The following is a 144,179-nucleotide window of genomic DNA, read 5'->3' on the forward strand; positions in this document are numbered from 1 at the left end:
TTCTTCATTTTGAAAAGAGTATCAGAGGAGGATGTGACTTCACTTCCTCACTTCTAGAGCTTCACCAGCCCAGCAGATCCAGCAATTTTCTGTGTGAAAGTAAAGTGTCATTTGGGTGGGTCATTCAGGTGTGAGGACCTGCCAGAGCTCACCCTAGGTCGGGGTGGCTCCGTGTGGTGGAAAAGTTTCTCCTCCAACCCGAGCTTCCAAAGAAAGGCTCAGCAGTCTCTGTTGTTGGGTCTCAAGGCAGTTTATTGCAAGTTATCTAAAAGATTTTCTCCTTGGGCTGCTGTGGTTTGCTCACAGCTCAGGCAGAGGCACACACACCCCCTGACATCCTCTCTGACCCCGACTGCTTCTTCTCTCCCCACCAGGGCTGCTGCTGTCTTTTATATGGGACATTACGTGTTACATGTTCACAGTTTTTCCCCAATGCCTATTACCTATATTAAATGGTGATTTTCTATCTTTTATATGGTACATTACGTGTTACATGTTTACAGTTTTTCCCCAATGCCTATTACCTATATTAAATGGTGCTTTTCTACTCTAAACCAACCTGTGAGTGCCAACATCACCAAGAACATGGAGGTGAGGAAGGAGAAAGAGGGAGGACAGGGCAGGCCCAAATCCCAAATCCATCTTAAAACCTCTGACCCCCATGTACAAAACCAAAACCCCCTGTACAGCACTCAAAAATTCTTCCCTCTACTTTGTGGCTACTTCTACTCTAATATCTAAACTTTTGTAACTTCTTGTTCTTCCTGCAAGGTTGGTAAATCATTCCATGGTTCAAATCCAAAATCACAGCTGTTTGCAGCTGCCTGCCAGGGTCTCAAATGCTTCTGACCTGGGCCAGGAACCTCCAAAAATGTCTGAGGGACATTTTGAGTTCTGAGAAGGACCCACATTCACTGCATTTGCTATATGACAATGTTGCAGCACTAGAAAAGACATTTAAAAACATACTGGATTAAAATGTCCCTTTATTTCATGAAGGGACTATTAAGATGATGGAAAATTTATACCAGCAAATGCACCATCTATGTTCTCCAATAACCATTGCCAAAGCCTTATGCAGCCTTGGCTACAGCTGGGGAAGCAGTGCTTGGATCTTAAAGCCCAGCCCAAAATGAACCTGAATTTTTCCAGCTCAGCCAGATGTGCCAGACTAAGATACTGAAATAGTACTTTAGTACTATTCAGAGATATTGAAATAGTACTTCAGTACTATTCAGAGATACTGAAATAGTACTTCAACTTGTCGGGCGCAGAAGAAAACTGAGGCATCCAGTAATGCACATCACAAGATCTTCATTTGGGTGCTTCTCTCAAAAGGGAAGAAATTCTGTCCTTTGCAGATTTGTTGAGGTGATGCTGACTCTAGCTGCAACCTTCACAACAAAATAAGCGTTCCCATCCAACAGGGAACACAGCAGCAATAAATGACGGACAAATTAAAGATTTTGTAGCATAACTGTTGCCACATCTCACTCTTTTTTTTTCATATAGAAGTGGAAAATACAAGTTAAGCAATAGTTTTTACCCCTCCAAAACAGAACATAGAATCTGAGGATATATTATGAGAAGTATAATTTTCTGTGGAACAAATGGCAACCTCGTGTCAGATACAGCTCTGACCCCCTTGAGTGGAGAGTCACATTTCTATTGTCCATGGTAATATAGCCTACAGTGTATTCAGGTGTCTTTTTACAGGAATAATTAATACTGTGGTTATTTTATATTAACCCTTCCTGTAGTGTCCAAAGAAACTAAAGCCAATGAAATGGTTTAACTCAGTGAACTGAATTTAACCTGATTCTATCATGGTGACATTGATTGAGGATGCGTTGTAACTATTCTGAGATAAATTAGACCTGATTTGCATATGAAAAGAAAATCTGAGATGCTTCCAAAGTTCAGAGGATGAATTTGATTCATAGAATTTTTGAGGCAAGAAAAGACTATCTAATCTGACCTGTTGTGTAACAGCACAAGGCATGATATGCATGCAGATCCTTGTTCTGATTCAGCCAGCTTATGTGCAGACATGCTTCCAGAAATGTAAACAGTAACTGACAAATGTGCCTAAAATTTTTAAAGTGAATATTATTTCTAGGAGATAATGACATTAATATTTCTCATCTTAGATAGAAATCCTGCAAGATCAACTTCTAGTAATTTTGTCTTCTTTTTTGTCACCCGCTACAAGTGTATCTGGTGGTACAAAAAAAAAAAAATACTGTAAATTTTTTCATAGTTCTTTCATACTGCATCTAACAGGGAACTAAAGTGAAACTCTACTACCTGAGTGCTGCCAGAATAATTTAGTTCATAATGTAGCTACGGATGTCATTCAGGCCCCTCAGTCTTACAGTGCCACATCTTGATGTCCAGTATTAAACAATAATAACTCTCAATTATTTAGCTCTGTGCCACTGCACAATGCATCCATTGGCAAACTGCTTCCTTGAACAAATGGTCTATTTCAAATTTGCAATTGTTTCACTGACATCATAATTTAAACATTAGCCTAGTACATTCTTCAGGAATGGGATGTGTAATCACCACAAGAAGATATGACTCAAGATATAGGATAGAGGTTTGCTGGGGGGTTTTTTGTTTGTTTGTTTTTCTTTTTTTTTTTTTTTTTTTTTTTTTTACAGCTGCATCTCGTTTTGTCTTGTTATTGCCACAAGTTTCACAGCATTTCTTGCTAGACCTGTACCTTTTCTTTTCTTTTGCTAAACTGGCAGCCTCTGCTTGCTAGCACGTGGTTTTGTTTCCCTCAGGAGAACAGTAGCAAAAAGGCAAAACCAAAAGCCTGTAAAATATCCTTGTTCTTGTTTCTGCTGTAATAAGCTCCAGCCCACCTGGTTACAAGGCAACAGGTATCTCTTCTAACATTTCATCTTTCACATGTTTTTCAAGGAATGTATTTGAGATCTTAGGAACTTTCTGGACACAACTGGTAGCACTACTGTACAATAATCCACTAAATATCAGAGCAACAGCACCATTTTATCTGCTTTCAAGCCAATCAATGAATAAGTCCAATAGCACAGTATTCCTAGGGACAGGATTTTCACTAATGAGCAGGAATATTGGTGTGGTGCCATGTCCCTTTTACTGGGCTCCAGTGCAGAGAAGATAATCAGGAAAAAAAAATTAAAAAAAGGACAGATCTGTGATGTCCCTAAGTTCCAGAAGCTTATATTTGCCAGAAAGCACCACCAGGGCAAGAGGCTTTAATTTTCTCTAATTCATGAAGCAAATCAGCCTGGCCAATGGCCAGTTTTAGAGCAGTAGCTCAAAGCTAGCTGACTCCATCACAGTACATTACACTATGCTAAACTTGTGCTAGATCAGAAGACTTTCTCTGAAATTATGTAAGTTTCCTGCTAAGAAATAGTAAATAGTAAAAAAAAAAATCCAACATATAAACAAATCAGAAATCCCCCTAGCTAAAGGACTGTAGGCAAGTGATAGATTGTAAAAGTTATAAATTACATCTACAGTGGTGACTCTTAAGCAACATTTGTCTATGGTTTTAAAAGGTTAAGCATTAAAATATGTGGAATTAAATTCTAATTAACTGTGGGAAATCTTGCTGCAAGATGAGTGGGGTGAGAAACAATCGACTTATTACAGAGCTTGAAAGAGAGCAATGAAGAAGGAATGAAGGCCCTTGAAGTTATTATTAGGTTGCAAAATTTGTGAACTCAACAGTATCTGTGAGCAATCCAATTTAAACCCAATTCATATCAATTTTAAGTGATTTCTTTCCCACATAAAACTAAATCAATGAAATATTGAACTAAATTAATAAAAGTGTCCATACGGGAAGTTGCCCAGTTTTAAACAAAAGATCTCTGAAAATGACATCATCAAAAGCAATGCAGCTCATGTGGAACCAAGCGATAAGATCATCTGCTGATGAATAGGAATAAGAGACACTGTAGAGACAGAGAATTATTTGATCAGTTTGCACACAATCTGTTCTATTTTTGAGTAAGTGGCAGAGGCCCTAAATGTTATCCCTGCTCTTTGGAAGTCCTTTAGCAAAACTCACTGACATTGGCAAGGACAGCAGTGGGCCCCTGCTATTGATTGTTTCCTCCTTTACAAGGCCACAGCCAGGCTCCCAGTAACCTAATGCAAACCTAGATCCTAAGAATATCTGGCTGAATAATGGATGAACACACACACACACACACACACTACACACAGAGTGTATAATCACAGTGAAATCTCTGAAATTTCATTGGTAACTCAATTAGGCAGCTGTAGTCTAATTGCATTAGAGTGGGTGTTACTTGCTGGGCTTAATTTTTCTTAGATAGGCTGTCTGCCAGTCCTCTCTCCTGTGTTACAATTCTGGACTTACACATCAAGACTTAAAACTTCCAGGAAATCATCACAGATGATGGAATGGCGTAGCTTTGTCCTCTCATTACCAAATTTCTATCCCAGATGGCTTGGCAGTAACTTCCTCCAGGCCCTGCTGTCAGACAGGAGCTTCATCTGCATTACCTCTATTCCAAGCTCATGGACTACCTTCCTGCACTCCTTTCCTACACATAACCTCCACCAGGCATTTGTTCTCCCTATTGAAACATAAATTTTAAGGAATTTAGAGATTTTAGAGCAGCTAAGATTTTAGTTAGAGATAAGCCTTACTAGAGATAATTAAAATAAATTAATAGGCCTTGATAAAGTTAAGAGTTAGCAGTTAACTAATAATTGATTGCCTGTTAGCACAATGATTAATTAGCTGGGTTTATAATGAAGAATACACAAATTGACAAATAGCTTTTAGGAACATAGACAATTGTGGGCCTCCTCTGTTCTGAAACCAACTGAAGACAAGGAATGGGAGTTCTACCAAAAGTTCATTTGTCATATTTGCATTGAAAATGTAGAAAGGTCAGAACGAGGAAGACTTCATTGACTTCCTCATTTTGGGACCCCTCCCCATGAAAGGGACACCGACCCATTTCAAGGAACAAACTTTACATGCTGAATGGCTCTTGAAATGATTGGGATGTACCAAAATGCTGAATTTGTATTTGTATTTTGGGTATTCAGTACTTGGATGGCTAAAAGGGCTCTGTAATCACCTGGAAGCTGCAGTGTGGATTTGGGAGCGATCCCACACACAATAAACACACACTTTCTAACTTTAAACTGTTAGAGAGTGTTTGTCCGTCACAGTTGGATATCGATACTAGATCAATATCCATATATTTTTAATAAATCACTATCCTTCACCCCACTGGAGCACAATGGGGCAGCTGTGAGGCAGGGGAGCAGATGTGGCAGAAGGAGCCGCTTGCTGTAGGAGCGGTGGCCGGGGTTTGGCACAGAGGCATGGCACAGAGGCGTGCCCCGAGTTCTCTGGTGGTAAAATCCATATCCAAGTGCATCCAGCCAATTGTTCTCCTTGCTGAGCAGGAACTTCTTGGTGCTTTAATTAATTCACCCGCAGCGTGAGCGCCGCTGAGTTGGATGCACACTCGAAGAGCCTGGGCGTGTAATTAGCGCGATGGAACAAAGACTAATGGACTGATAGAAGCAGTGGACTGGAAACATGCAGGAAAAAAGTAGAATTTTGGTGAGACAGACAAATCTAACTGGAACTCATTCTGGCAGAGGCTGTTACTGCACAATACACATATATACGCACACAGTTTTTTCTTTCTTAATCTTCACTCATTTCCCTGAGTGTCCCAAAGGATTTGTGGCTTGAAAAATGACTTCTTTTAGTTTTAAGTTGTACCTGGAGTTGTATTTAAAAATTATGTCTGGTCATATTTTCATTTGGCTTAAGAACACTTGGGGCACTTGGAAAAAGAAAAATCATAGTTTTCATTTGCTTTTATTCTTGAAAAGCTCCTTTATGTACCCAAGCAGCAAGATGAAAACCTAAGAAAAAAGGGGAAATTAAATCACAGCAATAAATAATGAAGGCATTTCTTTGACTTAACCAATAAATGTTCTAGTCCAGATAAATGAGAAATGTGTATATTGTGTTAGTGTTCTTCTTAAATATTAAATTTTTTGTCTCCTTTCTCTCACAATTCTTCTATATTTGGGCACAACCTTCCAAGCAGTTCTTTTTAATTCCTAAAATCAGACAGCAGGAATGCAAATTTTCATATGGTGCCGGTTTTCTGACTTTATGGATCTGGCCAAACTTCTAATTTATGGAACTAGTATGTTCTGGCATGCACTTTTCTAAAATAAATGAAAAGTAAATATAGCATCAATTTTGCATCAAAAAAGTCCCTTCCTAAACTTACCAGGAAAATAAATGGTTTGAGCCAAACATATTATTGTAAAAATTTTGGTCATATTTTTAATGCAGAAGAAAGCTACTACAAAAAAAATTGAAGAAGTCAAATTAAACCTGAATTAGATTAAAAAAAATCCAGAGAACATTATCAAGAAGTGCAGTGACATGTTAATGGTTTAAATTATAGCATTTTTTCAATCAATTATCTATCTTTAGGCTCCACAATATAAAGCAGTGGAAAAAAAAAAAAAAAGAAAGAGAAAATTGATGTCTTTGGTCTCAGATTCAGATCAAAGACTTTCATTCTGTACATCTTAAATAAGTGGCTAATAACTACAGGATATTCAAAGATGTCATCTACTTATCCCATGACTACCTGAAGTTTTCCTCTTTGCACAGAAAAATATTTACTGCATCTATGAAAAGCTGATTTCAGGCAGCTACTGGGACCTCATCTGGAATGTGCTAATTGGAAAGAAATGTGCATACAAATGTCCCAAAAACCCAGCTGATTGCCTTGATCAGCAGTGTAGGTAATTAGGACTCTATTTCTGGGGTTTCATCATTTGGAATGTAGTGTTGTAGTGTTGTCACCAATGAAGAAAAATTAAAAAAATAAAAAAAAGAAAAAGGAACACTCAGTCTGATATTACATGTGGAATTCTTTGTATCCAGATAAATCTATCTGCATTTGCCTTGCTATTTCTTGCAAAATCTTTATATTTCTTAAGAAATACCTTTACTTTCAGGAAACAGGGCAACATTTTCACACTCAGCAGTTCCCTACACAAATCCAGGCTTTGGTAGGAGAATTAAAGAAACAGAGAACAGGCGCAAATGAACAAAAGGGGTCAAAGCACGAGGATTTTTAGATACATCTCAGAGAACAAAATCTGTCCAAATGGGAATAAACAAACCTTTCAGTGTGGCAGGTCTTTCAAAAGGTTTACCACCTCTGATTCATGCTGACAAACTCACACGAGTCTCTTTTCTTTGTCCAGCACTACAGTAAAATCCCAAATAATATCCAGTTTAAGAAAGAGCTAGTATCAGCTGCCAATCAACACAAGTTCTACTTTACTATGTTTCCAATTTATTCTCTAAGAAGAGCCCCAGGTGTACTTTCCTGCTAACTTTATTTTGTATTTTTCTTGCACTGCTGCAGCTTGGTTTTATTTGTCTTTGCCAGTCTGCACGAAGCTGTTGCAGGGTGTTCACACCCTGCACTGTGCACATGCAGCACAGTGGTTCCTGCTGGAGTTCCAGAGCTGTTCATTGTTGTCAGCATCTCAGCACGTGCTGATCTTACTACAGGCTGCCAAATACTCTTATGAAAAAGATTTTAGATTTTATAGATTTTATGCATAGATTCTAGTGCATAGATTCTATACCGAAAGACAAGTGCTCTTGTTACTACCTTACATTTATATAAATCTCCTTTTATCCAAGAACCTTACAATATTTTACGGTTTGCTTTGGTTTTTATTTTTTTTCCTGGCTATAATGCTATGAATTTTTCTATCTGCCACTGAAAGAAAAAAAAATAAATAAAACCAGCTCCTTTTAATATTCAACATATCTACTTGCCAGCACAAAGCAATGCTACACCATTTTTGCACAGGAAGATGTGGATGCCCCATCCATGGAAGTTTTCAAGGTTGGATGGGGCTTGTAGCAACCTGGTCTGGTGGAAGGTGTCCCTGCCCATGGCAAGGGGTTTGGAACAAGATGATTTGAAGGTCCCTTTCAACATTAACAATTCTATGAATTTAAACATGTCTCTATGACTACAGCAGTTCCAGACAGCTGTGTCACAAGCGTCCCAGTGAAGAAGCACAGCAGGAAAGCATCACAAAGTACCAGTATGGACCAACTTACTGCTCCTATGGTCACTGATACCAAGGAAATGGGGTCACACATCTGGTGACCCCCCAAAGTAGATTTAAGGGGAAGTCTGAAACACTGCTTGCAAAAACAGATTAAAAGAACTCAAGAGTAAAGACAGCAGTAGCTCAGATGCTAAGGTTCACTTTTAATCCTGATTATATCCAAAAAACTTAAATGGTAAAACAAGAAATGTACCAAATTTCAATTAAAATGTGGGAGAAGCAAGTGACCTGTTAGGCATACATGCAAACTAAAACAGCTTTTGCCTCTCTAGCTCCCAACTAAGAGAAGGTCCTGACATGATGAGAACTTGTTCTCTATTTACCTCCATGATCAAACTATCCTAATGGCTTATAGTAAGTTTCTTACTTTCACATAACCTGAGATCACAATATTTCCACAAAAGATATTGTAATGCTGTAGGGAAAAGTTCAATTTTTCTATGCACTTCATCACCTAGAGTTATAATATCAAGCTGTTTCTTGGGAGGTTCATTTGCATGGTGCCACAGAAAATGCTGCTCACGAAATAAACATCGTAAACATCATAAGATTAATTTTAAAATTAGTTATATTTTGGATACTTTTCCATCTCCTACCTAACAAATAGCATTTTTTTTTTTTTCTAAATATGTGTGCAGCATGAACTGTTGAAGCTCTGTATGTGCACATCAACACATCAAGGACAGCACATGACTGAGTTTGCTTCAATAAGTTTGTTTGTCTTTTTTTTTAAAAAAGGCTGTTATAATATTGGCCCAGTTCTTATCTCTTGCAGACAGTAGCCCAAATCATCCCTGTGACACAAGTCCAATCTCACATTGATTTCAATGGGTTTCAGCAGAATAAATGAAAAGAGAATTTGGCCCCTAATCTCTGACTCTATCATATAACTAGTAAGTGTTTGGCTAAGATTAGATTTAAAGATAGCCCAGGAGGATAATTCAAGGACTCCAGAACCTTTATTTACACCAAAGTCTCTTTCCTTTGGGGCAAACACAAAGCAAAAGAAAATGTCTTTAAAGGCACTATACTCCTTAAAATCCGGAGACCCCTTAACTAATTTGCTGTTTCTTTTCCTCCATCATTACCACAAATAAGAGAAAATATTTATGTTCTAGAACAGGTTTTTCCTTTTCTGAAGTCTTCTTTCAAAAATGTATATGTGGATACACAGGATTGTCTCAGTAAAGGAAATAACTTTCTGGTTCTCTTTAATCCTATGTACAATATAATTGGAAACAGCAAGTGCCTCCATGCACATTCATCTACAAAGATTTTCTTTTTACTTCCTTTGAGCTGGTTGCCTAAAAATCATGGGCCTAGTTTCTTTTGTGGGCTATTGTGTGCTACAGGTAAGCAGTTTATGAGCTCAGGGATGAGACTTTTTTTTGAAGCTTGGTCTGTATTCACAAGGTAAATTCCTACAGCCTCAAAATTATCAGTACTTGCAAGGACAGTAAGTTTAGATGCTTGTTCATCATTGAGGACGTGGCTTATTAACCTTTGTTACACTTTATTCTTTCTCCCTTTAAATTGACTGAGACTTGCAAATGAGCAAGAATTAATCCCCACAAGCAGAAGTCAGCAAGGAAAAAGGACTTGTTAGGATTTCACAGCCATGTGGCTGCTTACTGCTGGCTTTTTAAAGGCAAGCACAACACCCTTCATGCTCAAAAAAACAACCAGAAAATAAATTCAAGCACTTCTTCACTGTCTGAATTCTTTAGTCATACGCCACCACTTGATTTATTTTTGAAATATTATGAGGCAAGAAAAAACCACTGTGATTTCTATCCGGCATAGATGAGAAGGATGATAACCACATAGGAAAGATCATAACCACATTTCCAGATTTTAGGAAGTTATTAATCTCAAAAGATGCAGGAAGTAAACAACAAAATGCCTGACCTTTGAACCCTTAATGCAAAAAGAACCAAGAAATAACAAGCAAATGGCAATTCTGCAACCATTTTTCTAACAAAATTACACTGAAAGGCAAAAAGAGTAAGCAAATACTAAGAGTATGGGATCAGTGAATTAAAACGAGTCCCAGGAGTGGCGGGTAACTCAGAGCCACTTTTGCAAGGCTCCTTGTATTTAGATTTTTAATCTGTTATTCCTCTGGAAAGAAAATCTACCCCGGGTTTAGGTGCCTGCAGGAATGTTACTTGTGAAGAGCACTTGCAGAAGCTCTCCAGAGAAGGCTCTGCTCAGGGCCACAGGACCAGCTGCCAGCTGCAGCTCTCCTGGTCCCTTCCCAATTTACCTCGGGCCGTGCTGACAGGGCTGACACACATTTAATTAGCAAATGGCTGGGGCTGTAAGGGATGCCACAGCCTGACTTGGCTGCTGCTGTCCCTCTGGCTGAGCTTCTCATCTTGGGAGAACGTTTCAGAGCTGCTTCACAGGAGCACTTCAGCTTGAATCCATCGTCGCTGGCCAGGCGAGGTGAGGCTGGACTTTGCCTGCAGGGTGATGCCCTGACCCTGGGGACAATCACACCCTGGCCAGGGACAAGCAGCAGCTGCTGATGGCAGTCCAGCTCACCACAGATGCAGCTTTGGCAAGAATCTCAGCAATTTACAGCTCTGGGAGGTTCTGGTAGCATCCTGTTGTACCACCATGAACTGCAAATAAGGGGATGTAATACCTGTCTGCAGCTCCTCCTGCTCTCTCCTCTTAACTTGTCCTTCATTTCTTATCCAGGCTCAGCTCTGTGTGGGTAAAATCAGAAATGGCTGTTAATGTCACACAGAGAAGGGACACCCCAGAGTTGTCCTTGTCTGGTGGAGCAGCATAAGTCGTCTATTTTTATTATATTTGTATGGACTCTGAAAGCTATTCCTAAAAACAATTTCCACAAAAAAACCCCGATTTCCACAAAAATAAAACAATTTCCACAGAAATAAAACAATTTCCACAAAAATAAAACGATTTCCACAAAAATAAAATGATTTCCACAAAAACAAAACAATTTCTACAAAAATAAAACAATTCCAGCTTATGCCCGTATGCAAGATCAGACTCGCTGCACAATTACAGGGAATTGCACTCTGCCAACACTGTTAAATTGAGGACCTCTCGTTTCCTGGCTCTGCTACTGTTGGACAGCTTATGTTCCTACTGCTTTGCTTCCATCTGTGCTAACAACAGAATCCTTTTTGATTAAAATGTTGCTGAGTTATACTGTGAAAGTTCATTTGAACTGTGCACTTTCCTCCTTTAGAAATACTCCTCCTCCATTTGGATGCAAGATATAAGCTTTTGTGAGCTACACCTCCAGCCTGAGTTATTTCAGGAGAAATAGATATTTTAATTAATATACAGTTTTTCAAGCAAGGGGAAACAAGCTCTGGAGGAATAGTTTTGTTTCTATTATGTGTGTATATATATTGGTTAGGGTTTGACTGGTTGTTTGTTTGACTTTTTTGTTTGGTTGGTTGTTTTTATAATACAGATAGTTAACAAAAATTTCTGATAAAAATGCCTGGAGGAAAGTGCACGTGAAGAATATCCATCCATGGGAATGTGCAGATTCTGATTTCGAAACTTTCTGAAATTTAAAAAATAAAAAAAGGATCTCACTAAAGATCTTTTCAAATGAGATGCACAGAAAGAACTATACCTAAGTAAATAGAAACTGAAGTCCTAAATATTTGATTTACTATATTTTGTGAAGAAATCTAAGGGCACTGTGGTCTCCACAATAAACCTAATTTTTTTTTTTTTTTTTCCCTTTTAAATCCTCAGGAACACATACCTTACCCCATGTTCTGAGCAAGGCTGCTGGTTTCATGGTCATTCCAGTTTCTAATGAAACCATGCTAACTGGAAATCCATATTTAGGTATGTTGTGCAGCAGGTAGTGACGTACCTTTTGTCACAGCAAAGACTGTAAAGTCTATTTCCCAATTAAAGGAGAAAGGATAAAAATGTATCATATTAAAACAGGGACTAATAGGGAAATTACCAGAGGAAATTAAGATAAATTAGTAATTAATTAGACTGTAATTAGGAGATAATTAAGAAAATTAAGGAATTTAGGATGTACATTATATGTTCTAGCTAAAACAATAGTTCTAGTTCAAAATCTAATGTCATTAAGCACTTTTGTAATTCTCTGGGACACGTTTCAGATACTGAAGTAGCAGAGTTGGCATTTTTGGGTTGGCCTTCAGCCAAAACAATATCTCTGTGTTCAAGAATAGTAGATATATTCTTCTTTAAGCCGAGTTGGATCAGTTTCTTGGGAAGTGTTCAAAATTTGGGGAATGATGCAATTCCTGCACTGCAAAAAGTATCGGGTCTGAGTCCAGGGTTGAAGTGCCTTGAAGTAAATGAAGTCAGTCTTGCTGACAGCAGAAAATATTAATGTAAGAGATGGTGACAAACAGAAAACATCCCTGGAATTTCCAAGTCTCAGGATATTCTCATGATGGAATTTTATACCCAACCTGCAGCTGGAGTAGATAGTTCCAGGAAGGGTTACCTAGGCTGACACGAAGGCAGGTTTCTCAGCTGCTGTGATAACAGAAGCACTGCTCTCTCTCACACTGATGGGCAAACATCTCCTAACAGCAAAAGTAAGATCCTGTTTGTTTTCACTGGGCTCTAGAGTGCTGGTGCCACTCAGATCTAACATGTGCTTGGAATATGCATTATTTAGTATGCTGCAGTTCAGCCCAGGTGCAGTCAAGAGCAGGTATTTTGTGCTCAAGTTCAGAGCTTGTGGGTCCAACCTAACCACGCTTTTGCATCAAGCTCTTACCCTTTTGCAAAATACAAAACTCCATCCACAGAGTGGGAAAAAGTCTGTTTGTAACAACTCTATGACGCTGGACTTCAAGTCTTCCAAAGCAATCCATTTTCTGACACACTTAACTAGGAGTAAATTTAGGTTTCAAATTATTCGGCTCAAATTAGCCTCTCTGCCTGTTTTTCCCATCTGATACAAATTCTTCTTAGACCATAAATCTACAAAGCTAAAGCCTGATTAAAAATAAAAAATGAGCATACACTATTTTCTCCATGTCGAAATAGCTCTCTCTCTTCAATGAGTATTAAACATGCAATTATGTTTGAAGACTGATGTCAGATAAGTGCTGAACTTCTGTTCAGGCAGGGCTATATCTTTATATTCACTAGGTACTGCTTGGAGCCACAGGCCAGCTCCAGGAAAACTGTCCTTGTTGCTGATAAAGAGGATTGATGAGTTTGTGGGATATGTCTGGGAGGTATCCTGAGGAAGGGGTACTCAAAAATGTGCACGAAGAAACAGGAGCAAAGTTTCTGGTTTTGTTCTATAATTCTCTTCCTGCCCGCTCTTTCATCAGAAGTACATAAAAATAGATATAATACATGAATATAAAGAATCTATTATTTACATGGCATTAATTACCTGGATGGAAAACACACTTGCAAAAGAAATCTGTGTAGGAACCATGGGAGTGAGCCACTAAAACACAATCATCCTTTAAATAAATATAACTACACCACAATAAATATAACTACATTGCAATAAATAGCAGCACATGCACTACAGTCACAAAGGAGGAGTAGAATAATATGTTCAATTGTAAATCACTGTGCGTGGAAATTTAGGCAGGCATAATACAATTACCCGATTGGAGGTCAAATGCAATTTCACAGGGTGAATAGCAAACTATGACCATGTATCTGTTATTTTTTTTTTAATTTCAGAATGATACAGCTATTATTTAACATTTTGAAATATATTTAATTTTTCATATGCTATTCTGATGAACACAGCTAATTAATATAGCAGACAATTGTAATTTGTATAATTTTCACAAGTAACACTTTAGTTAATGTTTGGAGTTTTTATTCCAGCCCCACATTTCAACTAAAAAGGGAAGGGTACAAAGTGAACAGAGAGCATTACTCAGAGTAGTCACCTGAAATCACATCAGAACTACCTATAATTATAATGGAAATAGATGAATTTTCTGGAGGGGAACAATATTATAAGATATAAGTAACAGAGACGGGACATTAAAATTATATTTCTAACAAATATATATATATATATGAGGAAAACTTCAGAGATATCTTACTGACCTATAAATCCTCCATGAGATATAAGAAACAAATAAATTCAAATTAGAGAGTCCAGGTTTTAACTTTCAAGTCCACACCAACTATCTCTCCAAGAGTTCTGGTTTGTGGTCAGTCCCAAGCTGGGTCTTGCAAAAATGAGGATCTTGCTCTTTAAGTCCTTCCTCATGTTAGTGTTTATTACCTGCATTCTTTATTGTTATTTACTGATACTCAGAGTTCTGTTTTATTCCCTTTCCTTGAAGACCTTGATTCTGTAATGCACACAAGAAATGAGATTACAAACAAAATGCCAGTGTTTTTGAAAATGTGAATTTTTTAATGGTGTTGATTCAGAGTCAGAAGAACAACTCTAAACAGAAGTGCTTGGGTCAGTTTTACCTCTGAGACACTGCTCTAAACAAATCCACATTAATGAAAATGTTTCCATCCTTCCACTGGCCAGTTTCTGGGTTGGCTTTCAAAGCCAACTAAGAATAAAAAAGTCATTATCATTGAAGGCGAGGTTTTAACTGGTCTTTTAGAGGCTTACATACATACCTGATTTGTGGTATTCAGATTGACACAAATAGTTACAACTTGCAAAATATAGTGCTTATCATAGAAAATTGCATATATTGTTCATCACCCTAAAAACTTTTTGTACTACCCCCATAAATACATTGCTTCATCACTAAGACACTGAGTTGGATCAGTGCTGGCTCTTGCTGAGTTCTGCACTACATACCTGTCTCATTTTGTTAGTTTAATAAACTGGTTCCCAGCTCAATCCCACAATGCAGTATAGTCTCTGGTTTAAAAAAAAAAAAAAGAAAAAAAAAGAAATTAACAATATGATTCAGCTGATACATATTTCAGAGCCATTCATCCATGCAGTACTTAGTGCCTTCTTTTGGCCAGGAATCAGCAATGAGCAGCAGTGTGAAGCAACATTTTCTGCTGCATTGCCTTTGCATTGTGAAGACTGGAAACAAATTAAAAATACAGCTCGGTTCCATTAATTAAAAAAGTTCTTTGAAAAAACATTTGCTGTGTTCATCAGCCATTCCTTGGGTGAGGACATGTATGCTGTACACCTGAAACAGATCTAGGCCAGTGACACCCTGGTGCCTCTGGCCACATTTTCTGAGGCTATCCCGGAATTAAAGATTTTTCTTCTGAGTGCAGACTGATAACATCATTGGAGTCACAAGGCTACAAATAGGAGGTGAACTTGGCAGCATCAAAACTGAGACCATAGGGTAAAATTTATGTTTCCTCTGGGTAGCCTAGTTGTTCAAAGAGCTGAGCGTGTTGGCACCAGCCCAGTGAAGCACTTAGAGGACGGCTGGGACTCCTGACGTGCCAAGAGCTCACCCAGCAAGCAGGGTTTGCTGAGCTGGGGGCTGAGAACACAGCACCCTGCAGGGCAAAACCCACCCCAGAGAGCTGCAGCTCCTGTTGGTACTTGCTGACAGCAGGAATGGTGCTGACCTACCCAGAGGGATATCAGGAAATGAGGTGGTATAGCAGAAAAATGAGGAATTCTTACCTGGGGAACTTCACCTAAGTTAATAAAGGTTTTTGTCACCCTGGTTCTTAAGATTTTCTAAAGCCTTCTGAGTTTACATTCTGTTAGATGCCAGAATCTGAGGTATTGATGATTCTGAGATTGTAGAAAGTCTGTGTCTGTCAGCCCCGCTGCCAAAGCAGAAGCCACAATTGGTCTGTGCTGGTTCCAAGGCTGTTTATTCTGTTTATCTCTCACATGTTCTGCTGCCCTGCCCAGCTCTGTCCTGCAGGGCAGCGTGTGGGGCTCTGCCCTCAGTGGGATGTGACAAACATTAAATACCAGAAACTCCCTGGGCTGGATTTACAATAACGTGCCAATATCTGTCACCTACGTTGGACAGTGTGTCCCCAGCCTGAACCAACAGAAAAATGCCAACACCACAGTGAGACATGGAGGGCATGAAGAAGGAGTAAAAGGACAAGACACACCCAATTTCCTCCATCTTGCCCTTTTGGACCCTAATCTAGAATCCTAAAATTTTACTTTTGCACCCGTGCCACACTTAATTATTATTTATATCAAACACTCAGAGCTGGTAATTCATCCTGTGAGATTGAAAACTCTTTTCCATGGCCAGAGATCACAGCCAGTGTCTCTGGGGGCTCTGTCCAGGGGGGTTCCTGACCCCTGCCAGGGTCCCAGGGCAGCCAGGGCAGCCAGAGGGATGCCCTGGATTTCCACAGTTAGAAAACTTTCCCACACAATTTCTATAAACAAAATATTGTTTTGCATTCCTTCATAGGAGTGGAGAAACTTGATGCACTGCTAGTTAGTCCAAATGTCTTTGGAGAGGTGGCACATTCACTCTCCAATCCAATGTCACCTTTGGAAAAGTATAAAAGTTGGAGTCAGAAAATAAACCTTCTTCTTTACCTTGCAAATAGCAGTGACTCACATTGTGCTTTCATGCGTCCTATAGCAACAGGTTTTACTGTGGCTTTCAACATAGATGTCATTTCACTTGGTTCTTCTGCCCAACTATTATTATTATTATTATTATTATTATTATTATTATTGTTGTTGTTGTTGTTGTTGTTATTGTTATTGTTATTAATCTCCTTTTTTATTTAAAGCATTTTTCCAATTGCACTGATCCATAGTTGCATAGCAGGGCTTTGGCCACTGAAAGAGGAAATGCTGGTCTCTGAATAAATCTGCCCTTGAAATCTCATTAGCACCTTGTGTGATTGGTTTTGTTGGTAATGAGCTTGCACTATATTGGTGAGAAAAAGAAAAAACAAAGTTCAAATACTAAACAGCTAAAACTATTAACTTTTCTAAGAGGTTTGCTTATGAGATCCTGGGAGATTTTTTTTTTCTCCATGTGGAAACTGCAGGGGCCAGCACCTGGATACATTGCTTGTGTGCTTCTTTATGGCTTTCATCAGGAACAACCTACCCCAGGTTTGAATATGATGAAAGATTTCAGGGGTTTAATTCCTTAAATACAGTATCCAGCTTTACATCTAAGAGCATACATACTTTTTAGCATAAAAGCATCTAGGAGGATGCTTATTAATGGGGAAACTGATAGCATGTTTATCTATTACTACTGATATTTATCCACTGTATATTTATCTACCACATATTTACTACTGATAGCATATTTATCTATGTATCCTTATGTGACTTAAGAGAATGACTTGACGACCTCAGAACAGAGGACTCGCCTTATTCATCCCAAAATTTCTAAAGCCCTGAGGGAAACAATACACTGAGAAGAAGACTCCACTGAGGAATTCTTTCCCGTTTCCATTTGACAGTTTACTATTTTTTTTTTAAATTTAGACCACTCAGCAAATCATTAACATTTAGAAAATGGATTTTCTACAAGACTAACAAGTTAAGATCTTAAGCTAAAAACCTTGTGTGAAAGCAGAACATTTTCTCATCTTGATCCTAATAACTTGCTAGTTAAAGAGAAATTCAAAGGGAGGATAATCTGAAAATAAAGAAAGACGGGAAACAGAAGATTTCCTAACAGCAGGAAAAAAGCACACATGATTGGTTTCCTAATTTCACATAATGTTTCACCAGGAACCCATAAAAAACTATAATACCTTTAGTATATTTCTAAAGAAAAGATTCTATCAAAAAATCACTCTGAGTACAGTCAATGTCTTCAGTCTTCTGGTTTTTCTAGTTCTTGTGATATTTTTTTTCTGCCACACTCAAGTATGTAAATCAAAGTTTGAATCTGAAAGCTTGTTATTTTTGTAGTGATTTTCTCTCTTGACTTCCCTCCTACATATTAGCCTGCCTCTTCATCATAAGGTAATTTTTAATTTTCCTTCCACTTCTGTTTCACCTCTAATTCCACTATTTCAGAATAAAGGAGATCCCTCTCCCAGTCTTTCTGCTAATCATTTAAAAACTAACTTGTCAGTCCTAACATAGCTCTATTCATTCATATATCAGCCTGGCCCATAAAGATCTTTATGCAGATATTATATAGGTATTAGCTAGCCAAAAAACCCAGCAAAATAAATGATAAATCAAGTGTATATCAAATATGCAGCTGTTATTCTTTGACTCTGCTTGTGCAAGTATGTTTTAATATCATTAAGAGGAGCTGCCCCCTGCTCTCTATTTCAGTAATTTCTCTTCATTGATATCTCTAATGGATAAGTAACCAAGAAGTTTAAAGGGTTCTGCCTCTTGTTTTTCTGTCTTCATTAAATGTAATTTTAGATGAAACCAATATCTGGAGCCAAAACATATTTTTGATAGAAGACAGAGTTACTTCCATTTTTCCCTTCATCCCTGCATCCTCCTCCTGTCATGCTCATGCCTTACTCCCCACTCCTACACATATATTAACAAGAGTTATGGGACAGACAGCCCCAAAATCATTTCTAGAAGAAACTCCCCTCTACAAAATTAAAATACTAAGAAATAAAATCACTTCAATCCTTTAAAGGTAATGATGCTAGGAGGGAATTCTTTTTTTATCCTTTTTTTTTTTCAGTAAGGCTGACTACTTGCATATGATTTGCAGAATTCTCCTTACCTTCCAAACACAGACACAGGATATAAATTCATATCTTTCTGCCACCATGAGGTGGCTTAATGCCAGGTGCTTCACAAAGTCCACAGTCTTATCTCTAAGCAACCTGTATATGAAAATGAAGTTTTAATTTACCTGGCGACACTTCCTGCTACAGCATCGTGATTTATTTTCTTTAACTTTGAGCTAATAATAAACAGAAAATATAAATTATTTTTGAAAATACGGTTGCTCGGTGGTTGTATAAAACACGTATTGTAGTGGTAGAATGGGATGAGTGCAGAAAATGTACTTTATTCAGTGCAGCTGAGAAAAGTAATAGAAAAGTTCAGCCTAGAGGAAAGAGAGCCTTGATGGTTTCCATTACTCCGTCAGTCTTTTCCAACCTGCTGCCCCTGAGCCATAACTCACCTGAAGACAGATCAGTGAGACTTAATTGTCACACATCTTTGTCTCTGCAAAGAAACAAAATCAGAGAGAGGCTCACAGAGAAGAAAAAAAAAAAAAAAAAAAAAGCACCTAAATTATATATACAGCAAGGCATTAAATCAGCCTTCCCTTCTGTTTCTACAGACTTACTTCCACCACCAGCTAGGTCACAGTCAGGTTAGTACTGTGAGGAGACAGAGCTTTCTCCCTTGGCTCAGAACCTGAGCTGTATGTTGGCTTGATTTAGTCACTTGATTATAAAAAAAAAAAAACAAAACAAAAAAGAAGCCTTGGCGTATGGCACACTGTAACTTTAATTTCCTCCAATAAAAAATGTAAAAGCATATTAAAAAATTCTCATTCTGCTCCAGAGCCCCGAAACTAAATCATTGATTTCATAATCTTTAAATTTTAATTAAAACTAAACTCTCTGAAAACAAATTAGAAATACATAAATATCATGTGTTAAGAATACCAAAGGATTGTTCTGACAAGGTACTATGTCAGTCCCCCTGTCTCTGTGGATGCAGCATGGTACATAAATGTGGTTTGAGGATTCCTCAATCCCAGCTTTAGTTCATGATCAAAGGAGCTTGTCAAGTGAATGTCACAAAATTGTCACTGCATTAAAAATGAACATAAATTTTCTTATTTATTTCTTTTAATTGGCTGAGGTTATTGCTATTAGAAACTATTAAATGCTCCAGAACCCACCAGAGAATGCACTTGCACAGAAAGCCCTGTTTGCCTGTGTGCTGTGCTCAGCAGGCTCCCTGCACTTGGTTTTTGTGGGGAGGAAAATGCCCCAAGGGGTGCTCCACCATGACAAATGCCAGGAGAGTCTGCCTGGGAATAATGGGAGTAATGAAAACACATGTTTTCCCCCTCACAGACCACTCATCAAGTTTTAATTCTTATCTATCTGACACGCAGGAAGAAAAAAATAAAAAAAACTAACACAAAACCCAACCCTGAACACTATTTTAAGCGTAAAATGTTTCCACTGCCACGTGTATTTCACAACATTTTACACTTAGAGTGGTAACAATCTTTGAATTGTTTTACAGGATGACAAGGAAAACCAATAGAAAATTTGTAAATCTTAACTTAAAAATACCAGAAAACTCAGAGAGGACTGAAGTTTCAGTGAAAATTGCCACTACAAACTGTTATATACCTGGAACATGCAGCTTTATGGAGACAGGAATGATTTTAATGGACTTCTTTGCTTCAGCAAAAGCTTGGCAAGCCAAGAACTTGGGCAAGGTTGAATCTCTGGAAATGATGCTTTGCATTTATTGTCTTGGTTTGCTATGTTGCCAAAACCTGCAGACAAACAAAACCTAATTTTGGTGAAGATTTGCTGTAACGATACCAGATAAATTAATTGTGAACAAAATAAGTACGTGTTCAACAGAAGATATCAGCCCTCCTTAGTATTAGAAAATAAAATAATTCTAAATTCTTCTACTAGCTGCTTAAACATTCTCTAATTTCTGTAGGGAGGGCTAATTGCACTCGTTCCCCAGCCTTTACCTGGGAGAATTTACTGGGTGCTGATTATTTTGGAAATATTATGGAATGCTTTAGGAAACAGCTCTTAAACTATTTCCAAGACTAAAGTAGGGTGAAATACTGCTTCAAATACACAAACAATTTTGCAAGCAGTGCCTTGAAAAGCTTTAGTTGAGAAATCCCATTTCTAGCTGAGCAATGAGACCTGAAACTTGGGATCGTCTCTCGCTACAAGGACTCATCTTTTGCTGGATGGGGGGAAGAAGCAAATGCTAAGGGCATGCTCAGGCTCTGATCACACTTTACATATGCTCAGCAGTGGATTTTGGAGGATGATCTCCCCAAGGAGCCCATCTGCAGTGACCTGCTTGCGAGCAGAGCTGCACGGGCTGTGTGGAATTCCATCCGTGGCTGCGGCAGCTAGATGCCACTGTGGCACAGAGCACTGCAACTGCAAGTGAAGATCCTTTTTCCTTCCCTTCCCTCTGCCTGCCAGGCACACAGGAGGATGCTGAAAGCAGCCAAACTTGCACACAGACAGCACCAGGAGCCTTAGTGCAGGGAAAGGTCAGGATTCGAGAGGGGTCTGTGATGTGGAGGAATGGGAGAAGGAACCAGGCTCGGTAAAATACTGAAAAAAAATAAGCTAGGATTATGATTCTGTGAATTAAAGTGAACAAGAGCCAGGGAGTGGCTCAAGATATTGTGATTTCATACTGCAAAGTGAACAGACAGAAAAGGAAAGAGAAACCAGGTCTGAGTCCAACATTCTTATTTCTATCCAGAGAAGAATAGAAACTGAGACATTTGGTGCCAAATTATTTGTCTCCTGAGAGTCTGCTACCTTAATGACATAGAGGTACATCCTGTAGATCTTGATTAGACACAATTGTTCTGCTTACTATTCAAATATCCAAAGCCTGAATGAAGAATGGAAGTGTGAAATGAAAAAGCAAGCCAAATCTCAGGCTCCTGTTTGTTCCATGCCTGGTAAAAAGTAATTCCTTAACTTGCATTTTCTTCTTTTTGTTCCAAAGAAACCCCTGTATCATTAATCTGTGTAATGTTTCACATGATTATTTAAATGAACAGTGAAAGTCTTGTGCCTGATGTGATAAATTTTTGAGTAGCTTATCCTATGCGTGAGGGACAATGAAGAAAGAAATTGTACAACATATCTTACCTCTGTGAAACACTAAGTTGTACCATAAAAACAGCTGAAAAGAATCTGAAAAGCTGCTTTACTCTATGCAAAAAAATATGGTAACCTCTGATAAATGTGCCCCTGAAGAGAAATTAAACTTCTTGCCTTAGAGCTGCTGTCACAGCCTGAACTTCTTGTAAATACTATTTGTTTGAGGGAGAGAGCTTGAGTTGCTTTATAAAGCTAAGCCATTCAGCAGTAGTACCCCTCCAGTTGTCCTTGACAGCTATATTTTTTCATTACACTTATTTGCTTGGATTTAGAAGCTTCAGTGTTTTGATCCTTATTACTGCAGATCTGTAAAAATGACAAAAATACCACAGTATAAATTACCAGAAATTGAAGAGATGGAGCCTGATGATTTCTGCTGATTTGAATTTTCATCACTGCTCTGAAAATATAGGAGAAACATTTAGTGAGTCCTCCCTTCTGCATAAATGACTGTACAGATCAGGCAATAGAAGCTGTGCTGGAAAGTTATGTTGATCACTGGTGAGGACTTTATTTGAAGGTAAAAACCCCCAAACTGTCCTGTATTTCACTGTAGTAGGTGAAAATATACATACATAAACAGGAAAGCCACACCTAGCCCTTCATTTGCCTCTCTCTCCCTCCTCTTTCTGCAATTTCACAGCCTTTAAACTTTTCCCCACCTTGGTTTACTTCATGTATGTCAGGAACCAAAGCACCAGGATGGTGCCTCTGCCTCTCCAGCAGCAGCTCCAGCCCTGCTCATTCCCTTCTGCAGGCAGTGCAAGAAGGGGTGTCTGACCCCTTGAAGTTTTGATTTATTAAAAATATATGGATATTGATCTAGTACCGATATCCAACTGTGACAGACAAAAACTCTCTGACAGTTTAAAGTTATAAAGTGTGTGTTTATTGTGTGTGGGATCGCTCCCAAATCCACACCACAGCTTCCAGGTGATTACAGAGCCCTTTTATCCACACAAGTATTGAATACCCAAAATACAAATACATATTCATAATTTTGGTACATCCCATTCCTCACTTCCTATGCTGATCATTTCAAAAGCTATTAAGCATGCGTGGTTTGTTCCTTGGAATGGGTCAGTGTCCCTTTCATGGGGAGGGGTCCCAAAATGAGGAACTCAATGAAGTCTTCCTCGTTCTGACCTTTCTACCTTTTCAATGCCAATATGACAAATGAACTCTTGGTAGAGCTCCCATTCCTTGTCTTCAGTTGGTTTCAGAACAGAGGAGGCCCACAATTGTCTGATGCTCCTAAAAGCTATTTGTCAGTTTGTGTATTCTTCATTATAAACCCAGCTAACTAAACATTTTGCTGACAAGCGATCAGTTATTAGTTAACTACTAACTCTTAACTCCATCAAGGCCTACTCATTTATTTTAATTATCTCTAGTAAGGCTTATCTCTAACTAAAATCTTAGCTGCTCTAAAATCTCTAAATTCCTTAAAATTTACATTTCAGTTTCTGGTCCCACAGGGAGCAGAGGATCAGCACACAGGGAGCACTGCAGAGAGGACAGGTCCCCCTCGAGATGCAGAATGGGGCTCAGCTCCCTGCTGCAGCTACAGCCATGCAGAGAGCACAAAATCCTCCCATCCTGGCCAAACCCAGGACTGCTGAGTAGCACTCTGCTCCCTGCCCTCCCTAAGAAACAGAGTTGATTAGCAGGAGATTTCTGCTGGAAAAGCACTGTCAAACCTTCAGGGAAAGGAACTGAATCTCTTTTTGGGTTTGTTTTAAGAACTTCTCGCTGCAGAACATGTTATGCTGTCCACATTAGACAGCTTCAAAGTTTTAATGCATTGCAGAGACCTTGAAATTTCAATCTGATATACGGATGCTTCAGCCTGTGCTTCTTCCTACGTCATTATAAACTTGACCTTAATTAACCCTCTTAGTGAAATGGAGTTTGTTGATTCTCAAGGACAATCTCACTGAAAAAACAATGTTGCAATATCACTCAAAAGCTAAAGGAAGGCTGCTTTATAAAGGGATTTATACTAATAATCCTTGAATATTAACAGCTTCTTTTGCTGTGTGGTTTATATAAACTTATCTATATAAGCTAGGATTGAGCTCTGTCTTTCTCAGCCTACAGTCTACATTTCCTTTAGAAAAACTATATATATATTTGGCAAGCACTACATTGATTTGGTAAAAAAAACCCCTAAAATTAAATGTAGATTTAAAATCAAATATAACAACTTAATTTGACCAGCTGTAAATAAAAAGCAAATATCCCTGTCAAACCAGGATATCCAGTAAACACTGTAATTTCTACTGTGACTTACAAATAACAATGTTTGTCCCTTCATACTTTGACTAGTTTTATAGAGAGCAGATATATGGAGAAGATCCTTAGGGTGGATAATTTAATTTTAAAAGCCTCAATGGAAGAGTTGGGTGTGCCAGTAAGGGCTGCCCTGCTTCGTTTGGAGCTCTTGAACATGCTCAGGGCTGATGGTGAGAAAGGTCTGTGGTAGCATCTGATCTGTATGCTACAAACTGGACATAAGATAACAGCTCCCAGTCTTTCACAATTCACTTTAAAGGCAGCATGTTCTTTCCTATGGAAATAACTGAGACCATTCAAAACTAAATTGCTTTCTTTGTCCAGAGTTTAAAAGTATATGCTTCAGAGCTGCTGCTCACACATCTCTGTCCTCACACATCTCTGTGCCTGTCCTCACTTAAAAGAGTTACAACAAGTTGTAATTATTTTTCAGACTATTTAGGGACTAAACAGAGATCATGGGTTAGTTTAACAATGAAAGTATTCATACAGAGCATGTAGGTATCCAAAGTTACAAAAAAGTCCAACTGATATTTTCTGAATGATAAAAAACATTAATGCTTTTAGCCCCATAAACTACAAACTATTTTATGGACATACAGTACACTTATTACCTTGCCATGAAGTGCATTTTATCCTCTTGATTCTGAATAACAGTATGCATACATAGTACATATATAGCACAGTATGCATATATGATAAACAAGGAACTTCAAGACTTCTGCATAGTGGGGAACCACAAATAAAAGTTATTTACCAGTGGGTTACTGTGCAAGCATTTCTTGGTTGTTGGTGTTGTACCTTATGTTTTCATCCATCCAGGTCTAGAGCATTTCTCATTCCATTTATTTTGCTACTACTGTGCTGAAGTATCTAAGTAAAAACCTGAATATATAAATATGGTGTCCACTACAAAGCATGTGTTACCATGGAACCTCAGTGGGAGGTGAGGGAAGCCCTGCACAGCATCTGAGCAGATAGTTCAGAGGGTGATGCTTTGCATTAGAAGTTTCTAGTCATCCACCAAAGCCCAGTGCAGGGCAGGATGGCCAAAACTCCACATCAGGGGGGAGTTCAGAGCACATATCCAGTCCTCTGCTGCTGGTTCTTGGTTTCCTTTCTGCCTCTGTCAAGGTTGGGATTGAAATAGCTCGAGATGATATTTCATGTTTGGGCTCAAATGTTTATTATTTCTTATCTATATCACAGTCTTACAAGTCATGAGTTCTTCAGGATTCTACTAACAAGCTACAGAATGGCTGTTTATCTTTTTCTACAAGGTCTTTTAAGGCTAAACTATCCAATTAAGAAATGATGCCTAAATTATTTTTACTTTTAACCCAAAAACTAATCACTCAAAAACCGTGATGAGCAGTTTTCTAACCAATTACACAATACCACCCAAACCCATGAAGAAGAAAGTGAAGAAGGACCACTCTTCACCCTAAAACCTCCACTTTGCTCTCTCTATATTACTAAAGTTAGAAAAAAGACATTAGACCTTACCATGCTGATGTTAACAAAGACAGAACTATGCGTTGTTCAAAGGGGAATAAAATTAAAACATAAAGTTAAATGCTTCAATTAGCTTACAGTCAAATGCTAGGCCTGTTTACAAGCATCACTGTGTCTGTCACTGTAAAATTGGTAATCTTTTGCCCAAGTCATGCAGCCATATTAGCACAGAATCTGAGTTATTTCTCTCACACCAAAGGTGCACACTATGGTCATGGCACACAGTACTCAAGTAGAAAAACCTCACTGTTTCTTTTTGTCTCTCACAAAGCTCTTCCAGATTTTGTGTCTTCACAGTAGCCTGACAAAATTATTTAGGATAAAATAATAAATTTACATACAGGATAAGAAATGATCTGCTGCCTGAATACGTCTTTATTGTAAAGACTTAGTGAATGGAATTTTTTAAATTGTAATAACAAGTTTCCTTAACTGCTCTTCTTACCAGCTGTTCTTAAAGTCAAATACTTTACAGGCCTGCCACATATTTGAATTTTTTTAAAATACTTTAAGAAAGAAGAGGATCAAGGCATACTTTAATTACCATGTCTTTGAAAACAAAGAGAAACCAAAAAACCCAGAACCAAATGAAAAATCCCCCAATGCCAAACCAATTAAATGGTGAAAGGATTTCGTACGGTGAGCATTCAAAGTCTATTCTGTACCACTGATTTCCTTCTCTACCCTGTTGTATGCACTTATATGTCAGTAAAGGCCAGATAAACCACAACTGAGTGTGATGAAGCTGGGGACTACGAATCTGAGTACTTTCCTTCTAGATTTATCATCTTTTTTTGCCATTCTGGCACAGACAGAGCATATTTTCTCTTTCTCCTATGACATATAACCTTTAGGACCTAGGACTCAATTTTTCAAATATGTCAAAGTGTTTAGCAATGCTTAAAAAGGTAACATTTTTCTATGTGGAATATGAAACTTTTTGATTGATGGCATTTTTTGGGAATACTTAACCAAAATAGGAAGCCTAACACAGCTGGAAATGGTTAGCTTTTGTTTTCATTCCTTGTAATATCGTATAAATTGTAAAAGTTAATTCTATTTACTTTCTCAAATAGCTTAATGCAAGTACCTTAAAGAAAATATTACTTTTTCTATTTCTTTGTATAAATTTTAAAAAAGGACAGCTGCTTTAAAATCAAAATGATGAAATATACAATGTGGGCAAACAGCTGAGTGTATCTTTCCTATTTTTGCTATTCTAAGATGGAAGATCTTGACAATTTTCCTTAGGTAACAAAGTTTTGATGTGATTTATTTTAACCCAACTCTATTTATTTTTGCATGTTTGTAGCTAAGAAAACATGGGGTATTTTTTCAATTCTAATATCTGCAAGAATTCCATCTGATATATCCAGCACTAAATATACATTTAATTGCATCCAAAAATGACACATTTCCTTTTCAGAATGTTCTAAACATGCAGAGGCTGGCAGACTGAAAATAACATTTACAAATGTGAAGCCCATGCTGTGCTTTCCTTTTTTTTTTTTTTTTTTTTAACTAGGAAAAAGAATGGCTCCCTTAAAATTAACAAAAAGCAAGAACATCTAACTTGCTAAAGGTATGAGAATTGAAGCTGATCATTTCCTGAATGATACCTGACTATTAATTTTTTATCTGAAAGATCATTGACTAAATATTTTAGAGGGAGAGTACATTTATCACCCGGCACATGGTGAAGGGTTTCTCTTCAATAAATATGACCAGTGAAACAAATGAGGCAAATATTAACTCCTTTAACAGCACTAAAAGGACAGGCAACATAGGTAAAAAACTTCTGTGGGAATGAGCTTATCCTTGTGAAAGCACCTCACAAGAAAAAATGAAAAAAAAAAAAGAGTGATTTCTTTTAATATAACTCAACTCTCACTTGACTTCTCAAGCCTGATGCTGAGCAAAACCTGCAGGAACCAGAGGATGAGGACCAGCACTCTGTGTCCTACACACAACCTAGAATGTTGCATTCTAAAATCTAAATTTAAAATTAAAAATATCAAATTCAAATTTAGACAAATCTAAATTTCTTTCTCCATTCCCTGTGATCCCAATACTTACTTTATTTTTGAGTAAGTGCTGTATATACAGGCACTTAGATGGCTAAGAATGAGTTTCATGTTTTCAGATTAAAATTACTAAAATCATGTCAGACAATCCAGAAATTCCAGGCAATGCTTATTAATCCCTTATTAGAATAAGAACTGCATTATTAATATAGATTTTCTTCTTGTTAAATAATAAACTTCCATCTGTGATACATGGCCACCTAGTGACTAATTTAAATTGATTGAAACATTTATGTGATACATACTGTTAATTACATTTCACCTTCACCACTTCAACTTATTCTGAAACAACTGTCATAAATGCAACACTCACTTGTGACTGGTGGCAGTGACATGATAAAGACTCGGTGTAAACTGGGCTTACAATTATATTAAAACATTATTACGAAAAAGACAATAACAGCTCCATTATTTTTTAGAAAGGTGGGCATGCATTCTTGTTTGGAAAAAAATTAATTAACATTCTTAATGAAGAGCATGTTTGCATGCTTTTTTTTTTTTTAATTTAAACATAAGTTCAAGAAGGAGCTGCTTTTTTGCCTTTTTTTTTTTACATATCTCAATTTTCTCTAAAATACAAACCTCTTTGATCAAATTCAGCTGAAACCAAGGACTTTTCAGAGTTTGAGAATTTAGTTCCTTTTATTCCAGGTTTTATCCTAAATTACAAATACTCACATGGTCCTAACACACATCCCTATTATTGATGCTGCCATTTCACATGGTTTTTTTCCTTCATTTCTTGCACTACATTTCCAAAAAATGAAAAAAAAAAAAAAAACCTCCCATTCCAAAGACACTACTAAAATGGTATCAAATAGGAATTTGAATTCTGCACATTAAGCTGTCAAGTTATTACATCCATACTGAATGCTCACAGATTTCTATTCAAACATAGTGAGATTAAAATCCAGGCTGCTTATTTTGAATCCTATCATCTTAATTAGAGCTGCACATTGCTAGCAAATTTTGTTTAAACATACCATTTCTTCAGAGTGTATTGTGAAATGCACACAACTGCTGCTAACCACCATGAGTGAAATAAGCCTTAGAAATGGGAAACTTATTTATTACCTTGCCCTGCCTGATTTTATTGCTGTAATTCCCCTGTTCTCATTAGATTCAAGAACCACACATTTGTACTTGCTAGTGGTAATTTGAAAAGTTATGATGACATTTGGATTGGTGGTCTCTTGGACTCCTGCTTCCAATAAAATAACCATACAGCAGTGAAATATGGAGAAGGAAAAAATATCCAAGACCTCCAGGTGGAGACGATGGAGAAGGAAGATTAAATAAGCATACAATCCCTACAGTTCTTTTTTCATTCCTGACACTTCATGGCATTTGAAGGCTTCTGTATCATTAGTCATGACACAGTGCACTTCCCCTTGCTCTCAAGCTTTCCATGCATTTTCCAGCTCCTTTCTCTAGTAAAGTTTAAATGTACAATTGTTTTAGCATTGCTTTTTTTTCTTGGGTTTTTTTGTTTTTTTTTTTTTTTTTTTTTTTGGGTTTTAAATTAAGCTTTAGTTTTCTCTCATTGTGAAGCTGGTTTATTTCTGGGCTAGTTATGAATGAAACTTTGACAGAGTGTAGGAAACTAAATTTGCTACTATGGAGTAAAATATTGTTTCCACTATGTGACAAAATTTCATTGTGATACATTCTGTCACATTACCTATTCTCTGTTCATAATTACAAGTTTAAAAAAGCTCTGGCGAGGATGAAAACAAACAGCAACTTTCTCCAGCTAATTATATTTGACCTTTACTTGCTGTGCAGTTTGCAGCATAAAAGTGCTGAAAGTAGCAGGAGTAATCTCAGATAATGGGTGTTGTTCAACAAAGAAAATACTTCAGAAGTTGCAAGTGGTAACAAAAGAAAATGTTTTCTATCACACTGTTAAATAATAACTGTTGTACCAGTTATTATTTGAATTGTTACCAAGATGGGGCCAGTTCTTAATGTGTTTCTGTTTTACTGTTGCATTCCTTCTCTGACACCAGTAACCAGCCAAGACACATCAGTAATCTTCACAATTCATTTATTCTCCCTTTGGAAAACAAAATACCCTAAAAACTTATTTTCTTATCTGTCTATGTTGAATAATAAGATGGCAGGGATATCTTTCACTAGGCCAGATTGAAATGAGAAATTATATTTCCTCCTCAAAATATGTAAGTGAAGTACTATACAAGAAAAGAACATTACCTATGTGATTCTTGCTTTCAGACTGGATGTTTCATAACTCATATTGTTAGGCCAATTAGCAATTTAAACAGCTCTGACAGCCAGGGACAAGAGGAGGAAACAGGCTTCATTCTCAGCTGGTCATGTTTGGAGAGGTGATGGTCCTGTCCTCTCTGTAAAGAAGAACTGATAGGGTTAACAGACTCCTTGATGTGAAGCTCCAAAATCATCATCAATCCAGCAGCTGAAATAATTTAGATAATAAAGATTTACAAGTTACAGCACACCTCCTTCAGATCTGACTTGCATTAACAATGTATTTTTAAACACATGCAGATGATACAGAAAAAACTAATGGGAATATAGAGATTATTGGAGCAGACTGGTCATGATATTTTCACTTTTGATAAAAGAGATCAGATCAGATTATCAGGAATTTGAGACTAATTTTCTGGTCAGAAAACATCTTGACAGTCATTTGGACAAATCTATAGAAGAAAACAGACTTTTTGGTTAACCTCTATTGTTCTTTTGGATTAGTTTTAGAGCAGTGAGCATCTCCAGAATAATCAATTCTATAAAATATAATGTCAAGCTCACTAATCACTTGTCATTTTTATATATTATCCTTCAGAACACTCATCTAATATCTCTGCATAAACTTATTTCTGAGAAAATTTGTGTTTTTTATTTGCTAATGGAATTAGTGGCAATATGTATTCTCTATTGTAAACAACTTATATGTTCCTTAAGCAATACAAACCACATTGTCTTTTCCATCTTTGAATTACTAAATGCCAAATAAGGAAAGTATTCACAATCACACAGGTCAGAACCAAGATCACCATGAAATATTTCATCTTCCAGTTAAAAAGCCAAGTAACAGTTACTGATAGAAGTGGGAGCACAATATGAAGTACAAAAATGGAAGTATGAGGGTAAAAGCATCTAGCAAAATTTCATTCTATTTAAAAATTTCCATCACTCCTACAGTTCATGCCACCAGATATTGACTTGTTCGTGTAACAGTAAGAATATTAATTGTTTCTAATGAAATTTTTTAAATTCCTGAGCACAAGAAAACCTTGCTCTGTGTACACTGCTTACACAAATCCCTTCCACTGGATGCATATTTATTTAGTGTCTGACATGTAAATTATTCTAAAGGGAGAATGCTGTTTCAATGCACTGTGTTGAACATTCCAGCTCTCTGAAAGTGAAATGCCATTGCTGTTCCTAATTAAGCTATTTTCCTTTTAAGTTTTCCAGAGGATGATGTGAAGGATGGCAATATTGATGAAGATTAATTGGACTGAAACTAACAGCGATAGAGCTGTAGATAAGGTTATTTTGGTGGGTAGCAAATTAAAAGTACAGCCATTTAAAAGCTGAATACTTAAAAAGTCTTCACATACTTAGCATTAAAATGGTGTACAATAGGGAAAAAAAATCAGGAAATACACATATATCAGATATTTGATATGTTGGCACTCCTTCACTCAGTGAAAAAACAAACGGAAAATGCAATGCCAATTCCTAAATAAATTAATAAATAAAATATACATATTATATGAATGGATTATTTTGCTTTGTCTGAGAATTTGATTGACCTATTTAGCCAATATCATTAAAAAAATATGGTGGACATGTTTTTTTCTGAGCACTCTCACTAGAGTGCTATAAGGATGCTAAACAATTCCAATTACTCCAAAATTTTTCACAGTAGCTGAATAGACACTTTCTTGGGTTCTTGAGGCCAGTGACATCCAGTAAATTTCTTCACAAAACTTTAGTCTCATGAAAATTCAGCTGATAGAAGGACTGATAAATGGCTGTGAGAAACAACCAGCAAATATCTCAGCCCAGATGATGTTACATTTTGGAGTAAATAATTTGAAATCCATCAAACAAATTGATTTTCCAGATGCTGATTAGTTTTTGTGTTTTTTTTTTTTTTTTTTAAGAGAAAAATAAAGGTCTATTTACAATTTGCTTGCTACACATTTGTTTACACAACTCTTGGTCAACAGCTACTTTAACACAATATTGCCACTTCCTAAATCCTGGCTAGCAAGTTCTTCAAGGATTATCTTCTCAACACCAGGCAAAGTAACCACAACTGTATTTTTATCAAGAGATTTAGAAACAAACATATACCTGTGTAAGCAGTAAAAATACAATTTTCTGAGAAGTCAGAGTAAGTCTATTCTGCTGTCCTGTGAAGTCATAATTATACATACATACGGGGGACAAAAAAGGATATAAAGAAAAGAAGCACTTGAAACTCAAAGTATTTATGTTTCAGTTACCTAACTGAGCAACTCATCTTCCTGAGTGTAACCTCTCAATGTAACAAGAGCAAAACCAGCAGCAAACTGAAATCAGGGCAGTTACCTGGAAAGAAATGAAACCATTGCAAAGATTTTGTACAGACATTTTACAGTGACAATGCAGAAACAAAAGTCCCAGGCACATCTGCTAGTGGTGCCTTTACCTTTAGGTATGAATTATAGCACACATTTCCTCCATTAACTGAGTCAGATGCTATTGAACTGTGTATAAGTCAGTATTGCAACTTCATTAACCTCCTCTTGCTCCAACAGTCTCACAGTCTAAGCACTTAAATAAATTTTCTTCCACATTTGCAGCAGTTCTGTAGAGCTATGGCTTTGGTGTTTGTTTCCTCCATATGCACAGGTGCGGAACATAATCAATCAAGTGATATGCATAGATCTATACATATTTATATACACATTAGGTTTATACTCATTTCATACTTAATTCAAGTATTTTGAAAATCAATAAAATCATTTGTTGTGGATCCTTCCTTGTAAGCAGTGGGAATACTGTGACTCCAATTCCTCATATACTGTGCATAGATGCAGTTCATAATGCAGAGATAATATTTACTACCCAGAAATAAAAATATCTTTACAGTCACAATTTTTATTATTCAGACTTACAATACAGCCTGCAAAGTCGCAATACCTGCTCAGAAAAAAAAAAAAATTCTTACTGCATAAATAACTTATGAAGATGTTTATCTCACACTTTTCGGATTCCTCACTCATATGCAAAATTTCTCTAATTATTATAGCTGCCATCACCATCAGCCATCCATTAAGAAAGAAACTCTCAGTCATCCAGAGATCTGGATGCCTCCATAATGCACTACCCATGGCAGCATCCAGCTTTAGCACAGAGCCATCTCTGAGCTATCAGGTCTTGTTGGAAGGACCTGTGTGCCAGGGATGTGTCTCTGTTCCATAAAAGAGAGCAGAACCTAGAAAGCTCAGCATTACACAGCATTTGGCAGAGGTTCCAGCCAGGCAAACAGCTGGCTATGAAAAGGCAAAATAGCTTAACACAAAGTTGGTGCCAGTCATGTCCACTAAATCTTAAAATGCAAAACCTGTTGTTGTCTCCTTATATTGATTTTTTTTTGTTTAGTGTGCATAAATAAGAGAGATACTTACTTAACTTGTTAAATAAGCTAAACCCCATAAGAGAATGTTCAATGAATTTCCTAGGAAAGAAGAATATTTCCTGAATATCATTAAGCAGAGCACAGTAATACAGAAGCAGCCGTTTAGCATAATAAAGCTCCAACTTTGTTAAGCCTCTTGAGACTTGCAATTTTCAAACAAAAAGATTTCTCCACTCTCATAAAATCCCAAGCCAGAACACAAACAAAACAAACAGCAGACATCCATCCATTCAGATGTCTCTCAGATACTTGTCATTTACAATTTACATGCTATTGAAATTCATGTAAGAAAATGAAATAGTGATTTAGTATGTTTGCAAGTCAAAGGAGAAAAGCATTTTTTTTCCCTGTCTGCCCACTTTTCTTTTCTCAAGTGTTCCAGAATCCTGCTGGAAACCATGTGTATGCCTTAAGCTTCTGTGAGGACTTGGCTTTATGAGCTGCTATGGTTTGGAAAGATACAGAACCTTTAGTTTTGAGGAGCTGGAATCTTCCTTATTCCACATCACATTAGCAACCAGTTACAATCAATATTATCTATGAAAAAGAACTGGAAAAGACAGAAATTTAAATACAGTTCAAATTAAATAACTTGACATATTTTATAGTCCATACTTGTGGCTGAATAATAAAATGCTGTAATTTACAAAGTCATCCATGTCACTATGCTCTTTGACTTTTAAATACAGATTAATCACATAATCTTTGACACCAAAGACACCAAGAAATAATCTTTGACATCAAGAAATATCATGGTGCAGTGTTCACTTTGGTAATTTTTTTTCTAACACAACAGGTAAGTAGTACTCAGATGAAAAGTAAGTTATGAGTTGTGGTCCAGCTGCCTACATTTTTCCCAAGGCCACAGTTCATGTTAAAATCCATATTTAAATTGCTACTTATCCATGTTCTCCACATGTTTCAAAGTCTTTGGTTTAAGAGCACCTCTCATGAGATGTTGCAATGTCATTATGAATGTTTTCTTATCAAATGGAAGACCAATTTTAAGTCAAGATAATTTTTAATTAAAAAAAATGAGGTTATCAAAGCCCTGCCTTCACATAACTACAATTTCAAACCCACACTTTCCATCAGGTCTGCTGGACAGAGAAATTCCTGCAAAATCTTTATTTTCAGGGGAAATTCTGTTACCCCTGCTCAGTTTAGCAATACCAAAGTGATTGTGTTGTGATTACCAGCACAAGACAGACACACACAAGTCTCTTTCTCTTTTTTCTTCTCCTTTAAACTGCAGAGCTCCCTTTGACAGAGATGCTGGCCAACAATGTTCCACAAAACAAGCCTCCAGAGTGCCAAGGAGCTGTACAGATAGATCTCATTTGTATTGATGGCATCACGTGCTGAAAATGCCTCCAGCTCAACTTTGGTAATTTACCTCTACTGATGCAATTGAGTTGGCTATCAGTACTGACTTGACTTTTTTTTCCCCATGTAAACAATGTAATTACTCTACAAAATAGAAAATATGTAAATGCTATGATTTAACTTTACACAGCAATTCTGTACTAAGATATACTATGTCCCAGAAGGTTTTGCCACTAGATCATTATTTACTGATGGGCTGTAGGGGAGCCATAGAATATAACCTCCAAAGGCACAAAGATGAATATTTAATCCAGGGTTTCTGCCCATTAATATTTTATTAAAGCCTGGCTATTTTCCACCATCCTGAAAATATTCTATTCCATTAAGGATAATTGTGAATCTCAATGGATTTGGGTTTTCGCAGCTTCTGGATATTACAATGAAATAATTACTATGCTGGTCATTAACAGCAAAGATGGTACTATTTGCAGCTTCAAACCCCAATACCCTTTTGTGAATAATTTTCTTTTAACCCAGTCATTACAGGGTAGGACTTGTGTTCAGAGGTCACAATGATAATATTATTATAATATTTTTTTCCCCCAAATATCAAAAGCAGCCTTTAAACTTCAGTTGCCTTGTGGTGAGAGAAGTAAGGTACAGGCCCTTCCTCTGTTGTGAACTGAGCCAATTTTTACAAATGATAGCTCCTCACCCACCCAGGTAACACCTACTGGATATCAGGTCCTGCTTTTTTTCCTTCCCTGTGCAAAACAACGTACATGATGATAACACTAGGAACAAAGGAACGGGCACTAAATTGAATTTTCTAGATTGATCTCAGTAGAAAAACCTTTCCCTGTGCTTTTCTATGACTGGAAGACTGATCACAAATGACTTTATTGAATGTCTTTCACAGATATTTGATTATCCAAAACAATAAAGCAAAACAAAGCAGATTATTGCCTTGGGGACAACACATTTCCTTCATTACAGAGGTACTGGAAACAGAAATACACTTTTTTCCAGTCTTGCCTGTAGTACTGGGATGGAAAGAAAATTATTAAGCAAATGTTCAGGACCAGTCCACACAGAAAAAAAACCTTAAGCCATTAAACTGCAGAAGAAATTGCAGTAAACATTTTCTGCTATTCTTTTTAATAGCACTTCTATACATTGGAGAGAGCTGTTTAGTGATTGCCATGGATTAACCAAGATCTGTCTACTGAGAGATACAAACCCAGCTCCATGTGCTTCGAAGAACTTGAAACCTTTTCAAAGAGGCAGATCCATCATCCAAACCCCAAAGGACCTGGTGTGGTGTCCTTTATCCTTGCCAGAGCAGTTTCATTTGCAGCTTCACTCACTGCTGTAAACCACAGAGACATCTAAGCTCCATTTGATGAGGAAATGTTTATCATCTCTGGTAGCTTTTGATCTAAAAATATATGCTTAAAAAAAAAGTTCCATTTCATTTACATTCATGCTTACCTGTCACTTGGAAGGTTATTAATGCACACAAAATCAAACACATTTTGTTTTGAAGGCTAAATCTTCAAAACTGTAATGAGTGCAGAAGTTACATAATTGATACACATGTTCATTAACAAGCTTATTTTAGCAGCAGATTTTACCATATAATGCTTTCTATCCAAGTAACAGAAACAGAGTTTATTACTTTCTTTTCCTGTGAGAATAATATTATTCAAAACATGTTTTTAATGAAACGCATTACATTTTTACATCAACATGTATTTATCTATCAACATATTTTGGCTATTATGTGTGTCTACATACATGTAACTAATTTTTATATGCAAAAGGACCCCCATGTACTTCTCACTTTGCACCATATGGTCCATTTATGTGCAAGATTAATCCCATTCTAAAGCTATATAATGAGACATTTGTCATTGCTCTAATGTTTTATAGATGTTTGCAATGCCTTGGTTCTATTTCATTGCTAAATATGCTCATCTTTTTGACTGCAGTTTTAAGTTCCACCTGACAGTACAGGTGTTCAGGTCTTGATCTCATGCTCACTTCGGTTAATAAAATCTTTCATCTACTTAAATAAAATAGGTAAGTCCATCTTCATCCTCCTGCAGAGTGCAAACTATCCTTCCCTCAGTAAAATTCTGAGCTCCTCTCTCTTTCAGCATGTAGTGAGTAGATGCTTTATTTCAGAAAGCTTTCACTTTAACTTTTGTGAAAATATTTTCACTTTGCAATTAAAGCATTCATGTTTCCTTGAGAAACTGATCCATATAAAACCCATTTTCTCTAATATTTTTCTTCATTATTTTACACTCTGTCTACACTTAATTCCAAAGCCAATAAAAGGAAAATTTTTGGTTACAGAGCAAATAAAATATTCATTTTTCCCTTCTTAGTCACTCAGAGACACAAAAATAAACTGACAAGTTGTTTTCAAAAAGAAACAAATAACAGAGAAATTTACTTTTCTTTTTACTTTTTTTTTTTTTTTTTTTTTACTAAAGTACATCAGCAAGGGAAGAGAAGATAGATAGAGAATTAACGTATGCATTCTGTCTCATTTCAGGTTTCAAAATGTTTTGAGAGCAGTGACTATGACCAGAAGAGTATCAGCAAGGCAGGCTGAAAGGGGTAGATAGAAAATTGAAAAAGTACAAAAATAAATCAAACATACAGGGACTTTTGTGTACTTTCATCACAAATCTTGCTATATTCAGCACAAAAGGGTCCTAAACAGCAATTCTGATGTAACAGCTGATCAGTTTAATAGATGGTAAGCATTTTGCCATGTTGTGATGAGTGACTTTTATTCCAGGTGAGAGCTGTATTTTTGTCCACAAAAAAGACTTGTACAAAACCTTGTGTTTAGTCAGACTCGAAAATGTGATGGTCTATTAGTTATTTAGACAAGGTAGGAAGTTATTAAGGTTTGCATTAGATGCTGTCACCATGCAAGTGTGAGCAAAAACATACTCAGAGCATTTGAGCAATGACAGGTGGCAAAGACCTCACATAAACTCACTAAGAACAGACTGGACAATGGCAGAAATGCTCATTAATTAAAGCACAGGACTTAAAGATGCATATCTAGGATGCCATTAACTACAAAGCCTGCATGGGGTGAAGTTGAAGGATATACATCTATCTAGAGCTAATAGTCTATGGCTGGCTTTAAAGATCTTCTCCCTGATAAGGATTTTGCTTCTGAAAGGTAAAGAATGGCCAGAGATAATTCACTTGCTGGGGCACCTCTTCCTTTGCATTCTGATTTGGACCACAGCAGAAAATAAATGGGGAAAACCTATAACAAATTTGGAGATCCATTTAAATGTTTTCCTATTAAGAGATTTCTTAAAACACGCAGAGTAATAAGTGTCATTATTTCAGTAAGTGAACGTGCCCTACATTGCCTGTTACACTCAGTCATTTCTGTTATTTTGTGTGTCCTGGCTTGAAATGTTGCAGATTTGTGAGGAGAAGTTTCCCCCACTGAAAAAAAGGAAAATGTTACTCATTTTACCAAGATGAGAACATCAAGTTTTAAAGATACATGAAAATAGTGAGAAAGTGTCTATCTATATACATGTAGCAAAGCAGTGCTTTAAGTGTAGCCCAACATTAAAAAAAGTAGTGTTTCAAGCTAAAATGCCTCCATGTAGAGGCAAACTCACCTCAAAGATAGACTCATTACTCACAAAATTCTTGTCCTATAGTCATATTACCTTTACACTTTTTATGTATTTTATACACATACTTTTTATGCATTTTACATATTACCTTTATACTTTTTTCATCTACTTTTTCAGAATAATAACATAGAACTTTAATAAGTAGTTGTCCAAAGCTTGTATCACTGAGCAGAATAGTGCATAATGAAGAGAGAGAAGAAAAAAATTCAAACTGTTTAAAAAAAAAAAAAAAACAAAGAAGAAAAGCCCCAAAATCCCACCCCTTTTGGGTGCTTCTGTCCATTCAAAGTGTCAAAAGAGTAAATTACATTGAGTCAACTTTTAGGCAGCCTGCAAGCTGCTTGAGGAATCCAAGGGTGATGTGGTTATTCAATCACATCTGTATCATTCATCTATGCATCAAAACCCTTTTAGGTGCACAGAAATTTTAACTCTTTTTTATGCAAAAACAAGATATTGTGTCATGCTTCCTCAAGAGACCTAAAATCCTTTTTTTTTTAAATAATTTACTTACATATCTTAAAGAAAAGAAAATGTGCAAGACAATGATGAAACAAGCAGTCTTTTGTATGACTGTTATAATCTACATGTAGAATACATGGAATAATCTATGAAAATATGTTAATTTCCAACTCATAGATCTAGGTATAGTAGGAAAATAAGCAAATCCCCCCACATTTGTTCTACCAAGCTGCAATTTCCCTCTTACTCCTCTGCAAGCTCTTAACAGTTACCTTAACACCCCTCAAGATTGATAGGAAGCAGAGTACATAATTGTGTCTATGTCCACATACAATTATGTACTTCTAATTTTTTCAGGTTAGAGTCTAACAAATTAATAAAATTGGCAATAAAACTCAAAAACAAACAAACAAAAAAAACCAAAACAAAGAACCAAAACAAGACCAAACAAAAAACCCCAAAAAATGAACAAAACAAAACAAAAAAGAAAAATACCCACCAAAAACCAAAAAAGTGGCCATTGTGTTTGGAAGAAATATTTCATTCTTTAAGAGAAATTTTTTAAACAGAGAAATATTTCTATAACTAATTAATAGTGCTTTTTAAGTTTCATATTTATTTCATATTATTTTCAAAGCCCATTCTAGATACTTATAGTGGCACCTTAACCTTTTAAATAAAGACCTTTAAATGTATACATGTATAAAAGTAGACCTAAAAAAGAGCAGGTGTTTCAAATGTTAAAGCCAACTATATTCCCATGCCTTCTCTATGAAACTGTATCCATAAAGAAAATTATGGGTTTTTTTAAATAATCAATTTGGACTATGTGAGTGATGTAGTATCTTTTAGTATCTTAAAAGTATCTTTTTCTGAACCTGGAAAAACACAAATTCCTAGCAGTCATCACTGAAGCAGATGCCAAAACTGAGGCATGATTACAGGTTTAAGTGAATGCACAAGGAAGAATTTTCCACCTGCCTTCCTCCCTAGGAATGCAAAGGGGAACAAAAAACCTCAAAACCTAGAAACAAACCTAATCCCAAATCAAAAATGTAAGTAGTGTGCTACAATCTCTGACCTGCTTGCAGATTGCAGGCACTGAACTTCTCTAACAGCTCCAACATTATGCAGAATCACAGAATAAATACAAAGCACTCAAGACAACTTTTTTAATATGATTAAAAAACAGGTACAATGTAGAAGGGCTAAACTGACACTATAAAATAAAATTAGAAACAGGTTATCATGTCCCTCTCCAGAATGCACATTTCTGCAGACGGCAGATAAGAATCAGTGATGATTTTCCCTCCCAAATCTCAGCAGCAGAGAGGGACAGGGCTCTTGCTACACTGCTCATCATCGATATGAAGTGGCTTGTTGGAATAGAATATTATTTCTTATCTGCCCTGGATATGCATATGTGTGGATCTGCTGCTGCCTCCTATCTCTGCTTAGTACAGGAATAAGAAATACTGACTTCTGCATTGTCACTGGAGCTTTCAGCTTTCAGTGGCCTGCAGAATGGCTGTGGAGCACAAGATAAAATCAAATTAATTTTTTAAGGAAATTATCGACAGGAATTCTACCAGCTATAGACAACACATTTCAACACTCCCAGGAAAGACTGTTTAATACACCAGGGAATGAAGACTCACATGCACACATCACAGCCAGTGCAGGGAAGATGCATCCATTCCTTGCTGACAGCCACTGGAGACCAGCAAAAACAGGAGAGAGTTTCATTCAGGTAGCTCCTGCCAGAGAAATGCCATGAAATGAACAGCTAGCCCACATCAGAACCAGATAATTAGCATCAAAATAAATACCTGAAGCATTATTCTTTCTCTTTTTTCAATCAAAACTCTTGCACAGTGAAAAAATTCCCAAGTAGGCAGACAGAGCTTTCAATGAACTACCAGGGATCATTTGTATTTGCTTCCCCATTTGAAAGCTGAAATACCAATCTTAACCAAACCAGTCCAACACAATTTTGTAACAGAAGTTGGGTACAGACATATCTTCCTTTCAAGGAAACCAGAATATTTTGACTTCTAACTGTGACATTGTAACCAAAACAATTCAAGAACAAACATATAAAGATTTTATCAGTCTCAGAGTCTGGATGAGGAGCCAGTGGTGCTCATGGTGACATTACTCAGGTGGTGTTTTTCAGGTGATGTTTTTCTGCAATGCGACCTGCTGCTTACACTGCAATCCCCTCAGGATGAGTGCCTTCTCTGCAGTTTCACAAACCTGAGCCCAGCTTGACCCCTGGTGCTAGTGTGGCTTCCCAGGCACCCCCAGAAGTTCGGGGAGCAGGTTGTGACATTCCCTGACCACACGCAGGGGCGCAGGCTGACCCTGACCCCAGCGGCACCACGACCGCAGCGGCTGTGCCACAACACTGCTCCTCCTCACCTGCTCTCACCTTCAGCTGCCAGCGAGGCACACAGCACACATTTTTAATGCAGGAAGGCAGGGAGCAGCATCCAAGAAGCAAAGCACAACAGTTAGAGGGATTTCTTTATCTTACCTATTACATTGGAGTCAAGAGATCAGCCAGCCCTTCCGCCCGGCGCAGAATTTCTGTAGCTGTTCAGAAAAAGAAGCGGCTGCACAGCTGTTGCTTCACAGTCCTGACTGCAGATGTACAAGCCAAGCCATAATATAGCTAAAGGGATGCTTAACATTTGCCAGCTTGGCTACAGAGTACATTATTTACCCCCTCTGGTGCTTTCTGGAGCTGAAATACAGTTATGTAGCCACAGATATATACAAATAGACGGTTCAGTGAACATTTTATTTGAAAATGTTCTGTTTTAAGCAAATAGAGAAGTAAAATCTGTGCAATCAATTCCTTTCCTACTTATTCAAGCACTATGGAAATACAATACATTTACCAGCATGCTCTGAGCATAAAAAAATTTCCTGGATTCATGCTGGCAGTAAGTGGCCCTTTGAGAATTTGGGTGTTCCCCCTCCAGATACTCTCCTTATTCTTCTGGTTGATCTAAATTTTATCAATTTCTTCCTCCTCAAGTAAAAAGCAGTCCAACTCTCAGACAGCCTGTGGTTTGCAAGATTGAGATGGAGGGAGGATGACAGTCTGTCTCAAAATCTATTCCTGAATTCATTTATGAGCCCTCATAAAAGATGTAAGAGAATTATGAAGGCAGAGAAATAATGAAATAGAAGTCTTTTCCAAACTGGTCTCACTATCCCGCCACGTTCAGATATCTGATTTCCATTGTGACACACTTTCTTCCGCATTGATGAATTTTAATTTCTGTTACTCAAGGGTAACACTTTGGGAGCAGTGCGAGTGGTCATTATACCACATGCATATTAGAGTCTACCTCTCTTTAAACAAGATGCCTGAATTAATAAGGTCCTTTTCCTGTACTGCGCTGCCACACTGGCAAATACTTTTTGACTGAGTAAAACTAAAGTGAAAAAAGTGCTTTCCCAGCTGTCTTGTGAAGTCAAGATCAGAGAACAGCATGCAGACTTTTGATATTTCTTGTCGGCATGCGCATTCTCCACAGCTTTCCATATTGCTGATGGAAATTGCTGTTTCTTGACAGCATTCAACTGGACAAGGGGGTGGAAAAAACTCCTGTCACCCAGCACACCCCACCCCAAACAAACCACAAGACACCACCATAACAGAGTATTTAAAAACATGTTTTTTGTGCAGAGTACAGATTTAGCCCAGTGAGGGCCAATGGACCCTGCTTGAGATGCACGTACAAACATTTGGAATTATGATCCAGCATTCATAACTGCACTCACTGATGGTTTGACCCCTACAATTTTATCTGCCCTTTGCTTTTTAGGTAGGATATAATCAACTCTAAATATGGGACCTGATTTATTAATACTGGTTTTGAAAGGTGGGATGAAGTATAATGATGTTTAATTTTGGCAGAAGATGGAAAACTGGACCAAAACAATGCACAAATTACTGGTAATGATTTAGTTTTGTTCTTTACTGCAGAGTAATAATTTTGCCATACACTGAAAATGTTGCAGTACAAAATATATAAAACACCTTTAAGAGGTTTTTAAGAGAAAAATGTAACTTTATTTCCTTACAAGAAACTAGCTTATTATATATCATGTTTCCTATTTTTATATCAAAGAATCAAAAGGCAGAATAGTGCTACAGAGCTGAATACTGTCTGAACACTCTCCCAACACAGGAACTCAAACTTCAATACAAAATATATGTATTCCCATTTCATTATGGTACAGAAATTTCTTCATGAGCTGTCAAGAACAAAACTGTCAGTCAGCATCAAGCATGAGGTCAAAGGACTCATTTGCCTGGGAAAAATGCTGCTTTACAGTTTTCTGAAGCACCTTTTCAAAATACAGCTTGGGTATTCCAGCCCTGCAGTAAGTTTCTATCTAAAAGTATGCTAACTGTACAGGAGCTGCCAGCAATTTTACTTTCTAAGTGCTCAGTCAATACTGTGTGATAAGATCACATCAGCAACACGGCTAGCTTTTCAATATGAACCAATTCTATAGCTTATCTTTTCCCAGGTGTCTGGCTGTGATGCCAAGCGAAGGGGCAATGAAGACCTCAAACCATGAGATAAATGACAGATCCCTGAAAATTTAATTAGCAATCAGAAGTCCATGGATAACTATTTAGTGGAAATATATAAGACCTGGTAAGATATCCATGGGTTCTCCTATTTCAACACAACAAGAGGCACGCTGGCAAGGGGAAAGGAAGATCTAGTTTTAGATTTTTTTTTCCCAAATTTGGAGAAAAACTCCACCCCACCCCACGGCTGGTGTGCTGGCCTGTGCTTGAAGCTACTGCTCTGTACACCAGGGACTCACATGCACAATATATATAATAATATCAATCTTAACCAAACCAGTCCAACACAATTTTGTAACAGAAGTTTGGGTACAGACATATCTTCCTTTCAAGGAAACCAGAATATTTTGACTTCTAACTGTGACATTGTAACCAAAACAATTCAAGAACAAACATGTAAAGATTTTATCAATCTCAGAGTCTGGATGAACAGCCAGTGATGTTAATGCTGACATTACCCAGGTGATAATTTTTGGGTGATATTTTTCTGCAGATGCATGCAAGGACACACCGAATGGTCATGTCTGCATGGGAAATATTTCCCCAGACCTATTCCAAGCTCAGTGTGTTTATTCAGATCCATTTCTTTAATTAAAAGAGCTCCATCATTGCTGCAGACAAGATATGACTCTATTTTGGAAGACAGGAGATAAGGAGAAGAGGGAAAAGAAAGTAAAAAGCTGTATAGGCAGGAGGTTAAAAAAACCCTTTAGAAATTGTTGCTGAAATATAGTTCTTACAAGGCAAATTAAGGCATGGTATCAGTCAGTACTATTGAACCCACAAAACAAAATTTGCTCAAACCTGTACAGTCAGTTCTCTTGTATAAATAACTTCTGGAACATTTATCAAGGTCCTTGGGAAGAATATAATGTTGTTTCAAGGCATATTATTGTGATTTTTTTTATTTTCAGGTAAGGTTGGAGACACAATACTAATATATTCTTGGTAAAATGCACACTCTTATTTGACGATTCCCATATTTCTTACAGTTTCTAGAAATTTACATGCCAAATGTTTTTTAAATGTGTCTAAACAACACTTTTTTAAACTTCTTTTAATTAACATCTTAAGAATATCTAATAGTTTTATTCTACATGTTTTAAATTTTATTCCTTTCCAGGTGACAGCAAGCGGCAACCAAAAAAGGAGAAAGTTATGTTTGAATAATATATTTACACTGCTGTTATTTGCATTCTCCATCACTCTCAGAACTGGAACTGTTGGCAGCTTTCTGGAAAACGAGTTCTGTAATGTGCAGCAAGTACTAGAAAGACAGAAATGCATTAGGGTTTGAGACTGACAGACAGCTGGCTGATTTAGAGGGAAGGTAAGTATAGTGGTGGTAGCATCTTTGTGAACTTAATAGCAGAAAAGTGAGAGTCGTGGGACATCTGGGATCAGATCAAGTTCTGTCAACCAGAAGATGATATTACACCTTTAAAGCATCAGAGCTCCCAGTCTGGTGAGGAGGCAGAGGACTTAAAAATGCATCTGTCTAATGTTAAGGGAGCCCAGAGGAGTTTGAGCAGGCAGAAGGATTTGTAAAATTGCATCAGTTTAGGACAAAGTTCAGCCTTGCTCTCGCTGGCTAGTTGAGAAACAGGAGAATGCAATGAGAACATGCAAGTTCTTTTTTCTTTATCTATTTTCCCAACTATTACACTGTTTGCACATAGTCAGTATGGACTGGCATGCTTATGGCTATTTAATGGCATTCCTACTCTTTGCAGCTGTAGTTTTGCTTTTCCTTACTGAACACCAAAAAAAAATCAAATAAAGATCACTCCAAAGTTAGCCATTGAAAAAAGGACACAAGTGCAAATCATCCTCTTGCAGTGGCTGATATGAAAGTGTACTGAAAGTGTAATTTTCATACTAATGATGTCACCTCATTTACTTTATCATGGAGTAATTGCTACATGGGGTTAGTTTCATTACACCAATAATTTCATTGCAGCTGCCAAGGTGTGAAAAAAGTATTCCTCTTCTTAGGGATTTACATTACATTTCAGGGAACAGGTAAATTATATAAAATACAGAAAAAGTAAAACTGGTAGAATTAATAAAACAGATTACCCCTGGAATATAGTCTCCAAATAATTAATTCTACAACTTCAATATTAGAATTCATTATCTTACATGACCCTCAAAAATTATCTTCATTTTTTGACCCTCACAGAGACTGAAAAGCTCTTCCTTTCTGTCATATATTTGAAAGGGTCCTTTAGGATACTGGGATTTGCATAGATTCTACATAATTTTTACTTGCTAACTAGTTGTTAAAATTTTAAGTCTATTACTGATGACTTTGAGCATAATTTTTTAACATTTGCCTTGCTGAGAGTTTGCACGCATGGACAAGATTTTCACAGATATTTTGCTATTACTTTAATGATTTTTTGCCATACATAAATTTCACAATACACTTATTTTCATTAGAGGACCTAATTCAGTATCAGTAAATAGCATTTAGCAAGTGCAGTGATGACTGTAGGTCTCTATTTCAAGTGGTCCCACTGCTGTTCCTTGCCCTCTGCCACACTTCAGTTCCCCTGCAGGCAGCATAATTTGGCAAAAGTAAAAGAGAAATGCTGAGAGTTCTTCTACTTACTGCACTGTGAAGCAGGGTAGGAATTGCTTAAGTATCAGAACTTTCCCTACAAAGGTACTGGAGCTATTGGGAAGCCTAATGAGTAAGCTTAAAAATGACCCAAACATAAGGCATTCATCAAGAATGACAGAATAAAGATAACGCCAGGTATGATCCCAAAACCAACTAATTGCTCTTCTGTAATTAACACAGAGACAAGGACATTGCTGATGGTCAAAGGTAAGACAGCCAGGTGAAATACTTGATAGTGAGCCTATATTTGAGTCCTCAAATTAAAGATGATCAAAGAAGGAACAGGGAAGTTCTTAAAGGAAATTGTATTGAGAAGAGAACTATATCATAAAACAATAGGAAAATAGGAATACTTTGCTTTAAGAATGAAAAGAAAAAAGCAATACTAGACAAGCAAATTCAAGAGCCTTAGTTTTATCCCAGTTGAGCAAAACTTCTGTGCAAAAGGCAGACATAAAAGTTAATGGAAGTTTGGTAAAATTGTGTTGAAGTTTATTGAAAATAGATTGTTTCAGAGTAATGCAATAATGGTTTTAATAAACAAGATAAATTTACTAACGTCAAATAAATTTAATCTAAGCTCAAATAAACTACTCTATGTCCAATATTGTCCTATAACACAAAGAATGAGTCCAGGTGTAAAAGACAGGTTGTGGTACAAGAATTGCACACTATGTAAAGAATCAACTAAAGAAAAATATTAATTTGCACTGGACTGAAAGTTGTTCAAGTATTCCCACAAGGATGAGTCTTAGAAGTAACAATTTTTTAACAGTAACAATTTTGTGGGAGAAAAAGTGAAAGGACATGTATATTCTGTTGGTCAGGAGAAATAACCAAATAAAATTAGTTGTAATCCTGTCTAACTCATGGGAATGATGGGAGCAGTAATATTGTGATAATACTCAGAGAAAGTGCAAGATCTTTCATTCACCAATGAAAATAATTTCTCGTTTTAGATATGAATTATTTGGATGTGACAAAGGAAGACAGACTTATTTCTTTTTCAGACTGATTGACTGAGCTATTAGTTCAGTGTAACTGTGGGAGAGACAAATACGGCCTTGTGAGGTGGCAGGTGATGTATTTCCATTTTATAAAGTATCATTAATGTCACGGTAGAAGAGTCCTTGTGAATCAAAACAGCTTAAAACAGTGACATCACTGAGATAACAAAAATGTGCCTCTTAGGAAGCAGAGAATTTAGTCACCTAATGAGTAACAAACTCATTAACACTGAAGATGATAGGGCAATATATTCCTGTGCCTGAAGAAATTCCTCACACCAACTGGAGACCATAAACAATGCAATTGTTATGAAGGAGCATGAGCTTCAACCAGCTGAAGGCAACGGGACAAAGTTAACCCATGGGGCTGCTATTTTGTGCCTTGTGCTTTGGATTTGAGGACAGAATTTCCAATGAAGCACCTCCACCTGGATTGAAACCCATCATCAGCTAACACATCTAATGGCCTAGAGCAAGCTTCAGCAGTTCCCCTTCCATATCTCAAATGATCTTTTCATGTCGCTTCTTTATTGCTGTCATTGTATAAAGCTTATGCTGCACTTTTGGAGACTGCATAGACTACAAGACTATAAATGTAAGGTACCTAATTAGGTATTTCTTTGTTCCAACGTTCCACGTATAAACAGATCTCTCTGTGTTTTCATTGCATTTTCCCTAGTCTGCAGGGCTGTATGATTTGTTACCTCAAAACTCCAAAGGATTAAGAATAGAAGCCAGTTAGAATGCTACCTCATAGCAAAACAAAACAGGATTATATTAATCACCACAATTAACCTCTGCCATTTAAGGTACAGCTTCTTAATATCTCATATTACAGCAAAGATTAATCCCTTTTGTTTTTCTATTAAAGTACCTCTTTGGAAAGGATACAACTTAACATGGCCTGGAAACTGGCACATTCTTTTTATTTAGCAAAAGGAAAAAGCACAACATTTTCTGGTTTTACACAAATGTTTTGAAGTCTTTCCTTCTGCAGTAGCATGACAGCAGCTTCTTGTTGCTCAACACTACTACCTCATGATGGGAAACAAACGCCCTAACACAATTTCATCCCTTGGATTTTCATTGCTTTCTATCCTCCCATATGTGCATTTCTCAACAAGCTCTCAGCACTCAATCATTTTGCCAAAATCTACCAGACTGAACAAAGTTTTGTCTCAGTCATCAGAGGAAAACAGGGGATTGTCCCAATCCAGGGACACATCCTAAGCCAGACACTGGGCTGAGGAGAGTTTCAATATCCCTGGACTGAGATTAAGACACAAGTGTGATCAAATGCTGGTAACCAAAATGATAATTCACTTTTATTTGCTATCAAGGAGAAAAGATAGGAAAGTAGGAAAAGTGAAGAATTACAGAAAGTAAGAAAGGCAATCACCACGAGGAATCTGCAACATCCCATGAAGAGCCCTCATACAAAAATCCTTTGCTTTCATATTTTTGGGGAGAGCTCTGCCAGGACCCAAACAGTGGCAAGACAAGTTTTCTAGCACTTTTCCACAGGGATCAAAGTAGAAAAACTGGTCAAAGTTGCAGCCAGAGGCTTGATTTTCTATGGGTTCTGCATATTTTTCTAGATTTTCTGACAGAATCTAGTTGGGACAGGCTGACATGAAAATGTACTTGCAGTCATAGGGTACTTTTTTCAAAAACCAGTTAAAAACCCCTTCTGTAACAGGGGCAAGAAGCACAAGTTCAGCTTGGAAAGTCCTAACACTGATCTCTTCATCGAATTCTGTGTAATTAGAACACACTCTTTCCAAATATGTCTCCTTAGCTAATTATAGCACTGAAAAGGAAATCTCACAGCAGTCCAGAATCAGGGGGAAGGAACTGCGAGTTTAATCACCAACCTAAAGGCAAAAGCATGATTTTGAAAGTAGTTCTACTGATTCCCTATCAGGGGTTAGATACTTGCAGTCACATTTATCTATGGCATAAATCAGTGTATTTCAGTGGAGGTACCCTTGGGAAGAATTTGGCCCTTTTTAAGACATAATTTAAAATTGAAAATTCATCCTGAAATGCTTTAGAAAATTTCAGTTTCTATCATTTTTATATTGTCTTTTTCAGCATTTTCTGGAGGATATGAAAGTAATGGCCAAACTCAAAAGACATACACGAACATCACCATTCTAGATGCAGCTTAAGAACAAGGGCTGTATGTTTCTGTATGAGTTTTTTTTTCTCTGAAAATGCCTTTTAAAGCTTTGGAAAATACATCCTTATTCACCAGGTAAATCAGTATATTGATTGCAGAAGTACTTCTTGTGCAATTTTATCTGCACTTTCAAAGTAATCACACTATTATTTTTCATTGCAATATATCTGACACACTGGGTGTGATATGTGATTTGTGGAAAATTTTGACTGAAAGGGGATGGAAGAAAGAATGATTTTTTTAATGTGTATTCTCGCATCAACTTTCATATTAAAAAAAATGAATGCACACAGTTTTTAAGGAAAAAATTTTAAAAATAGCAAAAAAAATTAACAACAACTGGAGACCTTTTATGTGCTTGCTTGTTACTCATCAGAGATATAGACTAGATATTCCAGGACTGCTGTGAGCAGCAGAAGAAAGAATTTAAGCTTCAGTAAAAAGTTAGGGAATAATCTTAACCTCAGCAATGTCCAAGTGAGCAGATGCTGTGATGTGGGAGGTATTGAGATGCTGTTCAGGAAAAATCTTTTCTGTAATTTTGTGCATGAAAAAATAAATTCCCAACTTTTGCCTGAAAGCACTTGGTACTGAGTACAATTCTTCCTAAGTCATCATTGCCACAAGTGTTTTTAGCCTTTCCTCCTCTTTCTGGCACAGCAATTGCTCCTTAATCTCCATCTGCAGCTGTTGGGCTGCTTCACCATCCAAACAACTGTCTGCAGGCCCCAGAAATAGTCTTTTTGTGGATGACCTGGCTTTAATCCTCTTCATCCTGCTCCCACCAAAAAATAGGCAAATGCCTGCAGCTGAAATTAAGCAAAATCAACTTTGCCTGATGAGAAGCAGAAGAGCCCAACAGTTTGGAGCTCATCCCCCAGGGCACATTATTAAAAGTGCACCTGAAGGGAGCAAGACCTGCAAGTGAGAAAGACAGACAGACATTGCAGACCTTTTTCCACAGTGCTTGAAAGGAGAGAGTTCCTTAATTCCTGGCCACAGAGCCCCTCTGACCTCCTCCTGGAAACATTAATGATAAAGGTGATAGCACTCAATGAATGCCTGGTAACCCTGGCCATAACCTCCAGATTTAATTCAGCCATCCTTGTCTCTTCAACTTTCTGCCAGAGTCTTGTTCAAGAGTTATGTTATCTTGGTTTATAACTTTGACCTCTGAAGGCTGGGGGCATGGAGTCAATAAATTTTTCATATTTGAGACCTACATGAAAAACTGTTTCATTATGTCTTGGTGTGCACTTTTTTAAAATCTCGGTTTGAATATTGCAAATGTGTTTTAACTCAAAAGTACTATGAAAAAAATGGAGATATTCCAGCTGTAGTCATGTTTTAATCCTCCTTATTTTAGCCAAGGGAGTAAGTGGGGCTGTGTGGAGAGGTGGTATAGTATGTGGGGACCAACAAAAATCTCCTGACACAATACTAAAACATAAGTGTGCTGGTATATGCGAATAAATGACTTTTTACTTTTTTACTTCCAAATTGCCAAACTAATGCTGTGTTCTATTTTTATTCTCACATTTCATGTGTTACTTGAAGTCATAGGCAACAGAACAAAGAGGAGAAAAAGGCACCTAGCAATTCATGTTTCCCTATCCCTCTCAGAAGTCTCTCATTATGAGCAGCCTTTATTTCCACTGTATGTATGGTTATAGGTAGGAATCAGTTTAAATATCAAAGAAGGCCATTAAATAGGTAGCCAATTAGATAATCTCCATTAGAGGAAAATACTGCTGTTTAATTAACTTGTTAAAAAACACTCCCATTTTATCCCTGAGGATAAAATCTCCTGCAAAAGAACCAAAAGGTATTTAGCCATTGCAGCTGCCAACTTTCACAAATGCCTTTCTCAGAAAAATATGTAGTGTGCATTGTGAGATTTACTCCTCTTGAAGGCACAAAATTCAAAAGTGCCTGACACCTGCTCTCTTGGCCAGTATGGCTGAGTGCAAGAGAGCAAATTCTGGCCAGTTGTGTGTTGGAGGAGGGCAAATCCCTTTTACCCCTCTCCAAAACAAGGTATTCAAAACACCAGCCACCTCTGAGCAGTCTGCAGAGAATCCAGCTTACCTGGCACAGATGCAGCTGTTCCAGTTGCTTCCTTGTCCCCATCTTCCCAAGGTACACATCTGTCTTTCCGTCTCCTACATTCATTATTTTTAAAGACAGATTTGAATTTTCCTCCTAATGAGGAAAACTCTGCAGAAGGATTCATTGACCCTTAGAAGAGCCTGTTCACTGTCAAGCTCAGAGTCAATGCTTAGAAACATAATTTATTTCGTGCTATATTTGAGCTGTTGCTATATCCAGCTAGAGGAGACACCAAATGACATCATTACTCTGCACAACAAAATGAAATTTGCTAAATTTTATATAAAACCTGGATATTCTTGCACATACTCCCGTAAATTTATATTACCTTAGTACCAGAAACAGCTACTTTTCCTACTTTTTCACGTTACCTATAAAATGCAGTTTTGTGAAGACAGAGACATTATGCAGAAAGAAATCTTCATTACAATATAAACTTTCTAGAGAAAAAGAAAACCTATAATCATAAAATATCCCGATTTGTAAGGGACTCACAAGGATCATCAAGTCCAGCTCTTTACCCTGCACAGGACAACCCCCAAAATCACCCCACTGTGATTCAAATACAGATTATGTGAACTAATAAATTTGATACAAATTGTGATGGGATGAGAAGATATTTGGAGTCTGAGCTGCACTTCATAAAGCACATAGTTAACTGAATCAGTCAATATCCATAAGGATATTTTCAGAATGCCACTTCATAAAGTCCATAATATTCTTATTTTTCAAAAACAAAAGAATAAGATTAATAAGCATAATGCCATAAATCTTTAAACATGAAACTAAAATTTATTTAAGCTACCAAAACCACTACAATTAATAATTTCAGTATGGAAATGCCTTACATTGTCCAGGGGAAATTCTCCCAACTAGTGTGAAATGAATTTTACCAAGACATTACTTAAAGACAGACAAAAACTCCTCACAAGTTTATTTTACTGTTGCCAAACAGTAATTCATTGGCATGCTATCTTCACCTAATTTTTAGGCAATCAGCAAATTTGCTTGGTGCAACAGACATCATGATCTTTTGCTCCTTTTAAAATAAGGGATCTTAAAATGAGAGTTACAACTCGGGCATCATATGTAGGATTCAGTGCAAACACAGGTGCTTATCTTCATTTTAACTGTCAAATAACATCCCAACTGCCTTCATCTCCTTCTCCAAAATGTGTGCCTTGTTTCATCTGTCAGCTCTGCGGTGATATCTTGAATTCTCAAAGCCCTCTATCTATTTAGGCAACTGAATCCCAAATGACACCAAGCCCACAATCCACCAACCATCAGCTGAACATCTAATGCATATACATTTGATTTTGAGCCAACAGACGTTACTTACCATCTCTTCTACAGTAAAAGATTATCACCATATATTTTCCAAAGGCTCAAAGCATCCCCAAAACCTGAACTTTCAAGGATAAAAAAAAAATACTAAGCCTGAAAGATCTTAAGGGCTGCATTCTCAGTTTTGTTTTTCAGCAAATAAAATTCTGCTTCAACACTTGCTTGAAGATCTACAGTAAATCTTCTCTGTAAATCTCACAAGTGACTAGAAGGAATTGCCTTTGAAACTGAGGCATAGCTCATATCCTACTTAGCAATTCTATCCTGTAAAATTGCATCAGGATGTCTCATTACAGGCACTCTTTCAGCTGCATGCAAACATGATCTTGGCTTCCACACTGCTTTACAAGCTTACTACACACCATTTTTCCAAAAAAGGGACATTCCCAGCACTTGTTGAGGAATGAGCCTTTACAGGAAGGAGACAGCTCGATACAGACATTCTGCTTTTCCACAAGCATATTTTCTTAATCAATCATGGTATATATGTAATTATTATATAAAAAAGGTAAACAAGCTCACCCAATCTTACTCATAAATGCTGATGTATTGCAACTAAGATTGACAGAAGTCTAGGGCATCAGGGATGCTGAAGCAGATGATGGTTTTTTTGGCTTGCCACCAGCCATGGTGAGAGGAATGGGGAGGGATGGCAGTGCAGGGATGTGCATCTTGTGGTCATGGGCAAACTTACAGCTTTTGGGTTAAGAAATTAAATTAGCAGATCACAAAGGTTCCAACCTATGTTGGAACCTTTCACCTCTGTCATATTAGTGAAGTCAGTGGATAAAAGGTAGGCTGGGGGCTACACTGTAGGAACAAAACCAAATATTTGGTCAGGGCAAGATGCTATGAGACTTCATTGGAACATCTATCTGTGAGATTGAGTTTGGAGTTAAATTCATCTCTGCCCAGTCATCAGTGTAGCTGCCCTCACCCACCTCACTCCAAAGAGCAGCTCTTACCCTCCTGTGGTACTGGGACTCCCAGCTCTTACAGAAATCCCTGCTCACAGCTCACAGAGTGAGTCACTCCCCACTCTTGGAATATTTTCTTCCAGTTATCTGGACCCAGGCATCTCTTCAACACAAAGATAAATCAACCTGCATTCTAATGCAAGAGATACCTGCATATTGCCCCCCTCAACTATGTCACATGGAGCAAAAAAAAAAAAACAAACCAAAAAAAAAACATGAGGGAGGATATTTGTCCCTCCTTCCCCACCTTACAGGAAACACAAATGAGTGGTGTTACACTACATAGGCAGGAGATTTTCCTCTGCCTAGCAACTGCTGTTTTCCTCTTACAGCATATGGTCTTATTTAGTTTTACTCTCCTAGCAGTGAACTAATATACAAGAGGAAGACCTTTGTCTTTTCACCAAGGGAAAACCAGAAATGTACTTCTAACGAAAGGTAGACACTTACCTTGATGCCATGAGAAAGTGTTCACACCCCATTAAACAGAAGGTTTCTCTGTCTCTCTGGTTCTTATGTTTGTTGCCTCCGATTGTTAAACAGTGCAAGGGCTCTCCTACAACCAAGCACCTGCATTTAATTGCAGCTTATTGCATTCCCCACAGGGAAACAGGAACAGCTGCAAAGGAACACTGTACTGATGCAAGAGCAGAAAATATTCTTTTTTTCCTGAGCAGAAAATGGGCTGCTTTCTACAAAAAGCACACCACTCTAGAGAGAAATCATTAGGAAAAACATCTAGTAATATTTGGTTTTCCTGTTTTCTTTGTTTTCATTCAAACAAGTTAGTAAACTCCTACTAAAAAAATAAAATTTTAAAAATTTAAGAATCTATAAAGAATATTTGAAACTCCTATTTCAGGAAAAATAATGGTTTTTGGCTGAGCAAACTTCTTGCTTGTTTTTTAATTGAAAGATTTTCCATCATGCCTTGGCAGGTCATCAAGACTTAAATTTAATATAATTCAATAAAATTAATGAATAAACTAAGTTTAAGATTATGTTCTAAAGAAAATACAAAAAAAAACAACACAACAAATAAGCATTTCTCCCCAGCCTGTTTATTAATTAATAGCTTATTTATGGAGGAACATATAATGAAACTCTGGGAGACCATGTACATTTTTTATCTTTGCTGCATTTAGACCCTTTTTCTTTTCAGCATTTGTTCCATTTATTTGTCTTCTGAATAGAGCAGTTCAGTATGATACTTAATAGATAGTGTATTATAAAAGAATATTGAGAGGCTTTTTCTGCTGGTTTTTTATGGATGGTTTTCCTCTGTCTTTTTAAGAAATTTCCTGGAATGAAGAAGAATGCTGAAAACCTTTAAAATTATGCCAAGCCCCAAATGCAGAGGGTGACCAGCAGTTCTTCCTTTGAACGTGGGCGTTCTCCACCAGCTGACAGAATAATGAGCAAATTTTCATCTGACACGGGGCTGGTTGGAGAGCTCCTCCAGCTTAGGAGGGCAGAGAAAATCCTGACAAAAACCCTGTCCTGTGGCTCAGTGAAAGTCAGCAGAAAACAAGGCACGGCTGAGAAATTAAATTAGCAGATCACAAAGGTTCCAACCTTTGCGAGGAACTACCCATGCTCATCTCATGGGGAAAAGCCAGCAGGAAAGTTTTTCCTCTTGCATTAAATTCAGGGCTTCCTGGCCTAACTAGGTCACCTCTACAAAATTCAAATGGAAACAATAATCCTCGAGTTTGGAAGCCCTAGGGCTTCCCAGCATGGTAACAACAGCTCTTTTAGACTGCAAATGCTTTCTGGGCCCAAGTTTTAAAAGAGATATTTGCTTTTTCTATATCAACCTCTGTAGCCAGAGGTGGCACAATAAACAGTAAAGTCACAGCATCACTCTCTGCTTGGGCCTCCTAATACAATACAATAGATAGGAAAGAGTTATTGTTTCTTTGCATATCCCTCTCATGAATTATTGAAATAAAAAAATGAGAATCTTCCCTTTTTTCCCCCCAAAACTACTAAAGAAATAGAATATTTAACCTCCCACCTGCTTACCCAAAATAAAAAAAAAAAAGAATAAAAATGGGAATGTTTTCTTATTCTCTTTGAAGTTCATGGGATTTAAGCAGACTGTAATACTGAGGTTTGGTTAGTTGCATGCGCTGCATGCTTTGTGTTATGCTCCAACTTCCTTATTTATTTATTTTAGACAACTGAAACAGACTTGTTTTTAGTCTAAACTATTGACTAAAAAAGTGAAAAAAAAGAGCCAATTTGACAGGCTCAGTGTATGATGATGCCTTTGACAGAATAGGCACAAGCCAAAAGCAGCATTCTTCCCCTGCATTGTTTATTTGCATCGGCCTTAAATTTGAGATGCCTCTTTTGGACTGAGGAGCAACTCAGCTTTAACAATCCTTTTAGGCTTTGCCTGAGGTTTTGTAACAGTGAGGAATTTTTACGTGGGAGGAGTGGAGTTTTCATTTAGAAAGAAGCCAGAAAACACCTCCACTCATGCAGGTTAAGTGAAGGAAGAGACAAATACACCGTGCATAGTGAGCAATGGGAACTGAAATATCTCAGGGAATCTCATCTCCTCCTCCTTCCCATCTTCTATCCTCCACCCAGCTGCTCCAGAAATCAGAAGTTCAAGCATGATGGCCCAGAAAATTATTTTCAGTGGAAAAAAAAAATTATTCTGCGGGACTAAAATGAATACAAACTTCTCAGTAATTTCTTTCCTCACAAGGACTTGCTAAGGATTTAGTTGAAAAGAAGTAGTCAGTAGTTCAGTCTCTGGTAACAAGTGAACATGGATGCCAGATAACAGGCTCCAGCTCTCAAGGAAACATAGAAAACTTTGGAAAACAGTAGGGAAAATGTAGATGAAGAGCATTGGTTAGTACTGGAAGGATATTTGTTGGGATCATTAACTCTGAATTAAGCTTTAATATTTCTTTCATTTGCTGGACCTGCCTCAGGTTAATTAATTTTCTGCCAGAGCAGGCTTTGATCTCACAGTCGCCAGCAGTGATGACAGGCCTCAGGTTGTGACAGATGAAGTTGTTCTCAGGTACCAAACATAGACTGACATCACATTTGCTTCCTGTCCAAAAGTGTTTTCCTTTACCTTGAAAGGTAAGGCAGTTTCTAGGTATTAGTGGGCAAGAGCAGGGATAGGAGCAGTTCCCTCTGAAGCAGCTCATTTTTCCCATGTTCACACCTACACTTCTCCTCTACTCAAATTTCTAAATCCTCATAAGTCTGACTGGGGTAATAACTCTCCACACTTATAAAGATGTAATAATGTAATTATAAGAACATTTAATATTTTAATAGTAATATGGTGCCATTATTTACTCTGTGGCTATATCTCACCAGTGTCATGAAAAACAAGATCTAGAAGAAAATATAACACAGAACATAAAATGGGACTTTAGACTGGGTTTTTACCTTAATTATCACAGCCAATGGTCCTTACTTGTTACAACACCAGCTTCAAACTAAGATATTCCCAGAATTCTGAGTGCCATGAGTTTAAGTAAAGCCATTGTAAGAATACCCCTTTTTATAATCACCTACATACTGAGAATTAGATGAGAGTTCTACCAGTTCCATTCATCACGTGTATTTGTAATTGAAAGGTGACACTTGGCATCTCTCCTGCTTATTTTCTACTTGTCATGTTATTTTTCACATTGACAGGCCACATCTTGTCCTATCTTGTGAATATTATCTACAATGCTCAAACAAACTTACAATTTAAAATAATTATTCATAAATCATGCTTTCTGCTGTTAGTCAAATAGTTAGTCCCATTTGTTCCCAACTCCTTTCCTAGTACCTGAGGTTAAGGTGTCTAAACCTTTGAGGTTATCTGCAGCTAAGAAAACAGTTTTATTTGGCACTCAAACAGTACATTCTACTTTTCTATGTAGGAGGCAGCAGCTCCATACCCAAGGCTTTTTTTTTAGCCCAAATTAAATGAATTTGTGTATATGCACACATCATTAAAGTACAACATTTAGAATTTATCCAAGATCTAATTGCCTGTACACCAAATGGAGTTTTTATTGCTCTCTGTAATAGGAAATCTAGATAACTATTTTTTTGTTTGCTTGTATGCCTGCCAATATAGAAGTTGACATAATTCAATCTTTCAGATTCTAAGCAACCAAGATTATTAAATTACTTGCATATTATTATATCTTGACAGAAACTCCCTCTCCCGAAATATCATTAAATCTGAGGGGGTTTGTTTGTTTTTAAGACTATCGAGTTGCAACAGAAAAAAAGTCAACACAAATTTGCAGTTTACATAAAATCAGGGAAATCTATAATATATTTAAGACATGTGAAAAATGAATGGCAAGTGAGTGATGGATTTCTTGGCTACTGTATAGGATGAAGGAAAAGAAGTAGGTGCATGGAGGCCTTTTCTGACAAACATATATAAATCCGTATTTAAGATATGTCAATTTGACAAATATTTCATGTTACTAGCAAACATATGTATCACAATTTCAGGGAATGTTTTAAGATTATTTTAATGTTTTCCTGATTATCCTGTATGGTAAGGTTTTACTGAAGTTAGTCACATCATGCAGCTACTAACTCCTGTATTTCTTGTTAACATGAACAGCTAAAAAACTTCTATTACTGTCTCATGACAAAAGACCAGCTGGCATGTAAAATTAATGCCAAAGTACATAATATTTCTCTTTGGATACCTACCAATCATGCCATCAATATTCAAGCCCTGAAAATAATGAAGAATTTACCCAAATGTAGGTCAAGTAAACCTAGTAGAGATGCTTACATGTTCTCTTTAATTTAGTTGAAAGAAAGCCTGAACAGAAAATTAAATAAAATAAACTATTTTCAGTGAAAATTATCAAATCTGCCTGACTCTACGGAAAAATTCAACAGAAAAAAAAAAAAATCTATAAAGAATAGTATCATCTGCAAACAAAGGAAAATTTTCATCAGTTTCTCTCCACAGCCAGAAGCTGAGGAGCACAAAGGAGCCTGGAAAATACACAGTGTTTAATAAACATCCTTAAAGGTTTACTAAAGCCTAATATTTTAACTAAGATAGAATCACCCACTATTCCATCTTGAAGAGTCAGGACACTCAGTTTACATGCTGGCTGAACCTCACTTACATTCATTTATTTAAATAAATATTTATTATCTCATTTATTATCAGCAAAACATAGAACTCTTTAAAGAAGCATCACTCCTTTACTGAAGATATTATTTTATTACAGAGATCTGGGTAATTTTCTAGATGTGGCATATATCAATAGTACTATGCCAAGTTACAGAGTTGTAGGAAGCAAATCTAAGAATAAAGCAAATCCACATTTTTCCCTCCTAATCTTCACACAACCTGATTTTCACAACTCTTGGGCTATAAATCTATTCTTTTCATTCAGTGCATATTTATAAAAGGCCCTTATTTTACAATCATAGGATCATAGAATGGCTTGGGCTTGAAGGGAATTTAAAAGTTAACTAGTTCCAACTCCCATGCCATGAGCAGGGACACTTTTCACTAGACCAGGTTGCTCAAAGCCCCATTCCACCTAATTAATTTTCATTAAAAAAAAAAAAAAGTACACATTTAAAAAGCTTTTAAACAGTGTGTGAATAGCAAATTCAACACCCATAAAAAAACACCATAAAACTTCTCAGAGAGCTCAAAACCTTAGGTTAACTTTGTAAATGTTGGTGTGAAAGAAACAAACAAACCTTAACAGGCACAAAATCCAGTGACAGCTAAATTAAATTCACAATAACATCTTTCCCTGGAGATTAGTGCTTTCACTGATGTTTCACAGATACTTCAGCAATAATCCCTTTACATGGGCATGCAGATTCAGTTTTACAGATAAAGTATCCTCCAAGAACTTCAGATTGAGGCGGTCTTTTCAGAAGCCAAAGGGCAGTATTTCAGATTACTTCAACAGAAGTAAGACAGTGATTAGCAACTGTCTTCATTTATATGGTTGCTGAAATATACACATTTTAGCTGCATCATGGGCTTACACATATTCATTGGCATCTTCCCTTCTCTTCATATTGACTGCAGTCTGTTTGCCTTTTCTTTCGTTTTTGTACCCTGCCTTTTCCATCTGGTGTCTCTTTTATCTCCATCTAATTAATGAAGGTTTGCCCACTCCATTTTAGAAGTTTCAGCTATGACAGTTGTGCATGCTCATTTCAAGCACTTGTTATTCATACCTATTCTGACTTTGCTGTGCAAGGATTTGGGACTATACTTAGCCAGAAATTTATTTTATGAAATGGTCCTCTCCTAAAAAATATTCTCATCAGCTCAGAAAAATTCATGGATTAACATGAGATTCAGATAAAATGAATTTTCAAATATATATGGTGTTGTTTGATTGTGTTTCTATCAAGGTAGTTTCCTAACTAGCCAACGTTAGGCCATTCAGAATGTTTGGATTTATTGTATCAGAACTACATTTAAAGCACCACAGAAGCTTCTCATATTTATCACATGCAGCTCACCATAGAGGTCAGCCCATACAGCTTCCCCCATGTGCTGCTTTGAATAAAGCCATCAGCTGGATCAGGAGAGCAAGATCTGTATGAAGAAAAATAGATTTAACATATGCAAATAGGAAGAAATTTAAGAAATTGTATTGAGGAAATACAGTGTGCTACCCCTTTTATGGGGAAACTGCATTGCTTTTAATGTGCAGGAAGAAGGGATGCTAAAATATTTAATGTATTAAGGAAGATTAGCTGTATTATTTATAACAGTGAAATAGAAAAGCACATTTATGTTTAGAAACAGAACTAAGCCATATGCATTCTTTGCACACATAATTAAGACAGTACCAAATTTAGGTAATCACAGGCACATTTGGTCATCTACAATAGTTTTTCCTTTGTTTGCCAAGGGTACTTCTTACGTGAAAATAATTAAATCAGACTGCAAATACAATCTATCATAGAATTCATTCTCATATTCCATATGGTTTGAGCATAACATCAGAACACCCATTTCTTTTATAAAGGTCCTTCACATTGTATGCCTTTTTGCTCTCTTTTTATATTTTACTATATCAAATCTCAGTGACTGGTTACTTTGTTCTCAGTCCCACTGGGCCTGTTATCTGTAATTAAATATAAGCCCCCTTGATATTAGTGGTGTGCTGATGGATTGTTGCTTACCTACCAGGCAGCACTTAGAGAAATGGAGGTCCTTGAAAGCAAACAGCATCAGAGCATAAATCAGCTGGAATGAAGACAGGAGTGAATATAGATTTTTGTGGTAGGAGCGCTCAGGAGATTGTTCTTCGAAGTCCACAGATTGGAGATTACATTCATATTGATTTATCGTCAGACATTTATTGATCATTGGCTAAATGACTCTACAGATAAACATATGTATCTTTCCACTTCTGCCACTAAAGCTCACCTTCCTGACGTTGCAAAACTAAAAGCATGATCCTCTCGGACTTAAAATGTTAATTTAATGCTGCATGAATATAAGGCTGCATTTGCAGTATAATAGGCCTGAAACAAATTACAAAACCGAATCTCACCTCCTACTCCTATTAGAACAAATGAAAACCTGATTAAAATACTCCAGATTTCCTTTCAACATTTTAAGTAAACTATGACTATCCCTGGAGTTCTAAAATCTCTTTACAGCATTTCCTGTAACACCACATATACATTAAAAAAAATAAACAAAAAAATCCCAAACCTACAAAATTACAGCTGCTTCCAATTTTTGAGCTACAGGGCATTGCTATGAAGATTTTATGTCATAGACAATGGACAACCTGATGAGTAGGAGCTGTGAGCAAACTCCTACAATTATTTTTAGCTAGTCTTGTCAATTCACATCCTGTAGTATCATTGAACAGATCCTACCTTCTATGGAGCCAAGGCAGTTTACTATAGTTCAGTAGTGAAACATTTTTACTTAAGGTCAGTTTTTTCTCTGAGGTTTCTTCAGAAACACTTTTTTCCATTTGCATGTTTCACTTAGAAATATGAAATTCAAATGTGATCACACCACAGATCTATTTTTGCAACACATGTAAATCTAACATTTCAGAGACATGAATCTCCAACTAAGTGAAACTTACTCTTCAGTGTTGTCTGCCATTTGCAACACATTGATTTGGTGAAATCCCTATGATGCTGAGCTCACTTAGTTCTTGTATTTACTCAACAGCAACCAAAGCACCAGAAAAGTTAGCAGCAATTACCTGGCTATGTGCCTGCATGAGCCAAAATGAAGGTGAGAAGGAATATGCAAAGAAAGGACCAGTTAAACACAAAGATGAAGCCAGCATCCATGCAGTGAGCTGCCAGCCTAGTTTCAATGAGCTCATGAGTTCGCTCTGGACATCAGCAAAGATTTTCACAAGCTAATAAACAGAGAGGGTGACCTGAGCTCAGCCTTTGCTAATCAACACTCTTTCCCATCCAGAGTGGAAACTGGTGCACAGACATTTAGCATCCCACCAGTTATTTGTGCCTGAGCAGTGTCCTTCTCCCCGCCAGCAAAATGTTGGGTGAGAAGAACCATCAGAAGCCTCTGCAAATTTGATGCACTCTCCCACCCTGTCCATTTCCAAAGCTGCTTGTTAGAAGTTCCTCAGTGTAATCACTCCACCTTAAAAAACCCAGGACAAAGCTGCTCTCTACTCCATACAGTCTCTCTCAGAAGGAGTTTTTGGTTCTCATGTGCCATGGTAATTTTTTCCCAATCACCGAGGTACTCCTCTGAAACCTGGAAGTCCTTTGAAACTTGTTGCTGGAAGAAAAACCCTTGCACTCCTCCAAGCCATCTGGTCTCCTGATCTTTCTCTCTTGCTGCTGCAGACTGTAATTAATCCCAGCTGAACAGGGAGAGAATCTCCTTTAAGAGCCAGAATCACCTGGGGCATATATGTTTCATTGCAGAGCATGGACCAATATTTACAGATTAAAAGAAATTTCCTGTTATCTTCCTTTCCTTGCCTTCAGAATCATTACAAATAAGACTGGCTTGGAAGTTCATAGATAAGAAAATTATTCACCACCTTTTATAATACATGTAGAAATTACAAAAACGCATATTATTAGTTCAAAATTCAAATTGACATATTGAATTGAGCTTTCCCACTGGAAAAAATGAATATTTAATTGAGAAGATAAAATACTTATTCGCAAATAGAAAATATTGGTTTTGTAGAAAATTATGTCAGAAGCCAGGGGTTAGAACTTATTGCCATAAGGAAGATTTTAAATTAGGAAGGGTTAAGTCAAAGAAATTGTGCTGAGTTGGAACTCTGAATGTGATATTTAAGGCTAACTTATGTATAATATGCCACTAGAATGAAAATGCCTGGATAACTATACCATCAGAAATGCCTTTATGGAACTGAAGGAAATGAAATACCAAAAAATAATGAGCACTTTGGAACAGAAAAGCCTATTACTTACACTTTATTTTATGAAAAGAAAAAAATAAGAAAAGAAAACTAATGAGACAGTATAAAACTATTTTTCATTTAATGGTTATAGCTCCAGTGAAATGTCTAAACAAAAAAAAAAAATTGTTCATTATTGTTCATTATTTATGTTGTTATGAAAAGCCAGCAACAAACTCGACTTATAAGAGTTAATGCAAATTGCTCTTACCGCATCCATACACACATACTATTAGAAGTGTGGAAAACTCATAATGAATAATGTGAATTTATTTCACATTTGCTTCACTACCACCACGAGGTTATAACATATAACAGTCTGAGTGCAAAAAGGAAAAGAAAAGAAGGGATGCAGTCTTTAGGGAAGAAACAAATGCAGATGGCAGGCATTGCCTGCTTTACAGTGACTGGCTTACACTCACATGTACACCTTACCCTACTTCCCTCTGTCCATAAGAGCATGCACATATTTTGAATACCTTGAGCTGAACTTCACATTATTTATGGTGTAATTACTGTGATCTGTGGTGGAGACTTCCAGACACTTGGGTGTACCCCCACCATTCTCAGACTGTCAATAACCACTCTGCAGAAGCAGAAATGGCAAAACACATCAAATGCCTTGGAAAGCAATGCTGTGCCATCACCTGGGATAAATAAGACTTGTTTGTTTTTGGTGGTTGGCACACAGTCTTCCGTCACTGACAGCTTCAAATACCACCATCACTCAGAGGCATCTGAATTAAACACTCCAGATTGATGCTGTGAGTGCACAGGGCTCATTTGGGTCGATAACAGTGCCACGCTGTCTTGGGCACATCTGTTATTCCACAGTGTCCTGAGACTCACACTTTCATAGCTGGAACTAAAGCCCCTGCCCCAAAAACTCACTGGTTTTAAATGTTGCTGCTGAGATTCACAAAGAACAGCACAGCACTGCACATGGCAGGAAGGAGTGTTTGATGAAAATACTGATTGGCAGCCATGTGTCCCTAGTTCTGCTCCTGGTTATGCAGCTGACCTGGACTTTGAGACAAAATGAACCATTTTTATCACTTTGTGCCTTTATTTGCCTATACAACATATAAGGTAACTGAAACTTGCCTTTTCTTTGAAAGCAATTGGAGATGCATGTGAGAACAGCAAAATGTATACATTGAAAGCAAAAAACCTCAAGCAGGAGCACAAAAGGCCTTGATGAATCCCTTCTTGAATAATCTTTATAGAATTTCTTCATCCTCCTAAATAATTGTAATAAAAATAATGTAATTCTTCTATAGAATTTGATGTTACCATTTGGTTCTGCAATTTTTGTGAAGACCTGAATAATATATGCAAATTCTCTCTTTGACAAAATGAGGCCATTAACTGCCAATCACTCAATTCTGCTCAGATTTTCTACAAAAGAGCTATAGACACACATTACAAATAGGTACAAATATTAGTAAGATAAAAAGTTTTTACTGTGAAGACCTCCTAGGCCCAATTTAACAAACAGCTGTAGCTGAAAATGTGTTTCTTATTGGGGAAAATGTTTGGGATGTAAGCATTACTCTTTTACAGTCAAGTTTATACCCCATGTGCTATCATGTGGATAAATAGTTTTCTCAGCCATAATTTCTTATTTTCCCTTCTTCTTTGAAAAACAGCTGGGAATGTTGGTGTATTATAAACTGGCAATCTCATCAGAAGTTGCACTTAAAAGCATTAAGTAAACATCAGTTTTTAAAATTAAGTCTTCAGCATGCTGAGAAGCATGTATTTTTATCTCAGATTACAAGTAAATGTGTTAAAAATTAGGATGGTGAGCACTTTTCCTGCCTATCCCTCCTGCTATGTGAAAAATGCACTGATTACAATAGTTCAAGCTATCCATCCCATTGTGATGATCAGAATAGTTTGTTGTGACAAAAAAATAATCTGGATAAAAGATAAGTTTTGTAACATGGATATCTTATCCATGTGATTTACATGATTTACATGTAGTAATATAAATATATAAATTATTTACATGCGATATTATAAATATATAATAAAGGTATTATATAAATACCTTTCTTATATAAATAACTTTATTATATAAATACCTGTGATTAAATGCTTTGGAGTTGGCACAGAAAGAGGTACATCTAGGTAACTCAGGGAGGGAAAAGCCATACTGATTCTAGAAGCTACATTTGACACCTTGATAAAGTTATGATTAAGGAAATACACAAAGCAAGAATAGGAGCTGAATGTGATTGAAATAAAGAAGATAAAAGGAACAAAGCCAAGCTTAGGTGGACAAAATACAGAAGGACATATCTAAATTAGTGAAGGTGAAGGAAAAATGAATGGAATATGACTCTCCATCACGTCCTGGGATTAGAAGGGAGTCTGTCCAAAATTAAAGAAGGAACTGTAAGTAGTCTAGCTATAATAATCAGTCAAGGGGTATTAAGTGAATGGATTGCCAGTCTCATTTGTTCAACAAAGAGATTAATCTCTGAATAAAGCAAATCTGCATGAAAATTTTTAGAAAGAGCCACCAAGTTTTGGCTCCTACCCTCTAACATCACAGGAGCTATGTTCCCACATCTCATCCTCATACACTGAAAGACTGGCCCAAGGATCATATTAAAGGCACAAAAAACACTGTTGAGGGCAGTTCTCCTCCTGTTTCTGTGTAGTATTTAATGCATATACATGTATAGCAGTATTTTAGATATAGCAGTAGTAAATGTAATAGGTAGAAACTGGCAATATTCAGTGTGAGAGCTAAAATCATATTTACAGCCTGATAAAAACACAGACCTTTTTTTTTTCCACCTGTCTTGTATGATGTACTTCAAAAACTTGCCCAGCATTTGTGCTTCAAAGCATTGCCCAAAATAACAGAAAAATAGGCAGCTGCATTGTAGGTTTGCCTCAACAGAATTTGATTTATCCAGTTGCTTTTGCTTCTATATTCCTTTTGGTTTTATTTTTAATTCTTCCCCAACACATGTACAGGGTGAATCTGATGCCTGGTGTATGTGGTACAGCTGAAAGTCGTGTTGTGCCTCAAGAAAACCCTGTTGATCAATATCAATTCTATGTAACTTACTGTGCATTCTTTGATCCTTCTTGAGCAGTTATTAAAAAACCATGTCCTTGTGTTAGTCATCTACACACAACATTGCTGGGTTTTTCTCCAACAGTGATACAGGCACACGCAGACAACGTTGAAAGGAAAACATAATTCCATCTGGACAAATAACACCGATTGACAGAGTTATTTTTAAGAACACTTATCAGTCAGGTTTTTATGTGTAAAATGAGATAACGGATCTTTTCATATTACTTTTAACTGAGGAGCACCCTTCAAGTATAAGGAATTTATGTTGCACCAAGAATTCTCAAGTGATGTATTTGCACTGTGATTATTCACAATAATTCATGGTTTTGTCAGCTATGCATTGCAGCGTATATACGAACAAGAATCAGATGATGGAGTATCAATAAAAGTAAAAAATATTATATTTATCTTAATATTTTCACTGGATATGTTTGCTACCACATTCACAGTGGAAGCAGAAGACATTAAGGATGAGCTAGGAGCTCTCTTCATTTTACTGATCCAGCATGGAGTGAATGAGAATCTGGCCCTGGAAGTGATTAAATGAGTGCTATGAACAGCAGCTACATTTCTGCACAACACACCAGAAGCTACCAGTCAGAAAGTCCTAAAGAAACCGTGTTCATCATTTCCATTGTCACTTTTTTCCCCTACTTCCTTCAAGTAGGAAATCCTTCTGGCGTGGGCAAGTGAATTTAAATATTATGCCTAGCGATAAGTCTGCATCAAAAAATAGGATAACAGGTCCTTTTATGTTTTTGGCATTTATTTGAATAGTAATGTGGTTACCAAGCAAACCTCAGATCTAAATCTTATGGCTCTATGAACCTCATGTTTGTTAGTGGTACTCCAGAGTACCTGTAGAGCTCCTTGGAGTTAGTGCTATAAAAAAACCCCCAAAACAAATAAGCAAGAAAACCAAGCCAAGAAAAACCTCCAAAACTAAAAAAAAAAAAAATAAAAAAAAAAATCCATTATTCTAAGGAATTTATGTTCCAAATAGAGCAAGAAAAGTAACAAAAAACAAAAAACCCTGCAGTTAAACTATTGTGACTATTGTGAACAAATTTCCTGATCAGCTAGAAAGGAAGTTAAATCTTATGACTCAGCCAGAGTCACTGATCATTCCCACCTTTCATTGAATGAACTGAAAATATATTTATTTATATGCATTTTAAGTCTGTCAACTGGGGAGCCTGCTGAAAATCAACATTTAATAGAGAGGAATTTGAGGAGAACCTGAATAACTATATCACAGTGAAGAATAAAGTTCAAAATATATCTATCTGATATATGTTAGCTCATCAGATATGCTGTGAGTCACGTACAAAAGAAACCTTCACATTGCTGCTAGGATATTTTCTATCAAACATTCACCAGCTCTGACATAATTTTTGTAAATGCTTCTAATTCATATGAAGAAAGTATATGAAATCACTGTAGATATTGTTGTTTATTTTTAATTTTCTATGGGTTATAAAATGCACACTTAGAACTAAATGCCAATCGTTTCCTCTTCAATGTTGCTGAACAAGATATCAGATTCCTAATGAGGAAAAACCAGAACATCAGTTTGTTATGCATCTTATTCATGAGTACATCCAGAAAGGATGAATAGATGACTGACTGTAATAAGGAATAGCTAATGATACACAGCAGAGTAGACATTTTTCATTATACATCACTTCTCTCCAGTTACCAAAAGTATGGATTAGCAATGATGCTGGGAAAAGGAACACACCTGACATTTTGGTGCTTCAGTCAGCTCATACAAATGAGCTAATTTTCAACACATTGTTGCAAACCCAACAGAACTTCCTGAACATCTTATATTTTCAAATTAGGGATAACAGGGAGCAAAATTATAGATTCCTCTCTTTTGCATTTAGTTGACAAAGATAAAAGGCAGTGAAAATACTTATAAATGTATCACTCAAATGAGTGAAATTTGATGAACGGAGGAAAAAAGACAACACCAATAAGAAACTCATTTGCTGTTAATGACTCTAAATCATGTTTCTGCTTTTTTGTCTCTTGCAGTCTTAACAAAGGCCCTGCCATGCACAGCAACACTTCCAGGACAATGGAAAAAAAACAGTGAAGAGGGTTTCTTGGTTTTTAACCTGAGTGAAAGAAATGCATGTTTGCATGAAGTGATGCATCCAGGCTTGTGTTTCTCAGAGTTATTCCTATCACAGAGCTGACTGAGTTTTAATGTATGTTTATAAGGTATCATGACCTCAAGAAAACTAACTCCTTTTTAACCTTGTACAGAACTTACATCTCAGCTATGGTGATTGCTCTAATGTAGTGGGGTGAGTATTCCTAAATAGGAAGATTAGAGACAAACTACTTGTGCTAAATATGCAAAAGGGTTCCATAATAATGTCCTACCTGCCAGGGACCTTTTTTCCTTCCTGCTCTCACATCAAATATGACCATTGTCAAATGCACCATATGCACAGGGTCATGCAATCTTTTCTTTGCTGACCTTTGCAAAACTGCTTTATAGTCTCTCAGGGGAGACTGAAATTAATCCACTGGGGAAGACAGAAATATCTGGGGTCAGAATATGCTTTCCTTCCTGCAGAAAGCATGTTGTATAACTGTGTGAGAAATACTTCAAAAGGAGATGGTTGTCTTTTCTTCCACTATCTTATTACTACAACCAGAGTTTGAAAAGTTCATTATTTCACATATTTCTGAGGTGTGTTTTATTTTAACAGGAAATATCTCAAGGAAATACCTGTAAATTAAAATCTTATCACAGAAAAAAAAAAAAAAAATCATAGAAATTTTGTGCTTCCAGCCAGAACTCAGATTTTTCTTCTCTCATAGCTCACCAAATTATAACAAAAAAAAAAAGAAAAAAAGAAAAAAAAGCTGTTTCAGCCTTCTTATGTAAATGAGGATTGTTCATGCACCTAACAGAAACATAATTCTATCCAGACATCAAAAAAATTATTAGAATCCTAATTGAATAGCAAGCTGTTAAAAATTATTTCACTTAGTGTTCTAAAAGAAAAATAGCATGGCTACTTTATTCTATTAATTATTTTATTTGAGATGCATACTTCATCCAAAGATATAAGAACCAGGAAAAAAAAAAGCAATCCAAAGTTTTTGAGTAAAGCTCTTCTACAGAGCCAGAAATGCTACTGAGAATGATGCACTTGCTTGCTATTTTGGAATGATTAATTAGAAAGCTGTGTAGAGTAGACTTTTGTAGAAACTAAAGAGGAAGAGACCAAACACCAGATTTCCATACCTCCAAACTGATGGTGAGGAGAGATTTGACAAAATTTAATATATCAGAGCAGTGGGGTTATTGTCTCATTCATTCTGTTTTAGTGCATAATGATGCCTTGGGGTTAGCGAATACGGTTTTTCATGCAACTTTAAAAGTACACAAACCTGTTCAGCTTTATTTTCTCTTCTAGCCTCTCTTTTCTCTACATGTAATACCGTAGAGAACAAAACTCTGTAAATGTTCTAATACATTTTTAATGAAGAATAACAAACTGTTAAATCGCACATTAATTATTTTACTACATCCTTAATGCAATGAATAAGTAAACTCTTTGACAGTACTGTTCTTATTATATGAGTAAAAATTTGCCACAACATGGCTGACAAGTGAAAAAGACACCATCCACATACCAGAGTATATCTACTGACATGTGATTACTGTCTAGTTACTAAATAAACGATAACCATCCATAGTTTCAGGAATATACAAGCATAACCCCATAACAGGCATAAAAAACCAAGGGAGTATCATGAGATACTGCACTGAGATACAGCTGTCAGATGTATTTTGAAATGATCATAATTTTCTAAATATACCAGTGTAGATCAGGTGGTAGTTTTTGTTTATTTGTTTGTTTTAATGTACATGCTTTACAACAATCAAGAAAAGGAGAATCCAAAATTAGAACATGAGATCCAGCTTCCTTCCAAGACCTTTAAACCATCTCTCTTATGAATGCTAGGAGCCAGGTCTGCTCCTACCTGCCAAACTAGAACATTGAAACAAAGATCCCTAGGAACACAAAAGTCTTAGCCGTAATCTAAATCTTGACCATAAGCCTGAAAACTAATTTTCAAAGCTCAGCTCTCTGTCCTAAAGAGCCTATCAATTGATATAAGCAGTGTCAAGCTTTCCAACCAGAAAACCAAAGGATGTAAACTTGCTCTGCATGTCTGAAAGGCAGACCTGACAACCTCAGCATGAGAATAAGGGTTTCCTTCATGGTGGAATCCACCTTGGGCTAGTATTCAAAGCTGAAATCTTCACTGAGGATTCATTGAAAAAACACCACCTGAGATAAATATTAGAGACATTATTGTGCTTTCTAACTAAGCTATTAGGTAAAACTCAAGGCAATTGCTAATACTGCTCATGTATCTGATTCCAATCAACCATATCAGCAGGCATCTCTTTTTTTCTCTGTAAGAAGTCTTCTTTAATGTTCTTTAAGGTTCTTAAGATCACAAGCAATTTTTTGAGCTCTTCTGAGTGGATTATTGCTGCTAATGAAAGAGTCAATGGGAGCTAACTGTATTAAAATTGGAGCTGCATTTAGTGACAGTGAACTACTTAAAAAAATGTCACTTGCCTTTATAAGAAACAGTGGTCACACCTGAAACATTCAAACCTCAAGATCTTCACTGCAGCAGGTAGTCCAGGCTTAGGCAAAAGTGGGAAGAAGTATCCAAATTTCAGTGTGAGCCCAAGGACCATGAACTTGTAGCTTCTTGGAGGAACAGGCTTCCAAACTTCACATGCTGGAAATGAGGGCAGGTTCTTTGGGAAAGGGGATATACTTTTCCATCATGATTATTGATGTATTTGCTAGAAATGAAATGCATGAGCATTAACCTCAGCTTGAGAGAAATCTTCATAGTCAGGAGTGGTCAAGCTCTGAGAAGTTTCTCATCCTTGCCAAGAGGAAGAGACACCTTGCAGTGGTTTACCTATGCCTGATCATAATTCAGAGAGAAAAGGTTTACAGGTTCCTTCAAGAGGGATCTAAACATCAGCGGGACTGTCAAACCCATTGAAATTCAATCCTCTTGGAAAAATTTTTCTTTGCCTCCCTGTTTTCAATACTCTTTTACAATAAATTTTCTTATATATATATATGTACACAATACATGTATAATCTGGAAGCAATAGTAATTAACACAATTTTTTTCTGCATCAGAGAATTTGGCTAGATATATATCTTGGGTATGAACTGTTGAGAGTGCAGAAACAGGGAGGAGAAAATTGATATTTTTTTCCTTAGCAACTTTTCCATTAGGCAGTGAACCTCTATCATTAAAAGACCCTGCATAGTTACAGAAATGCTTCATGTACAAAAGCTTCTACACAGAACTAAGGTCAGCTAAGCCATAACCTGTCTCTGTAGCTCTGTTTCTTTCATAAGCTATTGAAGATGCAGCTCAAGAGATAAGAGAAGGCAGGGTAGTTTCTGCCTCCCAAAGAGGGAGACATAACAAACACAATAAAAGTAGTATGCAAATAGTAACATGATTAGTAAGTATGAAGAGCATCAAAGTCAGGAAAAGCAGTAATTCACAGCCTTGACCTGGAACTTGCAGCCCAAGTGACAAATATTTAGTTAGTCCTACACTGTACTGAAAGTGTACAGTGGCACCTTCAGTGTTTCAATTTCAGGCAGTTTCTTAAAATATTAATTCAGCTTGTTTCTGTGCCTCCTCTTCCCCAGTCCTGATCACAGTCAAAGTCAAACTCTGTCCCAGCTATGGGCATAGCTCTGGATCTGCAGTTCAACTTGCACTCAGGTCACCAGTCAGCCCTTTGCAGCTGCCAAGGAAAGGCACCTGCAGAGGTGCTCTGCAGCTGTGATATGGTTGGTAATCTTCAGTCTTTTAGTTTATATGGTTAGTGGCTTGTTAATGTTAATGTTAGCTAACTAATGGCTCATTGCCATTCCTGGTGTTTTGCATAGCTTGTGCAAGCTACTTGGAGTAGTTCAGCACTGGCTTTTTGCAGATCAACATCCCTCAGTTATTTTATATAGAAAGGACTGTAGCAAATTTGGAAGGGTTGTCCTTGAATCAACTTTATATGCAAAGTGTGGCACCACCAGCAAACACGGAATCACAGAATCACAGGATCACAAGGTGGGAAGAGATCTTCAAGATCATTGAATCCAACCCAGCCCCAACACCTCAACTAAACCCTGGCACCCAGTGCCACATCCAGCCTTTTCTTAAACACATCCAGGGGTGGTCACTCAACCATGTCCCTGGGCAGGCCGTTCCAATACTTTATTACCTTTTGTGTGAAAAACTTTTCCTAATATCAACCTGTATTTCCACTGGTGCAGCTTGAGACCGTGTCCTCTTGTTCTGTCAGTTGTTTGGAGAAAGAGCCCAATCCCACCGGGCTACAACCTCCCTTCAGGAAGTTGTGGAGAGTGATGAGGTCACTCTTGGGTCTCCTTTTCTCCAGGCTAAACAACCCCAGCTCCCTCAGTCGTTCCTCACAGGACTTGTGTTCCCAGCCCCTCTCCAGCCTCGTTGCCTCCTCTGGATGTGCCCAAGCATCTCAAATTCCTTCCCAAACTGAGGGGCCAGACCTGGACACAGCACTCGAGGTGTGGCCTCACCAATGCTGAGTATGGGGAAGAATGACCTCCCTGCTCCTGCTGGCCACCCTGTTCCTGATAATGCACTGGCCCAAGGTGCCCTGTGCATCTTTGGCCACCAAAATACTCCTAGAGGCTGTTTACAAACTGGCTCCACTGAAGGCACACCAGGTCGCCCACTCATGCGATTGGACCATGGGTCACACACACACTGCTCTGTGTTTTTGTGCTTCATCCCACAATTCAGATTTCTCCTCTCTTTTTAATTTTATGCATTTAGGTGAAAGGGCTCTTGAACATTAGATAAATCTTGTGCCTGACTGAAGAGAAAGGGCAAAATTAGATTATAAATTACATTTTCTAGTTTTCCAATCTGCTTACCAAATCCTTCTTTTTTTAACATGTGCAAGTAGCAAGAGCCTATTGGGTCAACTAGTTTATAATTAATTATTGATTAGATATTAAAGCCATATGCTGAGACTCACTTGGAAACCAAAGTGCTTCCTTGGTACTTATGTTAGCATTTATTAAATATGCATTATTAATCTGAATTACGTTGTGTTCAAATGTAAGCCCTTAGAGCAAAGATAATGATCACAGCATTAGTATTTGTAAAACAGAATTGATTTTCCAGCTTCACCAAATAAGGTGAAATATGGGATAGGTTGCAGGAGTTGAAGAATTAGTACTACTAGAGTAAGTTGGCATGCTTAGATTTTCTGTGTACCACAATAAAATAAATAAAAACCAAACCTAAACCTAATTTATTCCCCTAAATAGTGTAGGCATAAACAAGATCTAAAGGTCTTTAAAAAAGAATTAAGAAACCTTATTCATACATTATGGTTCACACATTTTGTTCTACACTCAAGCCTTGCAACTCCAAAAAAACATTAACTTCAGTGTTCCATATGCAGTTATTTCACAGAAAACTGATAAAACTTCAGTGAAGTAAATGGTTTGACATTTCACTACATATTTTGAAATAAATTATTTTCTTTTTCTTGTGACTATATATATTTATGTAGGAAAGAAGCACTAGTGATTAAATGAGATCTACGACAATATTTATGATAGTTATTTGGGCACATCTTGAAATCTGACCATGAAATTCACACCTTAGTAACAATCAAAAAAAAAAAAAAAAAGCAAGAAACCAAAAACTGACCCAGTGGTGTGAAGGATTAATGTTAGTTTTTACATAACAATATATTATAGGTTAATTTCTTTGATAGCACTTTTATTTAATGATTAATTTACTGTTTCTCTGTAGCCAAAATAGTCTGTGATTTGCATGGAGAATTTTCACATTTATATTCATAATGCTTTCACTCAGCAACAAGAATTCAATAAGAAATATACTGACATGGTTATAAGCTTCACAAAAATTTCTAGGGCACTGGGTGGGAGATACAGGATTTGAAAATACCCTCCTGTCTGCTTTTTTTTCTTTGTAATACTTAAAAATTATGGTTAAAAGCAGAGAAGAAAGAGGAAGTGGATTTATTCTCTGGTAATTATGCAGTATGCAGTTTCTCTGACAAGACTCTGCAGTGCTTGGAAGGGATAGGGAGTTCAAGAGCAGGCTTTTGCCTCACAATTTAAAATTCCAGGGGAAAAAAAAATCAGTTAAAAGTTATTTCAATTTTTGTTGTTGTTGTGGGATTTTTTGTTTTGCCACAGACAGAAGCTGGTATTTCATTTATACCAGGGCTCCTAAACCTTCAATAAAAAGGGAATTTTGTAACAGAGAAGGCAGTGGATACTTGGAGTTGCTTGTTATACCTACTAACCTACTTACCAATTTGCATGAATAAAATATTGACACAAAACAACAACAACAATAAACCCCCATCACTTTTGGGTATACTAGTATTTAGAATTTAAATGAGGACAAGAACATAATATTGTTTTGAAGTTTGATTGCACTAAGGGAGAAATGGAATATTAAAATGAGTGTAGCAGGTTTAAGACATGTCTGTGTGCCCCCACACACAAATTACAAATAAAGAGCAAATCAGGGAAAGAGAACATTTTTTTTTTATTACAGTTAACACTGTTTTTATAATCATTGCTATTTCATGTCTACATCATTCTTTTGCTGTTTTACTCTCCATTTGCTACAATTACATTAAAGCTCAGGTATATTTACTTTCTCTTTCTACTCAAAAAATTAGTAAGAATTAATTCACAACTGTACTAGTTAGAACAAATTAAGAGAAATAAAAATAAGAACTTGGTGCAGTGTATGCTCAAAAAAGAAATTAAAAGCATTTTGATTTTAAGGAGCAAGTTCATTTACGAAAATGTTTTCCTCCATTTGAATCCATAAGTATTAACAGGAATTAAATTAGATACTGAAGACCTCAACCATTCTTCTCCAAATAAAATACAATATGATTATCAGCAAACAAGGAAGTAAATAAAGGACCTGACATATATATATATATATATATATATATATATATATATATATAATTGTATAATAGATTTCACCTTGTTGATTCACATCTTCAAAATTCAAATTATTTTAAAGATAAATTATTTTAAAGATAATTATTTTAAAGGTAAAGCCACCTTTTACATACCTACAAGTATTTTATCACATATCATGGGGACTTCTTTTCTGATTTAAAGCTAATACAATGGTATACAACAAATTATTGAACCTATTCTCCCTGATTATTGCTTAAGCAAAAACTATATTTTATTTAAATAAAGAAGTTACTATTATTTCCATTTTAACATATCAGAACATTTATTTCTTTCTTATATTTTTAATGTACCTGCAGTTTAACATGTTTCAGCAATGGAAATGCATGCATTTGTTTTCACAGATTTTATGAATGTGGAATGGAATGTTTGAAGAATACAAAACTGAAACTGCTTTTTACGGTTAAAAAAAGAGGCTTTGAGCTTTCTCACCCCATCCTCCACAACAAAAACCATATTAATACTCTGAAGAGATTCCATGTAGGTGCATGTGTGGTCTGGAAATATTTGTGTACTATGTCATACTACTGAACCTTCAGCATAACTAGGAACACACAAATGTTTACTGTCTTGTTTTTCTCAAGAAGTTAATAAAGCACCATCAGCTTAACAGTTTAAAAATACCCATACTGGATCATAGAGAAGCAGCAAAAAGAAAAAGGGAGAAGATGTTGAGTGAAAAAAAAAAAAAGGAGATGAGGCAAGGCAAGAGCAATTTTGGCTCCAAAATTACTGTTCAATCATTTGGCAAGTTATTACCAGCCAGCATCAGGATGACTACTGTGGGCAAGCATTCTGGAAGCTGTGCCTTAGCTGATTTTAAGTTCACAGTATTTTTGAGATTAATAGAACATGTGGGAATTTACTCCCACATCTTTAATAAAGTTGGATGAAAGGCAGAATTTCTTTTCTCAAGGAAGCTAAAAATCTGATTTTCACTCTGATTTAAGAAAGAAAATGGACAGCTTGTATTTCCTTTCCAAAATCCATCTGCTGGAGAAAGGAAGGAGAAGATAAATAAAAATAAATAAATAAATGAGTGGAAATGCTGGGTCGGATGACTAAATGTATTATGTACTTGAAAGTGGCTGTCCCCAGCTACTTTGGGGAAAGGCAACCCTCCTTTATACAGCCCACAAGAGATGTGCACACACTTTTTATTTGTAGAAATAATAATGAGAGCTGGGTATTGTCTTGCTTAAAGCTTGCTCCTAAGCATTTTATTCCCATCTCAGTGCAGGCTGATTCCAGCCCCACAGGTCTGCACTAGAACTCACCACTACCCACCTCTGGTACCTCCCCTCTCCTCCAGACACTTTCCTGCCAGGGCTCCTGTGCTTCCAGGTGCAGCCTAGCCCAGAGAATTTAATTTATTTTAACATTGATAAATGACTAAAATGGTATCAATTTTTTGCAATGCTTTACTTTAAAAAGTAGCAAAACCAAATATTTCTGATTTGACTTGGCTGCCAGATCTATGGTGCTCAGATGTTAACTAGTTGTTAACTATCTATCAAGTGTTATATTTGGAGATTGTGAGGGGATTATTTGTGGTGTTTTTCCATTGCTGTTACCCATCAGGATAACTTAAATCTAACTGCAAAATAAATTAATTTGTGCAGTCCCCAGACCCTTACTCAGGCAGAGGATGACTCTAGCCCATGTGCAGGCTTTGCAACCTCCTGATGCAGAAACCAGAGAAGGGCTTGAGCTGCAGTCATTATGTCCCTGAATGAAGTCCTTCAGTTTCTCCTTTTAGAACCTGAGTTTCCTTTCTAGGCCTGTATGACCCAATTATTTCAGACCACACTTACTCAATACCTAGGTCCCATAATGAGTAAATTTATTATTAATAAGTAAATACTTAGAACAGGGATGCATTCTAACAAAAAGAGAGAGATTATAAGGAAACTGTGCCTTGAAACACAGAGGCAAGTAATTTAAAATTTAATTTTAAGATTGCACAGTTTGCAGTATAGAAAGTATCATTCCTCTAAGTAAGCTTAGCAGTTTAAACATATTTTACCTAGTGTATGAAAATAAAAGAAAAATTATGTACCTCAAGAGTGAGTACTCTTGAAAACAAAATGAAAAATATAAGTGGTAGTTCTCTGTCATTATATCTCCTTAAAAACAATTAGAGAAACATCTTTTTGGGAACACATTGTATATTCTGTCATCTTCCCTTTGACTCCAATTATTTGAGTTAATATTTTTGTGTATGATATCTATACATCTTTAGCTATCATACACATTGCTCCTCATGAAAAGAAGAGGTATTATAAGCATGAGTGATTACACTTTATATTTCAGTATAAGAACACAACTTAAGTCTTCTAGGAGCATTAACACAGCTCTTCTGATTCACAAGTTCCTAGGAAATTACTTTAGTAGATAAATGAAATAGGAAATGTGTCTTGTATGCCTTTCTTGTTAAGCTGCTGTGAGCTGCTTTAGTCTTTCCTCTCTCAGAAGCTAATTTTCATTTCTAATTCCAGGCAGAAAAATCTGATATACAGTAACAATTACGTGGATGTAAACATCAAAGCAAAAAAAAAAAATTGACAAATATAGCCAAGAAAACTTCATCCAGAAAAGATGTTGAACAGGGTTAGAGCTTGCTAGTAAACAGTCTCCTAAGAGATCCAAAAGTTCCTTCCTGCTGCCTCACCCTGTAAGTGCATGTGTGAAGCATCATGGATCAGCTGAGAAGACCTGCTGCCAGCCAGCTAAAAATTATGAATGAGAACCCAAGAAAAAAAACAATAATTAATCTTTTCTGTCTTCTGAATTTTGGAGATGAGCTTTCATTAGATGGACAAAACTGACCCAACCAATACTTTAAATTCTGCTGCTAACAAAAAAGAGCTTATGAAGAGGATATGCATATTTACTGTTTACCAGATCCCATTTGGTAACAGTTAAATAATGCATGCAAACTTGGAAAGGTCCAGAAAGTCTTAGTCAAAGTTCATTCGAGGTCTCAGACTTTGAGGAGAAATGTTAAAACCCTGCATCCAGTGAGTGAATTGCTCATCATCTATGTACAATACATGGTTCACTGACTGACTTATTCTCAGAAAGAAATCCATTTGTAGGCTGTAAATTACTAAGCTGAGACTTCCATGTTAGTAGCTTTCAATGCACTTTGTTTCAGGAATGCTGACAAAAAAAAATCCAGGGTGATGCATCTTCTTTTACTGTAAAATATGTGTTACAATTTAGAAATATTGATGAAAAGTGAAAATCAATTTCTTCTGTCATACCTTTGTGGAGAGGCCATTTAAAAGGTGATATGCTGCAGTTCTATCTCTCTTCCATTTTGCAGCACCTATGGAAAACAAAAACAAAAAACGAGTAGGTAAGACAAAATGTTCAAAGGGAAAATAAGAAGAAGAACAAAAAAACTCAAAAATTTAAAAATACATGTTTATGGTCTCACTATACACTTCTCCAGCAAGAAGTCTGGCATATTCTTTTTATTTGGTGCCAGATCCATCCTCCACTTAAGTAAAGATACAGGCTATTGCTTGATTCAGTAGGAGCTGGAACAAACCTGCAAATTGCAATGTCAGGGTCTTTCTTGCTTTGTGGTATCCAATATCAGCAGGTATTAAAGAGATTCAGCACTCTGAAGGCATTTTTACAGCATGCAGATGAAAATAAATTACCAAACACTCACTGAATAGTGAAACGTTGCCCTATAATTGCATATTCTGATAAACATACATTTCATGATAGAACATTTGAAGATCTTTAAGAGTACTTGGAATTTAATCTCAAAGAATTCACAAAAAATACACAGAAGTGTATTTGGGTTAGAAAGATGTAGAAAGGGCCCAATATCAATGTATGGCTAAATAGTAAACTCTATTCTTATTTTATGCATTTTAAGAAACATCTAATTTTGGGAAAATTATTTTTTGCATTGCCTATTTTTAATGTGGTTAAATTCAACAGTCTGTTTTATTTGGGTGTGTTTTATTTTGGTGGTTTGCAAAAGATGCACAATATTTTATGAATGTTTTCAAGATGGAACATTTAAACTTTCCATTCTAAATTGAAAAAAAACCCCAAATAAGAGATGGAGTAGAAGAGATTGAAACACATACATGCATCATCTGCCTTTGATCATTTTCCAGCTTTACACAGGAAGCCATCAAAAATAAAATAAACTCAACCAATTCCCCTTCCTTGTTTTTATATATTTATTTTACATCCCACAAACTAAAGCTGTCTTTCCTGCCTGCTTTAAAGTTCTACTTAAGTACAGTAAGAAAATACTGTTTTTAATTCAGTGATTTTTAAACTGTAAATACCAAAATATGTCATGGTTGCAGGTGTATTTGCTGTCCATCTCCTCAATGATTCATATCAATCATGTACCAAAGCAGGTGGCCCTGACCTTTCACTGTGTGGGGGCAAAATGTCCCAGCATTTCCTCTACAAATCATCAGGAAAATGCCAGAACACCCACTAGGACTCCCCAGATTAGACACTTTGATGGTCTGTCTTCTCTAATCATCACCAGTGTGTCCCTGCATACTGATTTAGATGCCTTAAACCAGCCTCATCTCTTCTCAAAACTAGGTAGGTAGATATTTTTTTTTTTATGGTTTACATCCCCAAGATGAGATTTTTATTTGATATTTGTTTATCTACAGACAGCAGCAAGCACAGCTGGACTCCCACACTGATCTACAGATTCCAGATACATTTAGGCAAGGCAGTGTTTACAGAAGAAGAAGGAAAGACGTGAAGATTTTCTCAGCATTTTTGGTCACCTGAACATGTGTAAGCTGTTATATAAGATCTCACAGCTGAAGTTTCCAGTTTAGAGAACAGTATCTACAGTCTCATGTTTTATTTTCTTTCATTCTGTTTGCAGCCATTTCTTGTCCCCCTTTTCGCTCCTCTCCCAAAAAAGCTTTCTAATATCCTGAAGGGATGTTTCATGCAACTCTTCTAATATATCCACTGCCTCTCTTATATGTATCTTCCTTCCTAAGGTAAAATACTCTGAGCCTCAGATCCCAAAATGTATCTTAAAGTTTCTGTGTTGTGTAAAAACAATAGGAAGGATAAGATCATCAGAACTCTGCTTCTTATGATGCCTCAGGTTTTAGATTTTATATTTTAATGTGTAAGTCTAGGCTAAACAATTCCTTCTCTAGCTGGGCACCAAGGACAAATGATCCAAATCTCAGGAGCATAAGTAATGTGGACTGAAGAGAGAAAAACAAGAAGGATGGAACTTCATAACCTACAGCTGTAACTGAACAATTAACTCCAATATGCTAGTGGACCAGAACTTATAAAAGTGAGAGACCCCATGACCTGTGGCCCATTTTGTGACCATTTTGGGCTCATCTTGGCTGTGCCCCTGGCTGGGCTCTTGTGCTGTCTAAGGTGGATCTGTTGAGGCTTTTTAATAAATCCCTGCTTTATTCTTTAACTCCATCTAGCCTCTGTTCTAGGTCAGCCTTCACACGGCATCACTTCCAGTCAAAGAAATATGAAAATAAATGCGATGAAATGGCCCTTTCAAAAAATCTTTTTGAAGTCTCCTAGGGAATATTTCCACACATACCACAGACTCAAGGAAACAGGTTGCTCACAGCACTGTCCTGACAGTCTTTGGCTCCCCAGGTGACCTCCCCTTCCAAGGTCACAGCAGCATACAACAAATCCCATATAAAGGTCTTTCATGGAGGAGAAAGACTCTGTGTCTGTGTGTGTGATTTGGGGTGAGGAGGAGGATGATGGAATGGTAGAAAGAACAGTTTTCCCATCTCTAGAACAACACAATATTGACCATGTTTACTATTTCCAAGTGTGACAGTACCCAAACCCAAGAATTTTCTCCTAAACAGCCCTACAACATTACAACTAAAAGGAAAACCTCAACAAATTAAGGAAAGAATCTAGAGTTGCCATACAGTTACATTAAAAATGCTCTTTCATAAAGAATCTAGAAAGAGAAATCAAGTCCCAAAAGGTGGTTTGATCTTGAACTATTTGTTTTTCTTCTTTCCCCCTCTCTGTATTTATCATGTTTTCCTTCAGCTTGTATTATTTACTGTCCCGTTTGAACAATAAAATAAGGTCATTGATTTGAAGTGTCTTCATTATTATTTTGTTTTATTTTTGAATTTACCCCCACAAGCCTAATTAACTCCTGCTTTGTTGGAAGGCCAGCTGTATGTACAAAGTAGGTTGCAAACATTTTAATATTCACTCAGTGGCTGCATATGGTATTTATTTAAGAAGCTGTCTTATATAATACATGTTCATGTTCTGGTAGCCCAGAATAACGTGTGCTTTGAACAAAAGATTAAATTCCTACTTATAACCCAATACTTATAACCCAATTAAATTCCTACTTATAACTATTTACCTCAGCTATAACATTTACCTGTACCCTTTTCTCTCTAATCATGTATATGAAGTATTCTTTCTTCAGATGGTCTGTACAAAAAAAAAAAGTTACAAAAATCCAGACTGAGAAACAGATTTGCTGTTAGGATTATTCAAAACAGAATTGAATGGGCCCAGGAATGGCTACAAAAGAGAAAAAAATGTTAATAATCAAAAACAAAGAGTGAGATTTGTTTACTGGAAGGAGAATTGTTAAGTTGGAATATCAGAAAGAGACACACTGAGGCCTTAAATTTTGAGGAATATAAAGTAGGAGAGTGGTATCTCTTACAACATTTTGTTCTTGCTATATCTATGTCCTTCAGGAACAACAAAGCATACAAAGAAATTATAAAATTAATAAAACCATGCTTACTACTTCATACCCATACAAACTTTTCAAAATCCACAATAGCTCTGACTTTGCTTTTATGGTTTCAATTAGATGAGGTATTTCAAATTGACACTAGAGAAGATTATGCTTCCAAGCTTCCAAGCACAGAAACATATTTCCCTAAGAGCAGCTATTTTAAGATTCATGATTATGGGTATATTCTTTTGATACTTCTGTATGAAAAAATGCAAATATTCGATAATGTTAAATATTAGCATCTATAATAGAAAAATAAAATACTACATTTCAGTGAAAAACACTTATAATTTATAGTTAGTTCAAAATCTTGGTAAACTGTAGCTCCAATGTAAGTCAATAAGTAAATAAGGTGTTTTAAAATTTTGGAATTTGAGAGAAATAAGGTGTTTTAAAATTTTGTAAATAAGTAAATAAGGTGTTTTAAAATTTTGGTATTTGAGAGAAGGATGCACAGCACTCCCCAGTTCATGCTCTGTGTACTGCAGCTAAAGTGTTTTTCCAATGTCAAGGGGCACACATGAACCAAATTTCATGTCCCTTTGCTCTCTTTTTATTACTTTAAATCCTATTATGCCATTGATTTTTAAAGGAGAACTCCCCACAGAAGCCAACAGGACTCTGCCTGGAAATCGATGGTATCATATGGCCTTAAGTATTCCATTATTTGGCTGCAGAGATGGACTGAACATGTTAAAAAGGGTGAAAACCTCAGCAGGTAGTCTTCAAAAAGACAAAAAAAAAAAAAAAAACTCCTTTCTACCAACGATTTCTGCCAGTAAAGGTGAAATTCAAGTAAGGAGAAACTACAACCACATCCCCATGGTCCAAAGACACTGCTGTGTCCCTCTCCCCCTGGCACAACCTGCTGAAAAAAAGAATAAAAAATGGGATAATAAAACCCATTAATATACCCCACGGCTGCCCCCTCATTAGGACAAGACATGCCTCTCTGTAGTTTCTGTGAAAATAAATAGACATTTCGTATATGTGAGTGCATGCATGTATTTATATCTTTTGTGCTTGGCATTTGTGCCAAGCCAGAATCTTGCACGCAACTGAGAAATAGCTAGGACCTGGAAACTTCAGAAATCTTTAAAAATGTGGCAATGGTTGGTACAGAATTATCAGGAAAAAATCAGCTTTGAGCCACTACACACACAGATCATGAATGGCAAGGGATACTATCAGTTTATCCACATTTACAATGCAGGTTTGCAAATTTCAGTAAAAGAAAGTTTGAAAAAAATTCTTACAGGCTTTGGTCATATATAAGGAAAAGGCAACACAAATAATACAAATTCTCTGTAATGGTCATAAATTGCACATCAGTGACTAGACATGAAGCTAACAGAATCTAATTTTTTTAATGGATCAAGAAGGGTAATTTATATTTAAGGGAGCAAAAGATACATAGTGTACTACCTTAATCTCTCTGACCAGCTTCAAACATGGCCAGACTAATTTCTCTTCCTAACAAATTGTCCAAACCTGATCACATCACTCTGGCTCCCCTACCATCCATATATCTGCAGCTCAAAGGAACATTTATTTGTGCAGAAGAGACCACACTTAATATATAAAATTCAGAGAAAATAGAACAAATGTACAATCCTTTATACAGGTAACAATGCTCCCGGGAGGGTAAGGGGATTAGATGTGGAAAAGCAAATATTATGTGTGGGGGAAAAAAAAGCATCAATCTAACTTAAAATAAAAATTTCCACTATGCCCTCATAAGGTTCCTCTCTGATTAGAACAAGCTTCTTTTTAATATTAGGTGCTTAGTAACAGAAAAGAATTTGTAATAACATTTCTCACAGATGAAGCATCCGCTCTTTCCTTTCAGGAAGAAACATTTTCTTTTACCCAGCACACATTTTAATTGCCTAAGATGCAATTTCCCTTATGAATAATTTGAATACAGCTGACTTTTTGACTAAGCAAATTTCCTTCAGAACTCAAATGATGTGTGCACTTTAAAATATGGAAAACCATGTGGCAGGGTAGCAGAAGCAAAGTGATGAAGTATAGCATTAATTTTAATGTCATTTAAGAAGTCACCAAGGTTCATAGTCTGTCAGTGACACGTGCCTCTGACCAGATGTGTAGCCTACATTTTAATTTAATTCACAGCCACAAAACAAAGCTCCCTCCACATCATCCCACTTCATGTCATCTTTGCCATTTCAGACCCTCTCTCTGTGCTTCATAAGGGCTCTAAAAAGAAAATCCACTGCAGTGTGCAGTTTGGCTATAAAGCTTTGTGTCTTCATCAGAGAATTTGTTACTGTCTTCCCCTCATATACAGTCCTCATGGGGCCATGTGCTTCCAGCTTAACATATGAATAACTTATTGAAATCAAGTGGGAAAGCAAGATTTAGCAGCTAGAATTAAAATAAGTTTATTTTCTTTTGGCTAAAAACGTAACAAACCAGAAAAAAAAAAAAAAAAAACAAACAGATTTTGAGGTATCTAAAGAAACACATTGTTTTCTAGTGTAAATTGCAGGTGTGAATTTTCAATAAATCTTGCAGGAGACTTAGATATCATCTGAGAGTCATAGATAACTTATAACAACTAAAAATTAGATCACCATTTCCATTAACAGAATCAAGCTGTAGACAAATGTTGAGTTTAATGATACCACAGGGCCCAAACAGGACTAATAAAGCAGCTTTGTTGATATTGTCAGTGTACATAATTTGAAAATCCATTATCTCATCCTAAAAATGCACTCAATGAATACTTTGTAGAAGCTGTATTAGCTGCCTAGTCTAGTAAATAGATTGAAATCCTAATTACTCTTCCTTTGGAAAGAAGCTTTGTTGTTTATTTAACTGTTGGAATTATTTCACTATGAGGATTTTTTTTTTTTTTTTTTTTTTACAAGGACTGTGTTGGGAAAATTTGTCTGCTAAGGGAAATAAATGATTTGCTTTTGTACCAACATAAACTACCTCATCTGATGAGTAACCACTAACCATAACTTAATATAATTTCAAATTATTTGCATTTTCACTTGCCCATAGCAGCTAAGCCATCTGTTACACCTTTTTTCATTTTTTTATTCTCTTTAAAAATAGCAAAAGCAAACAGTCTTTATCTGTGCCTTTTTAGTGGTAAGGCAGTGTTCAGCTAAACTGTACCAATGAGAAAGAACTAAAAAATTCAGCAGTTTTTGATGTCTCTTCCAAATGTCTGATACAAGATTTTTGTTCACTGGACCAAATGCATACATAAACTAAATTCTGGCAGATGAACATAAATTCCATGAACTTAATCTTCAGTATGTTTTAAAATATTCAGCTTTCTTTGTTTTTCCTAATCAGGTACAAGTAAAATCAACTAAACCTGCTAAACTCTTATATTGTGCTCCTATATATAACAATAACTTATGCTTAATGTACTTTTCAGTAGGAAAGCTCTTACTTAATATAAAAAAATCCGGGACAAAAAAAATCTGCTTTGATATCTGAAATAGACGTGTTGGTTAAACAGAAATACTCCCTTCCTTTAGCAAGCAGCAAAACCCTTGTAAGAAAATGAGCTCTTAACTTTCAGTCATTTAACCCCATGTGACACTGAACATGGTGAGTTTTTCCCAAGAGGCTCTTTGAGATTTTATGTGATGTGCACTTCTTAAGATAGGAAGTAAAACAAGAGAAAACAACAGCAAATAAAAACAAAAGAAAAACTAAAACAAATGAACAAAAAAACCCATATAAAAAAACCCAAACCCCACAAAGCCACCAAAAACCTCTCACCTTTCTCCCTACCCTTCATTTTTCTTGTGATAGTGTGCTGCTTGACTGACTTGACCTCATTCTATGATGTTTAGTGGATGAGGGAAAGGCCATGGGTGGCTCTGTCTGGACTTGAGCAAAGACTTTGGCATTGATTTCTGCAGCTTTCTCCTGGAGAAACTGGATTTCCAGCATGTGGGCAGGTGTACTTTTTGCTGGATAAAAATCTGCCTGGTTGGCCATTGGCACCAGAGCAGGGTGGTGAAAGGTGCTGCATCCACTGGGTGAGGATTCTGATCTTCTGGAGTGTTGGAATCTGTGCTATTGATGATTCCAAAATTGTAGAAAGTCTCTGTCTGTCAGCCCCGCTGCCAAAGCAGAAGCCATAATTGGTCTGTGCTGGTTTCCAGGTTGTTTATTCTGTTGATCTCTCACATGTTCTGCTGCCCTGCCCAGCTCTGTCCTGCAGGGCAGCGTGTGGGGCTCTGCCCTCAGTGGGATGTGACAAACATTAAATACCAGAAACTCCCTGGGCTGGATTTACAAGAACGTGCCAATATCTGTCACCTACGTTGGACAGTGTGTCCCCAGCCTGAACCAACAGAAAAATGCCAACACCACAGTGACACATGGAGGGCATGGAGAAGGAGAAAAAGGACAAGGCACACCCAATTTCCTCCAGCTTGTCCCCTTTGGGCCCTAATCTAGAATCCTAAAATTTTACTTTTGCACCCGTGCCACACTTAATTATTACTTATATCAAACACTCAGAGCTGCTAATTCATCCTGTAAGATTGAAAACTCTTTTCCATGGCCAGAGATCACAGCCAGTGTCTCTGGGGGCTCTGTCCAGGGGGGTTCCTGACCCCTGCCAGGGTCCCAGACCTTCCAGGGCAGCCAGAGGGAAGCCCTGGATTCCCACACTTGAGGTCTTCTTTCACTAAGAAGACATTCGTCATTTCTGGGTTAATGTTTGGATTTGATCATCCTGTGGGTCTTTTCCAACTTAAATGGCTCCATGGCTGGGTTGTGGGATTTCAAAGAAATATGCATTAAAACTTGGAGAATGTTTCCCCTCTGGGGAACAGCACTAATTAATTCATTAGTGATGAAATGCATTAGTGATGAAAAATGTCTATGTATTTAGGTCTATCTTCTGGTTAGGGAAATCTTCTCTGGGTGCTGGAGAGCAAAGTATTCCCAGAAATTGATACATAAAAGCATCTCTCTGTCGGGAGGAAGTTCAGCAAAACTCTGAGGGAGAAAAATTAAATGAATTCCTAAACTGTTTCTTAGTGTTGACAGTTTTCAATATTTAATGGGCACATTGAAGTTGAAAAGAGGACAATTTTTTTTTTGTTCCTTAAAATTGTAATGATGAGGACTTTTTGTTTTATTTTTACTGAAAACCTTAAAAAAATTTCTAAGATCCTGCAATCTATAAGTATACCTCTTTAGAACAGAAATATTCTACCTCCACCATTGGAATATAAATATAATTTATTTTTTTTAGTATTTGGGGTTTGCTATGGACAGAGAACACCCAAGAAAGCTGTGGGAAATTATTCAAGTAGCAGCTTGAGAGCCCCAAAAATTTTTCTCCTTTACAGAACACACTGACTTCTCTATCCAGAGAGACACACTGCCTGGTATGTGTGCATCCTTTTGAAAATTAGATTAACACCTGTGGCTCTCCATTTACTAGGGTGTTATCCAAGCATTGTTCCTTTCATTGCTTTGTTTCTAAATGTCATTATTTTTATCACCGAAGAGCATTTTATGCCACCCTGGATGAGTTGCAATGTTGCACTGAAAACTTGCACAGTGTTTGCCTTGGTTTGGTCTTGAAACCAATCCAATAAAGGTTGATAATACACCTCATTTGAACTAAATCTACTTGAAATCAACTTAAATTTCAAAGCACCACCAAAGAGGAAGGGCAACTTTTGCCTGAAACATAAGCTAAGAAAGAAACTGGAATAAAAGGAAGATTAAATTTTTTGTAGTCACCTACAATGAACTAGTGTAGAGATGTTATTAAAAAAAACAGATATTTAATGAAGTGTACATTTTAACCCCATTGAATAAAAAAAAAAAAAAAAAAAAAAATCCACTTGCAGTTCCCAAGCTGTTATTTCTCAAAGTTAAGGAAAAAGGTTTTAAGTGTTCAGAATATTTTTTTCCTTTATTTTGTCACCATTTCTGCAGATGTTTGCTTTTTAACTAGCCTAACAAAACTGTCTTAGGTAATTCCTAATTTACAGAGCTATAAGCCTTTCCCCTGAGCACCATCTGTTTTTTTTCTTTTTTTACAGGCAGCAGTTCTCTTTAAAGTGTGATTTATTCTCAAATCTGAAACTTTGAAAAGCATCAAATCTTTGCCTCAAACCTGGAAGTTCTTTTTTTCCCCACACTCTGGCTCCTAGCAGAGTTTCTCTGTTCCCAAGTAAATCAAAAGTAGTGTCTGTGAAATACTAGTTTCTATAATTTCTTATGCCACACCTATATAAGGTGTCTATACTAATTTTATCAACAGTACACTGGCTTGTTCATGATTGTGACTTCACCACTTCTTATTTTCTAGTCCCCTCCCACCTACATATAATTGTAAGAAAGATATGAGTCTAGACCAAATAAAATTTTAAAATAACCATATATTATTCTGTAGTACTAGTGGAACCAGACTCCAAGTATGAAAAGAATAATAGAGGAAGAATATTTGTACTTAAAAACCTGAGGAATAAAAAGGTAGAACCAAGAGATACAAAGGAGAGAAGAAAAATAATCTTTCCAGAATAGTGTTTTAAGAACTCACTAAGAGAAATTCTAGGTCCAAATAGTGTATTCAGATGATCAAAGGGATGATTTTTGGGTTGGCAGTTGAAATTTAAGAGAGTATTTTTCGTTTTCTTCTCTTTTTTAGAAGACAATGCACATTGAAAACACATTTTACTAAAGGAGAATTAATCCATCTGGCAGAACTGTCTGAATACAGGTTGGATGGCACTCCAGGAGGACATCCCATCCAACCTTTCCCCATGCCATGGGTCTGACTGCACAGATAGTCTGCCCAGCAGATTTCTGAGCATCTTGCAGGACAAAGATGACATTTCCACACCTTTGATCTGTTTCCTTTGTTGTTACAATTCTGGAGAGCAGCTCATGGCTGCCTTTCATTTCTTTCCTCACAACATTTGTGCTCCCAAATTCTGGTCCTTTGTTAAGCAGGTGCTATGATAGGTTTCATCAGCAAAATGAGAAGACTTCAATGTCACCTGCCAGTGGCAGTAAATCAAATCTTGTGCCTGAGCACAGATGAAGAGAGTTCAGGTGTGGTCACAGTGTGGAGCAAAAGGTGACAAAGATTCTGTAGGATAAAGGGGGCCTGAGTAAACTGGTCAAGTGGAAGGTGTCACTGGCCATGGTGGGGGGATTGGAACTAGGTGACCTTTAAGATCACTCTAGCCATTCTATGATTCTGTAATGTCGGAACTCAAAATGTCCCTCAGACAATTTTGGAGGTTCCAGGCCCCGGTCAGAAGCATTTGAGACCCTGGCAGGCAGCTGGAAACAACTGTGATTTTGTGTTTGAGCCATGGAATGATTTACCAACCTTGAAGGAAGAACAAGAAATCACAAATTTTAGATATTATAGTAGAAGTAGTCACAAAGTAAAGGGAAGAATTTTTGAGTGGTGTACAGGGGGGTTTTGGTTTTGTACATGGGGGTCAGAAGTTTTAAGATGGATTTGGGATTTGGGCCTGCCCTGTCCTCCCTCTTTCTTCTTCCTCACCTCCATGTTCTTGGTGATGTTGGCACTCACAGATTGGTTTAGAGTAGAAAAGCACCATTTAATATAGGCAATAGGCATTGGGGAAAAACTGTAAACATGTAACATGTAATGTACCATATAAAAGATAGAAAATCACCATTTAATATAGGTAATAGGCATTGGGGAAAACTGTAACCATGTCACACGTAATGTCCCATATAAAAGAGAGCAGCAGCCCTGGTGGGGAGAGAAGAAGCAGTCGGGGTCAGAGAGGATGTCAGGGTGTGTGTGTGCCTCTGCCTGAGCTCTGAGAAAACCACAGCAGCCCCAGGAGAAAATCTTTTAGATAACTTGCAATAAACTGCCTTGAGACCCAACAACAGAGGCTGCTGAGCCTTTTTTGGGAAGCTCGGGTTGGAGGAGAGACTTTTCCACCACACGGAGCCACCCCTGACCTAGGGTTAGCTCCGGCAACATAATAAATCACAACTATGATAAATCCCAAATATGCATCCACCATGTGCTCCCAGGCAGATTTTTGGAGGATAAAATATGCTCCTTAAAATTTGTGCACAGGATACTTTCCTTCACAGTCTGGACAGATTAAAAACATACATTAAGACCTTTCCAGAAGCCAACATGGTAAGGCACTGTTAGTCAACATTGTTCTCCTGCAGCAACCCAACTCCCCCCTACACAAACTTTCAAGTTCAACTATATTTTCTGTTTACACTAACTGGCTTGTTCAGAGCTCACTGAATTATTTTGAATTATCAGACTTTGGCTTCATAAGATAGCTGTTTGCAGCAAGATGAGCTTTATCAAAATAGTAAAACAAGCCTGAAGCATAAGAAAACTGGCCCCATCCTGTGAAACAGCAGGGTACAGGACACCTCCAGTGGTGCTTCTTGCATAAGTGTCCCTGCTAAGGATGAGAATTGACATGTGAAATTGCTTGGATAATATGCCTCAACTCTCTGTTCTAGCTCTGTGACTGAAGAATTAGCTTCTTCTTCTTATAAGTCTTATAAGTATAAATAAATATACTAGTAAGAGACAGGAGCAAGTTTACCCCATGATAATTCACATATTCCCATGACTTTAGCAGAGTGTAATAAATACTCCTTACCAGAAAAAAACTCGAAAAGAAACAGAGCACACTTCGAACTGGTAGAAGTTTTAGAGCATTAGGAAAAAAAATCCCCTTTAAAAAAGGAATAAACTACTTCTTCTAACGGACTAATGGCAACAATGATTGGAATGGGCCCAAATTTGAGAAATACCTTTTCTAAAAAGAAGGCAAAGTTGCAAAACAACTTTGCTAACTTGAATAAATTCTAGAGGAATATTTATCTGTTAGAAATAAGAAATGAAAACTAAGGACCACTAAACAGGTATATATAAAATGCAGCAAGATTAAATATAAAGCAAATAAGGACATATTTAATAAGTAGCCTCTTTTCCTTAATAGAAGCAGAGCAATAAATTGCATAAATCCAAGACTAGCTAAAGCCAAAGTATGTTCAGTACATTTACAATGACATAACAGTCAAACATTGACAGAAATCAAGATACTAACCTTGATCTAGAAGTACATATCAATTACAAAAAACTGACTCAGACACATCATACATGGAGCCCAAACAGTGCAATTTAGCACAGCTTAAAGCAGATCTAAACATTCAGCCAAGGTAAAGCCATTATTATACACAACACCCGAGAGCCCAGCACTCATCTGCTACCATTACTCTTTCTATCTGAGAAGGAATTTCTCTCTGTTCCAGCAACAAATGCCTCCTGGAACTAATTGGCACTCGTTGTCAATCTCAGAGCAGAGACTAATGAAGTACCTTTTGAGCCTGAGAGGTTCTGAAGAGGTGATCTCTCCAGCACAGAACAGAGACTCTGTAATGAGGCAGGATAAGGATGATTCCTCTGCTAATGTTCATTCCTTACTTATCCTTACTGTAAAAAAAAAAAAAAAAAATGGGATTCATCCATATGCTTAAGAAATCCACGGAGTCCCTGTGTAAAACAAAAAGCGATAACACTGCAATTCACTGCTCATGGAGACAAGGATCACAAAGAAAGGGAACAAAGATGCTTTTACTGCAAACTATCTCCCACCTCATGCATTTCATTGCTTGGAAAAACTATTTGTGATAGAGAGGAAATAAGTCTGAGCAGTGGTAACAGCAAAGGACTGATTCCTGGAAGGCATCACTGATATTCTATCCTAAAAAAGTAGTGAATGTTTTTCTAAATCTTAAACACAATCTGGGGGAATGTCACCTGCATTACACCTGCTAAATCTTGAGATGCAATTACATAAACAGAAAAAAATCTTACTGCAGAGCTTTCCTCAGTCAGTCAAGCTGCTATTTGGAAAGAAAGAGCACAACAAAATAATTAAATGAACAAGCATCTTTATCGTGCATTGGTATATTCCTACCAGATATCTTCTTTTTATGTGGAATGCAAATAAAAACACATCAATTCAAGTTGGCAGGCTCCTTTAAAATTAAAGTCTGGCTTTGAGTGCTGGACCACAGTCTTCACCTATGCTACATCTTGAAGTGCTTAAAATACAGGACAAAGCCTTTAAGAAACAAATCCACAAAACTAAGATACCTAGGCAATCTGAAGGCAGTTTAATGGGCTTAAGTCAGAGCTCTTCAGCAAAAGAGGTTTATAATGGATGTATTCTTGAAAATAAGGCTGTTACTGCAGACCATCTACTTTTGAAATGTTTTCAGACACAATAGTTTCTTCCATCAGTTAGCAGGAAAAATGGAATTAGATACTCTTTAGTTATTTTGGATAATCCCTACAAGCATGTTCAGCACTTTGCTCTGTATTTAGTATTGGTCTGGGATTAGGAACTTGCTGGCAACCTGATATTAAAACATACCTCTGCTGTTGTAAAATATTTGCTGCAATGAATAATAGTTATGTTAATAGTTATTATGATTACTGTGTTATAACACAGTTGTTTTTTTTTTTTTTTTTGCCTCTGTGTTTTTGAAAAAATGCCCAGCAGGGCTTTAAAAAGAGCAAGGTAGTGACATATATAACTCTCCCTGAAAAGATAACAAAGGCTTTGTCATCCAAGTGGTTAAAGGGCAGAGTTCCAAATTAAAGCACTTTGGAGACATACTGAGAAAATGCCATTTACCAAAAGCCAAATTGTCATTTTGGCACATGTGGATCCATGACTAAAGGGAGGAAAATCTGTGCCAATTCCTGCTGCAACTTCTGACACGGGTTTATCTCCCTTTCTTCTGAGACGCTGTGCAGCTCGGCAGTTCATGGAATCTCATTGACAAAATCTTCATGGCAATTGCAGCTGTGATTTGGGAACGTGCTCTACTAATCTGCTGCATCTATTGAATGCAGAAGTGAGGAAAAACCTGTATGAAGTCTTCTTTGGGAGCTCTTGTGAATCTCTAGGATTCTGTGTGTTGCTTTTTGCTTGCTCTCACAGTAAAGATAATTATAACCATTTCTGAGTTGTGAGATCAACCATTATTTTCCTCTCCTATACTCCACTTTCACCCTTTTGTTTGTTTTTGCCTCTTCTACAATACCTCTAGACTAAGGTACATTTGAGTTTGCAGCCCATCAGTACTGTTGTGTACTGAATATTTCCAGAATCAGATGAGAGTAATCACAAAATTACATCTATATCTTGGCAAGAAAAGCTGAAGACTCCCTGGTGTTAGGGCCTCAGAACTCAGCTATGCCATATCAGTTGACCTAACTACATGTTTTCATATAAGTAATAATATAATATCAGATTTCCTCACAAAGACAGAGGCAAGGATTTTTAGGTAAGAGTACTTTTCTACAAGAACTGAATTTCATTATAGATAACTTTAATCCACATAAGTCTATATCACAAATGACATTTCCACTGCTCAAATTTCAGCATATGGAAGAGCTGGAAAAGGTCAGAACTCTCTTAGCACCCCTTGAAACATACACTGTTTAACAGAGTTCAAGTATAGACAAATATATATAAAATTTTCAGGATGGGAAAATACACATAAAACAATGGAATCAGTACTGGGAAAAAAGTGAAACAGGTTGGGCATGTGTGTATAGTTTAGAAACAACATAGATTTTTTTGAACATTTTTGTCTTAGTGGAATACAACTGCAAGTAGTTATCTTCTAAGCTGTCTTCCTTGCCTGGTAAAGGGTGACAATATTCATTCATGCTCCACAGAATATATTTACCACCAACACAAATAAATCTTTGATAAATCTTTGACAATTAGTTAGGATGCATAAACTCTTACAAAAAACACACTACAAGGCAGCATCTATTGCAAGAAAGATCTAGCCAAAATATTTAAGCCTCTCCTTTTTTTAGATTATCTTCCAATCATTATCTACAATTTGCTCAAGCAGCCAAGCAACACACTATGCTAGGAACAAAATACAAGAAAGAATATTTCTATCTTAATAATTTCATACTCCACCTCTGCAGAAGAGAAGTTGGACTCTCAATTACATGGTATTGCATGAAGTCTACCTAATATTCACAAACATCTTGAGGTTACAAAAATCATTGTCTGTCAAACAGACAATATCTATCAAATGATTGCTACAAATCAGTTTTTCTAATGTTAGAGTCTAATGTCCAGCTCAGTCTACTTACTATTTCCCTGTGCTAGTGGAATTGACTTATCTGTAGCAAAAAGATTTAATCCTGCTGTGGATAGGTCATTTCATCCCCTCTTGATCATATTCTATTCAATCCATATCCTGCTGGACCAACAAAGCATACTTTTCTGAAAAAAAATTCTTTCTGAATATGTTTATTTGTTAACCAGCTTTCCCTTTCATATTTATTTCAGTAAATTCAGCTTTCAAATACAGTACCAGAGCTCTGTCAATACCAACACCTGTGTACTGCAATTTCATAATGTTCTTAGTTTAACAAAGTATCACATATATATGTATGCTCATATGCCATATATATAAATATATATGCTTATAGCACACATCTGTATTACATTTTAAAGATATTAAAAGAGGCACTTAATTAACATTTATATAAGAAACTTTTTTTAATGTATTATCAGTTTCTTGAAACAGTGCGTACTTGACATTTATAATTTACTTTCTTAGAAACAGAATTCCATAGGTAATTTCTGTCTATTATGCTGATACGTTTCATGAGAACATCTGCACTTAAAATATGTGCCTCACTTAAGAATAATGTGATTATTGCATTCATAGCTTAGTGAAAAGACAATGTGTCACTGAGATCAAAAATCAGCACCATCGAGTATTTCCAAAAGAGCTCAATCTGTCTGTCTTGCACAATTTCAGATTCAAATGCAGAATTTTGAATGGAAAACAAAATAAAGCTTATAAGCAAACAAGAACTAGAAGGAATTCCTAAAAGGAATTATGTTTTAATACAAATTAACAGTGGAGAAACTAACCTGACCAAATGTGCAGTTTTTCTTTAACATTTAAACAAAATTGCTGGAAGGTTATAGAAAGTTATCTATTCATTACATATAATCATATTATTAGATTTAATGAAAAAGATTCACAATAACTTCAACCTTTAAATCCCTTCTTTTGTGATTTTTAACAAGAATTATCCTGCTTTTAAGATGGCTATTTTCTCTTTTGATATGAAATTCTAAATGCATGGAACATTAAATGACTGACAGAATATTAATATTATTTATTCTGATTATATTATATTAGAATATCAGAAATATATATATACTAGAATCAGAAATTATATTTTGATTCATATCTACTGCTTCAATGTGTATAGAAGAATTTATCAAATTCATTCATTGATTATTCGGGCTCTGGTCATAACAGACAGAAGAAGATTATCAAAGATTCAACAACAGTTGCTAAAGTACAGAAAGTGCATATGTTTAGGAAAGGAACAAAAAAGGAAAATGAACCAGTTAACTGTGCAAGAGAAACTGAGGCCCAAATTTTCTAAGTAAACAAAACTTGTTAAGAAGAGACTGCATATGTGGTTGCCCTTTTATTTGGATTCACATGGAAAAATGAGCTATTATTCCCTTATTTTCCCCTCCCCTCACTCTCTACCATTTATATTTAAACAACTGCATAGATGGGAACTTGGAACAGGGGTGGGCATTTGTGGAGATCTTTAAGCATTTTTAAGCAAGATTTTTAAGTAGGCATAGATGACCCACCGTAGGCCACAAAAATTAAGTAATATTAAAAAATAGCATAAACATTCAACAGCATACTGGAGACCTCAGGTTCATTTTTTAAGCTTAAACTTCTATCTAAATATTGCACTTTGTTTCCAAAACCCACCATCATGCAAGGCAAATGAAAATTTTTTCAGTCTCTGAAAGACATTTGTTTCTGACTTATCTGTCTGACATTGATAAATCTATGAAATACCATTCATTTCTAAATGTCTTTCATTATTAACCTTTGATGTATTACGTATATATAGCTAGGGTTTCCTCTTCAAATACTGGAAACCTAAGTCAGACATCTTCACCTACCAGGCAGGGTAGGTTGACCAGCAGGACACAGAGTCAGCATGAAATGGTTCCAATGCCACACAGTCATTATCAACACAGGGTGGTTAACATTTAAAGTATATAATTCTGATTATTTAGAAGCTTTTCGACTAGAGGAAAAAATCCTTACTCTTCTTCCCAAGAAACACAAAGATAATCACAATAGAAGGCAGAATTTTACTATCTAGAAAGCATCTTTATTTCAGCCAAGTATATTCTATGGTGTAGAAAACATATTAACAAGGGTCCAACAAATTTACTGTGAGGTTCTTTACTTCAGCACGTGGGTAGGAAGAATAACAAATCTGATGGCAATTAGGAAGCAAGATATTCCACAGAGGCCTCACAGTAAATTAACAAGCAGGAGTATTCTTTTCTTTAGCACATTTTTTGTCCTAAACTTTTTTAAATATTTTCTATCGGATGCTGGACACATTTCCTGCCCCTAAAGAACAGCACATCCAAGTAGCTTTCAAAGTTTTAATAATCTTCCATTTTTTAAAGCCATCAAGTCTTTTCTTGATGTCAAGTCTACCTTCCTTCCTGACTAGCAAAACTTCCTAACAGCAGCAACACTACTGGAAACCCTGCATGGAGCTCAGCCTCCTCTTGTATCTGACAGCACAACAGCTTTCTACCCACTTACTCTCTTTTCTTCAAGACAGACAAAAAGGAAGGAAACTTCATCGGGAGGTAGCAGTTTAGAAACCTGACATTTCACTGCTTGATGCTCACTTTCATCAGCAATAAGATCTTGACTTTAATGCTGAAAAATAATGAAGAACAGTGAAATCAAAACTGACACTGTGCCTGCTTAGACTCATGGTGCCTGTACACTACCACAGAGAACAATAATTTAATTCTCTTTGAAAGCATTTTGCTATTGAATGAGAAGTACCTTTAGCTTTATCTACATATTGCCTATAGCAGTCGAGTCAGTCTTTAAAAAAGAAAATTCAAACAGGATTCAGGTGCATTAATTTATACTGTAAGAATTAATATAGAATTCCACATTGGGCTTGGTTGAAAAAGACTTCTAAGATTGAGTCCAGCCATTAATCCAACACTACCAAACCCACCACTAAACCATATCTCTAAGTGCCACATCTACATGTCATTTAAATATCTCCATGGAAAGTGACTCAACCAGCCTCTTCCAATACCTGACAATCCTTTTGGGGAGGAAAGTCTTTCTGATGTCCAATCTAAAATTCCCTTGGTGCAACTTGAGCCCATTTCCTCTGGTCTTGTCACTAGTTACCTGAGATAACAGGCCAGCCCCCATATGGCTACAACCTCTTTTCAGATAGTTCTAGGGAGCAATAAGGTCCCCCTGTCAGCTTCTTTTTCTGCAGGATGAGCACCCTCACCACTTCAGCCATTCCACACAAATCTTGTGCTCCAGATCCTTTACCAGCTTTATTTCCCCACACATTTTTCAGTATCTCAAAGTATTTCTTGCAGTGAGGTGACAGCAGAGAGCACCCTGCAACATTAAATAAACTAGAGGAAAATTCATAATGTGACATGGTACAACAGACCACACCGGCCTGATATGTTCATAAGAAAGCAAAGTGCATTTTGGAAATTTTTTTTTCCATTTTATAATTTAAAAGTGCACTAACGCTACCAAATGAATTGTATGAAGTTCTTCAAGGCTTATACAAGAAGAACTCTATCAGGTTTTAGCTTGGTGTTATTTTTATTGCTCCTTCTCCATTCTCCCTTTTTCACTTCATTCCCCAATAAAGAACTAAAAGCTATGTGAAAATGAGAGGAGATGTTTTTCCACTTACTACAGGTGTATATATATACTGCCACACTTAGATGTACAGATAAGCATGATTTCCATCTCACACCAGTTACTGTTGTTTCCCTTTATTTATTTTTCTCAATGCATCAGGGAAAGGACATATTTCTAGAAGAAAATGGAAACAAAGCAAAGGAGAGCAAAACAACACTATACCAGAGCAGAAAAATGGCTAAAATGTTTGTGTGGTAGTTGGAAGACCTTAGGCAGATAGTCAGACATGGATAATTGGACTTGAGTCTCTGCCAGTCTAGCTTCATGCCAAGTCCACCCTGTTTGTTTTTCTTAGAAAAGGGGAGTTGTCAAAATCTTTCCATTTAACATGAAAATGTATCATAAAACTCTTATCACTCAAAACTGACATGTCAAAGAAAGCTTGTTTCAAAGAATATTTATCCACAAAATTAAAATGTTTAAATAAAAATTTTCACTGCTCCTACATAACTTTCTAGAAGCTGGCAAAAGAATTCCTGCTGATGCTATTACAAAGCCAAGTCAAAATACAGTGTACTTGTGACATGGTATGAAAAAAAAAGCACAGAAGATTCTTGAAGAGCCTTAGTGAAATGGTCACTTGTGTTCACAAAAACTGAAAGAATTCTAAACCACCCTGAGGATGTGATTTAAAAATCAGTTGGCACTGGTTCAAATAAAATGCTAAAAATGCAAGGCAAACTCCACCCCTGGAAGTTTGTGTTTTCCCAAAGCTCAATCAGGAGAGCTTGCAAAGTTCAGATATTGCACAAATTATAAAAGTCACCTGCAGAGAGGTATCAGGGGCAGTCCTGTTCTGGTACTGCAGCCTACAGCTCCAAAATTGCAATCCTAGGATGTAGAGCAAACTGTGAGCAAGCCAAAAATTATAATGTTCATCACATTCATTGCTTCACATGTAGCTGCCCTTGATTTTAAGGGGATTTTTAGAGTACCTTTTGTTCAGATTCTCATTTTAATTGTTCTTTGTAGGTTGGTGCTTTTCTGTGCAGGTTTCTCTCCAACCTTGGTTCAAGAGCCAGCTTCCATCATCCAATAGTTTTCCCACCTTTTAAAGAGGTCTGTGGCCTTTCCTGTTTTCAACACCTTTTCTGCTAATAATCTATTTGCAACAGGTGCATCTCTTACACAAAATTGTTGGTTTTTTTTTTCAGAGAGCTTAAAGGTTTGGTTTTTGCCTCTGAATTAATGCAGATACTGTTTTGACTACAGTGTAGATGACTTAATTTACATTGTGGTTTAGTCACGTGCAGGAAATAAAACAAAAATCTTTGGAAATTCTTTAATACTGATATTATTTTAATAGGAAGTAATTTCTGTCTTTATTTTCTAAATATAATATTATTTTCTAGCTATTGAATTTCCAAGAAGGAAGTTTACTGCAGTCTCTGTTCATTGTGGCTTATCAAACTACTTACACAAGGAGCACAGAAGGAAAGCCCAAGATCTAGAATTTGCAGATAATATGCAACAAGCAGTTAAGCAGTAAATATCAAGGGTAACAGTGTTGTCTGAGGGTCCTGTAGTACTGGGGAAAAAACAACCAAAACAATCTCCCATATTTAACTTCTCCACTGTCTCTAGAAAACAAAATATATCTCTAATTGCAAAACATGACAAACACCCAAAGAGAGGCAGAATCACTGAAATCACTGTGATTACCTAAGAGTGCAGGCAAACATTCCTGGCTCAGATTTAGGTCAATATGCTGGGTCTGTGCAAGGTGACATGGCAACAGACTGAATGCCTCTACAGTCAAATTCTAACAAGGAACAATGAAATAAACACATAAAACGTTGTGAGCAAATTATAAATCAGCATGTGGTAGGTACATATTTATTTTTCCCTTTCATTTTCATCACTAGATAACTAACAGAAACCTTTCAGCATGCTTTATCCCTTACTATAAGTAGTTCCTCTTCCTCCTCAGTACTTACCACTCAGATGTGATTTTTAGGTTCATATTTTCTTACTCAGCCTAGTGGAAATAGCACCATGTCAGAACAGATAAGAGGAGCAGATAGAGGACATAAAATTGTTAACTTAGTGTGCATTGAAGTCCATTCCTCTTGTTTTCTACTTTTCTAAGCAAAGTGATAATAGAAAGAATATTTCAATTGTGATAGAGCATCACTAAAAGACCTTGCAGAGGCTTTGCAAACTGCTGCCAACCATTACTGCATCACCAGTCTAATTACAGCCACATATCTCTGCTGGAGGTGGGGGAATAAATTCCAGCCCAGGTCTAATGTAAATGGAATATTTTAATTATGCCTCGAGCAGTGAACTTTTGGAAAAAAATTAATAGATCACAAAGGAGGCCCTTCCTTCTCTGCAACCATTTCCTAAAATATCCCAAAACATCAATAAGCCATTTTGTCTCTCATTTCTTCTTATCTGCCTTGGTATTTTCAAAGATATATGCCGGATATACTGTTTTTGTGCCAATAAATATCTTCAGGTGAAATCAAGTCAGCTGGGGAATGAAACTTTTGGCAGCCATAGAATCTGCAGAGATTGCACTCTGCACATTTTTGTGCTGGCCAATAGAGATTTTACTTTTTTTATTTTCTCTCACTGAACTTCAGAATTCTGAATTTATAAGATTTCCAAGCCAAGCAGTATTGTATTGCATTTCTAACACAGATTTCTAACATAAATCATACTGAAATCAGACTTCAATTTATTGATTTTCCTCACTGTAACTAGCTGTACTCAGTTTCATCATCAAAATACTTCACAAAAATGGAAACAATTAGAATGAGGGGATGTTTTCCAAACAGTACCTGAATATAAAGAAAACTATTCTGCATTAATGCTAATGACTTCTATTCTTAAAAGCTTTTTAAAGCTGAATTACATCTCAACTTGCACACAAATGAATTGCCTAAAGAAAGGGATTGTGGTCTAATCTGCAATACGTTAGAAGCATCTGTGTCTGATTGATAGGCACTGCCCAACAGTCATATTTTCTTTTCCCCTTTGAAATAAAGCCAATTCAAAAGTGACATCTATGAATTACTGGGTTACCTGAAGGTTAAGCCACTTAAAGAGAAGAAAAAAAACCAAAAAATTTACAAGCTGAAAATCTTTTTTTTGCAAATCTTACTTTCAGTCTAGGTTGAATGCTTCTAATGATATCATAGAAGCCCTGCAGAGAAAGCAAGATCATGAATAAGTATTTGATGCTCCAGTGTTCCATTGCTTAGATAAGAAGGATGCTGCCATTACTGCAAGCACATAAACTTTGATTACACTTCTTAAAGTCATTTGCTGAAGTGTAAAATAAAGTGCAAGAGGCTACATTAAGATGCTTCATTGAGTTTTAATCAAAGGGAGAAATGATATTTCTATTTACTATTTATCATCAAAATGTGACTGATTTTTCCAGTGATAATTGCTGAATTTCTGTAATGGTTAGTGTTAAGTGTGTCTAGATATTAATACAATTTAGTTTTAATGATGTGCCAGTTAATTACAAAAATTTACTCACATATCCATGCAAACCCTGCCGTTCTGATAGAATTTCTAGAAGGTAAACTCACTTCTGCTGACATATGCTTTAGCAAGTAAAATATTAACAGAGTTAATGTTGTATTGAAGTCCTATTTTCTCTCTCACAATAATACTGTTACATTTCATATTGCATTAGCTAAGTCTTTCAACATGTTGGTACAGTACACATAGAAAATACTGAATTGTGGAGTAGACAAAGAAGGAAAAGGGCAATGAATAGAACAAACGCACATTTTGCAATGTGTAAAAAACATAAAATCAAATTTTAATAAATAAATGCTTATCTGTCTTAAAAAAATCTGATTCTATAATATCAGGCAAAGCTTGGAAAATATTGAAAAAAAATGAAAGCTTGAATAGTGTTCCGCTTTCAAAATACATGAAAAGTGAAAATGGAAAAAGAACAGAACCACCCATCTTTTTACTAACAGCCAGACTCAAATGTGAAGGTTTCTAAGCAAATATGAGTCCTCTTGAATAAAAAATGATTGACTGTACTAGTTAGCATTTATTCAAATTGCTTTAAAATGGTACTTACTTCTAGGGTAATCATTCACATTTTGTCAAGATAGTTGAACCACTGAAATTTAGAGACTTTCCATGAAATGACATTTTGAACATCTTTTATCTGTAGAAAACCCCTGAGCTTATAAAATTCCTCTCTTGCCCTGGTGGTGACAAGGGGGGGCACCAGTTTCAGACGGGTAAAATGGAACATAGGAATGTGACTCTAAATCATGAAGATAAGCAACTGCAAGTTGTGCCTGTTGCACAAAATAATTCCATGATTTAGCCATGAAACCACCACAATTGTGTTCTGCTAAAACTCCCATGTGCATGCACAGAATGTCACACTGGCACTTATCCCACGAGGACACAAGGACAATGAGGTTCACATTAATTTTTTGTATTATTTCTGTTCCATCAAAAAACAACAGCAACAAAACTGAGTGGGCCCCATGAAAATATAGAAAACTGACTCAAGATTATAAGAATTCCCAATATTTTTGTGAGCAAGGTTCCTCTCCCTGGTGTAAATCAACACTGACTTTTATGGAGTTACTCTAGTCCATGCCAGATGGGAGTCTGAATTTCATCAAAAAAGACTTAACCATAGGAGGGAATAACAAGGGAACTAAGTTCCTCTGTCAGTAATTAGACATTAAAATAATAATAGCAACTCTAATCAAGAAGAAGAGACTCCAGCATAAGTTTTAGCCAAAGCCATGCTGAGCTACAATAAGATTATAGAACACAATGCCAGAGACAATTCATAAACTGGCAGAAAAAAAGGCTAATGACAGTGTTATCCAAATCATACCTGGCAGGAACACTGCAAAACTGTGTTGGGGATCCACTCTCCTCCTCAAAGAGGAGAGCTACTTTAGGCTACATCTTGTGGCTGTCATGAAATGAAATATCAAAGTAAAACTGAATTTACTATTATATTCCAAATCCTAGAGACTGTCCTCAAAGTACTTCCTGGTTATAAGGACACAAAATTCCTTTGTATATTATAAGTACATGAGAAAAAGGCATGCTGTACTGAAGATTTCAAGGTGTGGATTTTTAATCTTCAGTATATAATCACAACTGCTCACTTTCAGCAAATAGAGGCAAACTGAAATAGTACAGCTCAGGGAATTTTAACATCAGCTTTCATAACTTTATATAAAATTGGCACTTTATGTTTTATCCCAAAATAAATCAGAACACCTCTTTTGTTCAGAAATATTGTGCCAGGATCTCAGAATAGTAAAAGCTCTATCTAATTCCTTGGATTACAAAAAAAGCTGCAAGGCTTCCTGCCTGACCAGTTCAGGTATGCTCCAGAGGTACATTCCAGATACAAGATAATGCAATCACCAGAGCCATTAGAAAATTGTTCTCTGTGCCTCCCTCACTGGCAAGTTGCACTTAACAGAGCTTGTTTGAATAATTTTTAAAAAGCAGTCAGCATCTGAAATTCATTAGTATAAACAAACTCAATGGAAAAAAACTTAAAAGGGATTCCTGACATTTTATTCTGTGAATTATAGAGTTTATGGACTAGAAACTGTATGAAAAGGAAAGCCAAATTAGTGTGTGCTACTTAAATAGTTTCAGAGACAAACCAACCTTCTCTTTCCAAGATAATCCTTCCAGATAGAAGATTAAGATTTACTGCACACCTATATTTCAAATTTTACATGCTTTGCTGACAATGACTGCCTTTACCTGACTCAAAAGTACACTTCATGTTCCAGGTATGTCTGCAACATGATCATTTTAATAAACATCTACTCAGTTTCCCATATTCTGCTGTCAATGATTTCATTTCAGTACTTCATCTATCAGCAATTTCCTCTCTTCTAGTTCAGCTAAGTGTTCCTTTGTTTTCTCTTTAATTTTGTCACACTTTATAACCACTTCAAATTAAGGCAAGGCTCCAGTGCTGTAGGTTATTGTTGCACATAGGCAGCAGGAGTTAGAGCTCCCAACAAATTATCTATGGTTAGGTTTGGTAGAACATATTTTGTGAGGTTCTTGTTGAATCTAAGAAAAACATACGGGTTGTGCTTCCTACACACAGAGTAGCAAAAAAACCCAAACAAAACCAAACCAAAACCAAAACCAAAACCAAAACCAAAAAACCAAAGCAACAAAAACTAAAACACCAAAAAAAACCAAAACAACAAAACCAAACCAAACAAACGAAAAAAAAAAAACCAAAAAAACAGACAAGCCCAAATTCCATCAACCAGCATGGATTAACTAATAAAATGAAGCTGAGTCCCTCCAGTCAGCGTAAAGGGGATATAAAGGCTTGGGAACACAGTTAGTTTTTACCATTTAGAAACAAAATTGGAAACTCTCAAGCTAAAGCAGGGTTTTCTGTTCCCTTTGGCTTGGTTTCACAGCAGTCTAGACAGAAGAGTCCAGTGCTGAGCTCTTCAGACATAAGCTGAAGAGTAGCAGCACATCAGGTCACACCTTTAGTACTCTCAATATCCAGTCAGGCAAAGAAAATACAATGAAACAGAATGAAAAATAATTAATATAATTCCCACCTATGAAACTTATTATATAAGTCATCAAACAATCCTTTCAGATCCAATTATACCCTTCTGTAGAGATTAAATGTGTGTTACCTACTTCCAGGAGGAGTTATTATGCTGTAGTTGGGAAGGAGAAGGGCAACTAAGAAACATTCACACACTCTCTAAGTGTTCCCCATATTTTGTAGGTCTGAGATGCAGAACAAAGTAGCAACAAAATGGAAACTGCTGCCAAACAAGTCTCTAAAATTCCAGTTCTCCTAAATCCTTCTTCAAGGGTTATTGCTCTTCTCAGTAACATCAGGTCTTGGAGTCCATGATTTTATTTTAGCTTGTTTTATCTTTTTTTTTTTTTTTTTTTTTTTTGAACTGGATAGTTCACTGAGAAGCAAGCCATAGTTTCCCTGGCTTAAAAGAAATGTGCCTTTGTAAATGATGTGCTAATGATCTTTCTCAGCTTCATGCTTAACTCATTGAGATCTATAAATCACTCTCAGATACTGTCTCATGAAAGATAATAACTCAAAATAGAAATCTCATTTAATTCCACTGCAATTAAACCAATTAATATATCATGTATCTTTTCAGACACCACAAGAAGTTTTTCCACCTTCCACAATATTTTGTACTGTTCTCTGTCTTCTACCTGATCCTGCAGCAGAGCATCTTTAATCCATGTTCTTTTTCAGGGAAATGGCAGAAACAATTTCTTTCTATGAAGTCTCATGCCTTCCTGCACATTTTTTTTCCCAAAGCTGTGTCTTTCTGCTGTTCAAAATCACTACAATTGGCAGAGCAACAAACTTTAACCTTGCTCTCTGCCCCCCACAACTCTATGAAACACATTTTAGTTTCCTTTTACAGCTAAGTGTAAATGTCTTTCCATTGAGTGCATTGATAGTTGAGTGGCACTGAACATACAGTATATACAGAAATAGTAAAAAATTGACCAACAGTAATCAGGAGAATGCATAAGACAAAACACAAAATTGCAAAACCCATACATTTTCTGATTTATTATCTTCACTCACTAAAGCTTTATTATGCAGCAAATATGATCCATATTATAAGTCATGGAGGCAAACTGATAATTAAGTTCAAATTTGTCAGGATGCAAATTTGCTGAAGTACATAGATTACTCTGATTACAGAAATAATAATAAATGCATCATAGTGATACTCTTCCAAGAATACAGATGGTACTGTCATCCTGAGTGCATCTATACTGCTTTTAAGCTACTGTGACATGGCCAAACACTAAATTACAAGATTATTCTGTGAGAGGAAAGACATTTACTACTTGTGCAAGAGCAGCCATTATTGTATTGTGCTAATCATCCTCATCGCTGAAGCATAAGACATATAGATAGATAGATAGATAGATAGATAGATAGATAGATAGATAGATAGATAGATGTATTTGTACATCCACAATATACCAGAAAGCACTCAAAGAACCAAAGGCTAAATTTAGGAATGTCTGGAACACATTATTATACAGCACATTGACTACTCTTTTTTTTCTGAATATGAACTAATTTCTAGAACAGCATTTTGCTTGAAGCCTCTCAAAAATCCTTTTTAATGGTCAGTGAAAAAATGATGGAATGTTTAGTGCTCAGATTTTAAGATCACAAGTGTCTCAGTTAGTTAAAAGATTGCCTATACAGTTTCCAGTGTACTCTTGTTCTGCCATTAGACTATCCAAATTTTAAAATCAGGAAGAAAGACTAACATGATTAAGAGACTGATGGTCTCTTGAAATTTAAGGTTAAGATGATGACAAGCAGAATAAGAGATCCTTGGAAATTGCAAAGCATTCTATATTGTGGAATATGTATGCTTTTGCTTGAAGTAACATTATAATGAAGAAAATAAGTTATATCCTTTTAACCTTCTGATTATTTTTTAGGTAACATTCACAGAGATAACTGTTCAAAAACTAATTTGACCATGACTCCTGAAGGGCTTAGGTATCCAGTTCCATAGGAAAACTCAGAACATCAAAAGTGAAGAAACACATGTCTAAATTTTCAGTCTTGGATATCATGCTCTGATCAAAACCTCTTTGCTGTAAGATCATGACATTTAAAACTACTCTCCTGGGCTCCTCTGAATGAACTTCTAGCTCAGTAGTCTCCTTCCCAACAACAAAAAGGTTTGGAATTTTCAACAAAAAGCACCCCTGTGCATAACCAGATAACATTGTGGTGGTATTAATTTCAAATATTCACTGGCTCATGATTTTCCCAGCACAAGGTGCTGGTTTTGTATGAAATTATGCTATCTTTTGAAAAAACAAACAAACAAACAAACAAACAAACAAAAAAACACCCTAGATATCTACCAACAGTAGCAGCTATCCCCAGAAGTAAATTTTACAAACAGAAGGTACACAGAGACAAAACCTATGTTACTGGACAATTCATTTCTCCCAAAGGCTGGTCCCATCTTCTGATCCTACTCTGACTTTATAATGAGATAGGTTTGGGGCATGTATAATGCCCAACTCTCATTTTTTGTCTGCAGCTGAAAGGGAAATTAGGCATGTGTTTCAAGTGGGAACTGTGCATGTTCTAGCATAGACAGTTTGGGTTATTTCATTACCATCAGATGTCTATACTACACTAAGTGGTCTGACCTATGTCCAAAATCAAAATTCTATATTATATATACATGCACATTCAAGTAAATTTTTTAAAAAATGTTATTAGTTACAACTGCAATTCTAACATCCATGGATCTGTCACAAGTCAGCTAGTTTTAAACTCACCAATACTCGTCTTTTCGACACATTAAGTACATGGCAGCGACAAGAGGTTCTGATATTAAAAATAAATTAATTTCCAGAGGTAAAAACAAAAACATATCTACTTTACTTGAATTCTTCATGATACACCCCTCAGCATGGTCTCTGCATTTGCAGTTTGGTAGGAATCCAGCAGTTCTTGACTCTCAGCATAGAAGTGAGTGATTCTACTGTGTGCCCACTTGTCTTTTATACAAATCACTTTTCTGGGGGCAAAAAGGAAGGGAGCAGAAGAGGAATGAAATTATTCAGCCATTGTAACCCTCACAAGAATTAAGAGACTTAATTGTTTCAAATCAAATTCTAACTCAAGTTTCCCTCAGAAGTTCACTTTAAGGAAATTTTAATAGCAACCCCGCAAGCTGATTTCTGTAGAACTTAGTCCTAAGTAAATAACCACAAGTTCTTAACTTTGAATTGAGTTAAAAATTCCAATGTCCATGTGCTAGTTTCAATTTCATTATGTTGAAATGATAATAGACTTCATTTCTATGTTGAAGTAGAATGTTAAAAGTCTTACATATACCATGCAAGTGTGTACAATGTACACACTTCGTGTGTAAAAGTAGGCAGGATAACAGGAGGATCACATGGCTACAAATGGGTATCTCACAAGACATTATGCATTAGACATAGGTAGGAAAATACACTGGGGGATGCCAAGTTTTTAAACATAGGCTGAACATCTATCCTTACTTTTTTTCTCTTTTTATGCCTCAGAAAACTGAGTTAATTGTATATCTGTACTTGCTTGCCTGTATTTAAACTTGCAAATTTAACCAGCTGTTTTAATTTCAGTGGCGTTTCACAATGTTGTTTCTATTTAGTCAAGCTGATGCTCAGCATTTCTGAAAATAAAATCAATATTTTGATGCCTCAATGTAGACTAGAGCAGCTTTTGAGTGGCAAATTTCATTTCATACTCCCACATCTCTATGTGGATTTCCTACAGAGAATGCTTTGGAAGCATTGCAGCATTAATGCCCAAGTTTCACTGAGTCAATGTATGACTTCATCCACAACTAATTCCTGCATGTGTTGGCAGCTCACTCTCGTGGGCTACAGAGCAGATCTCTAAAAACTTCATGTTCTAGGCTAAGAGGTAGTAACATGGCACTTCATCCTCTTTTAATTTTGCATTTTCATGAAGATGACATTATTTCTCATTCGTGACACACCCCTTGTGTGGTATTTAGAGTCTTTATAGCAGTATTTTTGTATCCTTGTGCTTTAGTCACTCACATCAAAAGCAGCAGATACAGAACAATAACACATAAGAGAGCCATTTACCTATGATCATTAGGAATTTGGAAAAGGGCACCAAGAGTGAATGCAAAGGCTGTGTCAGGCCTCGGAAAGAAAGCAGGTAGTGTTTACCTTCACCTTCATGTGGCAAGCAAACATAGTTCATAAAACTTCAACTTGGCTTTTTGAAACATCATATTTTTTTAATTACAGCAGTGAGGTGGAAGAGTTAAGTAGGACCTCATTTATTTTTTCTACAAGTCCTTCAGACTGAGAGGAAAAGCCTTCCTAAGCCTGAAGCACAACACTGCTTGCAGCAAGGCTGTACCTGAATTAGCAAACCAGCCCTAACTCTCATTAATGGGACTTGGCATGGAGAGAATAGAAGGCTGCTCCTAGTGTGTCTTAGAGAAAAAGATAATGAAATAAAAAAAAGGACACAAAAGTAAAACATTTAAATTTATCAAGACAACTCAGGATTTATTTTTTTTTTCTTATTTGACAATAGTAATGTCAACAATTTTCACTTGTATTATAAAACATGATGTAAAATACACAATGCTGTATTGGGTTTGCATGGTTAGGCTTTTCTAGCTGGAAGGGTGCTATAGGGGTGGCTTCTGTGAATTGCTGCCAGAAGCCTTCCCCGTGTCTGATGGAACCTTTTCCAAGCCCTGGAAAGGGTCAGGTCCATCAAGAACAGTGGTAGTGCCTCTATCATAACAGTGCTACACTCAAGAGAAAGCTCACTTGAAAATATATTAATAGTTAGGTATTACTGTCCTTGAATGATGGTGCACTGCATCCTTAGATTTTAATTTACTCATCTTTTTTTAACCTTGTGCTTCACTAGGCATCTCTCATAATTACCAATAGCAATGTCCAGATCCCCTAACCAGAACTTAAACATGATTCAAGCAGATTCAGATGTTCATGAATAGTTTTATGTCTTATAACCCCAGGTTAAAACAAAAATCTGCCTCTCACATTTCTCCAGGCCCAATTTTACCAAATACAAAATGGTCCAATCAGGGGCTATGGTATTGTAATTGCAAGATTTTTTCAATGCTTAGAGGTTTCAGCATTTTTGTTAGTAAGTGGAGGCTTCTGGTGCACCAAATTAAAGGAAAAGAGCAGGGGAAAATTTCCTTATTTAAGTTACAGCTATTACAAGGAAAGCTATCAACTCCTAGAGGTGTTTGTTATTTTGGAATCACATTTGTGTTTCTAAAATGAGTTTTACAGTATTTATTGCAAAATATTTGTAGTATAGATATTTCAATTCTAATTCAGTATTTAAATACTTAAATAAGCAAGAGAATTAAAAGCCAGCTTTCTGCCAGCTGCTGAAACTGTTTATTTCTTCTCTAAAATAGTATTATCAGTTTTTTCAAAATCCTGTCATAAAAGAGAATGCTTCAGTGAGTCAAATAATTTTCAATATTTAGAGAGACGAGCACTATAACTCAAATAAACCTTCACTACTCATTTACAAACATACATTATACCATTTTCCTCAATATTTGCTTCCATTCTGCCTTTGTGCATTCTAATACTGTTTGGGTTTCCTTCCTGAAACTGCTTTCAGCAAAGGATTTTTTTCTTAAGTTTCTACAACAACAGCAAGCTAACTGAGCTGAGTCAGTGTGCAAACCCAGAAGTTGCTCTCTAGTTTTCCTACCTTATGTATATTACTTTACATTCACACCCTCTTTTCCTTTGTGTTATTAAATTACAGTTGTCATCCCTGGACATCAAGGTTCACCTTGGTACCTTCACTGGCCAGCCCTTCACGTCTTGTGCTCTGTGTTCTTCTTGAACACTCACACACCTTGGTTTTTTTTCTGTTGTTTACATCTGAAGTCAATTACTACTGCAGAAGGGTATGCATATAAATATAGATGTGTATATGTGTTTGTATATATATATATATATATGTATATGTGTGTATATATATATATGTATATATATGTATATGTATTTGTAGGAAATATCTTCTGGTAGGCTTGCTTCTGAGGATTTCTCAAAATTTTCATTATCATTTAAAGTTCTAGGTCTTCAGATATTTCATAACGGAGTTCAGTCAGAGTAACTCTAGGCCTACCATCAGCCTTCTCTTTGGTTTTTGCCTTTTTTCTGGCAATGTCTGATAACTGTTTACCTTTACAAGGAAAATACCATGTTATCCATCAATTCTAATGTATCTACCTGTTTTAATATCTGTATTTATAGATAGGCTTTATTTCTATTCATTTGTTACTTTGAAAATATGTTTTTCTTGTATTTCTCACAGCTCTTACTGTTGTTTATTTTATTTTCCTATCTGTTGGCTACAGTGAGTTAGATTTTTGAAAGATCTCTTCTCAGTTCAATTGCTTGAAATTTGCTATTTAGCTATGTAAGTTTTTCTTATTCTCATTTTGTTTGGCAGCACAACACCTCCGGAGACACTATTACTGTTTCCTTAAGTAGAAGAAAGGAGTTTACTTTTCCTTAGGGCTTTCCTATGAGCTCTCTCATTTCCTTAAACCTATCTTTCTCAAGTTTATCATCACTCCGATGTTTTTGTGCACACAGCTTTCACACTGTATGGATTGCAATAACATTGTGATTATCGTTTTGCAGCGCTGCCAGCACTGCAGTTTAAATGAGCATCTATGTTCCACTTTTATGAGTGCAAGAGGCATTCACACCACTTAGCTCTAGACACTCAACTTAGCTCAGCTCAGACACGATTTCCCCAGCTCCCCTGTGTTGTCAATAAAGACAAAAAGCACACCTGCAGGAGGTGATTCAGGAAAAATAACAATTGTCAGAAGCTGAAGTGTACATCCCATGTGAAGTAAAATATTCTGGCTTCCATTTAACTCACCTGGCTGGCTGCTTTGGGCTTTGCATGGAGTACGTAGCCCTCGGGAGTGATGATCTCCTTCTTCTGAGTGTGTTCACATTCCGTGGAGCTAGTAGGGAAACAGGCATTCCTCACGCAGCTAGGAGGGAAGAAAAATGTTATCTGTTCTAATTAGATGACATTAAATAATAATGTTCTAATTTTAATTAGGCTGTCTCAAAAAAAAAAAAAAAACAATTTGTCTGAGTAACATCTTTATATTTTCATGTAGTTTTCATAATGATGAGACAAAACCTTGTGTTGTCTGGGAGTCAAATTACTCTAGTGCTTCTGAAAAGGATCAAACTTTCATTGAATGGGGTATTTTTTCTCCACAATCATCAGAAAAACTATAATGCATGCCAAGAGATTTGAAACTAATGTGTCAAATAAGTTTTTTCAATATTAAGGAATATATATACACATTTTAAGTCATCTTGTCTGTTTATTTGAGAGACTCTCCAAAGTTTAAGTATTAAGGGGAATTAGCGTTTGTGTCAACTGCAGTTTTTTGAGCTATATGTCCTACAATAAAACAGTTCTGCAGCTAATGTTCCTATCACTGAGGAACCATAGCTATCCATTACTATCCAAAGACAGATGTGCAAGTTTTGGCTCATAAAAACTGGATGAAGGAAGCTAATGGGACACTAATCTCCTGTTATCTCTTGGGACAAAGAGAAAGTGAATAAGATTTTTAAAGGCTACAAAATTTGTTTCCTCCGCAAACGCCTTGCAAAATGTTATAAATAAATCATCAGTTTCTTCATGGTTTGACTTTTGGGAGCATCACAATGACAGAATGAAAAGAGCCTTATCTTGGAACCCTGGGACTGCAAAAGCATCTATCTGTCCGTGACCAAACTCCCATCTGCAGATACAAGCTTCTGGGAACAGGTATTTCATCAGCTACTCATCGATGACAATTATGTGATATTTACAATTTCAAAACAATGCAGATAGAGCTCTCTCACTATAAAACTTTAACGAGCAGCATGTTTTGTTGGAAGTGTCATAAAACTTTCATCAAAGTTCAAAATATTCCCAAGAAAACAGCTCTGTCTTTGACAAGAAGATCAGAAATTTTCAGTTTAGATCAAACACTGTGAAGAGGAAGAGAAATGTCGTCTGTTATAATTATTAGGATACGATAATTATACTTTTACAAGCTCAGAAAATTTTTAAAAAGGAACTCAGTAAACATTGTAAAATCTAGTATTAAGATTAGCTTTTATAGTTTTCCTTATAAGAAAGATGAACAAAGTCACAGTAGCTAAAGCCAAACAACGTGGTAGGAAATAGAATGTTGATTTAATATGTTTTTACCATTATTCGGAGAGGCTACTCTGAGAAACTGACTACTAGGGAAAATGAAATAAAATAAAATACAAAAAAATAACACTTAATTCTGGAACAGTTCCTTTTTTCCCACTAGGTAAAACTCCTTTACTCCTTTCCCATAGCTGATATTGTAGGTAGTCTTACAGAAACGGGAGGTACTGATTTCACTGGACTTTACAGCAGTTCTTCATTGTTAAATTGCAGCTTCCCTATCCAGTGGTTCCATGAATAATCAAATAATCAATCTTATGACCTTTGGGCATAAGAATTAAAACAAATCAAGGCAGAAATAAGAAGTATTACAGTATTACAGACAAAAGTTAGGGTGTAGTTAAAGAAAGAGTGAAAAACACCCCAAACAATAGAATAGAGAGTGGGTGAAAGAAAGACACATTCTACAGAATCACATACATATTCTGGGAACAAAAATGGAAATTAGCTCTTTTCAGTACACCCCACAGGCTAATAATGATTCCACGAACCATCTTTGCAGACAAATCACAACAGGGCTTGTCCTTGGTTTCTGCTCTGCTTTTCTGTGGCTAGTTCCAGCACAGGCCATAAGGAGATTGTTTGCTGCACTCTGTCATCCATCCTTGGCCTTTTTTCCCATATTTTTTGTTGCCCCCATAGCACAGATAAGGGTGCTCTGCCTGTTCATGGAGCCTATGGCTATCCTCTCCCAAAATCCTGTTGAAGTCCTAGCCTGTTCTGCAGCAAGTCTTGATTCCTGAATTTTTACACAGTTGCCATTAGCCTGCCAAAGGATTAAAATGGAAATAATGGTGAGAGCCTCCCCCATTTCTCTAAAACACACTTCCTGTGTGTTTCTTTCCTTGGAGAGAGCAGCCTGTACACCATGGTTATGTCAGCCTCTCTAACAGCAGGTAGAAAGGTTCAAATGTGGGAATCTGAGGTACTGATGATTCCAAAATTGCAGAAAGTCTCTGTCAGCCCCGCTGCCAAAGCAGAAGCCATAATTGGTCTGTGCTGGTTTCCAGGTTGTTTATTCTGTTGATCTCTCACATGTTCTGCTGCCCTGCCCAGCTCTGTCCTGCAGGGCAGCGTGTGGGGCTCTGCCCTCAGTGGGATGTGACAAACATTAAATACCAGAAACTCCCTGGGCTGCATTTACAATAACGTGCCAATATCTGTCACCTACGTTGGACAGTGTGTCCCCAGCCTGAACCAACAGAAAAATGCCAACACCACAGTGAGACATGGAGGGCATGAAGAAGGGGAAAAAGGACAAGGCACACCCAATTTCTTCCTTCTTGCCCCTTTGGACCCTAATCTAGAATCCTAAAATTTTACTTTTGCACCCGTGCCACACTTAATTATTACTGATATCAAACACTCAGAGCTGGTAATTCATCCTGTAAGATTGAAAACTTTTCCATGGACAGAGATCACAGACAGTGTCTCTGGGGGCTCTGTCCAGGGGGTTCCTGACCCCTGCCAGGGTCCCAGACCTGCCAGGGCAGCCAGAGGGAAGCTCTGGATTCTCAATTCAAACTTGGTAATACAGGCCTAGATCCCCAGGCTTTTACTTTAACATATCCCTCAATCTAAGCCAAGCAATGGTGACAGCACCTCCCTTCCATGTTAAAAGAAAATACAGACCTACCCCCAGGTTTCAAATGCACAGCAGCATCTCCAGGTTTCCCACCAGTCACCTAATTTAGGTCCTAAAGTCCAGGTATGAATCGTACATTTTGTTTAAGTCCTTAGCTTTTGTTTACAAGAGACACAAAGGCAATATTCCTCTTTTAGTGGCAGGGTAGTATGCAGTACTGTTCAGAGCTGCAAATGTGACCACCCTGACAGCCCACAGATGCCATTAAATTTCTGAGTTTAGGTACTCATACATCAAAACCAGGCTGCTTCTTAGCATGCCTGAAAGTCAAGGAATTATGCTGTCAGAAGTGAAACTACCAACTAGGTTAGGTAATTCCAAGAAGTACCTTTGGCAATTAGTCAAACTCCTGGTCCTTGGTAATGTGTAAGTAAAAACTGAGATCTGCCTTCCTAAATGAGGAAAGGAAGTGTAATTAGGAGAGGCTTAAATTCTTGCTATGCCTCTGTATGCATTGTGTATTGACCAGTAGACATAGTTTCAAATTCACTAGAATTTACTGCTAGAAATTAAGATTTATTACTCATCTCATTCATGTCCAGGATATCACAGTCTGTGCTGGCTCTGGTCTCAGGACCATATTCTATTAAAAGCAATTGTTAATCTGGAACTGAAGCAACATCTAGATTTTGGTTTTAGGTACTACCCCTACCCTCCAGTTTGCCTTTACTAGGTATAGCTATCCATGCTACACATTCTTGAGAGCCACAAGTCACATATTCAAAATTACTTTCCGTCCCAAATGCCTCAAATGGCTATGTAATGAAATAATAAAATGCTGCTCGAGCTGCAGAGTAATCAAAGAAGGTCTTACTTTCCCACTGTGACTCAGGAGGGCAGAGGAATAGGTGTCACTGCACTGAAGTCCCCAAATTCACCTCGTGTTCCCATCCCCAGCATGGGAACTGCAGAATGGATGCTGGAGGAGGAGGATTGTTCATCTTCAAACTGTTTCATTTCATCATTGCTCCAGTGTGGATGATTGGAACATTTTTCTATCTGGTAAATAGATAAAGATATTCCACAAACACACCTTTAGTTGGCCTGCCTCTTCAGTCTTGCAATCGTCTCTCTTCTCTTCCTCTGTCAGGACTGAATTTTTAACAGCTCATTCCTTTTCACTTGTGTTTGTATGTCACAGACCTGCATTTATTCACTGTGTATTTATGTAAATATTATGTTCAAAATACCTGGGTTAACAGAAAAAGGCAAGCAATGTAAATATTTACCTCATTATATGTATTCAGCACACAAATTAAAGTAACCAAAGTTTTCTGAATGGTGCTGGGGACTTGAATAAAACAAACAGGGGCAAGATAGCAGCAGTGTAAGGTTTTCAATAAAAATAGTAGGGATCATTGAGTTAAAGACTTGCAGAAAACTGCTCATTAAACTAAGAGAGAGAGATAAAAATGGATTCATTTAATATGCACTAGGGTATATAAAAATGCTTATTACAAAGAAGTTAAGTTATGCTAGTTAAAAGTTTTCTCCCTTTCCAGAGATCGACATGCTTTCACACAACAAAGACATTGCCACAGATGCTGAAAATATACTTGGCTAAATAATAAAAATAATGTATTCATGAGTAAATTATTCAGAGATTGACAGGAAAAATGTTGAATAAATTATTCACTGAACATTATTTAATAATCTAGAGAGCCGGTCAAATAATAGAAATATGTATTACAGATAATTTATTCAGAGAGTAATGTCAAAATCCTTTGGCTAGGATTTTCCTAGTCCATTAGTAATAAATAATTTGACAAGTTATTGATTATAGCTCATTTCTGTTTAAAACAAAATTCAGCAGGAATGCATCTAAGCAGAAATATTCATAATTGACAATAAAGTGTCACCATCCTGATGATGAAAATCTTTTATCGTTCATGCAAACACAGCCTGTGCTCAAGAATTGCTTCAAACAGTGCTCACATACCACATAGGCTCATACTTTTGGGGGGATTTTAAGATATGTAAGTCTGTTTCAAGGTATGTAAGATAACAATAAGTGTTATCAGACAGCACAGTGGGGTCAGGCCTGCCAGCCAGCAGTGTGGGGCTGGACAGGTTATCTATCCTTTCCTTTTAAAAGATTGTGATTCCTTTTCCTCAATGTCAGTAAATCACTTAACTTCGGCATCAGAGAGCAAAAGCAAGTAGCATCTTTCTCTGTGTGTTTTAGCTTAGCTTTCAAGGTATTGGTGCTCAAACAGCTGAAGTGAGAACAAGAAATAGACTTCTTTATACACCCTCACAAAGGCGTTTCCTAACAGCTTTTCCCAGGAGCAAGTCAGTGAAGAAGGAGAAAGGCCATGGTTTGTGTGGGGCGTTGTCGCTATAAGACACGTGAAAGCACGACGCGAGCCACCTGCTATTTGCAAGGTAAAGAAGGAAGTTTATTCTCTGACTCCAACTTTTATACTTTCCCAAAGGTGACAGTGGATTGGAGAGTGAAGGTGCCACCTCTCCAAAGACATTGGACCAACCACTAGTACATCAAATTTCTCCACCCCCATAAAAGAATGTAAACAATATGTTGTTGACAGAAATTGTGTGGGAATGTTCTCCAACAGAATGTAAACTCAGAAGGCTTTAGAAAATCTTAAGAATCAGGGCGACAGGGAGTGCTCACAACGTCACTGCCACCCCAAGGTACACCCAAAGGGCACTTAGGAATCAGTTTATTTCTGAGTGCTTTTCTTGTGGGAATGCACAAGAAACCATTTTCTTGTGAATCAGCACTATATCCTGCACAGTGCTGTCGTATGAAGCCACAGCTGAACTTTGAAGAATAGTCAATTGAAAAAGTGCTGTGTTTTCTTCATCAAAAGCTCTCCTCATCCTAAAGGAAGCCAGCTGAACATCTGCAGGAAGGGGCAGTCTGCCTCCTCCACACAAAATGTACATAAGTTTTTATTTTCCTCAATTCACCTGGCCAGGAAAGCTCAGACAGTGAGTACTTCTCTGCTAAACATCCTATGCATTTTCCTCTTGACTCACTGGACATTAGATACATTTATAAAGACTGCAAGTTCTTGGTATTGAAGAACTGGCAGAATGGATTGAGAAACTTTGTGTATAAAAAAGTAAAATGCAATGCTAAGTTAATTATCTGAATCCTTGTCACTACAAAAGGACACCTGGCAGAAGGATCCTCTTCACTTGTTATTACTTTGGAAAGTGAATGTCTAGCAATTGTAATTAGAGGTGAAATGGAAAGCATGATTTTTGTGAAAAATTTGCACCCAGAATTAAATCTCATGCAGATGTTACATGCAAGTGCTGCTGGCAATATGTTTTAATGCTGTTAGGGCCAGTTTCCTTCAACTTCCACCTGCCTTCTCAGGGACAGCCCTGTATTCCCAACTATTATTGTACTCATTCTATTTAATATCCTTCTTCATATCATTAATCATTTCAATCTCCTCTACAGATTCTTTTTCCAGTCATGGTTACTTTTTTTTTTTTTTTCCCTTTTCATATTTTGAGGGTGGGAGAGATAAAGAAGATGCATTCCACAGTGCCGCTTTATGCTTCATTAGCAATAACATGCTAAAATCTATCAGCCTTCAATTAGTCAGCTCACCATGTGTTTAGCCAGCCTGACACCTGAAGATGTCTCTGCCTCCTCCCTTGATATTGTTATATCTTCTCTTTTTCATCAGTTAATATACTTACCAGAATACAGTTTTAATATACTTAATATACTTACCATATACAGTTTTCATCCATTTTGTATGTGGAGATTGTGGAAGTGTCTGCAACACTGGCAATTATAGAAATAGATGTAATTAAAACAATTTTGATACTTGTTGTTTTGTAACACATAACTCACCCTTCTCCCATCAGAATGGAATTTGCAACATGTGCAATGAAAACTTGCATAATATTTACTTTGCAGCATCTGCTTGAAGAATGAAAAAGCCAAGCTGACCCTGAAAACATGGTGAATGCAAATGGGAAAGAATCAAACTACTCATCCACTCCACTGGTTTTAGATGGAAAACAAATTTTCCCCATGTTCTTAATGATCTTGAACTGAAAAGGGTGATGTACTGTTATATTGTGCATTCATTTATGTGGATTATCCAACTCTTTCTTTATCTCTGTTCTCAGCTGTGTGCAAACATCCAAACATTAAAGCTTCATACCATCTCAAGTGTCTTAACCTCATTCAGGTTTTAAACATTTCAGTTTCAAGTCCACATAGAACATTAAATCATTGATAGTGACACATGACACATGAAATTGCCTCATTATACATTTCCAAATGTGCAAAGAAATATTTTTAACATGAACCAAACTACTGTCATGCTAGTGAGCTGAGAGGCTCTAAGGAAGGATTGATTGTTCCACATTTCAGCTACTTGTAGTTTTCTTGTTTCTTCTCTCAAATTTTCTGAACTTTAGAAGAAAAAATAGTAAAGGTCACCAACTAAATAAACAACAAAGTAAATCCTTTCTTATCCTTGAGTAGATTAATTATATGTCTCACAATGTATTTATTATACATGTAACTTGAGAATGGCAATGACTGTGTGGATAATTATTGATAGTTTTGGGTTTTTTATAGATAAGTCCTAAGGCTGTTCCTGGAAGAATATAATTAATGATATTAATTCTCTCCATTTTCTCTAATTTCCCTTTCAACAAAAGCTAATGCTGTATCTAATTTTTTACCTATAATAAAGCTATTGCCATAACAACCTTTTCCTCCAGGTTAACTAATAATTTACCATATAGTTACCAAATTAGAAACTTTGCTAAGGTCAGAGTAGGTCAGAATAAGATCAGAATAAGTGACATCTATAGCCCCTTACTTAGCAAACCAGCCACCATTAAAGAAAGGTGTACTTTTATAAACTGCTGGAGAATTTTTCTCACTTTACTATAAAGAGCTGTAAAGTTTTACATACTTTTGAGGTTAAGTTTAAAAGTCTTCTTCTGACTGGACTATGCTTTCTCCTTCCTGTAAATAAAGAAATTAGTTATTTTTGTAAAAAAATCCTGTTACAGCATGTATAATTTTATGTTATAGTTGTCTGGATGTTTTAATATTATTTAGAATTGTGCTGAATGCTGTTGACCTACTGTTTTTAATTTAACCAGTTTCTATTAACTACTTTAGCAACTCACAGGGATTATTTTCTACTGGAAACATTTCAGCTTCAGCCAGTACATAAATTATCTTTGACTTCCTTCTCAGTCATACAAAGGCTTTAGTGTTTCTTTCCTCATTCTTATTACATACTAATTTGATAATTTTGGGTTTTGGCAGTTTTTAATTTATCTCTGGGGTCAGCTGTGTTCGCTGTGTCCCCTCCCAGCTTCTTGTGCACCCCTAAGAACTCGCTGTCGAGGCAGATCAAAAAGCAAAATATCTCGATGTTGTGCAAATACTGTACAGCAACAGCTAAAAAATCCTTATTGCCAGCACTGATTTGGTCATAGTAAAAGCCAAAAAGGGCCAAATAAACTAAAGGAATAATAAACTTTGACAAAATAAAGAATTTTTTGAGGAAGAGCTTATCACACCTCTTATAACTAGTGGGAACTCTGGATAAAAATAAGTCTGCTCTTTCCCTTTTTCCATAACATTTGAATCTTCATAATTACATTACTGGCAGTAATATATAGCTCTTTTGAAAATTTGGTTTTATTTATGCATATGCACACATACACAAAGAGATTATAAACCTAAATTTGGAAGGATGTTGAAAAGCTTTCCAAAGAATCTTCAGCATTTTTGAAATTTATTAAGAATTTGGGCATTGTTCCATCTGATCCAGAAGGATCTCTTGTAACTGTAGTGCACTGGGAATTCAGAGACAATAGTTTTTATTTTGTCTGCTAACAAGAGAGCTTTAAAAGGCTCAGGTAGAGGTTATTAATCTGAATAATTTTGTACAAATTCCCATTTACATACTCTTGCTAAACAAGGTACTTGTGGTAGCATGGCTGGGATCCACTGACACTGTGCATGAGGTGAGTGTCATCGTTATTTTTGGGGCACATCCTGTGGTAGACCCAGGGCTTTAGGAGAAAACACCACTGGGTCTCCAGTCCAAGGAATACACAGCCTGAGAAGCAAAAGGAGAAAAACAGCAATGGAAAAGGCATCATGTAAACCCAGATATTGCAGTGATTCAAAGCCAATTTCATTCTCAATTTCTCTTTCCTACTGAAACTCTGATGATGCAGCCTTTAAAAAATAAGACAATACAGGGATGCCATAATAAGGATGAAGCTTAAGTAACAGCTCCAAATGGATACTAAAAAAGCTATGTAGGCATTGACGTGAAAAAAAAATAAAGATGCTTTGATGTGTGTCATCTTTTCATTTTAGCAATTAAAATGGCTTTTGAAGCTCTCTGGCATTTAATTTAAGCCCATAGAGTATAAAATTATGCCATCCCTTGCAAATAGTCCCATATTTAGCACAAACAGGGTCATAAAGATCAACAAACTTATAAAAAATGGTAATTTGAGTTTTCAAATATATAAATTTAATTCTCTTCATTTAGGAGCTTTCCAAAATGCTGACATACAAGTGTCCTTTTTTGGTGTGATTTTTTTTTAGCTGCAAAATCAGGGGGTGCTTGGTGCTTGTTAACATTTTTTTCCATAAACACAAGCTGTGAGATGGAGTATCTCTTTTTTACCTGTGTATAAACATGAACAGGAATCCTGTATTCTGTCCTGAAAGACCTCTGTCTAACATGCTGTTTGAAGGATTCCCCAGCAGAAACATTTTCCTATAAAAAAAAAAAAAAATGTGGTATTCCAGTCTTCCTAATAATTATTCTGACATCTTTGCACTCAAATGACATCTGCTTATATGTCTTAAATATGTGACAGCTCAGGATGAATGACGTTAAATTTTTCATTCAAGCATGACAATTTAGAGGAACTTAACAAAAAGGATCTTGAATGATATAAAACCCCTTTAGACTGTGTTGTGAAATTACACCAGTAATTACACTGCGGATGTGTTATGAAGTAGCAAATGCAATTATTCCAGTTGTACATCGTAATCTTGAGAAACATTTACCAGTAAAACTTTCAAAATGCAGGTTTCATAAAAGGTGCTAGATGTAATAACAATTCAATTGCTGGATAAAATATGACCACAAGAGTGTTAGTGGGTTCTGTGGGATCTCACAGAATAACTGACATTATTTTAACATTTCCTTTCCATGGAAAAATACGTGTTGTAAAATGCATACAAACCAAAAATTAGTCTTTGTGTCTTTGCTACATATAGAGTGAGATTTGCAACAGGAGAAAAGAATATCATCAAAGCGTACTATTGCAAAATCTCACACCCACGTACACAAATTAAAATAAATTTTGCTTCCTAAGTACTTTACTATACAGCGTTGTGTTTTACCAGTCACAGCAACATTGTAGTAAATCAGATTTAGCTAACAGGTGTTCTCCAGGCTGTGGACAATCACGTAACAAAAATGTATTACAGTGCTCACTCTTGGGAGTAAAGACTTTTGCTATAATAGTGAAATGCATTATATGAAGTGGAATTTCTAATGGACTTCAACAGAACTGGTGGCTTCAATGCTTGGTGATCCATCACGGGTAGTGCCACAGAAAAAAGCCTCAGAAGAAGGAAGAAGGTAATTTATGTATTAGAAACATTTATGCTTTCTATTGCATATATTTGCAACAATAAATCAAATGGACAACATGTTTCCTATTTGTATTTTCAATAAGCATTTTTAGCTGTTAACACCGTGGATTTTTTTTTTTTTTTCATTATGTAGTTTCATTATCCACTCATACTTCTGAAAAATGAGAAAATGGAGGAACACACAGAGCTGGCAGATTTAAATGGCTCTTAGAGAGGTACTTGAACATCCAAATATATCAAGAGCAAATTGTTTATACAACCTTTGCTTTCAGCACCTTCCCTAACAAATAGTATTAGTAAATGAATCATGCAAAACCACTTAAATGCAATTTTGGAAAGGAGGAGAAGAATTTTCTTACAAATTAATATTTTATTAGCAGCCACCTTTTTAGCCAAGTTATCATGTTAAGGAACATAGAGTTTGGATTCTGGTTTAAAACCAAGTGCTATGAATGAGTGAAGTGATATTTTCAGGAGATCAGTAATATTATTTTCATTCCTCAAATTTATTCTCTTTAACAAGAATTTTAAATACTTAACATTTCTTTAAACAATGTCTTAAACCACTTTTTAAAATACCCAAAATTCCTTTAACTAAAGTGATTCATTTTAGCAAGCATAATCACATTTTCCCTGATTTTCAATAATGTCATACCTTGTACCTGACTGCATTAAACCTTAAGATTGCATTGATCTTAAAAATTAGGTCTGGTGTCAAAAGGTGATTAAAACCATCTCTTCTCAGTAGATATTAGTGGAATATCTCCTTTGTTGAAGTGTTGCTATAGCTAAGGTCTAGTCCACGATGTCCCTTTCTAATCCTCTGCTTATTGCATGCACCTTATGTTATTTTTTTTCCACAATGAAATCTTATTGTGTCCTTTGTGTTGCATTCCCTGGCAGTTCTGCATTCCCTCTACTGCTTATCTTTTGGATTAGTCTGTGGGAACTGTGGGGGTTTCCAGGATTTCCATTTGTAGCTGTCTGTGTCATGTAAGTCACCTAAGGAGTTCTAATGTATGCAACTGATGATAACAAAGACATTTTTATGCCATACTTCTACTTTGTTTGCTCTAAGAGTAAAAATAAAGTAATAATAGCTATCCATAAATATGAAGTAATGTTGTCTTTTGCTTTATTGAAGGTGCTTCTGAAATTACCATTTATGTCCAATGGTAAATAAATTATTGGCAAGCACTAACCAAGACGCAAGATAGTTTTGGGTGGTACAGGAATAATACAGTATCTGATTTTTAGAAATGTAAATTAAAAGTCAGGTAGGTAAGATGAGTTATATAAGAAAATCAGTGGTGCTAGCCCTTCATCCATCCTCTCACACCACAATGCAAACAGCAAATCAGAAATTCAAGCTTTGAAGCATGACTTTGCCCCTCAATAGGGAATTTGTGAAAAGAAATATTTATATGTTTCCTTTCAGTCATTTGGCATTTGAACAGTACTGTCAGTTTAAGGAATACAACAACAACAACACAAAAAGTAAAAGGAGTAATGGCAAGTAGAAACAAGGCAGAACCCAAAATGACAATCTCCTCAGCCCAGAACAGTTTTTGGTATACTCTCACTCCTGGTAGGAAGAGTTTAACCAGACCTGTTTAAAAGCTCTTTCATTAGAAACCATAATTTAAATATATTTTCAATTACATGCAGAGAATTCTTGCCTCTTTCAGCAAAACCTGTTAATTTTTCTACATTTTTCTCGTATTTGTGGATTTCTAATAAGCTCCACTTAGCTTGAGGCTCTCCATTCATGACTCACTTGTAGCAGAGGAAATCCACCCATCAACCAAAATTAACATTTACAGCTCACTTTAATTTGGGAGTCTCTCAGGCATCCAGCAGCTCCAGTTACACCAAGGGCAGCTTCTCACTTCAGCTGATATTTTGGCAAGTGCAGTCTCTGAAACAGCATAATCATAATTTTTCAGGCAAGATTTGAATAAATTTTGCCTGTTAATAACCCAAAGGGTCATCTTGATTTATGAAATATTTATCGCCCATGTAAGGGTTTGCAGTACTCCCACTATTTCTTAATTAGTTAATGAGAGGCAAATTAAAACAAATTTTTTAAAAAATTGCTCAGTGTGCTTCAGGACTCCTGCTTTTGTGAAATTTCCTTGCTTTACTTTATTGCCTGGATAAGACTCACAGAACTTCATTTTATAAAGAAAACCCAATTTTAAAAAATTGTGTCTGCTGGGTAGGTGGCAACACAGATGTTGCCACTGCAGCACAGATTTAGCAGTTTGGCTTTCTAATCTATGCATGATATATCTTCTTAAGATAGCCCTTGTAACAGTAATAAACTGGATTTACATCACTGAACTGGGCTGATTAGCAACAATAGAAAGACTGTCCAGTCTTTTGGAAAGGGGTGAACCAATGGTCACTAGAACATTTTAAACAGAAAAGTTTTAGAAACAAGAAGAAAAGCACCTCAGCATTATGCAAAACAATGTTCCAGGACTTTATGCACTTTTTTGCTTTCTTATTACTTCTTTTTTTTTTTTTTTACCATTACTCTATTCATTCCCATTACTAGCAAATTTCAATTCCTTATCAGTATTTAATGCTTACCATAATAATAAAAAAGTAATTCTGAGAAGAGAATAAAGACAGAAAATGTCAAAGTTGCAGAAAACTGAAAACAATGTCAGAAAAGAAGCTGTTATAGAGTTTTAATTACATTTTCTCTCTGCTGCTTTTTCTATAGTGGCTTGATTCTTCTTGTAAGAGCTGCATATTTTTTTTCTAATGAAGTATTGCCTGTCTTAACATTATTAAGTATTGAATATGCTTTTCATGTCTACTTTCTATGTTTCATTCAGCCACATGCCAAAAATCTTATCAGTTTTAGCACAAATTGAGAAAGGTCACTGCAGTGGATGGGGACACTCCTTTGCAGCCCCCATGAGTTTCTGGAAAAGAAGAATGCTTTGTGAAGCTGAAAATCTTCCTGCCTCCCAGAAACCAACTGTTACTACAGAAGCAAACACCAGCAGAATTTATTTTTTTTTTAAGCAAACAGGCAAAGCTGTCTTTTAATAATTTAAAAAATGCCTGAGGAATATCTAATTTTCATTAATAATATTAGGCAGTGTAGGAGGGAAGTTTTCTGCATTTTTCCTGGCAGCCTGAAGATTGTCTGATTCAAGGGCTGTCTCTGAAGAAAGCATGGACTCTCTCTGTTGATAATTTATGGCTACAGCAATTGCACAACATTCTACAGAAAAATATATTAACTTTAATATTTTGATTATTATTCTCCAGACTGGGAGATTATAATATTTACCATGCATTACCATACAGAAATTATCATAATTTCTGTATTTACCCACATTTACTCAATATCTGCTTTCTCTAGTAGAAACAGTTTTCACTTATGTTGTCATTAAAATCTCACTCATTATTTATTTATTTGTCTTTAAATCATAAATCACAACTGTATGTCAGTCTTTTTATATGTTTAGATTCCTTTTGACATTTTAAACCAATCTGTATTAGACAACAATAGGTCTAACACCATTCATAATGAAAATATAGGAAAACTGTAAAACATTTACCACTTGGTAATAACTTCATCTGAAGTACATATATCATTTAAAAATTCAGCTACTGGGAAATTTGCAGGTCTCACTGTTCTCCTAAGAGTCATGTGTCTCAGAAAACCCTAGCAATGTTCCAAATGAAAAAAGAGAATTTCTTTAGGAATAGCATGTACCTGGGACTGAAAAAAGAATGACCTCTCTTACTGACTTAAATATGTGCATGAGGACACCACATTAATGAATTCTACCTGTCTCAAGGGTCACCAATTCCTTTTTTGTGATCCAGAAAATCACCCATTATACACTGTACTCCTCTTCTGGAGCTACAGCTCAACAGCAGATGGCACCTAAAGGTCACACAGTGGTCTGCATTCTAAAAATAGAAAATTAAATTTTACTTTGAAGAAAGACAATTACACAAATAATCATTGGATGGAGTGAGATCCATATAAAGTAACTTTAAAAGTTTTTATCAAAATGAAAACATATCTGAAGCATGTCAACACTAAATTTTGGAATAAAAATAGGAGGAAAACCAAAGCATTAGCATTTCCAACATGAAGAAACTTCCAAAATATGCTTGAAGAGTTATAGCCCATAGATTAAAGTTATTAAAGGATCATTATCATTTCCAACATGAAGAAACTTCCAAAATATACTTTAAAATTTAAAGCCCAAAGATGAAAATTATTAAAGGGTCATTGCAACTGTTCTCTTGACCCTGAAATCAGGAGGAGGAATGATTGAACATGAATAGGAAACAGTGGTGCATCTTTGCCTGCTGTCTTCTGTGTGCTGCAAAATACATGTGTATTAATAAGAATACATATTAAAATGCACTTCTCAATAATAACATCTAAGTTTGATAAAGGAATAAATAAATAAATGTTAGATCAGTCCAGTAATGGGTGTCATTCTACAGATGTTTTTCAGTTGCACTATACAGACCTCAGAAGACAGGCTATGCAGAATGTCTTGGGAGCTTTTATTTACTATATTAATACTTTACATGTCTTCTAGGCAAAGGAATCTTCCTGTTTCCAGTGGTTAAAATCTAATAGTAAGGTCAGGTTTCACAGCAGAGAAGAAGTAGGAGCCTCTTAAGTACGTGTGACTATCACCATAAAAGTTAAGTATAAGTTAAAATCAATATCAAGAATTACACTTGGAAGCAAATGAAGCACTGGAAGTAAATTAAGTTTATAGAGTTCTAATTTAACGTTCCCCATGCAATAAGCTCTGCAGAAAGTAGTTTAGGGCCCAGTGTGGAGGTGACAAAGATACAGCTGATTTTAGTGAAGTCTATATTCAAGACAAATGACCAAGATCCCTGGAGACTCCACGGTGAATGTCTGGACACTTGGCTGCTACTGCTGCTCTTCAGATAGACACAGAGATAGAGAGAGATAAACATTGCTCTCATCCCTTTATGCAACAATAATGGACATAATCTTTCAAAACCTGATTGGTAAAATCAATGTGTCAGAAATATTTTCACACAGGATTCATAAAAAATTTTTTTTTGCGCAGCTGCAGGAAGGAGCTGCAGGAAGGAAGCATTTCTTGTCTGCATCAGGCTGTTGCCTTCTAAGGAGTTTGGTCTCATGATCTACAGCTTTGGGCCAGCACCTGCCACAGGGTCAAGCCTTTCCTGTCTCTCCAGACATATTCCACAGGGGCAAAAACAAAATACAGGAGATAAAATTACTTTTTGTTCATTTTCTTTACCAGGATTACAAAGAGAGCATCTGGCCCAGAGGAATCACTTTAGGTGAGCTGGAAAAAGCCCATACAAAACTTACCAATATTGTTCAAAATTATGTTCCCATGTGTGGGTACTTAGATGGTTTCTACTAGAAAGGTAGCACAGATGAAACCAGACTCCCCTCAGTTTGTTTTTCTTTTCAAGCAAAACAAAATCCAGATGACACCTAGTAACTAGAATTTCTGGTAACAAAAAGCCTAAGAAATTCAGGATCACCAGTTTTCTAGGAAATCATAATTAGCATGCCATCAACATTTTACATATGTCAGAGTGAGCAATTCCATCCAACATGTTGGCATTTCAGTTTTCTGTGAGGTGCAGGGGAAATAAATATAAGGTTGTTTGGATCTTGCTGCTGTTGAATTTTTACTGTCTGCCTTCATCAGCCTTTCTTTCTACAGAGGAACTAATGAAAAAGAACAGAAACTCTATCCTGGATAGTAGATGATTCTCCATTTGTTTCTGGATTTTAGGAACAAGCCATGGGATGAAATTTCTGTCACATCCAAATACCAGGCTTTGAAGGGTTGTTTCAATTGAACAGTGTCTTATGGGGCTTTTTTTTTTTCCTCTAATTTGTTTTGTGTGCGTTTGCCCCAGTACATAAAATGAAAATACAGGACTAGAACACATTATTCTAAGGGTTGATTTTTATTCAATTTGTCATGTAATCTAAATATGTCATTTAACTGCCAAAGGAAAAAACCTAAATCTTACTGAAGTCTGTGTTCTTTTCCGTGGCTGCTGGAGGAACGTGCAAGGTGCTCTGTCAGTGTGAGCACATGAGGCATTTCAGTCATTAAAAAACACACCATCAGCATGATTAAGTTGTGGCATTAGAAGCTTCAAAAGCCCTTCTGTTTCAAATTGTTAATAACATACTAGGGATTGGAGGCACTCTGAAAAGCAATTCACAGAAAGTCAAACAGCCTGGATAATGGTGAAGAGGAAGCTAACACATAAATAAATTACTTGGGTAGGCAAAGAACAAATTCACAGAGAGAGGTGGTAGCATATTGTCAGAAGACAGCTTCAGGCAAAATAGGTGAAAATCACAAAGAAAAGACGCGGGCACAGAAAAGGAAATAAAATTGCAGAGGACTAGCAAAAGCAAAGGCCTAATAGTTATTCTGACTAGGACAAGTTGACAGCATGCCAAAAGAATTAGGATCTAATCAATCTGTGGGGCTGAAGACTGTTTGGAAGAAGGAGAATCAAATAAATGGAATACTTGAAAAAAAGGCAAAGGAACAAACTGATTTTGAAGGGAATATTATGTTCCTGTCAAAAGTTTCTTGATAGAGAAAGGGAGAGACAGACAATTCCTATGGCTGGGTCATCATCTCCTCCTGATGCACAGGTAAGGTTACCACCATGTTTAAGATAACTTATTGAAGTTAAAAACAGTGCTTTTCCATCTGCAGCAAGCAGGCTAAATGATCCATGGATACACAGGTAACTCAGCAGGAAAATGCAAATTATTTTGTAAAATATGTGTCACTATTTTAAATGACAGGAGGTTGAAAAAGTGTATTGGCTCCATTGTATTGGTAACTACAATGGAGTTTTGCTTCCCAATATCTCTACATAGTTTCCCACTGTTTTTCTAATATCAAAATTCTCCTAAAACCAGCAAACAAAAAATATTGTCCTTAATTACTTTCATTAGTTGCTCTCATTCAACCCTGAATCCACTGCCCACTTCAAAATTACTTGATTTTTCTCTTTGGAAATGAGCCTCAATCCTTCAAATTGCAAAAGCAATTACTTTGAGGCTTGCATAACCTCTGGACAGGAATGCTATCATTAATGGGCAAGTCAGGACCCACAGCTGAGAACAGAGTTATTGGTCATGACACAAAATAATCCCAGAGTAATCTAAGACACTGAGATAGGGTAACACAGGAATAACCTGTATTCAGACTCTGAAGATCATGCTACTTTCATTAGGATGTTTAACTGTAAATCTAAATTTACATGCCCATATTCTTTACTAAAATGTAAAATCACCTCCAATCTAGAGGTTACTTTGATCATGTCTGTTTTGAAATCAAATGATCAAAACACCGAGACACATTACTTATTTCCTACAGTATATAAATTTCATAACATCTCAGACATTACTCTGTGGCAAAATTAAATAAAAATACCATTTTCAAAACCACAACAAAGAATGCTAGCAGTAAATAAGGTACCTGGCTGCTGTAACCACAGCCTAGCAGCACATAATGTCTGTATCTAGCAATGGGCCATAAGGCAGGATGGAGATGGGGCAGAGGCATAGACACTTCTCATCCATAAACAACTTGCCCATGGTTCCCTAAAGAAATGTAGCCAGCCCTGAGCTGGAAAAATCTGGTTTTAGGGGCAATAAAGATAATGAAGAACTAGTATCTAGCAAAAGTACAAGGCAGTATGTGTAGCAAATTTAAAAGTTGCATGGAGCTGCTAATCAATGACGAAAGAAGAAGCTGTAAAAGTACATTAAAAAACATTAAGATGGCCCTGAATGGGTCCTGGAGGGAAGAAGAAGAAGCTGATGACATAAAGAACTCAGTATTCCTCCTTGAAAAGGACTCCATATGCTGCAAACTCACCATGATACCCTCACTGAGAGCACCAGCAGTAATCCCCTGATTTTTTGTCCCAGGGAGAGGAAGAAGAGGGATCACAGCACCAGCAAAAGGGTTAAACACAAAGAAACATGCATCCAAATTCCTAACTGCATTATCATACTTTGTCTGGACTAAGAATGATTAAATTCTCATTATTTCAACTGTGCTAACAAGAAATTCCTGGATTTACCTACTAGACACATTTTGAATTGTCTAACATTGCATAAGAGAGGCAAAATTCATATTTAAAGTCACTTTTCTTGTAATTAAAAATGATCGATTTCACTGTAGTCCCTCTACAAACTTACATAAAGTACTAAACTTCCAAAGAACAACCCTGTGAATTTGGAGTCGTGTCATAAGTACTGGAAGTGAGCAGATTGTTCATCTATCTCAGAAAGGTTACGTTCACCAGGTGTGTGATGGAGCTGCCTTGTTTAGGAGGAGAAGGAATGACCTGTTAAGGTGAAAAACATTCACCAACCCACCTGTCCTTTTTGTTACCTATAATGCAAGTATGTATTTCCAAAAAATGACTCTTCAAGGAACACTTGACAATAAAAGAAAGCATAAGAAAATACTAATATTTTTTTAAATTAAAACACCCATGTGTTTTATCCTAAATGTGCTGCTGAAGAGTTGTCTAAGCCATAGATGTAATTTATGGCTGAAAGTAGAGGGTGGTTTGAATGGGAAGTGTTGGTGTGCCCATAGTAAGGTAAAAAAAAAAAAAAAAAATCCTCATTTTTCTTAGAAAGATTTGGGGGAGGCAGGTGGGAGGGAGAAAATATTTTTGAGTTTTGGCTTGATTTTTGTTTATCGTAGCAGTGCATGTGTACCCCATTTGTGTTTGGTTTTGTTTTTTCTCTACTGGTATTGTTTGAAATCCTGAAAATTGTATTATAAAATCTGGAGTGTGTCACTTTGAAAATCACTGATCTTTCAGATTATTAGTGAGAAAGGGATTTTAAAAGTTGTTGTGGTTCTTTCAACAATAACATTTCAAAATAGGTTAGCCTGAAGCAACCCACAATACCCACCACAGTAGAAGGCTGTGATTCTAATCCTACTTTCATTTCACTGACACTTTGCAATTTTGTTTATCAGTGACAGAAATAAAAATTCAGATACTTAAAACAATACAAAAGAAAAAAAATCCCATTTAATCATTGTTTTATGTGGGGCAAATAACTGGTGAGAACATGAGAATATACACAACATTTTCATGCTAAAGTCGAAGATCTGATTCACACAAGTCTATATTATTTTCCATATTTGTTTTTTCATTGACATCAGTAGAAAATTATGTTCCAAAGCATAGATGTCTCTCAGCAGAAGCCTATGAGAAGAGGTGGCCAAGGCAGGTTGTATTTGCTAGGGATGGCATTACCTTATATAAAAAAAAATCAAATATGGTGACTGTAGACCAATGCTGAGTGGATTGCCAGTTTGCCAGCCCATTTTAATGCTGATCTTTGATAATTTGTGGTTCTGTGGGTTTTTATGGGAATTTTCCATGGCCAGGTAGTTTGCCTGCATCTATGGATTAGTACAGATCATGAAAAACATTGAAATTAAGCCCTGGCTATGCAGTTTTTCTACTTTTCCTTCTTACTTCCCTTTTTTCCCAAACATGTAAGTGCTTGGATTATATCATTTCTTCATGTATATGTCATGCTGTGATCCAAAGCAATTTAATGTAGTGCTGCTGTTTGTACAAAAGGACATTTGAGGCCACTTTGATATCCTACATAACATCTCCCTGCAATTCCTCTTCCCAGTTGCGTATTATTCAGACAGAGCTAATGCCATTTGAATTAAAAAAAGAAATAAATTCTAATACACATTAATTCCAATGCTGAGAGTAGGGTTTACCTGATTGACTTTAGAGGACAATAGAGAGGATGTCTCTACACCTTTGCTGAAGTTGACACCTGTGCAGTTAAGGCTGTAGTCACTTAGAGGAGGTGTTTAATCTGGTTTAGTTCCTCAGTGTAAAGTAAATCATGTTATGGGGCTGCTTAGCTCTGCCTTTCTGCTCTGGGGGATCTCTGCAGACAGCCTAAAACCTGAAGAGATGAATGCCACCTCAGATATTTTAAATTGAAACAAGAACATTATTTGTATATTATATTTAATAATAGGAGAAACAAGTATACAAATTTGTTGCTAATGGAGCAAAACCAAAACATTGTATTTGTTTTCTAATAAAATTATTAGAAATCAACATAAAAAAAAAATACTCCATGATTATTATTTTTTGAAAAAATAAGTTTCAATTTTGAGGTGTTCCAGTAAAATTGATTTTCTTTATAATATACATTTCCAGTCCCTTTTTTCCCCCATTAGACTTAGCCTATATGTAACTATGTGGCTATTATTTTCAGTTGATTTAAAAACAAAACCATGTGAAATATATATTTAAAGATATAGTGCTAGTGCATCCCTGTTCCATACTACAATGAGAATCACAGATTGAGATTTTCCTGCTCTGAAGATCAGTTCTGCTCAGCAAAAAGCAGAGCCAGTTCAAGACAGTGTTATAACACTTTGGTTCTTCAGCTGCAACCTAAGGGTTACTCTAATGCATTGTACTGTGAATCTCACCTGGCAAACAATGAGGAAAGATTGACTGGAACCAGAGTGTATCACTGCATTCAGAATGTGCAATCACAGAACCACTGCAGTTGGAAAAGACATCCACATTCATCAAGTCCAACCATTAGCATAACATTTCTACTAAAATGTGTCCCTAGGCACCATATTTACATGTTTTTGGAGCACTTCCTGGCACGGTGACTGTACCACTTCCCTGGACAACTTGTTCCAAGGTCTGACCACTCTTTCAGTGAATAATTTTTGTCTGATATTCAGCCCTCATGTTGCTTCAACCTTTTTCAAGTGGTTGTAGAGGGAGACAAGGTTTCCCTTCAGCCTGCTTTTCTTCTGGTTAAATAATCCCAACTCCCTTAGCTGCTTTCATAAGGACTTGTATTCCAGATTTTCATCAGCTCCATTGCCCTTCTCTGGACACACTCCAAGTCGGTCTTCATACACCTGGGGAAACTTTATAGGCAGTGAGACTTTCAGGCATTATTTCCCTCCACTTTTTGGGTGGCCAAGGTTAACTCTGTGTCTGAAATGCAGTGTTCATAGCAGTGTATGTGTACCCCAACGTGTTTAACAATTAAGTGCACTTCAAGAAGAGAAATGGAGGTTTATAGGCACATCTCTACATTTTCCCATGAATTTTCAGTATATTCAGTAATCTTTTCATAATGACCACAAACAGGATATTTATCTGATCCTGGACGTTCATTTGGAGGTATAAATAGCAGCTTATCTAACAACAACAACAACAATGACAAAATACTAGAAGATGGGCTTTCAACTTGCAATGCTAAAATGAGTTGGTTTGCCATAAAGTTTTTAGCCTTATTTCCTCACTCATAAAATGCTGAAACCCTTAATTACAGGAGAATTATGGCAAGGAAAATGAGTGATGTCTTTGGGCCATTCTGACCCAAACTGTGATAGGAGGGTCAAAAAGGAAAGTAACTACCATGACCATTTTAGGCAAGCACATGGAAGTCCTCCTAAGTCATGCCCAAAACACACTTCAATTTCCTTTTTTTCCACTGGAGCTAGTGTTCCAGAGGAAAAAAAGGAAATGGAAAGCTGAAATAAGCATGTCCTGAGTCTTAGTGCCTCACCAGGACAACTCAGAGGCTTGCACATGCAGAAGAGCAGGGTTGGGATAAACCATAAGGTTGCACAGCAGACTAATGGACATCTGCTGTATATATTGCTATATACTTTATAAATACTTTATACAGTTTTCTACAGTCTACTCAGCATTCCGAATGAATCAAGGATCAAGAGAATAAACCATGTTGCATTCACACCCCTACAAGTAGGACGCATCTTAGGTATACTTTGAATAGTAGATTTTAGTTCTGATATTTTCTAGCATCTCTGTGTTTTACTTTGTGCTGCAGTGTTCTTTTAACCATATTTCTATATGTAAAATCTATCTACCTAGCTACACCCCAAAAATCTGTTCGGTTTTTAATAAAACAAACCCAAAATTATAAATATGTGCACTCTTCTCTGTGGAAGAATTACACATTTCTGGAAGGATTTTTAATGGATAATATTGTAAAATATTCTAAAAATACTGCAGTTCAATTCCACTTTTTTTTTAACAATAGATTATGAAGGCAGTATAAATTTTTTTTCCTATAGCTGAAATTCTCTCTATTTACCTGTTAATTAAGGATGGGTCTTTGATTTGTTTAAGTCACCCACAAAGAATGTACTGTCACATACCTGCCTACATTGAGAGAAATGCATATTTGGGCTGGGGAAAAGTCCAAATTCCTCAAAGTCCACCACCAACAGAAGAGAGTCTAAAAGAGAATTTGAGAGCTGTTGTTTTAACAGGGCTCCTTGCAGAACTGCCAGGCTGTGTAAGTGGATGCAGGAAGATGTTACAGTTGGCTTACTGTGACAGAGCACTGATATTTTCACTCTGCTGGATCATCCTGGGATCACACTCCTGAGGATGTGCTGGGCTAGGATGCACCATGCAGACCTGTTGCAGGAAAGAATCTGCTTCAACTAATGAGGAGAGTAGCAAAAAGAAAACAAGATCTGACAGTTCCTTCATACTAAATGGTGTGACCTAAGCCCATAGCTGTCAAGGTTTTTGCACTGCCAGAAGGGAGATCTTGGGTGTTTGCAGCAAGAGAAACAACTATGATGATTTAGGTTTAACCTCAGTAGTGCCCTGAGCCATTATTTAATGATGACTCACCTTGGAGTATGCTAGTTAAATATTTTGATAAATGGAAGAAATAAAAGTTCCTGGTCCCCACAGTTCCATTACACATAAATAAATGAAATTGTTGATAAAACAGTATGAAAAGGCAGCTAGGTAGCATATAATTATTCCCCAGGTGACATAAGTAAAATGGGCAATGTAAATCTACTAAAGAGTATAATTATCTCCAGGTACCAGGTCCACATGAGACATTATCTAACACCTGCAAAAGGCAGCAGATTGTTAATTTTCACCTGTTGCATCCATAGGAAATATTGCAGCAAGCAACTAAAAGCAATAGGCAGCTACTTCACATGAATGAAATGTTAAGGACAAAACAGAACTAATGTCTGAGATTTGTGTTAAGGGCTCTGGATAAGAGCCAATATGACACAGCAGACTCAGTGGGTGAGGAGGTCAATTAAACAAGCATGGTGTTCTTCAGTAGGTGTGCTGCATCTCCTGTGCCTTCACAGGTACAGTGAACATATTCTGCTGTGCTGCTGACAACCAACAAGATACCCAGGGCCTTTACAGAGCCGCCCAGCTGTCCTCTGGAGCTCTGCAGTGATGGTAATCCTGACATCCTGCACACAGCCAGCCATGCCCATCGGTCTGGCACGTACCCCACAGACAGACCCCTTGATGCTGCCTGATTTTTAATATAGATCCATTTGTTGAGGTGTGGAGCTGCAAAGGAAATGCCAGTCAAGAAAGCCACGAAGTCAATGAAGTTTTGTCCTGTCTTTGTGCAAATGTTAAAGTGACACCTATCAGAGTCTGCAGATGACATAGGGCATGTGTCTCCTGTCAGAGAATAGGATTCTGCTGGCTGATCCTATACAATCAAAAGCATTTATATAATCTGTAGAAAGAGGAGCTTTCTGGAACAAATGCTAGTAAATGGCCTAAAGAGTGCTTCAAATGCAGAAAAAATAAAGTTGATGATTTTCATTAGAAAAGTTTTCTTCTGTCTTCCATTAAAATATTGTTGCAGCATTTCTGAGAGAGAGAGGACGTGATTTATATTTCGAATGAGATTTGAGCTACTCCAGTTTGGGCCTCAGATCTGGGTCTTGTGAGGCCTTCCAGCCTCTGACACAATTAGAAATTAAGAGTTTGTGGCGCAGTTAGAAATTGTATTAAGGTGTGATGTGAAGCACTGGGCTGTCTGGGTGTGAAGTAGCACAGGTTTATAGTCCACATTAAGACAAAGATAAACAATGTTAGCTTGCCTTTGTAAACTGTAAACTATATAGAAGTGTATATAAACTGCTATGTTCTCACTAATAAAGGGAGAAGGTTTAATTAACCATATTGGTTTGACATGAGTTTGTCCTGTCCAGCTTTCCTGCCTTATGAGGACCCTGGCTTCGAAATACAAAAATCTAATGAATCAAGCATTTTACTGCATGATATGAAATTTCAAAATTGAGATCTGCATTTAATTTTTAAACTCCTCCAGTGGATGTAAACTGAAGTATCCTAAAGCAAGCTACTTCCAATGTCCCTAAACACACAGTCACCTTTCCTTACTACTCTGGCTTGATTTAGAATTAAGTCTTGCAAATGAAGTTTTGCAAAGCATTTGTTATTGCAAGGACTTCTTCCTTGGCTCAGTATTTGGAGGGACTTTGATTTACTGTTACTGTGCAATGTATTTTATAAACACAGGGATGAATGTATTTAGGACTCTTCAAAGGATAATCTTGCACACTTTGATCTTAGCAAAAGATGGATATTATTCTATAAAAGAAGTAGTATTTTCAAGATTTCAAAAAGTAACGCTTAGCTATCACAATCTTTTAAATATGAGGATTCCAAAGCATTAGTTACTACTCAGAACCTTAACTGAATTTAAGATCATCACATTACAAATCTAGAATATGCATGTTAATACCATTAATAGAGAAGTAGGTGAGTAAGCAACCCACTAATGGTACTGTAAAAAACAGAGATACCACGTTTATGTGGCACCAATTAACAGCGTGTTTTTGAAGAGTGTCAACTTGACAAGTCATTGACAAGTACTGGAAACTTAAGTCTCAAGAGTATATGAGACATGACAGAGGCAGCATGAGTTCTCCCACCCTTCTTTCCCAATACTCTTCAGGCCTGACTTGCCATATTCTGTGGAAAGAATTAATTTGCTCTGCCTGCTCCACCGTTGTTATCTGTGAGTGACCACCAGCAGGCCTGCTGGCTAGTGCCAATTTTGACAGTGGATTATGTCGTGAAATGACATTTGGGTTTTGTCCTTGCTCAATAGCAAACAGTGGTAAAGAAGTAGGTCATGAGACAACTTCCTAGGATAGGAAGGTGGCAGAGTTTTATGGGCAAACAACTTTATCTGTCCTTTTCTTTTAGGTTATGTTTGGTTACTAGGGGGAAATAAGGGGGAGAAAAAAGTTTACCTGCCTGAAAGGAAGGAGCTTATGTACAGAGCAGGAAAAGATTTGATTGCCTGAAAGTAAAAGTGCCTATTAGAAAGAAAATAACCATTGCCTGAGAGAGGAGCTTACCCACTTACTTCAAAAAGCCTGACTGCTTCCATAAAAAGAATTCACCTGCTAGAATTCAGCTCACTGGCTTTTCTGCCATGTGCTGGAAAGCAAAACGCTGAAGCAAGGTCTATACTCATTACTTCTGCTGCTATAACACAGTCAAAACAAGGCCATCAATTAATTTCTGCACAATAGCTTCTTTAGTTTTCAAATCTACTGTGCTTTGCTTACTGCTTTCAAAGCAATCTTGGAAAGTAAGGGTGCTATGAAAAGTGCTAATCTTTTCATCTTTTTTGTATGGGTTTAAGAAGGGAACAGAGTCTAGAAGTTATTCATCACTTACAAGGCATAACATGAAATTTTCTTGTGCTTTTGAAGTGATTCCCCTGCATATAATTGACTAAACTGATTAAAGGAACTGTTGAGTTGAAAGTCTTCCAACCAAGGTCTGAAAAATGCCTTCCTGTGAAATGTTTAATATTTCTTTTTGTATGATCTCCTTATTAGGCTGTTCAACTTTGTATCCTGGAAAAATTATGATTTTTCAGGAAATTGGATTCTATCTCTTCACTCATTCTGTAGCTGACACCAGTTGCTTGGGTTTTTTTTTTTTTTTTTTAGAACTGACCATTTTGTTTCAGGTATTTTATTTTTTAGAAAACAATTTTTTTCTGCAGCATAGCACATTATTTAATTATAACATACTTTGATTTTCAGAGTCTACCCCTGCTAAGTTTTATTTAAAATGAAGAACTTATGTTTAAAGCCAAATCATTATCAAGCAGCCATGTCTAAAATTATGGTTTTGACACAATGAAAACATATAAGACATTTTTTAATACTGTATTTCTCCAACTAAAGCATTTATTTTTATCATATATGGGAATGTCACAGCATCACAGAATGGTTGAGGTTGGAAAAGACACCTGGAGGACATTGTGGTCAAGCAGGGTGGCTCAGAGCAGAACCATATCTAGATGGATTTTAAACATCACCAGTGATGGAGACTTCAATACTTCTCCAGGCAGTGTTCAGTCACCTCTCCATACTTATTGCACATAAGTACACTTTTATTTTATAGATATTTTATATCTACAGAGATCTATTTAACCTACACATTTATGATGTTTTATCTGTGTGCTTGTAACACACACTGTATGGATTTTTTTCATGCCGTCTCATTAAAAAAAAATAACCACAAACCAGCTTACACTGAACCTTGAACCTTTTCATAGCAAAGCTTCTGTCCTTACTAATCTTTAACAAATCATTTTTGGGAAAAGAACAAGCAAATGCAAATGGATATCCATTTTATGTTCACATATTAAGACCCCAGTGTAGCTGATTTTCATTCCCATTTAGCTTGTTGGGTATACCTGGTAAGGTGGGTGCACTTCTAGATCCTCACATGCATCCTTACCATCCACAGACCTGTGCTGCTAAAGACATATCAGGAAGACAGATTGTGCAAGACACAGTAATGTAAGTTTTAAAATAATTCTTAAAGACTTCAAATAAAATTAAAAAAAAAAAAAAAAACAACACCTGGAATACTTTCTACTTTATTATATTTGTCTATATATTTTTAGACACTACATTATCTATTCATAGTTCAGCAGGTATGCCAGGCTCATCAGTTTCCAAATTATTTGCTGGCTTCCTGGCACACCTCTTAGTTATTTTTATCTGATATTTCAAATAAATTACAAAATGCCTTGAATTGCATGATTAGTCCATTATGTATTCTGTTTATTACAATTATATGAACTTTTGATTAACCTCCATAAGTTTCATGAATAAATTACCTGGATCGAGGAAACTGCCATTTAATGTTACAATGTTCCAGTGAGGAGTTTCCAGAGATTAGTCTGCCTTTTTTAGAGGCAACTTTTTTCCTCCCTGCTTCTTTTAAAAGTATTACATGCTGCTGTTGCTCAGGTTTTATGAAGAACATGTGAATCTATTTGCAACCCCCTCAGAATGAATGGGTGCAAAATTTACTTATAGAATCACATCTCTGGAAGATGATTTGTGCCCTTTCATTGATGGCACAGCCATTTTAACATGATGAGGATAAATTGTGCTAATCATCATGAGGTTTCTAAGCTGTACGAAATTACAGTTCAGAGATTTCTTACCCGTGTCTTCTGCGAGTGGTGTTGAACAATTTCTTGTTGGGAAATATAAAAAACTTCTCTACATTCCACAACACATTTACCACGAGAAAGAATCATAAGACTAGATGGTTGCCAAAGACTTGGCTCTGCTTTTTCCCAAAGATCCTCCCATATCCATTTCAGAGAGGTCTATTTTTTGGATGGCAAGTTCCATTCAGGCAGATTAATGGACTGGCACCACCACTTTATAAAAGTGATCAAGGAAACAGAAGAAAAAAAATTATGGGAGGTGCAGCTTTTGGGTAGATGCTTAAGTCAGGAGGGAATGCAATGACCAAGACAGCGTCTTGCCTCAAGGCAGCAACTAAATTGATTATACTCAACACCTGCTGTGCATTGTAGGGTTAGGACAAGATAAGAAGTGGGGGAGCTTTCAGGTGGGCTGTCAAGAACAAGTAATAAACCTCCAGAGACATCGTGTTGGTAAAAAAAAGCCTGATGTCATAGGAATTGATTAGGCAAAGAGAGGCAAGGCACTGCAGAAGGGTGTGGTGTCTCTTGACTAACTGTACAGAAGACCTTTTATTACAGAATAAAAGTATGAACTTGTATTAATCACAATGACAGGGTCTGCCTGCAAGAGTTGAGCAGCACAGAGATGTCCACAGGAGCATCTCAATCCTGGTCCTCAACAGCACCAGAGCAATCCAATGGCTCAAAAAAGAGGGTTTGTGCAGTAGACCCTCAAGAGGTGCCCAGGAAGGCACAAGGAAGTTTGGGAGACCTTGAAATAGCAATAGTAAAACTGAAAGGGTGCTGGACAAGCCATCAGAACCCACTGGGCAGGGTCTGCTGGCCTGGCTCAGCAGTGTGCAGCTGTTCCAAATGGATGTTGATATAGAAAATGTAGGATATTTCACTCCTGCCTTAGTGCATCTTTACACTGATCCTAGAAGACAAAATTTCATAAATGTTTCTTAAATAAATATATGAGGTCCTGTAAGGTCAGAATAATCTGGGAGTTGAGTTCAAATCTGATGGAAAACTACTGGGAATGACCATCTAATGAGCCTCAGCTATAAATATTATTATTAATATACTGGTTATATCTTTTTCTATGCTGCTTTTTCATAGAAGATAGAGATGGTGCCAACTGCTCTCAGCAACTGGCAGAAACAGAGCTGGCTGAAAAACAGCTTGTTGCAGCTCAGATTGGTTGGATAGATGGCATTCAGGGGAAGTATTTCAGACTCAGAATACTGCAACAAAGTATTTCTGAAATCTTTTTATATTAGACTTAAATTTCTGTGGTATTCACAGATCTATTTAGGGTCAGCTTTCCAGGGAAAAAATGTAACACTGCTGATCACACATGTTTTCTCTTGTGGAAGACTATACTCACAGTAAATGTACTCTCTTTTCTGTGATCCGTAATCACAAAAGTCCCAAGATGTCTACAGGAGAGGAAAAAGTGCTAAGGCCAAGCACCCCAATGACATTACTCTTCTCTGTGAGTACCAGGGTGCCAGCTGAGTGAAGGCAAGTGAGAGCCAGGAGACCCAACTGATAGTAAAAGAGTGGGGACTAAAATGAAAAGCATTATTCTATTGATAACATACCAGTACAGATGATAGAAAGCAAACAAAAGAGACAAAGAAGAAGAGATACAAACATTTTTAGGTGTTAAAAGAAGATTTTTTTTTAAAGTAAATGTGAGAGGATAGGTAAGGTTGTAAAATATGTTCTTTCTACAGGATAAAGAGCATTAGAAGTGTAAAGAGGCATGAATTTAAGTAAGAGAACTATTTATTATAGAAACTAACAATGCATGTAGTTGAAGTTCAATGATATTTCTTTACAGCAACCCCACATAATAGTGTTAGAATTACATAGGATTCCATGAACTTTTTGATGTAATTTCCTTCTGTTTCCCAGAAACAATAAAATAATATACAGGAGTCCTTTTGCTTTTCCTCAGCGCAGTGACATTTTACAAAAGGTAAAGTAATGCTGCACCTACTGACTTCCCTTGTCTATTTACAAGAGGAAATGTCATCAAGCATTCAAAATGTCACTACCTGCTGGGGTGACGTCATGGAAATATCCCTTCCCCTTCAGATGCTGGTGTTTGGAGCAATAAACCATAATCTGCTTAAGGAGATGATGGTTTGGTAGGCAAATGGGACCGAGCTTAATACCTACAAAATGAATTGTGGAGCAAATACATTTGCCAAGGCTGAAGACATTTTCCAAGGAGCTCAGACAAATGTTCAGTACTGTTGTCTGCCTCTTAAGCCAATTACTGCTGCAATGCAGACAAAGAGGTGCTGTGTCTGCTACTTAGCCATCTTGTTATAGTCCTTTAAAAGTGTCATGTACACAGAGAGGCATATTTGTAATCTTTATACTAAGTACACTTCACCTTAATTGCATCACCTCATGAAATTATATAAACAAGACTTTTGTATTTGTGCTAGAGATTTGCTTAAGCTGTAGAAATAAGAATTGCTTATAAATTTCACAGAATACAGTTAGTAGGTTTAGGACACACACCTTTTGTGTATTTATTATTTATGCAAAACAGACATAATTCTGAAATTTCTTTCTGTCATTAAATGTCTACCAGATTAATATCCTGCTGTTTATTTCTTTCTTGTACTCAGACTTTTTCTGAATCGTAATAAAACATAAGACATAAAATGAAATAGTTTTCAGAAACAAATTATTTTATAGGCGTTATCTACTTAATTTCTTCATTATCAAATATGGCAATAAATATATATGACAACAAAAAGGTCTTTAAACAAAGACTAACATTATGTCCCTTTTCTGTTTCAGCCTGTTTTATCTAAGAGAGGCATACTCTGATTCTTGTAGCCTGAGGACTTGCAGGCATAGGCATAAATCTCAAAGTGAATTCTAAATTGAATCTACATTATGATGTTAAAAAAAAAAATCCACTTTTGCTTTGTGGTCTGTTTGTTAGGGTTTTTGTTTTACTTTGTTTTTAACAATTCTTTAATTCTGATTAAACTGCGGCTAAAACTGAAATAAATATATGTAGCACAGTGATGGTTCTCCTAATCACTCATAAGCTGCTACTGCTGATCTCAGCACCATTATTATGGCACTCAGCCTCAGAGGCCTTTGGAGTACTGAGGAGCAGCTGTGTAAAACCTTATGATAGACATTCTAGCCCCTAAAATTAAGTATGCACTGAGTTTCTCAGCCCTACAACCAAGCTAGCAGCTTGGGGTATATTTATGAAAATTCTCTGGTGAAAACACTGTTTTCCATTAGCTTGCAGAAGAAAAAAGGTGACTGTGAAGGATAAATAATTTTTACTCACATTTAACTTGGGCATCTGAACACTTACCCAAGGTCATTCAGCAAGTCAGTGGCAGGACTGTCTGCAAGATTTCCTCCATCTTCTAGGCTTTCACTGTCAGAGACAGTTTTCATTTTTGTCACATTTCTATAGATCTTTCCAGCCTGGCAAAATTCACTGGTGTTCCGAGGAGTTGAGAGCCAGTGCACAGCTTATCTGAATCTCCCAAATTTCTGAAGATTTCCTATCACAAGATTACACATTTATTTTTAGTAGCTGTGCAACTTCTAATGGGAGCACAAACCCCAAGACAAGCTAAGTTTATAAAATTATGAAAAAAACCTAAGATTCTCAGACTTCCAAATGATTCCATTAGTGTCAATGAGTAGGATGCATTTTGTGGAGATAAAGTTACATGTAATTCAAAATTCATCTGAATATTCCAAAATTATATGAAAGAGCTGTTCTCTGGAGATAATCTGAGAAACCATATTCTTCTTAATTGGTTCAGCTAAATCTTTACCAAATTTTTTTAACATTTTTGCCTCTCATGCTATTTATAGGGATCACTTATTAATGTCTCAGTTCAAATTAATGTGAGGATGCAAGTGCCCTCATCCTGAACGTTCTTTCAATTTTATCTGCTGAAATAGAATTTTATATGTGATATTAAAATAGTAAGGTTGCATCTACATAGTGCAGACATCAGAGGTTCACTCACAGACACTGGAAAAAGAAAAAAAAAAAAACAAGACATCAAAATAAAGACAACTGCCAGTACTTTCCAAATGTTGTTATAACAGGATTTAAGATTCATTAGACCATTATATTATTTTTTTCAGTTACTTCCATGCAACTGAAATATTTTATATTACAGCAAATGAAATCTGTATGTCTTCTTGCAAAAATGAATGAAAAAAATACTAAAAACATTTTCATTAAAGTAACATCTGGACTACAAATAAATAGCCTGGGGATGTTGTACAGGTGAAAAACTGTTGTGCAAGCTTACAGGTTAGCTTTAAAAGCAAAATCATTTTGATATTAAAGCTAACCAGCTAATCTCTAATTAAAGAAGAATTTAAGGAAACTGATATTTATTTATAAAAATAATCTTTTCCAGTTTTCAAATATTTATTTCTTAATTTAGAAAATCTATGTTTATTACTC

At 36.5% G+C, this 144,179-nt stretch overlaps 1 long non-coding RNA gene across 1 annotated transcript; it reads right to left on the reverse strand.

Annotated features, from left to right (window-relative positions):
- Nucleotides 1-10,841: 10,841 nt before the first annotated feature.
- On the reverse strand, nt 10,842-111,668 carry LOC144246142 (uncharacterized). The gene is made up of 3 exons (XR_013339827.1): nt 111,650-111,668; nt 78,782-78,846; nt 10,842-10,898 (listed from the first exon to the last, which is right to left on the reverse strand). It is a non-coding gene; the product is annotated as an uncharacterized LOC144246142 (long non-coding RNA).
- Nucleotides 111,669-144,179: the final 32,511 nt, after the last annotated feature.

Source organism: Lonchura striata, chromosome 4 (genome assembly GCF_046129695.1).
Source record: "Lonchura striata isolate bLonStr1 chromosome 4, bLonStr1.mat, whole genome shotgun sequence".
NCBI lineage: Eukaryota > Metazoa > Chordata > Aves > Passeriformes > Estrildidae > Lonchura > Lonchura striata.